General features: G+C 38.5%; 2 protein-coding genes across 3 annotated transcripts; both read left to right on the top strand.

The window, feature by feature from the left end:
* The first annotated feature begins 19,192 nt into the window (after nucleotides 1–19,192).
* On the top strand, nucleotides 19,193–29,932 carry SERPINB11 (serpin family B member 11). The gene is made up of 7 exons (XM_012465368.2): nucleotides 19,193–19,360; nucleotides 20,343–20,402; nucleotides 21,580–21,708; nucleotides 23,970–24,087; nucleotides 26,578–26,720; nucleotides 27,399–27,554; nucleotides 29,528–29,932. The coding sequence occupies exons 1-7, from the start codon at nucleotides 19,193–19,195 to the stop codon at nucleotides 29,930–29,932; spliced, it is 1,179 nt and encodes a 392-aa protein (XP_012320791.2).
* A 30,287-nt stretch (nucleotides 29,933–60,219) lies between these two features.
* On the top strand, nucleotides 60,220–119,258 carry SERPINB7 (serpin family B member 7). Of its 2 annotated transcripts, none has more exons than XM_012465370.2 (8): nucleotides 60,220–60,284; nucleotides 91,600–91,785; nucleotides 97,670–97,720; nucleotides 98,442–98,558; nucleotides 109,979–110,096; nucleotides 112,239–112,381; nucleotides 114,497–114,643; nucleotides 118,128–119,258. In XM_012465370.2, exons 2-8 carry the CDS (start codon nucleotides 91,618–91,620, stop codon nucleotides 118,524–118,526), a joined length of 1,143 nt encoding a protein of 380 aa, XP_012320793.2. In that variant the 5' UTR covers nucleotides 60,220–60,284; nucleotides 91,600–91,617; the 3' UTR covers nucleotides 118,527–119,258. The 2 variants fall into 2 exon arrangements, with proteins under 2 accessions (XP_012320793.2, XP_012320794.2); XM_012465371.2 differs by lacking the exon at nucleotides 60,220–60,284 and adding an exon at nucleotides 87,035–87,079.
* The last annotated feature ends 24,921 nt before the right edge of the window (nucleotides 119,259–144,179 follow it).

Here is a 144,179-nt window from a genome sequence, read left to right as displayed (position 1 = left end):
TATTTAATCAAGTCTATTTTGTACACTACTCTGTACCAGTATAGCCCTAGGTAGGGCCTGTAAAAGATAAAAAGTAAAATGAGACCAGATTCCATGCTCATCGTGCTCAGCTGCTCATTAGGTAATATCTGCCAATAAATAAACATGAAATAAGTGAATAAGTAAATTGAGAGGCCAAGGCATCAAATATGTTTAGTCAATGTGCAAATATCAACATTGATTCTGTGTGAGTGTGCCCAGGAAATCTGAGATCATCGTTTAAACACATTAAATCTCAAAACCTTGGCAGTCTTTGTACTATTTGGCCCCCGTGAGCAAGTTCCAGTGATTCTGTGAGCTTTTGTTCTTTAATAAATTGAGCAAATATGAACTAAAAATGCTGTCATCTTGTCTCTATTCACTGTGCTATGTAACTGGAAGAAGAAATTCTAGTTTGTTTCTTTCCTGTGAAACAGTCTTCTGACATTTGTACCTGGGAGAGTTATGGAATCTCATGATTCAGTGCTTTATAGACTCTCTTGCTGGGTTAATAGCACAGTATCTCATTTCCTAGAGTCTATGGTCTGACATTAAAAGCTGTGAGAAGCAGGTAATCAAATAGCTGTTGGTTCCAGAATCATAGACTCTTGGAACCAAAAAGGACCTCAAAAGAAAAAGCAGCAAGTGTAAATTAAATTACAAAATACAGTTTGAGGGTGAAAAAAATACAAGGTCATTAATGATTTAGCAGAACAAACAGCAGTGTAAGTCCTTTCGTGGGTCTGCTGAACTGCGGCCACTCACAGGGCCACCTTCAGACCTCAGAGATGGAGCAAGACAAGGACGGAAAAATGACCCCAGCAAATCTGATACAACTGCCTTGATTTGCAGCTGAAAAATATGAGGCCAGGAGGATTTTCCCAAGATTGCCCAGAAAACAGGACTAGTAGTCTGGCCTCAGTGAAATCAATCATGGAGAATATGTTTGATCTCCCACAACTCTGCTCCTGCTGGAGCCTGTGGTTTGACACGCGTTTTTTTTTTTCCTGTTAGCTCTTGCATCTTCCTTTCCTCTGCCTTCGTCCTTCTCCTCCCTCCTCAGACTTCCACGCCCATCTCTTTATGCTCCATTTTGATCTCTTCACATTGACTTCTAGTTCCTTTCACTCTTTTTTCTTTGGTATACTACAGAAATTTTTAGTATTTCTATATTTATTAAATCAAGTACTCTGTTTTGAATTATTTTTATGAGTGGATTTGTTAAATATTTTGTGTTTATCTCTCTAAACATGAATACGTTAATTAAATTGCGTGTGATCCAGCATTTATTCTGTGATCTGAATACCACCTCCCTACCCCACCAAAATAACAAATAACAAAAACCAACAAGTTTCTTTCCTTCCCTGTTCCAGATTCTCCCTCTTGGATCTCAGCACTGGAAAAGTCTTTCTTTCTTTCTTTCTCTCTTTCTTTGTTTCTCTTTCTTCCTTTCTTTCTTTCTTTCTCTTCCTTCCTTCCTTCCTCTCTCCCTCCCTCCCCTTCCCTTCCCTCCCCTCTCCTCCCCTTCCCTTCCTCCCTTCCTCCCTTTCTTTCTCTTTCTTTTCTTTCTTTCTTTCCTTTTCCTTTCTTTCTTTTCTTTCTTTCTTCCTTATCTCTTTCTCTTTTCTTTTTCTTTCAAAAAATTCTCCATATAGGACTTTATTGTACACACAAACCTCAGATAACAGCAGCATATCATGTTCACTATTTACTGCTCTCAGCATTACTCAGTACACAGGTTGGCAATCTAAAAACAACAAGGCAAATGAATAGGAACTCCCAACAGTTGATCTGTGTGTTCTCTGGGTAAGCCTTTCTTTGAGAGGCTGAACCTTGCCTCTCCACTCCGTCAGTCTTTAAGAAGCATGGGAACACAGAGGGTGGTGCCAAGCTGGGGTGGAGGGGTGGTGATTTTTTGTGACATTGAGAAACCCAGGAAGCTGATCAGGCTTAGTAAGCCAAACCAGCAAGACTGTTTTAAAACCCAGAATCTGTGGTCATCAGAGGAGAAGTCTAATGGGGGTTCCATTTATCAGAGAAACCTAATTTGAGCACATGGAATTTTCCATTTCATTGTAGGCTCAATCTCTTGCTGTGCTAGCCAATATGTAGGCAAAAAGGCAGCTGAATGAGAAATTATGTTTCCTAGACAGAAGCTTCAGGGTCTGTAGGTGACAAGAGAATGATTTCCTGGGACAAAGGATAACTAGCAGCAGAGATTGGACAGCTGTGGAAGAAAGCACTCAGCTTTCAAGACAGTTGAGGAAGACACTATATTAAACATCTGAATTGCAAATGGAAACTCAGAATTTTCTATAATAAATGAGTAACATGGACTTCTCAATTTTAATTTTTATTATTTACTTATTTTTATAGAACAGCATCAGGACTCCTCTGAATCTGTGGCAACAGAGGGCTTACAAAGTCTGCATGTCATAAAGTCAATCTGATCCAGCCTAGCTCAGCCCACCATTTCCCACATGATCCCTGCAGGGAAGTTCTCCATGGTGGGGACATGGCTGTATTCCTTGCTGTATGCACCATGCTAGTGCAACCAAATATACTGCAAAGCAGTCGCTCACTGCTTGCAGAATCCAGCACAGAAGAATGAGGTCTGGTATAAAGAACGTGACTTTTTATTCCACAGCTAGCTTAGGGGAAGGAGTACTGGCTTCCTGCTTTAAGGGTGCTACTTCACTTTTGGAGCAGAAAGCAGGGACTTTTAAAAGGGAATGTGGTGTGAATGGCATGCAGGGAAGGGAGTGAGCTGGTGGGGAGTCCCTGTGACTTGCTTTGGTATTTGATCTACTGAGTGGTTGAACTGGTACCATCGTGGTCAGAACTAGGTTATAGAGTGGTCTTGTCTCCAGATTCTTTCCAGGTGGGAGAAAATTTTGTAGCAGGCATACTTTTGGTTATAAATTGACTACTGTCTCTCAAGGTAATCTGGTGGGAGAGGTTTCTGCTCTGGAGTTTTTAAGTAAGCACACAGCTAGATAATTATGCCTGTTGAAGGGAAGTTAAATGGTTTTAATTGCATTTCTAAAGAGCTAAGTAAGAAGTGGGAGAAAAGGAGGAAAGAGAAAAGAAGAGAAAAAACCCTCATTCTTTATCGCTTAGAAAAATTGGGATACTCAGTTATACTAGAACAGTACCTTGCACGTCATATGTGATCAATTAATATTGGTTGGATACCCAATTAAGGCTTTCAATAAATTTATAGCGAGAAAGAATTAGGTATGAAGGCTGGAAACCACTGTATGTCATCCCTTCTTTGTTGTGCATAGGCAGGTTGTCAACTAAACATGCTCATTCCACAAAATGAGATCAGCTAATCCTTGACTTCCCTCATAAAGTTCTGATGTAGGAGTTTTCGTCTTGGTTCCTTTGCAAGCTGGGGATCTCCGGCTGGCAATGCCCTACCTCGGCCCCACTCAATCATGTGGGCATGTACCAGCTTGCCTGTGTTATAGCGTGTATCCACATTCAGCGATTCCTGAGCTCTTGTACCATGCTCAAGAAGAATGGGGATACATGGGACATTGGAAGGTGACGAGGATGGAAAATAATTTTATTGAGTGATGAAACAGCTTTCAGTGGAAAGGGGACATGAGGGTGGTCACCCTACCTGAAGGTGTAAAAATCCCTGTGTGGCTGGGTCTGGGCCTTTTATGGACTCAGAATGGGGAAAGCATGCTGATTGGTTTGTGAGTATGCAAAAAAGTTTAAAGAGAAGACACCACTCAAAGGTGTAGACAGTGTAGAAATCCAATTAGGACAGGGTAGGTATGTGTAAAATAGGTGAAAGGTGGGGATCTACCAGAGGAAAGCACACCAAATAGGAAGACAAGTTCTCAATCTGTTCTCTAGAGTGTGTGTCTCGTGTGTGTGTGTGTGTTTAGGCTGACACGTTACACTTTTGGCAATCACTGATCTTTGTACTCTCTCTACAGCTTTGTGTTTTCCAAAACGTTATATAGTTTGAATCATACAGTATGTAGCCATAGGTTGGCTTCTTTCATTTAACAACATGCATTTAAGGTTTCTCCATGTCTTCTCATGACTTGACAGGTAACTTTTTTTGGTGCCAAATAATATACCATTGTGTGGATGTGCCACGGTTTGTTTACCTATTTACTTATTAAAGGCCATTTTTGTTAGTTCCAATTTTTGACAATAAATAAAGCTTTCATAAACACTTCGGTGCAGGTATTTGTGTGGCATAAATTTAAACTTATTTGGGTGAACATGAATGTCAACCTATTCAGATAAATACCAGGAGTGCAATTGCTGGATTACATAGTAACACTATGGTTAGGTTTGTTAAAGAGATTAGGAAACCGGGGCCACGTTGGGTAAATAGAAGCAGCTCTGGCCTTCAGCTCCCAGAGAGACCAAGGCAGAATGTGGGCGACTTCTGCATTTCCAACTGAGGTACATAGTTCATCTTACTGGAACTGGCTAGGCTGTGGGCACAACCCGCTGAGAGCAAGCCCAAGCAGGGTGGACCATCACTTTACCTGGGAAGTGCACCAAGTAGGGGACCTCGCTCTCCCAGCCAAGGGAAGCGGTGAGGGATTGTGCTACCCATCAGGGGTACGGCACTTTTCCCACAGATTTTTGCAATCTATGAATCAGGAGATTCCCTCATGAGCCTACACCACCAGGGCCCTCAGTTTCAAGCACAAAACTAGTGGCTATTTGGGCAGTCACTGAGCTGCTGGAGTTTTTACATACTCTAGCACTGCCTGGAACTCCAGTGAGACAGGAGAACTGTCCACTCCTATGGAAAGGGAGCTGAAGCCAGGGAGCCAGGCATTCTTGCTTAGTGGATCCCACTCCCATGGAACCCTGCAAGCCAAGAACCCTGGCTTGAAACCCCCATTATCAGTGTGTATTCTCTGAGTAAGCCTTTCTTTGAGAGGCTGAACCTTGCCTCTCAGACTGCTGGAGTCTGCCTGGGTTGACCATGTTCCCAGAAGATCTGGGAGGGGAGAAGGGCAACCACTATTACTGTGGCTTTAGTAGGCAGTTTTCCCCTGACAGTGCTATGGAGACTGGGAGGTTTGGACTGTGTGGAATTCCCCAAAGTGCAGCAAAGTGTCTGTGGCCAGATCCCTCTAGATCTACTTCTCTAGATCCCTCCTCACCGGGCAGGGCATCCCTGCAGGAAGTTCAAAAGCTCTAGTAAGGAGCTTACAGACAGAACTCTCATCTTCCTGGGACAGAGCACCTGACTGGAGGGCTGGTCTTGGTCCCAGGTTCAGCTGACTTGATCTTTGCTGCCTGCTGACAAAGAGATCAGCTGATCCTGATGAGGGGGACTCCTCCAGCACAGCACTCAAGCTCTGCTAAGGGACAGACTGCCTCCTCAAGAGGCTCCCTGACCCCATGCCTTCTGTCTGGGTGAGACCTCCCAATAGGGGTTGGCAGACACCTCATACAAGATAGCTCTGGCTGGTTTCAGGTAGGTACCTCTCTGGGACGAAGTTTCCAGAGGAAGGAGCAGGCAGCAATCGTTGCCATTCTGAAAACTCTGCTGGTGAGATCCAGGTGAACAAGGTCTGGAGTGGACCCTCAGCAAACTGCAGCAGACCTGCAGAAGAGGGGTCTGACTGTTAGAAGAAAGGCTGAAAGCAACAACAACATCAACAAAAAAAGAGTCCACAAAAGCCCTATCCAAAGGTCATCAGCCTCAAGCCTCAAAAAGATGAGGAAAAACCACCACCACCAACAAAAAAAAACAATAAAAACATCCAGAAGTTGAAGCCTCTTCTCCTCCAAATGATCGCAACACATCTCTGGCAGGGACACAGCACAGGTCTGAAGCTGAGATGGAGGAACTGACAGAAGCAGGCTTTAGAAAGTAGGTAATAATAAATTTCACTGAGCTAAAGGATTATGTTCTAACCCAATGCAAAGAAGCTAAGAACCATGATAAAAGAATACAGGAGTTGGTTAACTAGAATAACCAGTCGTGAGAGGAACACAAATGACCTGATGGAGCTGAAAAATACAACATGAGAACTTCGTGATGCAAACACAGGTATCAATAGCCAAATCAATCAAGCTGGTGAGAATGTAAATTAGTTCAACCATTGTGGAAGATAGTGCAGTGATTCCTTAAAGAATTAGAACCAGAAATACCATTTGAACCAGCAATCCCATTACTGAGTATATACCCAAAGGAATATAAATCATTCTATCATGAAGATATATGAACACGTATGTTCATTGCAGCACTATTCACAATAGCAAAGAGAAGGAATCGACCCAAATGCTCATCAGTGATAGACTGGATAAAGAAAATGTGGTACATATATACCATGGAATACTATGCAACCATAAAAAGGAATGAGATCATGTACTTTGAAGGGACATGGATGAAGCTGGAAGCTATTATCCTCAGCAAACTAATGCAGACACAGAAAACCAAATACTGCATGTTTTCATTTATAAGTGGGAGCTGAACAATGAGAACACAAGGACACAGGGAGGGGAGCAACACTTACTGAGGCCTGTTGGGGGAGGGCAGGAGTGGGAGAGCATTAGAGAAAAAAGCTGATGCATGCTGAGCTTAATACCTAGGTGATAGGTTGATAGGTGCAGCAAACCACATGGCATATGTTTAACTATGTAACAAACCTGCACTTCCTGCACATACACCTCAGAACTAAAAACCAATTAAAAAAATCAATAAAAAACAACATTAAAAACTAATAAAATATAAAAAACCAATAAAATCTCAAGAAAACAATACAAAAAAGAGATTGCCAAACTGTCTTTCAAAGTGGCAGTATTATTTTACATCCCTCCCAATAATACCTCAATAATAAGTGAGCGTTAATGTTGCTCCATATCCTCAGCAGCATTTGGTGTTGATAAAGCTTTGGATTTTCAGTCATTCAAATAGACATAATAGTATCTCAGTGTTGTCTTAATTTGAAATTCCCTAAGAATATATAACGTTGAACATCTTTTCATATGCTTATTTTCCATTCATATGTACTTTGTGGTGAGGCATCTGTTCAGATGTTTTGCTTACTTTGTTTTTATTGGGTTGTTTGTTTTCTTATTGTTGAGTTTTAAGAGTTTCTTGTTTGTTTTTGGATACAAATCCTCTATGTGATGTGTATTGTACAAATATTTTCTCCTAGTCTGTGGAATTGTCTTTTCATTCTTTTAACAGTGTCTTTTATAGCACAGAAGTTTCTAATTTTAATTAAGTCTAGCATCAACTTTTTCTTTCTTGGATTATTCTTTGGGTATTGTATCTAAAAACTCATCAAGAAACCTAAAGTTACCTGGATTTTTTTATAGATCATCTTCTAAAAGTTTTATTGCTTTGCATTTTACATTCAAGTCTATGGCCATTTTTCAGTTAATTTTTGTAAAAGGTAAGGTTAGTGCCTAGATTAATTTTTTTTGTATGTGGTTGTCCAGTTGTTCCAGAATCATAGGTTGAAAAGACTATCCTTTCTTCAGTGAATTGCCTTTGCTCCTTTGTCAAAGATCAGCTGACTATGCTTTTTAAGGTCTCATATTAGTTCATTTTCACACTGCTGTAAAGAACTACCTGAGACTGGGTAATTTTTAAAGAACAAAAGGTTTAATTGACTTGCAGTCCTGTGGACTGTACAGGAAACATGGCTGGGAGGCCTCAGGAAACTTCCAATCATGGTGGAAGGTGAAGGGGAAGTAAGTGTGTCTTATTATGGCAGAGCAGGGAAGAGAGAGCAAAGAGAGAAGTGATACACACTTAAAAAAACAGATTTCATGAGAACTCTATCATGAGATAGCACTAGGGGAAAGGTGCTAAGCTGTCAGAAAACATCCCCATGATCCAATCACCTCCCTCCAGGCTTCACCTTTAACAATGGGGGATTACAATTCAACATGAGATTTGGGTGGGGACAGAGTCAAACCATATCGGGTCTATTTCTGGGTTTTTTTTTTTTTTTTTTTTCTATTCTATTGATCTACTTGTCCATCCCTTCACCAATAACACATTGTCTTGATTAGTATAGCTTTATAGTATGTTTTGAAGTCAGGCAGTATCTGTCCTCTACCAAAAATTACTTTCCTTTTCTCTTTAATGTCATGTTGGTTAGTCTGAGTTTTTTGCCTTTCTTTATAAATTTTAGAATTAGGTTTTCAGATACCCACAAAGTAACTTGCTGGGACTTTGATTGGGAATATGCTGAATCTATAAACCAAGTAGGAAAGAAATGCCATTTTAACATGACAGAATGTTCTTATCCATGAACATAAAACATCCTTCCATCTATTTAGAACTTCTTTGATTTCTTTTATCAGAATTTTACAGTTTTCTTCATCTAGGTCTTATACATACTTTGTTAGATTTATATCTAAGTATTTTATTTTGGAGTTGGTGACATAAACAGTGCTATTTTTAATTTCAAGTTCCAATTGTATGTTGGTAGTATATAGGAAAGCAATTGACTTTGTATATTGACAAAACATTATTTTTGACACATTCTAATGTATAAAAATAGTCACAGGTAAGGACACTACACAAGGTATAAATATTCAGAGGTTATTGGGATCAACGAAGTAGGAGACCACCACATTGGAGAAGTAATTTATACACACAAAACTCTTAAAGAACCACAATAACTTCCTTTCATTCATTGCCTAACTTTATGGTGTGCTGACAACGTCCTACAAGAAATATTTAAAGTAAGTTTTAGTGTGAGCAGAGGGAGGCTTTGTGGACGAAACCTAAAAAGACAAGTGTCAACCCCCAAATCCTCCCCATGCTCAGAGAGCTAAGATTTGCAAGCTTTTCCCCAGGAGCTTCTTGACTGTGTATCTTGACTTTGTTAATGTCAATATCCTGGTTGTGACTATGTACTATAGTTTTGGAATATGTTACCATTGTGAGAAACTGACTAAACAGTACACAGCATCTCTGTATTTTCACAATGTCATCTGAGTACATCTTCAATTTTACCTCAAAATAAAAAGCTTAATTTAAAATAAAACAACTTTCTCTGTAAGATCCTCTGGAAAAACAAGGGAAAGAAAATCACCATATTGACATATAATTGATTGAAATGCTCAAATCAATCAGTTCAATCAATTTTGACACTAATACATGCAAGCATGTAACCCATTCTCCTACCAGGAAATGAAACATTTATATTGCTCCAGAAAGCTTCTTCTAATTATTTCCAGTCAATCCTTCCCCAAGAGCAAAAACCACCAATCTGGTTTCATATTCATATATTATTTTGGCTAGAAACTGTCTACTTCTTTGTGTCCTGGCTTCTTTCACTCAGCAATGATGCTTTTCATGTTTGTCTATGTTGTTGTATGCATCTGTAGTTTGGGGCTTTTAAATGCTGTGGGTGTTCCATTGTATGGATGCAACAGAGTTTGTACATGCTTTTTCCTCTTGATGGATATACAACATGTGGCCCTTACGTCTGTCATTCTTGTAGAGGGCTTATTGTGGACTTACGCCATTTCTCTTAGCCAAATACTTTGAAGGAATTGCTAGGTCATAGGGTAGATGCATATTTCACTTTTTAAGTATCTGGCAGTTTTCCAAAGTGGTTGAACACTGTAGTAGCCTTCTGGTTGCTCCATATCCTTGTCTGCATTTGGTGTAGTCAATCTTTCTTCTTGACTCATTCTAATGGGTGTGAAGTGAAATGTCTATGTTTTTTTAATTATCACTTCTCTGCTGACTAATGATGTTGGACACATTGTTATGTGCTTGTTGACCATTCATATGCATTCTTTAGTGAAGTGCCTGTACAAATATTTTGCCTATTTACATTTAGTTTTCTGAGTTGTACTTTTTTGTGTATTCTGTATACAAATACTTTTTATAGGCCTGCATTGTGAATATTTTTCCCCAGCCTGTGGCTAGCTTAGTTTCTTAACTGCATCTCTCGATGAGTTTATATATATATATATATATATAAATGAGCTATATATAGTCATTTCATATTCTGTCACCCTACCTCTTAATCAAGTTTCTGCTGAGGTCACCAGTTCTGCATATGCTTTAAATAACTTTGTGCATTGCAACCTGGCAGCACTTCCTCTCACATCTTGCTTCCAGCTCCATGGCTTTGTTATGATGCTTTGGTGTGGAATGTGCACATTTGACACTCATGCAAGTGTGATCCGAGTTACCACCCCATGGCGCCCTCCTTGACCAATGGAGATGAAAGCCCATAGATATACGCTTGCCTTCTTCTTCCTCTGGGTGGACAGCTCTGAGACACATTTTGTAAGATTCCTCCAAAAGTCCACGGATTCAGGTACCAGTGGCCCATTGTGTAAGAATTGTATTAACTTTCTTTCGATCTCTGTTCTACCCCTCTTTCTCTTCTATTTTTATTCCCTGATACCACTTCCCAAATAAACTACATGCATGTGAGCCTTTGTCTGGGGATCTGCTTTCAGAGAATCTAGACTAAGACACTAGGTGAGCAGGAGTGAATTCGAGGATAAAGAGAAGTGAAGAGTGTTGTGCTAATAGATGTCCTTCCAACTGGAAGGAAAAATCAGAAATAAGTACTTCCTTTCTGACAGGGAAAATAACAGGAATACAGTCTAGATCAAAGGTATGAAAAGACCTTCTTTGATGACCCTAAAGGTTAGACAGGAAAAAAGCTAAGAGATTCAACCCCATTTTTTATGGAATCTCAAGAGAGATGAAAACAAAGTCGAAAGGTAGATGATCAGCCCTAATGGTAGATATGAGGCTTTTAAACCCCGAAAGCCCCCAGCTGGAATTGACTCATGTCAGAAAACATGTGCCCTGAGCAGAGAAAGACTGGACAGACTTGGGATCCCTTTTAGTTCTGTGTGATTGGTTGTGTACAATTATTTTTACGAGAACCTTATGTGCAAAATGGATATTAGGACTATAACTTTAGACCCATGTTTTCTGGTTCTCTTGTCTTGTAAAATGGTTTAGTTTGGACTAAGAGGAGAAATACAGTGCACTGAAAATGAAGAGAAAATCATTGGCCTTAAAGGATTTTTTTCTATCTTAAGTGTGGTGCAGTCTGCTATCATTAGTTGGCAACGGGTATCAACCTGGGGAAGCTGGGCTGTGCATTGCATGGTCAAGACTGGCCTTTGGGAAGCTGGGCTTTTCTCATAATACTGATTCTGCCCACTACACAGCCCAAACACTATCTGTCTCTAACTCTCATTCCTACCTGTAATCTGTAATTTTTCTTCCCAACTCCTGAATCATGACTCAGCCTCTGAATTCACTTTAGGTAGGGCTGGCTTGTTGCTCCCACCAAGCTTTTAAACTGAAACCACAGAATAATTCTTGCTTGAGTTATTACTAATTCCATAACTCGTGTTTTTTTATGGGACAGGATTTACCTGCTAGTAGATTGCTGAAGCTCCACATAAAAATATGCTCCATACAAAAGAGTCCAGAAGATCTTGGGATGAGTGTTCCTCAGGTCAAGAAGCATCTGCCACAGCTGGGGTCTTTCCTACTGAGTAGCTTTGTACCATGTGCACCGACACTGGAGATCCCTGGAATTTTGCATATGGCACGGCCAACTTGTTGGGTTGATGGCAATCTCTTTGACAGACAGCTTGTTTTTCTTGAATAGAAGCTAGGCTTGTCAATGTTTTTCCTTATGAAAGCAGAAGGAGGTTGAGAACTGGGTGCTTCTCTGAAAAGCACTGGCCATCTTGGGAGTCTCTGGGAATCTCATTAGTAATTTTATTTTTATTTTTTAATTTTTAAAAGTAGAGACCAGGGTCTCACTATGTTGCCCAGGCTGGTCCCAAACTCCTAGCTTGCCTCAAGCAATCCTCCCACCTTCTCCTTCTGAAGTGCTGGGATTGCCGGAGTGAGCCAGCATACTGGGCTCTGGAGATTTAAAGAAGCTCTTGATGAACTTCCTTTTCGGGGCTATACTTTTCAAGCAGCAGGTGAAGAGCTGAATCACTAAGTACACAAATGAAAGGGAGGGGCAAAATATGAAGGTTTTATATTTCCTTTTGAGCATGCAGCTCCCGTCTAACTTGCCGCACTGTGAACTTCACCACTGGAAAGCAACAAAGGTAAGACAAATGTTTCTTTACTTTATTGTCTCAGCTGTGCTTGTTGTCGAAGGGGACAACAAATAAGAGTAAACCATGGCATTTGGATAGGTTGTGTAACGAACCAAATGAAGGGGCAGTTTATTATTTGAGTGTGATATTTGCTGAACCCTTGATAAATGCATTAGCATGTTTGGGTATCATTGACAGCGTGCATTTAAAAATCTTTGAAGCAGGCTGACTTGATTTCAGATCTTTGAAATGTTTAGTAAAATGGAACTCTGTTGATATTTTCTACTTACGAATCTTTATTCAAAATACAAGCTAATCATGCATGTTGTGGCCTCTGTGTATTGAAACACTTCTTAGCTCCTTAGAAGATCTCAACTTCACTACACTAGCCTTACTAATCACTATGTGTTGGAGACTATTTCTTTCTTTTCCTGCCTTTCAGTTTCCTCTTACAGCTTTAAAATTAGTCTCCTAAGTAATATGTGTATTCTGTATATGCAGGTAAAATGACATGGTTCATATTTATGTGAACATTCTGAAATTCCTACTACTTCTAGGAATGAGCGGATGTGAAATTCACTAAGTTGTAGGGCAGAGTGAGAATAAAAGAATAGCTCTGATTTAGGGAAGGAGAGGCAGGTGCTAGATAAGTGGTCACAACAGAAGAGTCTGGTGAAAGGGGAAGAACCTACATAGGGTGTGGTATAGATTGTAAGATGCTGGTGTCTTAGCCACCCTTGGAGATGTATTTCCTCCAAAAGGACAGGCCCAGACCTTCTATCCATTGCAGTTCTTTAGTGTCAGTATCCCATTCTAAGCTGTGTTCCCTTCCACACCTATCCCAAATAGAGTTGTCTCTTCTGGAAATCCCTCTTCTCAACCTAGAAGGGCTACAGCGTAGAATCCTTTTCTGTCATAACAACTTCCAGAAGACACACCTCATTTCCTTGAAGAAGATTTTTTTCCAAGACACAGTCAACTTCCTCACCACTTGTGTGGGGGCTGTTTTGGGGGTCCGTACATCTTTGATAAAATTCTGTGTGACTTGGGACTTCTGCCTTCCATGAGTTCTGCTTCCATGAAATGGACTAGGCAACATTAACTAGACTTGAAGTTGTAAAACATCCAGAATATTGATTTCTCTAATAAGTATTGATTGCTGGGTGAATGTGGAAGACTGACAATTTTACAGATGACTTTTCTCTGCCCTTAAAGAATGTTCAATTTAGTTAGGAAGACCAGTATATTCAATGAACCAAAATCTGTAAATCCATCCATACGCACCTCTGCACATGCAAAGGCAATCACCAAGATATAGAGGGAATTGTTAATAACACCAGTTAAATATAAGAATAACATAGAAACTCCATTGTGAAAGATCTCTGCAAATGGCTAGAAAGGTGGAATTTTGGAAAATGAATGAGGAAAGCTCATTCACTTTGGTGCTACATTAATAATATAATTAAAATTCTGTCTTGCCAATAAGCAAAGTTCATTTGATATTTAGCGTGTCTTTGGCAAGAAAGAGTTTTAACTATATTACTAATTAAAATCTGAATTATTCTAATTCAAACTGTAATTAATTCAAAATTCATTTGAATTAATTATTATTATATATTGCCAATAATTTTTGAGAAAAACCTGAACCTGAAGCTAAAGTATTCTTTCTTGGTACTATAAGCTCAATGCTTGAAGAGCTGTAATATCCAACTGTGAAGTGAGGCAAACATCACTCAACCTGCAAGACCCAAGATTCTAAATAATACACATATATTCCCTGGCATTTACATGAACTCTGTAATTTAGCCATTTCCTTTACAAAGAAATTCTTATGCAGCTGTGTAAGGGAATAGGTGTGCTGATGTTCATCATGGCACTGTTTGTGGTGGTATGAAGGAAGCCATTTGGGTATCTGCAGTTGGCAAACGAATGGGCAAATGAATGTGGTGCAAGCAGAAGAATGCAGCAGTTAGAAGGTATGGACTATACTCCCAGAATAAATGGATGAATCTTAAAAATCTAGTACTAAGTGAAAAGTATGTTGAAACTTATATTTATGTTTATTTTGAGACAGGGTCTCACTCTGTTGCCAACGCTGGAGTGCAGTGTTGCAATCACTGCTCACAGCAGCCTTGACCTCCTGGTCTCAAGCAATCCTCCCACCTACGCCTCCTGAGTAGCTGGGACTACAAGCATGTGCCACTGTGACTGGACATTTTTAAACATTTTTTGGAGAGATGGGGTTTTCGCCATGATGCTCAGGCTGGCTTCAAACTCCTGGGCTCAAGGGATCTATCTGCCTCGGCCTCCCAAAGCTTATGTTAAGTACTATTTAACATAACTCCATTTATGCAAATTCAAAATGCATAAGATAAAGAAATCAATATTTTACAGGAGCCCATAGAAATAAAAGAATATGCTTTAAACAAATTTTAACCGGTGTCTATGGTGGTGGAGAAGAAAGGAAATGAACTGGGTCAAAGGCCATAAACAAAGAAGAGAATGGCCTTGTAATCCAGTGATGGCTTATGCTAACAACTGAAGCTTGCAATGACCTCAATCTTGTATGCTTGTGGCTGTAAAAGAAGAAACAAACAGATAAACAGACTAATAAAAGTGCCTGGCACACAATAAGTGGCCTGTCAGTGCATTCCAAACTCTTTCCTTAGGTGCTCTAGTAACTGCAGGGCTACAATGGTATGTGAACAGGCTATTTCATAACTACAACATGACATAAGATAAATAAATTTACATTACATTCCAGAATACAACTCCACTAGCTTACTTCATTCAGTAACATGCAGACTATAGTATGAAGAGCAGCTGACTTGGACATACTCTACTATTGGAAGTGCTTTCATTATTAAAGTAACTAAACAAAGGGCTTTCACAGACACGGGTATTACTACATGTGTTACAGAGAGCTGTATTAAAATCACCTTGAAGGACAACATCCTGTTAAAGGTACACAATTGTATTTTAGCAAGATAAGATTAGTAAAACCCTTCTGTTATATTTTTTTGAAACTGTCAAGAACAAAGAAAAGTGTAGTCCAGGCCTGGCATAGTGTAACTGCTGGGCCCTATTAGACTGTGCTGGGCTGCCTGAGAACTGGAACACACAGCATCTACTCCTTAATGCTTATTTTAGGGCAACTGGTTTTGATTATAGGATTTGTGAATTTTCCTATATAAATGTCATGGACCATTATTTTGTAAGTCCACAAGTCACATACATTCCCTTCTGGTCTCTCTCTGCCTGATAAAGGATGAAAAGCATGACATGAATGCCTAAACTGATGACAAACAAGGACATACCCCAGAGAACACATCTCCAGAAAGCTGAGATCAGATATGTACCAACTAGAAATAAGATACATTAGTAACTAGGATAAATACATATTGGCGGGGATATATATTGGCCTTTGTCATAGTGTCATAGAGCATATGGGCTTAGACTCAGATTCTAAAAGAGGGCAAAGCTGTAATCTAGAAGATGGGAGGTAAAAGAACAAAATACTTCTTAGTATCAAAGAACAAAATACTTCAGTATCCCAGGTGAACTAAACAAGGGAATAGTGTGGCTATGCTACAGAAAGGGGAATGTGGAGTAAGTGGGCTCATTGGCCCTAGTGAACGAGGGTAAATAGAAAAACCCTTGAAGTGAGTTAGAATGCTTTTAGCTGCAAGTAACAGAAGACTCAACTACAATGGCTCAAACAGTAAGAAAAAATTATTATTTCACATGAAAAGAAATCTCAAGCTAGGGCAGATTCAGGATTAGGTAATCCATTCACTCAGTGGCGTGTCATCAAGGACCCAAGTTCTGTCCATCCTTCCTCTCTGAAATCTTGGGTTATCCTCTTAGACTGGCTACCTCATGGACACAAAATAGCTGCTGCAGTAGTAGTCACATGCAGATAACCCAACTGTGAGAGGAAGAAGAGGGCTGGTTTCCTTTTGCAAATCTCTTCATATCAGAAGCCTTTTCCAAAAGCCCTCCAGCAACGTCTTCTGTCTTTCCAGTAAGGCTTACGGTACCTTCTGACTCCTACACTAGAAACTTGGGACATAGAATTCCCTCAATTGGCTTAGACTAATCCAGGCTTGTTCTTGGGGCCTGGGAAGGGTGAAGCCTCCTCTGAAGCCCATGGCTGCATGAAATCTGCATCAAAGCAGATTCTCTTAGCACAAAACAACCGAGTGAAAGGGAAGGGCTGAAGGGTGGGCAACCAACTTTTTTTTCTTTAATATGTTGTCTGGGGAGAAAGAAGAAGAGAAGGAGAGAGATTTAGAAATTGATTATCGGAAAGATGATATGACTTCTGACTAGGTGGCATGAAGACCCAATTCTATCATGAGCTATCTGGGATGTGATCTCTTTTCTCCTCAAAGGGCATGCAAAGCTTCTAAGGCCACAGTCCTGACTTTTTTCAGCTCTACTGCCCACCACTTTTGAACTCTTATTTCCTGCATTTACAGTATAAAATTTATCTTTCGGGTGTTTGAGGTTCTGCTCATGATATTCCTTCTGACAGGAGTGCTCTTCCTATATGTATATACTTGGGTGATGCTTATTTCGTTGTTCTAGAAGCAGCAGGGATATTTTCAGTAAGGCTAACTGTAACTCTTACCCTGGTTCTGTGTCGCTCCTCTCTCCTTCCACAGTATTCTGTGCATGCCAGCAATCCAGTACTTACTGGATTGAAATTCCCTTCTTCATGTCTTCTTTCTGTAAACATGTATAGAGTGGCTATTCTACGGATAGGGCTTGTCTAGATGCTGGAATAAAACATAAAAACAAAACAAAGTCGTTGCTCTAATGTACTATAGAGTGGAGGGAATCAGATAATAAATACATGTGTAGTAAGCCTGGTGGTGGTATGTGCTACAGTAATGGAATGGAGGGATGTAGGCTGAGATTTCAAATAGAATGATCAGGGAGATCCTTAGTAATGAGATTCTATCTGAACAGAGATGATTAAGCTGCTGTAATGAGCCATTCAAATATCTTCAGGAAGAACATCATGGAAGAGGAATAGAAAGTGCAAATGCCCTGAGGTTGAGTGTACTTGTTATGTTGAAAGGATGAAAGGGGGTGACATGGCTAAAGTGGAGTGAGCTGGTGGGAGAGTGGTAGGAGATGAGGTCTGACAGGTGGCCAGGGCCAGATCACAGAGGGTCTTGTTGGTGACAGTAAGGACTTTGGCTTCTTCTCTGAAAAAAAGGGAAGCCAGTGGAGTTCAGAGGAGTACATAACTAACTGATATTTTAAAAATACTAGTTGGGCCAGGCGCTGTGGCTCAAGCCTGTAATCGCAGCACTTTGGGAGGCTGAGGTGGGCTGATCATGAGGCAAGAGATTGAGACCATCCTGGCAAACATGGTGAAACCCTGTCTCTACTAAAAATACAAAAATTAGCTGGGCATGGTGACACACGCCTGTAGTCCCAGCTGCTTGGGAGGCTGAGGTAGGTGAATCGCTTGAACCCTGGAGGCAGAGATTGCAGTCAGCCAAGATTTGCACCACTGCACTCCAGCCTGGCGACAGAGCAAGACTCCATCTCAAAAAAATACAACAAACAAACAAAAAATAACACTAGTCTAACAAAAATATCATGGAGAAGGGTAAAGGCTGGAGTAGAAAGCAGTTAGGATATTATTTCAGTAATTCAGGAGCACCTCTCATGCTATTAAAACTGAGGAGCATGAGAAATGTGCCGATGGGGAATATTTCCAAAGATGAGGAAAACAGGATTTTTTTCATTGATTGAATAAGAATGAGAAAGTACTTGTGGATGATCCCAAGGTTTTTAGCTTGAGAAAGTGGAAGAATGGAATTGCCATTTATACAGAAGGCTGTGAGGGACACAGGCTGGAGAGAGGAGTTAGTAAGCCAAGCGTTTGCTTTTGGACACGTTAAGTTTGAGATATATATTAGACATCCAAGTGGATGTTGAATAAGTAGTTGGATATATGGGTTTGGAATTCAAGGGCAGCAGAAATGCAAGAGCTAACAGCGTATTAGTGACATTGGAGGCATGAAGTTGCATGAGATCACCTGGGGTATGAGTGTTCACAGGGAAGAGGCTCAAGATGAGCATTCTGTTGTATTGTGATGTCTAGAGGTTGAAAATTGAGAGAGATTCTGCAAAAGAGATGGAGAAGGAGCAGTCAAGGAGACAGGCTGTGAACCAAGAGAGCATGATGACGCAGAAGTTAAAAGAAGGAAGTGTTTGATGGCAATGAGGCTCCTGAAGAATGAAGCCTCCCTGAGAGCAGAAACTATTCTTGATCATTTTTATATCCATAGCCCTCTACACTTAGTGCTGCTCCATCAATGTTTGTGGAACTGAATAGAATGAATTCTTCTTTCCTGACCTATTCTTGTCCTAAGATCACACATATTCCAGTATCATCTTTTTTCTCTTGGATTTTCCTTTTCCATTTCTATTTTCATAAACATGATGGCTGTGGTCTCAGAGCTGAGGGCTCTGACCACTTTCTTGTGGCAGAACCTACTTGTTAGTATTGCTTTCATGGAGGGTACAGGGAATGAGGTCCCACTGAGGAGATAAAAATGTGTAGGGAATTTTGCAAGTGCTGTCAACTTGTTTGTGCAAAAATGACTGGGATGGAGATGTTCTCTTCTTGTGACACTGCAAAAGTGGGTAGTCTAGTGGGAAAGTATCTTGATTGGCCGATCTGGTGCAGCTCAAGATTTTTTCTGCCCAAATTCCAGGAAGAGGAATGTCTTAAAGCATGGAAATTCAGAACACAAAGATCCAATTCCTTTTGATCTTTTGCTCCAGAACAATTATAGATTATTTAAAAATATACACCAATGATAGTAAGATAGGTTTTAATTGTTGGCTGAAGGAATAGTAAATCTTCTATTCATTAGAATCTAAAACTACTGTGAATTCCCCTCTCTAGCGTTTACTAATTTCTCAGAAATTGTGATAAGGGTGTGTACTTTTTCATGAAGCGGTGTGCCCTGATACTTAAACTCATGAAATGTCATAACTGAACTCCAGATCCTATCTGTAATTTCAAGTGATGTTCTGATAATTTTTTCCCTTCTGTTCTCAGGCAGTGGATGGCATAAAAATGGGTTCTCTCAGCACAGCTAATGTTGAATTTTGCCTTGATGTGTTCAAAGAGCTCAACAGTAACAACATAGGAGATAACATCTTCTTTTCTCCGCTGAGTCTACTTTATGCTCTAAGCATGGTCCTCCTTGGTGCCAGGGGAGAGAGTGCAGAGCAATTGGAGAAGGTATGGAATTCCATAGAGATTTGCCGAGGGCCGAGAAGTTTTTATACCCCCTCTGGGTCAGCCAAATGAATTCTATATTTATATCAATAAAACTACCATCTTGGGAGAGAAAAAAACACATTGAGTAGAGCATATTTCTTAAAAATTGATAATAGTTTGACTAATTTAGTATGCTGTAGTGCAAATGATGTAATGCGTGGTCTCTTCCTTACTATCAATGGGATCACAAATAAATCTCTGCAGTTTACTTTTAGAGTCCCTTCTTTCAGTGATTTAAATGTGACAGAGGTACTATTATTGTCCTCTAGAAGGTTAAATTTATAATAAACCTAATGCCATTTTAGGCATTACCAAGTTTAAAAAACTTTTCGTGATTACATTTGAACTTCATAAAAGTTAGGGATTGTTATCCACACTTTACAGATTGAAAAACTGAGACTCAGAAAGGAAAGGTGACTTTTCAGGTTATATAGGCTAACATTAGAGATTTTTCCATTAGATATATTTTTATTGCAATGGAAAGTAGAGGAGAATATCACTTAACAACTCTTAGGATACTTGCAAATCTTATTATTGTTTGTGCTGGGAAACCATGTAAGGTCTTACATAGCCCCAGATGGATACTGTCCTAGTTAACAGCCTAAGAACAGTAGGGACAGAAGGGCTTCGTGGATAAGAGATTAGTCCCTGGAGCTTGACAATGGTCTGAAGCAAGCTGCTTGATCCCTCTTGGACTTATTAATAATTTCCCTAACATAAAATGAGGGTAATAGTATCTACTCATAAAGTTGTTGGGAAGGTTAAATAAGATATGTAAAGACTTAGTTTAGGAGCTGAGTTTGGAACATAACGTTATTAAATGTTAGCTATCACTATTGGTCTTGATCTAAAATAGAAAAGTAGATAATTACAACTGCAACCTTTGCAGACTGTACATTTCTTCTGATGTCAACACATCTTTTTTTTTTTTTTTCTTTCCTAGGTGCTTCATTTTAATCATACTGTAGACTCATTAAAACAAGAGTTCAAGGACTCACCTAAGGTACGATAATATTATTGCTGAGCTGTCAAATGCTCTTTAACCTAAGAGAAGGATGAAATAATAGTCTGGGTGTTGAGTAGAAGAGCTCCTTCTGCCCATGAAGGAACCGGGTATGTGTCCCCCTTGAACCTTCCTGATGAAAACTACAGCCTGTAGAGTTTAATGTAATAATGATAATGATAACAATAACAATAATAAAGTTTCTTAGATTTTATTACCTGATTTATTGCCATCCTTACTCAAACATTTTTGTTCCTATATGGATGGTGTCTCATGTTGAGTCTGCCAGTCTTGTCTATGTGGTGTTAGACTTTTCTGTCTAGAGAGGGGACTGATAAAGGATCGTGTTGCTTGGTATGTATAATTATATGCTAGGAAAACATGGCTTGATGCTGTCTAACCCACATGCTCTGAGACTATGGTCTCCAGTTTTTTCTAGTAGAAGGATTCATTTTGACATCAAAATTATATAGAACTCCTATATGAAAATACTTCTGTTTGATTATGATTGGTTGAGAAAATACATAAATGCATATAGACTCATAGAACACCAGCTTCACCGAACCCAACTTACTATTAAAAGTTCAAAGTCCATGGTTTAGGAACCATTTGCTTTAGGGAATGCTTTAGGGAATATAGGCATATTCCCTATAATGTCCATAAATTCTTAGCCATCTTTCAAATGCATCAAAGCTGCAGTTTAGCAGAATTGCTACCACTGAGGAGCAAGTTAGTGTGTAAAGTCAGTTCAGTGAAGGGCTGAGCTATTTGATTAAATGACCACATGAAAAATGGAGACGTAGAAAAAAGTGTGAGAGAAGAGAAATGATTCTGTAACTACAAAAGCAGCAATTACACTGGAATTATTGCCCTGAACACCCCACTGGGATCTTTTTATTTATAAAAACTGCCTTTGAATTAAATCATTAAGACCAACAAGTATGCATGTATTATGCAGTAACTTATAATTCTGCACACAGACTGCAGCCGAACTTACAGAGTGGTGAAACTAATGTGCTAGTCAAAATCCAAGGAAGAAAAATGTTTGAAACTCATTTCCTTATATTCACAGCCTGTTTGTTCAGAGGCAAACATCTTGGTCTCTAGATAGCTATCACTCTCCAATGGCAAAAATCAAGCAATTTAATACACCGTTCTTTGTTCACTAATGCTTCAGTGCTCTCAAGCTGGAAGAATTCATTCTGACTTTGATGTCCTATTCTCTCAAATCAACCAGCCAGACTCTAACTATGCTCTCAGCATTGCCAACAGACTTTACGGGACAAAGATGATGGCGTTCCATCAGGTAAGTCCATCTGGAAGAGTGGTCAACAACTTTCTTGGCACCCTCTGAATTTCATACCACAACATTGATGAAGAGTGAGAAGAGCCACATGACATTTATCATTAAGAGACTGACTTTGAGCTGACTTACAGTTTCAGTGAAATGGTTTTACTGAAATTCTCATGTAAAGTTCTAAACATCACATAAAAATGACTTCTGCAAGATCCCTAAGGCTGTCCAAGAACCAAGGTCAGGGATGAAGCACAAAACAAAGTAGGTAAGAACCATCCCTGTGGACCAGAAGAAAAACAAAATCAATTCTTTGTATCTTTTTCAAAGGTTCTTAATAGTGGAATATCAAGAAGTCGTTGAAAGTCCATTGGATTGTGAGCCAAGAGAAAGGAGTTCTGTTTCCATTTAGATTATATAACTTTGGGCAAGCAGCTTCTATCTTTGAAATGAGAGGATTAGGCTTAGTTATGTCTAGCTCCAATATTTTAACATATGCCCTTTACCAACAGCATGGTCCTATGTAGCTTTATTGAGTGTTTACTCTGTGCCAGTCTTTCTGCTTAAGACATTACGGGCTTTATCGCCTATAATCCTCACATTGTGCTAAGATATGGGTATAAAATTTCCATTAATTCTACATACACACTGTGAAGCAGATTCTGAAAAATCAGGTTGACAAAGGTCACAGATATATTTAAATGGCAAAGCCTGGATTTGACCCCTATCCAAATCCATCCTCCTGTTTTTAATTGCTACATCATCCTGCTGTGGTTGAGGTGAAATACAAGCTTTTGTTTGACCAGGGTTATTTAAATGCCAGCTGGGTGAAGCTAGATGAAGCCATGAATTTCTAATGTTCTTCCCTGGCCTGGCTGATCAGGTTATGTCTTGGATGTGATAAGTTTCTGACAGTCAGAATATTTACAGCTTGGGGTAGGTATTATAGATGTTTAGAGTGTATTTTCTTTTACTGCTCTGTAAACATATAAGGAATGATTTGTGGAGAGTGTCAGAGTGGTGGGGATTAACAATCATGGTCTTTCGAGTTGGGGTGCCTTCTCTCATGACTTTGCCTTCCCAAAACAGTGACCCAGACATAACAGTAGATAAATGTGGATTTGGGATGATCGTGATGGCATCTGATCCTGAAGTGAGAAGGTCCTCATTCACATCATGAAGATTGTCTTGAACTATGTCATGAGAAAGACCTTGTTATTTCAGGATTCTGGCTGGAAAAACGTTCATCTCCTGGGCTACGGAGAGTTACTTAAGGTTGTTTCAATCACAATTGGATCCAGCTCAGGACAAGATTCATGCTGAGGCCCAGACTTTGCTTGTAGTTAAGCTTTGTTTTTCTTCTTTGCTAGACACATCTTTCATATTTCAAAGTCTTGTATCATCCTATTAAGTTCATGATGGGCACTGGGTCCCACTGGGCTATGGAGGTATGCTCCTCAGGTCTCAGGAATTGAATCATGGCAACCTCATTTGGGTCCATGTAGATTTCACTGTTGTTTTGACCGAAAGGTAATGGAAAATCTCCTGTTCTATAAAAATCTAGGGCCACGGGTGGTCATCAATGATGGCTCCAGAATGCTACACAGGAGGGTCTTGGGAGTAAGAATTTTTGGTTAAAAGAAAAAGTAATTTCTTTATACTGAGTTTGCACACCACTTTGACTTGGATAATATGCTATAGGTGAACAAAATAATACATTCTTTAAGATACTTTTGTTCACACTTTACATAAATTTGACAGAAATGCCAAGTATCTACATCAGATCATGTTTTTATTATTAATTCTATTTGTGGTAACGTGTGAGGAGATTGATATATATCATGGGAGAAACCTTCTGTTAGACCTCAGAAAAGCAAGTCACTGAACCACTCTGCTTCTCAGTTTTCCTGTCTATAACCTGAGAGCAGTAACTCCCATGTCTGCTTTGAAGAGGAAAGAGTAGGGATAGAGTCAATGGTGCTCCTTGTATTGCAGTTTGTCATTTTGCTTTGAACACTTTAAAACTAAGAAAGCCAATCATATGGCAGAAGTAACAACAAAAGGTTTCTGAACATTCCTTTTAGAAGAGTTTTGGATTTTGTTAAATTTATTTGTTTTATTAAAAATAAGTACATATGGATTCTGCTTCCTCTCAGACTTGTTTATAGGAACTGCTTTTGTCTCTTCATTAGAATTTTAGAACACATCAAGATGTAGATTTTTGTTTTCCTTACACTGTTTTTGATGCTGTTCAATTATCATTTCTTTTACAGCAATATTTAAGCTGTTCTGAGAAATGGTATCAAGCCACGTTGCAAACTGTGGATTTTGAACAGTCTACAGAAGAAACGAAGAAAACAATTAATGCTTGGGTTGAAAATGAAACTAATGGTAAGGATAAGTCAATATGTGCCTCCAATCTCTGTCTGTATTGTGTTGATAAGCTACCTGAGTTGTCTTGCTAACAAGGAAGCTGGCTGAAGTCCCATACCTGACGTAGGCAGATCATCAAGAAAGGAATGGGCCATATTTTAAAATACCCCTTACAATCAGCTGTTCTATAATCTATACAAAGTGACTTTTAGAGTGAATACCATTTCTGTTTCATAAATGTGTGGTCCATTCTGCAATTAAAATTAATTAAATTTAAATTTACTTTTCACAATTAAAACACCCATATATATTGATAAATATTTCTTAAATGGCACGTTAAATATTTGTTACCAAGGATATATTTATTTTTTAAAATTTAGAAACATTTGGTAAAGGAAAAATTTTACAGATATACAAAGGTAAAGAGAACATGTAATGAACCCTATTTACCCATCACTATACTGTAACAGTTCTCACTAAGGACTGGCCTCACTCATGTAATCTCTCACCCTTTCTCCAACACCTCTTTAAGATTATATTGCAGTAAATTCTAGATATTATATCATTTTCCTACACATATTTCACTTTGTTTTTCTCAAAAACCACGATTATCTCAATAGATGTAGAGAAGGTCTTCGACAAAATTCAACAGCCTTTAAGCTAAAAACTCTCAATAAACTAGGTATTGATGGAATGTATATCAAAATAATAAGAGCTATTTATGGCAAACTCACAGCCAATATCATACTGAATGGGCAAAAACCGGAAGCATTCCCTTTGAAAACTGGTACAAGGTAAGGATGTCCTCTCACACCACTCCTATTCAACATGTTATTGGAGGTTCTGGCCAGGGCAATCAGGCAAGAAAAAAAAATAAAGGGTATTCAATTAGGAAAAGAGAAAGTCAAATTGTTTCTATTTGCAGATGACATGATTGTATATTTAGAAGACTCCATCGTCTCAGCCCAAAATCTCCATAAGCTAATATGCAACTTCAGCAAAGTCTCAGGATACAAAATCAATGTGCAAAAATCACAAGCATTTCTATACACCAATAACAGACACACAGAGAGCCAAATCATGAGCGAACTCCCATTCACAATTGCTGCAAAGAAATTAAAATACCTAGGAATATATATATTTTCATATCTGTTAATTTACTTAGCACAGTGGTGTTAAAAATGCCTCATCTCTTGTGCTAACTCTAATCTGCTGGTAGTAGCTGCTTGGGAAGTCTGTATTGAGAGTCTGAGGCTTAAACTTAGGTTACTTGAAAAAGCCCACAATTGAGCCAGTAGACACTAACTCTGTGACAGTAGAGATTTTTGTCTGTTTAGTTTCGTGTTAGAGTCTGAGTTTCGTGCTACAGTGAGTGGAACAGTGCCCGGCATTTAGAAAATGCTTAAGTTTTTTTGGCATGAATGAAAAGATGATTAGTGTTATCTGTCATGGGTGTGCATTAGGGATTCACATGTTATATATTTATGTAGAATATTACTGTTATTTCATCATTTGTTTATATTTTTATTTACCATTTCATTCAAAAATATACATTGTACACTTAAAGTTAGATATTGCCATCACATGCAGGATTGTGTTAGGCCTAGAAGTTCAATGAAAATTAAAACCTACATGAAGCTTAAAGTTGTCGTTCAGATATTCCTATGTTTCAAATTGTAAAAGAGATTACATTCCAAAAAGGTGTTATAAATTGCAAAGTACCAAAATGCACCAACAGGGCTAGATGTTTAATTTTGATCAGTTTATTTACAAAGCAATTCCTGGCATAATTTTGTGAATCTTGATATTCAGATATGTGTTTGCTTTAAGTGCCATTATATATTTGTGCATTAAAAGAATAAGTATTTTAAATACTTAACACCGGGAACCCAAATAGCATTATTACTTCATTACTGTAGAAAGATGTCCTCCAACTATCAAACAAACAGTACTTGTGTGTGTTTGTACAAAATAGCACTTCTGCCTCCATGTGGCTTTTTCATGTAAGAATAACTTGTTCTCCACAAATACATTGTCCTGAAGGGCAGGGGCCATGCGTCTCCCCACTACTTTCACAGCCCCTGGGGCATAAAATAATAAGTATTTAAAAATACTTAACATATTTGCACGTACTGAAGTGCTGGTAACTATAAAGTCTAGTAAATATTAAAAGTAAGCCACAAGAAATTATTAAGTAATATTTAAATAAGCAGTAATGTACAAGAAAGCACTGGATAGAACTAGGCATAAGACAAATTGATTTATCACTAATATACTAGCTACTCCCTGGATGCCATCTTCTGATTAAATAACAAAGCATTCAATATTCTCTGAAATAAACTTCATTTGACGAAGGCTCCGTGGCCAAGAGATGAAAGGAGTTCTTCTGGTATCTCAAATTTACGAATAGTCTTAAAAAAGAAATGGCTCTAAATTTCTTAGGACTCTTCAACTCTCTACTATCAATAAGTTCAAATCCAAATACAATTATCTTATTTTTTATTCAAGGAAAAGTCACAAACCTCTTTGGAAAGGACACAATTGACCCTTCATCTGTACTGGTCTTGGTTAATGCCATCTATTTCAAAGGACAATGGCAAAATAAATTTCAAGAAAGAGAGACGATTAAAACCGCTTTTCAGCTAAGTGAGGTAAGTATTTTATTTTTGGACTGATGACAAATGTTGGAGAATACAATAATCATTTAAGGACAATTTAGAAAGATTTAGTGATTTAGTGAAAATGTTGGTCTAGGTTTCTGTTGGTTCTTTTTATCGTATTTTCTACAAATTTTTATTTTTCCTTTATTAAGTAACAATAACTTTTATCACAGAGCGCCCACCTGGAGACTTGGGATACTAAAATTCTCTGGCAGAGAAGAAAACCCATTCTTTCCTTAATGTTCTATGGGTGCATTATTTCTATATATACAGCGGTTATTTTCTCCAACAGCACACTAAAGCTATCTGTGTTATTTTTTTTTAGAGAGTTTCTTGAGGAAAGATTAAAAAGGAATAATTTAATACTATACCATTTTTTTTCCACAAAAATCATGTTAGCTAGAAACCCTGACTTTGTTTTTGGTAGACCAAGTTCCCTATACATATTATTAGAACAATTCAGTCTCTAACCATGACTTATTTTAAATTTAAAAAATGGATAACCTTTGCAAAGGGAGTAATAAGGCATCTACTGTGCCGTTTCTATTATACCCATGCCTTTAGAGTGTGTATGCAGATATTCATGTTAGGCAAGGCAATCAGTATTCACACATGTGCACTCACATATGTAACTATACTACCTAATTATAATCTTTTTCTTCTTAACAGGGTAAAAATGTAACTGTGGAAATGATGTATCAGATTGGAACATTTAAACTGGCTTTCGTAAAGGAGCCGCAGATGCAGGTTCTTGAGTTGCCGTATGTGAACAACAAACTAAGCATGATTATTCTGCTTCCAGTAGGCACAGACAATCTAAAACAGGTAATGCAGTTAAAGCATGTGTACATGTTAACGCATGCACGCACACACACACACACACACACACACAGTGTAACTCATGACATCAGTGTAGTCATTGATTCACAATCTAGGCCTTAGTAGAATTGCCCCAGGGGCTGTGAAAGTAGTGGGGAGACGCATGGTCCCTGCCCTTCAGGACAATGTATTTATGGAGAACAAACTATTCTTACATGAAAAAGCCACATGAATGCAGAAGTGCTATTCTGTACAAATATACATGAATACTGTTTGTTTGATAGTTGGGAGACATCTTTCTACAGTAATGAAGTTATAATGCTATTTGGGCTCCTAGTGTGCAGAAATCTGATTAAGCCATCTTACTCTCAGGGGCAGTATTTCTGAGGCATTTGTAACATACTTTCATGGGCTGACCATTTTCAACATCTCAGTTTTGTGGAGAAATGGGCACCAACCTCATTAAGAAGTGGTCACGGTGGTGAAAGGAGTTTAGATCCATCCCCCTTTCCCCAGCTGCAGCCAAAGCTGCCCAGCACAGAACAGGCTATCCTTCTAACAGCTGAACTTCTGGGAGCCTGCAGAGGCTGATACACGTGGATGGGATGGCCACACAATTAGGAACTTCTAAGCCAGGGAGTGCTGGCTTGAGGCAAAAACACTGTTGCATAGGTGAGCAGGGTGTGTGTGTCAGGTGGTAGGGAAGGCTTCTTGAAAGAGCAGGGTCAGGACATAATCTGGATTAAGAAGTGAGATGGGTACCAATTGAGAGGGAGCTGTAGTAACAGCAGTGCAGCTGTGGCCATGAGAACAGGTATGCTTGTGGTTGTGGTCAAGTCAGAGGGAATCAGGTCCTGAGGGCCTGTGGTTGCCTGGAGTGAAAGATATTTAGAGACATAAAGCAGTTTGGGAGCAGTTTAGACTCTGCAAGAAGTTTTCTAGAAGCAGACTATGGGATTAGAATGAAGGGGTCAGAAAGGGTTTCCTAGTAGAGCAATTTCAGTGTGAGCCTTGCTGGATGAATAGAAGGTGAATAGAATTCTATAGAACAGAATCGCAGGGGCCCTGCTACACCAAGCACAGCAAACAGCAGTGCAAATGCCTTAAAGCAAGGTAGCATGAGCTGTGGTACAAAGTCATGGTCTCTTGGATGTGGGCAGAAAAAGACAAAAGGAAAAGACACTTTGGAAGAAAAACCACCTTTACTTCATGGTGAATTTTATATTGTCATGGTAGGGAGTAGTTGCCAAAATCATTTTAAACTCTCTGAGTAGAAAGATGGGCTGTGACACAGCATGGTGGTTTGGAGCTGTGGACAGGGCTGGCTGGAGAGTTCAGTGCTCGAGGGGGCATTTGAAAGGTTTACAAACAAATGATGAAACTGGATGGAGAATGAGAAGTTAACATGCTGAGGCTGCTTTGGGAAACCTGATCATTGACGTGGGAGCTGACATGCTGGGCAGAGGCGCAGGTGGCCCAGAGTTCAGCTTCAGGAGCAGCTACCAGAGACAGCAACAGAGAAGGGCACCAGAGGATGAAAGCTCTCAGAGTGCATGCGGATCCTAGCATCAGGGATGCCAAACGAGAATCAAGGTCATAAATGAGGGTGTCGTGAAACATTTCAGATATGAGAACCGGGAAGAAATAGTTGAGTCCATCCAGGAAACAGGATGATGATGACTTCACAGACAATAGAGGGAGAAGTGCATTGAAGCATGCATGCTGAGGAACTCGAGGGAGAAGACTGTAGGATACATACTTCAGAAGACTAATTATCAAATTTGGATGAGAAACAGACGACAGCAAAGGGAAAATGTGGCTAATGGTATGATTTTGTTCCCAGATAAGTAGATTGTATTAAAGGTAGAAAAAGTGACAAAAATTAAACTACTCACACTGAGAATTAAAAAAACAAATGACATCTAATGCAGAGGTCATGTGTTTGGCTCATGTGGGCTCATCTGTATTTTGTCTCTTAGATAGAAAAGCAGCTGAATTCAAAGATGTTTCACGAGTGGACCAGTTCTTCTAACATGATGGAAAGAGAAGTTGAAGTACATCTCCCCCGGTTCAAACTTGAAATGAAGTATGAACTAAATTCCCTGTTAAAATCTCTAGGAGTGACGGATATCTTCAACCAGGCCAAAGCTGATCTTTCTGGAATGTCACCAGCCAAGGGCCTATATCTATCAAAAGCCGTCCACAAGTCATACCTGGATGTCAGCGAAGAGGGCACGGAGGCAGCAGCAGCCACTGGGGAGAGCATTGCTGTAAAAAGTCTACCCATGCGAGCTCAGTTCATGGCGAACCACCCCTTCCTGTTCTTTATAAGGCACACTGATACCAACATGATTCTATTCTGTGGCAAGCTTGCCTCTCCCTAATTAGATGGTGTTGAGCAAGGCTCAGAGTTGCAGAGGAAGTGCAGAGACAATCCTGTGACTATCCCATGACCAAAAAGCTTGTTCACGCCTCACACACCTCTGTGCCTCAGTTTGCTCATCCGCAAAATAGGTCTAGGATCTCCTCCAACAATTTCATGAGTTGCGAACCTGAGGCTTTGTTAGTTAATCATAGAAGAAGGTGAGAAAGTCTTTCTGGCTTTCTTATCTGTGGTGTCTCAATTGAGTGCTGTAACATGATCAAGAACATAATCAGTGGCATGAGCAAGCCAATGAGTAAAATTTTAAGGGATTAGATTTTCTTGACTTGTATATATCAGTGAGATCTTGAATAAGCAACCTGACATCTCTACTTAAAGAAAACCAGCTGAAGGGCTTCAACTTTGCTTGGATTTTTAAATGTTTTACTTGTAAATAGAATATGGTGAGTTTTAGTTCAAAATTCTGTGTTGAAAAATAATAAACCCATGAAATACCTTAAGCTCTGTGAAGACTTGTAATATATGGCAGCAATCAAATGGCTTATGAAAGGATACTGTGAATGTGGAGAAGTCGAATTCAGTCAATATTTTAGTGGAATTTTTGATCAATTCCTTGACTTGAATTGAATTACACTACTGAATTGAATAATAGATTTTCTCCTCCTCCTTCTCCTGCCCTTCCTCCTTTCTTCTCCTCCCCTTTCTCTCCCTCCTTCCCTCCCTCCTCCTCCTTCTTCTTCTTTTCTTCTTCTTTTCTTCTTTCACCTCCTCCTCTTCTTTCTTCTGTTCTTCTTTCTTCTCCTTCTCTTTCTCCTTCTTCATCTTCTTTCTCCTCCTTCTCCTCCTCTTCCTCCTCCTCTTCCTCCTTCTCCTCCTCCCCCTTCCACTCTTTCTTCTACTCCCCTCTCTCTCCCACCTCCTCCTACCCACCCTCTTCTCTAGCAAGTAAAGGTTTAAAACAGCAAAAGACATAAGTCAATCAGAAGATTTTTGTTTTAAAGAAAGCTTCCTTTTATACTCAGGACAACATGAAGCAATAATCAGATGAGTGGCTATAACACATGTACTGCCTTCTCAGTGCCTTCTTGGTGAATATTTTCTCCTGGAACTTCCTCAGAGGTCTGAGCAGTGCAGGAGTCCCCCAGTTATACCTTCCCTAGTCCCATCTTACAAGAGCTGGCCTGAGTCAGCCGTTGCTTCTCTCCTAGGTGACATTGCTTTTGACACCTCCTAGGTGACATGGCTTGAGTCAGACATTGCTTCCCTCCTAGGCAACCATTCTTTTAGGACAGACAGTGGTGGCAGTCACTGAAATCTGTTCCTTTCCCCTTGGAGCATTGAAGAATATGGTCTACTTTAATCTTCAGTAATGATATTATAAAACTGCAAGCATGCAACAATCTCAGCAAAGTGTAAGACTGAAGAATATCTACTTACAATAGCGTACAGCTTCCTTGCTGCACTGAATGGCTGTCGTGTTGCACGTGGTTGTCCCAGTGATTGTCTCCCAGGCCCATTTGTCACATGGCATAAAGACAAGAAGCTGCCTTGGCCAATGTCACAGGATAATCCAGGAGTCCACAGGCACAGTGGGTTTAACTGTGGTAACATGGAGAGACATGAAGCCACAGTGAAGGGTGCAGGAAAAATAAGAATGGTCTTTTGGTATCTACATTTCACCCTAAGCATTGTGAGGATGTCACCTGGAAGTGTGGGGGTCCTCGGTTTTTGTCTTTTTTTGAGAGAAAGAATTTGGCCAAGAGACAATTTAGCAAAAAGTGTTTATTGAATGAGAATACACTCCAAGAGAGATGTGGCTTGACCTGGCTGGAAAACAACCCATAGAGTCCTGTGTTGTGGTTTTTATTATGTCAGACTTTTTATTAAAGTTCCCACTATATATATGGCCACTACTGTCAATTATAAAATCTTTTTCTCTCTCTCTCTCTCCATATATATATATATATATATATATATATATATATATACACATATATATATATAATCTCTATCTATCTATCTATCTATCTATCTATCTATCTATCTATCTATCTGTTTATCTATGTCTCTCTGTATATTGGGGGTGGGGAGAGAGGGAGAGAAAGTTTATTTAAAGGAAGTGGCTCATGCAATTATGGAGGTTGGCAAATGCAACATCTGCAGGGCAGGCTTGATATGCAGGGAAGAGTGGATCCTGCAGCTTGAGTCTGAAGCCAGTCTGGAGGCAGAGTGCCCTCTTCCTCATGAGACCTTAATCTGGCTTCTCTTAAGGCCTTCAGCTGATTGCATGAGGTCTACCCACACTATGGAGGGTAATTGGCTTTACTTAAAGTTTACTGATTTAAATGTTAATTTCATCTAAAATTGCCTTCACAGCAACATCCACACTGGGGTTTGACCAAATATCTATGGGCCTAGCCAAGTTGACACACGGAATTTGACCATCACAGGCACCAAGGGGGCGAGGAGGTAAATGCAAGCTCTTTTTCACCCTTTGAAGAGCTAACAGAAACTGTGCCTCTGCCAGTATAAACAATATAACAAACCAGCAAGATTTATGGAAAAACCCACAAAAGCAGCCTTGTATTCCCCTCATATTGTTGCTATAAAGCTGCTTAGAGGGAGATTCATCCCTAGCCCCAGCATGAAAACTCTGACAGTTCTCATGGCTTTCTGGTTATACCTAAAATCTAGAAAATCTGTGATTATTCCACATCATGAACATAATCAGATACAGGAATTAAAAGATATAGGCCTAGATAGTAATCTAAACCCTTACAATTTCTCAGGTGGTCTGGGGACCACAATACTGGTCTCATACGGGAGCTTGTTAGAAATGGAGAAGCAAAGTCTCCGGCTCCAACCCAAACCCACGGAAGGAATCAGAGCCTGCAGTTTAACAAGCTCCCCAGTTGATCTGTGTGCACATGACAGTTTGAGAAGCACTGATCCTAACTACAAGCCTAATTTTATAGTATATCGTCTTCCCTCCCCACAGCTGGGGCAGGTGCCAGGAGAAGCCTGGGATCTAGAAGAGAGGGGTGATTCTTCCCACCCACCTGCTGACTCCTAAGGAAAAGCAGTAAGGGAGAAGTTGACCAGGGAATGGAATAGTCCTGCAGATCTACAAGCTGGTGTCATGCTCTGGACCTGACATTTTGGGTGTAGGAGCTGTTGTGGGTTCCCTGGACAGAGGGCCCCTCTGCTCCCTCCCATGGGCAGTGCTCTTCCTGCTGGTGAGCTGCTGGCCCCAGTAACATACCCCACAACCCTAATGATTAAGCTCCCTTCCCTTTTTGGCAGGGTCTCTTCCTCTTGCTTGAGGTTTATTGACTTTCTCGGCATTATTAGTTAATATTTTCCATCAGATTTGTAGAGTGTTCAGTCATTATTTCTTTAAATATATTCGTGTGTGTATTATGTACATATGTTTTTGCTACAGGCAAAAACTGCGATTACTTTTGCACCAACCTAAAAGTGTTTTTCTTTTTAAAAAATATTTCACTGGTGACAGAGCCTGATCCTGTGGAAGCACGGTTCTGGGGCTTTGCTAGTGTGGATCTAGAGTAGCTCTTACTGGAGGGCTGTGGTCAGCACACTGCAGCCTGAGGGCGAAGTCCTGCCTTCCACCTAGATTTGTACGGTTTTGAAGCTACCGCTGGTTTTGTATGGCCAGTGGTCAGCACTCGGAAGGAACAGCACTGTGAGCCACTAAGACACACCTTGGTGTTCCCTCCACTCTCACTTCTCCTCTCTGCTCCCCGTCCCCAGTGTCTACTTCCTCAGGCACCATATGATGCAGCAGAATCTCAGTCCATGAACCAGTGACTTACCAGAGACAGCCACAATCTCCAGGAGGAAAAAAGATCTGAGTGTTTTTGGGACTGAGAGAGAAACTGACCCAGGTGGTAGCACCCCTTCCCACCTGCCTACCTGGCACACCTGGTCCCTCCTTCTTGGGCAGGTCATTCTTCATTCCAAAAATGTTTCCAGCTGGTGGCAGCTGGGCACCAAGTGGGTCACCTCCCAAGATGGCCTATGGGCAGACAGGGAGGGACAAGGTAAGAATTTACTGCAGCATGTTTTGCCTTATGACCTGCACAATCTAAAAGATGTACCTACTTTTTACTAAACAAGTTTGTGGACCTCTGTTTTAGGGCTCAAACAGCTCTACTCCTCTGGCATAGTCTTTATTGAATGATCTGGGAAACGACACACATGCAAATATATTTAAGGAAATAATGACTGAACACTCTACAAATCTGATGGAAAATATTAACCAACAATGGCAAGAAATTCAATAAACCTCAAGCAAGAGGAAGAGATCCTGCCAAAAAGGAAAGGGAACTTAATCATTAGGGTTGTGGGGTGTGTTACTGGGGCCAGCAGCTCACCAGCAGGAAGAGCACTGCCCATAGGCAGGGGCAGAGGGGCCCTCTGTCCAGGGAACCCGCAACAGCTCCTACAGGCAAAATGTCAGGTCCATTCATGGAGGTCTCTCCACTTCAGCTGGTCAGAATCCCAACGTCATTTCCCAGATCTTTGCAATGTTTGGAATCTCCATTTGCCCCACAATCTCCCAGTGGCTGCCAGGTCTGGTGGAGCTTAACCCTGGATATGTAACTTAATATTTGGCCAAAGACTCCAGGAAACCCACCCATGTGCAGCTTCCCAGCTCCTTGTTCATGCAGCTCCCTCCTTTCTAGTATCCTGCCTCAAAACTCCAGGTCACAGCCTTGAACTCTGACTTCTGGTCCTCTGCCCAAAGACCACAGCTGTTAGTGGGTTTCACTTCCAGAGAGCCAGGGGGGTATAGAGCTTCCTGGGGTCTCCCAAAGATCACAGTATAGCTTTGTGCCCTCTGTCATCCAAAGGCTGAAACAATTGCCTCCTGCACTCTGTCCAGTTTTATATTTGTTTACCATAAGAGGGGATGTCTAAGATTTGTTACTCCATGAAGGCCAGGATCAGAAGTCCAGGGTCCCTTTATAGTGACCCCAGGCCAATATTCCTGCCAGATTCTGCATCTGGTCCTGAGGAGCCTTACCCCTTCGATGGCCCATAGAGATGAGTGCTGTTACTTCCAAGATAGAATAGCCCTCTGCTCTACTTTAGTTTCCTAAGCCAGAGTCTCCCAATAGTGGGGAACACACCATGCCTTTTTGGCAGTCCTGCTGAAGAGGCTCTAAAGACTTGGTGTAGGGGGGTCCTCACCAAGAAGAATGGGTATGCCTCTGGACATATCTTTCTTCTAATAAATCGCCTCAAATCCCTCTTCTAATCCCCATTTCTTTGATCTTTTATATCTGAAATGTGAATAAGGGCATCCAAGAGCCTCAAAGCCTTAAAAAAAAAAATTTTTTTTTTTTTTGCATTACCTACACGTGGTCTAATACCTCATTTGGAAGGCAGCACCTAATTTATTTTGATGCCTCACTTAGACTTAATTTGGCATCACGTTAGACTTGGCATTAGGTTGCATACTGTTGTTTTCTTTTGTTGGCAGACATATTAAAATTGTCAGTAACAATGGTATCTCATGCTGATTGGAATCTCTGACCGGAAGTTATAGATATGCTTGAAGAAGCAAATCTGTGAAACAAAGGCAGTTTTGTGGATAAAATCTTTCAAAATATGTAAGAAAAATGATAGAAATGGGGAAAAATAGGAAATCACTCATGTGTATAGATGCCATTGGCCTGAGTTCATGAAAAGAGGAGTGGAGGACTGAGAAAAGAGACTTCTAAATATCCTCAGTTGTGTTATTGAGTTAAAAAGAAGTTGGGAAAGATTCAGAGTAGCCCACACGATATTGAAGAAGAAGAATAAAGTCAGAGGATGGCTACTTCCTGATTTCCAGACTTATATAAAGCCACAGTAATCGAGACAGTGTTATATTGTTGAAAAAATAACGAATAGGTCAGTGGAATGAAGAAAGAGCCTAGAAAGAGACCCAAACAAATACAATCAACTGGTCTTTGGTAAAGGTGTAAAGCCAATTCAATGGAGAAGGAATAATCTTTTCAACAAACGGTGGTAGAACAACAGGATATCCACATGTCAAAAAAAATCTATAATCCAATTTTACATGCTTCACAAAAATTATCTCAAACTTGATCATTCACCGAAGTATAACATGCAAACTACAAAACTTCTAGAAGATGACATGGGAGAAAATCTAGGTAAACTTTGGTTTAGCAATGCCTTTTTAGATACAACACCAAAGGTATAATCCATTAAAAAAATGAATAATTTGGACTTAATTAAAATTAAAGACTTCTGCTCTGCAAAAGACTTGATTAGAATAAAAACACAAGCCACAGAGTGGAAAAAATATTTGCAAAACATATGTCTGATAAAAAAACAAGCTAGTACCTAAAATATACAAAGAATTCTTAAAATTTAACAAGAGACCAGGCGTTGTGGCTTATGTCTATAATCTCAGCACTTTGGGAGGCTAATGCAGGCAAATCGCTTGAGCCCAGAAATTTGAGACCAGCCTGGACAAATGGTAAAACACTGTCTCCCATCCCCTGCTCCTCCTCAACAAAAAATTAACCAGGCGTGGTGGCACTTGCCTTAGTCCTAGCTACTTGGGGGACTGAGGTGAGAGGATAAGTTGAGCCTAGGAGGTGGGGGCTGCAATGAACTGTGATCACAGCACTGCACTCTAGCCCAGGAGACAGAGAAAGACTCTGTCCCCCCACCACCAAAAGAAACAAAAACAAAAACAAAACATTAAGAAAACAGCCAGTTAAAAATGGGCAAAATATATGGACACCATGCCAGAGAAGATACATAGATGGTAAATAAACAAATGAAAATATGTTCGACATTATCTGTCGTTAGAAAATTACAAATTGAAACCTATTAGGATGGCTAAAATCCAAAGCACTGACAGCATCAAATGCTGGTGAGGATGTGGAGCAACAGAAACTCTGTCTCTCATTGCTTATGGGAATAAAAAGTGGTATTTTGGAAGACAGCTTGTCAGTATCTTATAAAACTAAACATGCTGTTGCCATACAATCCAACAGTTGCATCCACTGGTATTTACCCAAATGAGCTGAAAACTTATGTCTACACAAAAACCTGTACACAAATGTTTATAGCAGCTCTATTCACTATTGCCAAAAAATTGGAAGCAACCAAATGTCCTTCAATACATGAATGGATTAAAAACAGTGGTACATTTATGCAATTGAATATTATTCAGCAGTAAAAAGAAACGAACTACCTAGCCATGAAAAGACATGGAGGAACTTAGATGCATATTACTAAGTAAAAGAAGCCAGTTGGAAAAGCTACATACTATATGATTCCAACTTAGAACATTCTGGGAAGGACAAAACTGTGGAGACAATACGAAGATTAGTGGTTGTGAGGGAACTGGGAAGAGGAAGGGAGGGATGAATAGGTGAGCACAGAGGATTTCTAGGGCAGTGAAACTGTTTTCTATGATATTGTAATGGTAGATGCATGCCATCGTACATTTGTTAAAACCCATAGGATATAAGACAGAAAGACTGAACTCTAGTATAATGTATAGAATTTAGTCAATAATACTATATTTAGTTAATAACTAAATTAATAATATTAGATCATCAATTATAACAAATGTATAACACTAATGCAAAGCATTAATAGTAGGAAAACTGGAAAGGAGAGACTAAGAGAGTATATAGGAACTTTATGCTTTCTGCTCTATTTTTCTGTAAACCTAAAACTTCTTCAAAAAAATTAAGAATATTAATTAATTTATTTTTGAGACAGAGACTCACTCTGTTGCCCAGGCCAGAGTGCAGTGGCATGATCTTGGCTTACTGCAATTTCTACCTCCTGGGTTCAAATAATTCTCGTGCTTCAGCCTCCAAGCAGCTGGGATTACAGGTGTGTGCCACCATGCCTGGCTAATTTCTCTGTATTTTTAGTAGAGAGGGGGTTTGACCATATTGGTCAGGCTGGTGTCAAACTCCTGACCTCAAATCATCCACCCACCTTGGCCTCCCAAAGAGCTGGGATTACAGGTGTGAGCCACTGTGCCTGGCCAAGAATACTGATTTTTAAAGAAGGAAATTGGAAGTTTTGTGTGGGCAGAGCAAGATGGCAGAATAGAAGCCTATCCCACTCATTTCCCCTGCTGGAACACCAAATTTTAATAACTATCTGCACATAGAAAAGCACTGTCATGGCTGGGCATGGTTGCTTATGCCTGTAATCCCAGCACTTTGGGAACCCAAGACAGGTGGATCACCTGAGGTCAGGAATTTGAGACCAGCCTGACCAACATGATGAAAACCCATCTCTACTAAATATGCACAAAATTATCTGGGTGTGGTGGTGGGCGCCTGTAATCCCAGCTACTCAGGAGGCTAAAGCAAGAGAATTGCTGGAACCTGGGAGGTGGAGGTTGCAGTGAGCCAAGGTCGTGCCATTGCACTCCAGCCTGGGTGACAAAAGCAAAACTTGATCTAAAAAAAAAAAAGAAAGAAAAGAAAAGCACTGTCACAAGAACCAAAAATCAGGTGAGCAATCACAGTACCTGGTTGCAACTTCATATCCTGGAAAGAGGAATTGAGAGGGGCAGGAGAGACAGTCTTGAATCACCAATGCCACCCTTTCCCCATCTCTTCTGCAGCGGTCATGCGACATGGAGAAAGAGTCCACACCCTTGAGGGAAGGAGAGTGCAGTGACTTGGGGATTTTATATTGAAGTCAGTGCTGCTCGTCACAGTAGAGAATAAAGCTTAGCAGACTTAGCAGAGAATAAAGCAGTGCTGGGCTCAGCCAGCTTACCCTTGCAAGAAGGGAGCATTTGGACCAGCCCTAATCAGCGGGGACTCACCCATCCCAGTGATTGGAACTTGAGTTTCTTGGCAAAGCCTTGCCATCACAGGCTAAAGCACTTTGGAGTTTTAGGTAAGCTTGAAAGACAGTCTAGGACACAAGGATTGCAATTGCTAGGAAACTCTTAGTGCTAGGCTGGGCTCAGAGCCAGAGGACTAGGGTGGCATGTAACCTAGGGAGACACTAACTTCTAAGGGAGTGCTTGTGTCACCCCTTCCCCGACACCAGGCAGTGCAGCTTACAACAACAAAAGTGACCCCTTCCTTCTATTTAACAAGAGAACAAAGAGTAAAGAGGACTTTGTCTTGCATCTTGGATACCAGCTCAGTCATAGTAAGATAGGGCACCAGGTGGACTTGTGAGGCCTCCATATTCAGACTTGGCTCCTGGACATTTCTAGACACAACCTGAGCCAAAAGGAAATGTGTTACCTTGAAGGGAAGGACCCACTCCTGGCAGAATTAATCATCTGCTGACTAAAGAGTCCTTGGTTCCTGAATAACCAGCAGCAATACTCAGGTAGTTCACTGTGGGCCTTGGGCTCTGAGATGTGCTGACTCCAGTGAGACCCAGCACGTTCCCAGCTATGGTGGCTATAGTGAAAGACTCCATCTGTTTGAGAAGCAGAGGGAAAAGTAAAGGGGATCTTGTCTTGCACCATAGGTACCAGCTTGGCCACAGTAGAATAGAGCCACAAGTAGACTCTTGGGGTCCCCAAGTCCAGGCCTAAGCTCTTGGACACCATTTCTGGATCTACCCTAGGACAGAAGGGAGCTGACTGCCCTGAAAGGTGAGTCCCAGGTTTGGCAGCGTTTATCACAAGCGAACAAATAAGCCCTTGGGCTTTAAGTGAACATCAGCAGTGGTCTGGCAGAACCTGTGTGGATCAGTGGTGGTGGTGACCACAGGAAGAGGCTCCACTGCCTGTGGAAAGGGGAGGGAAGACTAGGAAAGTCCTTGTATTGTGATTTGAATGACAGCTTAGCTGCAGTAGAATATAACATCAAGTAAATTGTTTTTTATTCCAATCCCTGGCTCTCAGACAGCATCCTTAGACATGCCTAGAGCTTGGAGAAGCTTGTTGTCATGAAGGAAAGGGCCTTGGACAATACCCAGTACTGTGTTGGCTTCAGGTGCTGACCCAGCACACACTCCCAGTGGTGGTGGCCACAGGGATGTTTACATCACCACACCCTCAGTTTAAGATGGCTCAGTACAGAGAGAGAGAGAGAGAGAGAGAGAGAGAGAGAGAGAAAGAGACTCTACTTGTAAGAGAATGTAAGGGAAAAGAACAAGAGTCTCTGTCTGGTAATTCAGAGAATTCTGTCAGATCTTATCCAAGACCATCAGAGTGGCACCTCTATGAGTCTGCAAAACTGACAGCATCATGGGGCTTCAGGTCCAAACCCTTTGAATACCTTGAAAGCCTTCCCAAGAAGGATAGCCACTAATAAGCTCAGACTGTAAAGACTACAATAAATACCTAGCTTTTCATTGCTTAGACACTGACAAGTATCTATAAGCATCAAGAGCATCCAGGAAAGCATAACCTCACTAAATGAATGAAATAATGATTCAGGGACCAATTATAGAGAAAGAGACATATGCAAATTTTCAGAGAAATAATTCAAAATAGTTGTTTTGAAGAAACTCAAAGAAATTTGAGATAGCTTATAAAAGTAATCCAGAATTCTCTCAAATAAATTTAACGAAGAGATTGAAATAATGAAAAATAAGCAGAAATTCTAGAGTTGAAAAATGCAATTAACATCATGAAAAATGCATCAGTCTTTTAATTGACCAAACAGAAGAAAGAATTAGTGAGCCTGAAGACAGCTGCTTGAAAATACACAGTCAGAGAAGACCAAAAAAAAAAAAAAAGAATAAAAAGCAATGAAACATGTCAACAAAATCTAGAAAATAGCCTCAAAAGGGCAAATCTAAGAGCTGTTGACTTTAAAAGAAAAGGTAGAGGGAAAGAGATATGGGTTTATTCAAAGTGATAATATCAGAGAACTTCTCAAATCTACAGAAAGATGTCAACATTCAAGTACAAGGTTGTATAACACCAAGCAGATTTAACCCAAAGGAGACTATCTCAAGGCATTTAAAAATCAAACATCCATATATCAAGGATAAAGGAAGAATCTTAAAAGCAGCAAGAGCAAAGAAATAAATAACATACAATGAAGCTCCCAAATGTCTTACGGTGGCAGACTTTTCAATAAAAACACTACAGGCCAGGAGAGAGTGGCATGACATATTTAAAGTGGTAAAGGAAAAAAACCTTTTACCTTAGAACAATATATCCAATGAAAATGTCCTTCAAGCATGAAGGAGAAATAAAGACTTACCCAGACAAACAAAAGCTGAGAGATTTTATCAAGACTCAACCTGTCCTACAAGAAATACTAAAGGGAGTTCTTCATTCTGAAAGAAACAGATGTTAATGAGCAGGAAGAAATCATCTGAAGGCACAAAACTCACAGTAATAGTAAGAACAAAGAAAAACAGAATAGTGCCAGGTGTGGTGGCTCATGACTGTAATTCCAGCACTTTGAGAGGCTGAGGCAGGTGGATCATGAGGTCAGGAGATCCAGACGATCCTGGTTAACATGATGAAAACCCATCTCTACTAAAAATACAAAAAATTAGCTGGATGTGGTGACACACACCTGTAGTCTCGGCTATTTGGGAGGCTGAGGCAGGAGAATCGCTTGAACCTGTGAGGTGGAGGTTGCAGGGAGGTGAGATCATGCCACTGCACTTCAACCCGGTGACAGAGCAAGACTCCGCCTCAAAAAAAAAAAAAAAAAAAAAAAAAGGAAGAAAAAGAAAAGAACAACAGAATTGGAAAGCACTGTAATTGTGGTGTGTATACCACTCTTGCCTTAAGTAGAAAGACCAAATGATGAACCAATCAAAACTAATAACTTTTCAAGACACAGACGGTACAATAAGACATAAACAGATACAACAAAAAGCGGGAGGACAAAGTGAAGGAGTAGAGTTTTATTAGTTTTCTTTTTGGGCGTTTGTTTATGCAATCAGTGTTAACTTGTCATCAATTTAAAATAATGAGTTATAAGATAGTATTTGCAAGCATCATGGTAACCTCAAAAAAAAAAAAAAAAAAGAAAAAAGAAAACCATACAACAAATACACAAAAAATAAAAATCAAGAAATTAAAGCACACCAAAGGAGAAAATCATCTTCACTAAAAGAAGGAAGGAAAAAAGGAAAGAAGGAAGAGAAGACCACAAAACAAAGAAAACAAGTAACAAAATGGTGAGAGTAAGTCCCTACTTATCAATAATAACACTGAATGTAAATAAACCAAACTCTTCAATTAAAAGATATAGAGTGGATAAGTGGATGCAAAACAAGACCCGATGATCTGTCACCTACAAGAAACACGCTTCAAATATAAAGATATGTATAGACTGAAAATAAAGGGATGGGTAAAGATATTCCATGTCAGTGAAAATCAAGAAAGAGTAGGATTAGCTGTACTTGTATCAGGCAAAATAGATTTCAAGGCAAAAACTGTAAGAAGAGATAAAGAAGGTTATTATATAATGGTAAAGGGGTCAATTCAGCAAGAAGATATAACAACTGTAAATATATATATTTTTACATATATATTTTACATATATAAAAATGCATATATATTATATATATCCAACACTAGAACACCCAGATATATAAAGCTGAATAGAAAGATGGACTCCAATACAATAATAGCTGGAGACTTCAACACCCCACTTTCAGCACTGGACGGACTATCAGACAGAAAATCAACAAAGAAACATCAGACTTAATCTGCACTACAGGCCAAATGGACCTAATAAATATTTAGAGAACACTTTATCCAATGGCTTCAGGATGCACTGGATTATTCTCAAGGACAGACCACATGTTATGTCACAAAACAAGTCTTAAAACATTCAAAAAAGTTGAAATAATATCAAGCATCTTCTCTGACCACAATGGAATAAAACTAGGAATCAGTAATAAGAGGAATGTTGGAAAAAACTCAAACACATGAAAATTAAACAATGTGTTCCTATGAAACTCCTCCAAAAACACTGGAGAAATGTCCCAGGATTTTTGTGTGGGCAAAAATTTCTTGAGTAATACCCCACAACTACAGGCAACCAAAGCAAAAATGGATAAATGGGATCATCTCAACTTAAAAAAAACTACTACACAGCAAGGGAAACAATCAACAAAGTGAAGAGACAACCCACAGAAGGGGAGAAAATGTTTGCAAACTACCCACTTGGCAAAGGATTAATGACCAGAATATATAAGAAGCTCCAGCAGCTCTATAGGAAAAACATATAATACCCTGTTTAAAAATGGGTAAAATAATTGACAGATATTTCTCAGAAGAAGACATACAAATGGCAAACAGGCATATAAAAATGTGCTCAACATCACCAATCATCAGGGAAATGCAAATCAAATCTCATCCCAGTTAAAACTGCTTTTATTCAAAATTCGGGCAATAACACATGCTGGCAAGGATACGGAGAAAAGGGAATCCTCATACACTGTTGGTGGGAATTAAATTAGTACAACAATGGAGAACAGTTTGGAGGTTCCTCAAAAAACTAAAAATTGAGCTACCATGTGACGCAACAATTTCACTACTGGGTATTTACCCAAAAGAAATCAACATATCTCAGAGATTATCTGCCCTCTCGTGTTTCTTGCAGTACCGTTCACAATAGCCAAGAGTTGGAAGCCACTTAAGCATTAACCAAGAGATGAATGGATAAAGAAAATGTGATACTTATATACCCAATGGAGCACCATTCAGCCATAAAAAAGAATGAGATTCTGTCACTTGAAACAACATGAATGGAACTGGAGGTTACTCTGTTAAGTGAAGTAAGCCAGGCACAGAAACACAAACATTGCATGTTCTCAATTAGCTGTGAAATCTAAAGGCCAAAACAAGTGATCTTATGGAGACAGAGAATAGAAGGATGGTGACCCAAGGCTAGAAAGAGTAGTGAGGGGTTGGGGAGGAGGTGGAGTGGTTAATAGGTACAAAAATATATAGTTAGAAGGAACCGATAGGACCTAGTATTTGATAACACAACAGGGGACTGTAGTTAATAATAATTAAATTGTACATTTTATAATAACTGGAAGAGTATAACTGGATTTTTTGTAATGCAAAGGATAGTGCTTGAGGGGATAGATACCCAATTTTTCATGATGTGATTTTTTTACACATTGCCTGCCTATACCAAAATATCACATGTACACTGTAAATGATATGCCTACTGTGTGTCCACAATTTTTTTTTAAGTAAAAAAAGAATTTGGAGAGAAAGTGGAGAGAAGGTCTTCTTGACCTGGATTTCAAAAAGCAAGAGACAAGTCTTTATTTTTTTTTCCTCAGTTGTTTATGAATAGTATTTGTTTTTTTATCTCTGTTGCTCTTATTCCTTCTGATACCTAAAGCTTTTCTGAGTTTATTAATATATTTTTTCCTTCTTTTTGGACAAACACTGAGTCCCCAAATCCACGTTCGGTATCTATGATATCATAGTGACTCAGGAACATTGCCGCTTCCCTGTGACAGCACTCACACCCACACCTGTAATGGACAGGAAGCATGGTGTTCCCCCACAGGCAGTCAGCAGCATCAAACCAGATTCTTAGTCACGGGACAGCAGTGGGGCATGGAAAGGGCAGAGTGCACACAAAAGCCAACTTTAATGGGGTGTCTCTGCTCTGTGACTTCTCCAGGGTAACTTGATGTAAGTTTAAAAGACAAAGTGAAAACAAGTCACCATTTGGGCAGTGACACAGGAAGAGATTTGTCCGTGTACTTACTGCTTGTGTTTTCCCTCTACTTCTTCTAGATTTGTCAACTTTTATTTTTCTCAGAAATTTTTAGGTGCAGAATCGGGGGAGAAGTGGGGAGTTAATGGAGACCACTTTCTAGGGGGAAAAAACCTCAGAAACTCCTACCTTTGAAAAATCGAGTTCCTTCCCCACATGCTGTCCCTTGAAACATCTGAATTAACAGGTGACTGCATGCCTGGGATCCTTGGCTTGGTCCTGGTCTACTCCTGCTGTCATGGTGTAATGATCAACGGCTTCCCATTTTACTCTCCAAAGTGTCCTGATTTGGAGGATAAATGATATGGTCGCCTTTCCTGAATTCTACTGGATATTATGCCACAGTCAGAAGCTGTTGTATCTATTGGCCATTGATTACAAAAGACAGCAAGGAAAAGGGCTGCTAGTATGAAGCCCTAGTTTTCTTGGCAAAAGCAATCCCCTGACACTCTACTAGTCACCCCGCTCTGCACCAGTGTTTTTAAGTAAGCTTTATAGTAAGTGTTGAAATCAGGTTGTGGGATCCTCTGACTTTGTTCTTCTTCAATATTGTTTTGGCTATTCTGAATCTTTTCCAACTTCTTTTTATCTCAATAACACAAGTGAAGATATTTAGGGTCTTTATTTTCTCAGTTTTCTACTTCATTTTGTCATAAATTCAGGCTAGTGGCATCTATACACATGAATGATTTTCTAATTTTTCTCCACTTCTATTATTTTCTTCCATGTTTTTGCACACTTTATGCAAAAACTGATGTAGTTTTACAGATTTGCTGCCACACCACACTCTCTTGCCCTCTGTCTTCTTCCCGTGGTACCTTAGTTTTGTAGAGGAAGCTTCCCCTTTTATCCGACCCACTGATGGCACTTGTTCCTTTTTTGTGTCAACAGAGAAAGCAGAGATCAATGAGGTACTCAGCTTGGCCTCAACAAGACCCAAAAAGGAACATATACCTCTAGTCAACAATAGATTTACTGTCCAAGAGTAAATGATTTTAAAAGATTCTCATTTCAAAAATTCATTGACACCCTTATTCAATTTTATTTATTTTTTGAGACAAGATCTCACCATTTTGCCAAGGAGAGTCTTAAACCACTGGGCTCAAGCTATCCTCCTGCTTCATTCTCCCAAGTAGCTGAGATTACAGGTATGCACCAATGTACTCAGCAGATTAATTTCTTCAACAAACATTTCTTGAGCATCAATTATGGCCCAGATACCATGTTAAGTCACAGAGCTATACAGTGAATAACACAAAGCCTCAGTCCTTGTCTTCGTAAGTGTATATTTTGGCAGAGAAGACAGCTTTAGGGTAGTAATGACAATTGTGTAATTGGTGTCATGAGAAAATTGTTATAGGCAGGGTCCTTTTAGTGGACTTAATTTCCAAGTGTGAGGGCTCTCTTCCTAAGATAGGGACTTGGTCAGATTTGTATTCTAGAAAGATCATTTGGGCTTCCAGATGGTCATACTTATAAAGGGAAAGGTGCATTATAAACTGCATGAAATAAATCAGAGGAGCATTTTCCATGCCAGTTCAGTTTGGCAGAACTAGAACATTTTGAAGGTGGGGATAAAATACCTGTTCATGGTTTATTTTGGTTATATGTAGATAGCATCTCTGACAATTTGGGTGTCACAGTGACAGGCACTATTAGGTGTTTAACTGGGTGATGGAATTGTCCAGTAATTTGGACATGAGTCATAGTAATTCACAATAACCATGACATGACCATGCCAAGAATTCCCCAGCACAGTCTCCAAGCATCTTTGATCATCAATGTTGAAAAGTCTGTTTGTTAAGAGGTAATACGACTGTTGGGTGGGAATTTACCAGACTGGAATTTGGCGGGGTTTCCAAGTTCTTTCTTTTTTTTTTTTTATTGCATTTTAGGTTTTGGGGTACATGTGAAAAACATGCAAAGTTGTTGCATAGGTGCATTCATGGCAGTGTGATTTGCTGCCTCCCTCCCCATGCTATCCCTCCCCAACTCCCCCCCCCGCTGTCCCCCCCACTCCCCCACAACAGACCCCCGTGTATAGTGCTCCCCTCCCTGTGTCCATGTGTTCTCCTTGTTCAACACCCTCCTATGAGTGAGAACATGTGGTGTTTGGTTTTGTGTTCTTGTGTCAGTTTGCTGAGAATGATGGTTTCCAGGTTCATCCATGTCCCTACAAAGGACGCGAACTCCTCATTTTTAATGGCTGCATAATATTCCATGGTTTTAGATTCAGGGGTTACAAGAGTATACTGCAAATTGTTTGGAATTGGGCTTCTGGTGTACCCATGACCCATATAGTGAACATTGTACCTTATAGGTAATTTTTCAATCATTGCCCCCCTACCCTACCCTCTTTCTGGAGTCCCCAGTGTCTATTATTTCCATCTTTACATTCATGTGGACCCATTGTCTAGCTCCCACTTATAAGAGAGTATGCAGTATTTAAAGAAGACTCCACGTTCTATATCTATAACTATATCTATATCTGAGTCACAGATTTGTTTTTATAAATTTTGCTTTTTATTAAATCTTTGTATCACCCTTATAGCTTGTGTCTTCCAGATGACAACAAGTTAATAGTCTGTTTCTGATTAGATCCCACTGATAACTGTGTGTTCTGAATCCTACTCCTCCTTCTCCTGGTTCCCTCAAACCCTCTCTGAGATTCACCATTCTTCCTGAACTCCTCATGCTTTACTCGGTTTTTAAAATCTGCTCCCATGTCCTGAGCTCACAGAACAATGGTGAAGCCTATGACATAGCTGACAGGTACATGAGGGTCCGACCCCGCTGCTGTTGCCATGTCTAGAACTGCTTATGGTCAGGTGTCCCTGAGTTCCTGGGGCTGCTACTCCTGCTGACAGGGCTTAAGAATTTGATGTTGACAGGTATTTCTGTGCTCGTTGTAGAAGCTGGAGTGAGAAGACTCTCGCCACCTGTTGGCTGTATCCCATTCTGTCATTCCAACCAGGGCTGCCTTGACCTCCCAGTCTTGTTCAGATGGTGCAGAAGTTCTTTGAACTGTTCCATGGTGCCTTTTCTCTCTGAGATTCAGACTGTTGTGGGGGTAGGAACATGACCTGAGCAGACAGGTGGGCTGCTTGCATAATCACCCTTCATCTTCCAGCCTCAGCCACTGTCCTTTGGTCATGGACATCCAGACTCTGACTCTTTGTGAGCGTAAATTCTTTCCAGGATGTTTCTTGCTTCCTCATGCAAATAATCTCCATCAGGCTCCCTCCTGAATTCCTGCATAATCACAGCACACACTCAGTACACACTCTCGGTTCCCCTTTGCTGTTTGACTTTTCTCATTAGCATTTACTTTCCTCTTGACATATATTTACTTATTTATCTTGTTTACCGACAATCTCTCCCCACTAGAATGTAAGTTTCATGAGGGGAGGGGTTTTATCTTTTGTGTTGTCTCAGCAACAACAATTCCAAAAGCATGGTAGATCTTCAGTAAATATCAGTTGAATAAATGAAAGAATTCATTCTTTAACTGTTTAATGCTTTTAGTGCCTACTGCGTTGTAGAGTTTCAAAGTGAAGAACAATGGCCTGAGTCAGATATTCTGGGTGGGGTTAGTGCACTGAACTTGGCCCGTGATAGAGCTCCACTGACAATTCTAACAAGATTGTTCTAGAAGCAAGTTAAGGTGGCTTCAGGCTGCAGTGTAGAAAAAAATGTTTTATTTCTACATACATGTTCTCTTCATAAAAAGGAGATGAAAAAGCTTGTGCACTACATATATCAGATGGTTTAAAACACAACTTGTGTTGAGCCAGGTTCCCAGAACATCTAAGCTACAATTTAGAAAGGGGAAGTCCAGACTGTCTAACTGAATTCAAGGTGTTGAAAACAGAGAGCTTATCTGTTTAGTGGTTGCTGATTTGTTGGGATACAATTCAAATCATGTAAAATTATTAGGGATGATTGGCTCACTCCTGTAATCTCAGCACTTTGGGAGGCTGAGGTGGGCGGCTCATGAGGCCAGGAGATTGAGACCATCCTGGCCAAGATGGTGAAACTCAGTCTCTACTAAAAATGCAAATATTAGCCAGGTGTGGTGGCACACATCTGTAATCCCAGCTATTTGGGAGGCTGAGGCAGGAGAATTGCTTGAACTCGGGAGGCAGAGGTTACATTGAGCCGAGCTTGCAACACTGCATGCCAGTCTGGGCAACAGAGTGAGACTCCTCCTCAAAAAAAAAATCATTAGGAATGATCAAGAATCTTCTGACATTTCCAAAACAAAGTTTCCTAACATTAAATAAGGTAACCAGTTTTGCCAATTATTCAGTGAAATTTTATTCAGCATTTACATTAAAGTTATAATCCTTTTGCCAGCTAGTGTGTATTGAGCTCCTCCTTGTGGATGAGACTATAACATGGTATGAAGATAAGATATCATCTGTTCTTGTGGAAGTCCATGGTGACGACAGAAACAAAAGCTAACATTTATTGCAGTATTATAACTTCATGCCAGGCACCATTTTACATATTTTACCAATTTGGTCCCATAACTGTATGTGGCATGTGTTATTGCTATTTCCAGTCCAAGATGAGAAGACAGAGACTTGGAGAATGCCAGTGGTTTGCCTAGATCACAGTGTTAGTTGTAGAGCCAAGATTTGAGCCTAGAAAGCCCTGGCTTCAGAATCCGTGTTCTGTCCTCTGTGCTATTGCTAAAGTAACACCCAGTACGTTTGTGGGTGGGGTTAAATTTGCAGTTTAGAGACCTGAGTTCTAATTCTGATTTTCCATAGCTTTTCTTTCAAAACCACAACTAAGCCTTTGAGATGAACACACTAGTTTAGATGGAGCGCTGCACTGTTCACTGAAGAAATCAGCTCCTCCCTGTGGCTAAGCTTTTTCCTGTCTCGGGTCCTAGAACCTTTGACTTTTACAAACTTTCTCACCTACCGTGAAGATGCATCTTCTCTGTTTCAGCTTTTGTGTCTGATAGTACTCCTCTAGCCTTTGTGCTGGGAGATCATCATTGACTTAGTGCTGATCTTTCTTTTTATTATTTTATTTTATTTTTGAGATGGAGATTCAGTCATCTCCCAGGCTGGACTGTGGTGGCGGGATCTTGGATCACTGCAACATTTGCCTCCCACATTCAAGGAAGTCTTGTGCCTCAGCCTCTCGAATAGCTGGGATTACAGGCACCCACCACCAGGCCTGACTAATTTTTGTATTTTTAGTAGAGATGGGATTTCGCCATGTTGGCCAGGCTGTTTTTGAACTCCTGACCTCAAGTGATCCGCCTGCCCCGGCCTCCTAAAGTGCTGGGATTACAGGTATGAGCCACCGCGCCTGGCCCTGTTCTCCTTATTTCACAAGGTTCAAGGTTTCTGCATCCCAGTAAACATCCAGTTGCCTGTTGGATGTCAGTTTCTCCTAGTGCCAAGTACCTCCCTCTCTATGTGTGTTTTCTTTCTCCTAAATCCAGCTTCTCTGCCTATGGTATAAAGTATGGGGAATTTATCTCCCTCTCCTTCACGTGGAGAGAAGCAGCATCCCTTTCCCCTTTTCCTCCAAAGAAACCCCCCTTCTCTAACCTCCAGGGGAACATCTTTAGCACCCTCTCCAGTAACTTGGATGTGAGCCTTGAGGTCAGGATCATCAGACCAGGCCCATGGCATCTTGGCCTGTCTTGAGTGGCTGCCCTGGTAGCTCTGTTTACAGCATAATGCATGCTTATTATCTGCTAATATCTGCCTTGGGCCATGAGATACACTCAGAAATGAGACAAGTCCCATTTAACCTTATTATATCTGTATTTTATTATAGGATGAAGTTGGAATTGGAGTTTTCTGGGGCAGATCTGGGGAGGACTTAGTCTACAAGCAAGTCATGAATGGGATAGGGTTTAAATAGTCTCTGAGAAGGTGGGGAGCCTATAATGCACCTCCAAACCTGTTTGCTTAGCTATACCAAGCCCTTCGAAGATTTTTATTTCCTCATTATGCAGACAGCTCCAGGGGAAAGGGGCCCAGGAGAGAGGACAAGGCAAGAACACCATTGGCCGTGGCTTGGGCTGAGGAGAACAGCTACACCTTAGCTCCAGGGACAGCCTCCCTTAAAGAAATTCAGCGGCTCTGGCCCTTTTGTGCAGGCAGCTTCAGAGATAGATACCTTGGAAATAAGCTCCCCAGAAGCAGGATAGAAAAGGTACAGTGAGATGCATCATGCTTAAGATTCAATTGCAACCATGCCAGGGATGCTCTCTAATGTAATCAAGGGAAGGTTGAATGAAACAAAGTGATCGATCATCCATAACTTCAAACCTATTTGTGTTTTGACATCAATTCTGTTAACCTTATTATGTCCTCATTTCTTAGAATCTTTGATACACAAATAAAATTTTCTTTGACTCTAAAAATAAAAGAAAAGGTACAGTGAGGAAGTAATAGCAATTGCCAAAGACATGCACCTGTTGCTCAGTAGGAGATCATAGCTGTATAACTTACAGTTGTCACTCAAGCTTTTGATTATTCCCAAGGCCAAATAAAGCAAGGAAAACATGGATTCTCAAATATCCTAAGGGCTACATCAGAGAATCATAAAAAAATTACTATTAATAATAGTTGATCTTTATTGAGGTCTTACTCTGTGCTTGGCTTGTGTTTTATGATTATTTGTCATTTGTTCTGCAACAGCAACCAACAAAGTAGGTGATACAATCGATCATATTTTCAAGTTTAGAAAATTCAGGCTCAGAGAGATTAAGCAATTTACCTGAGGACACACAGTAAGTGGAAGATCCAGAATCTAAACTCGGGTTTTGTTTCAGTTACTATTGCTCCATATTAAACTACCCCAAACCTTAGTGGTTTAAGAGAGTGGCGATCGTTTCAGTATCTCTCATGATTTTTTTGTGAAGGGCTTGATTGCGTTGTTCCGGCTAGGGATATTTTATGCAATGCAGCTAGATGGTTCTGAGCTGGAAGAGCGAGGACAGAGGGATCAAACAGTTGGGGTCTGTGTATACATATACATATATATACACACATATATGTACATATATTTATTTTCATATATATATTCCCATATATGTATGGGAAATATGTCATATATGTATATATATGAGATATCATGCAGCAGCTCCAATTCTACAACATTCTGTTGGTTGTAAATAAATCCCAAACCTGCTCAGATTCAAGGGGAGGATAATTAGACTCTAACTCTTTTTTTTTTTAATTGCATTTTAGGTTTTGGGGTACATGTGAAAAACATGCAAGGTTGTTGCATAGGTGCATACGTGGCAGTGTGATTTGCTGCCTTCCTCCCCTTCACCTATATCTGGCATTTCTCCCCATGCTATCCCTCCCTGACTCCCCACCCCCCCGCTGTCCCCCCACTCCCCCCCAACAGACCCCAGTGTGTAGTGCTCCCCTCCCTGTGTCCATGTGTTCCCATTGTTCAACACCCACCTATGAGTGAGAACATGCGATGTTTGATTTTGTGTTTTTGTGTCAGTTTGCTGAGAATGATGGTTTCCAGGTTCATCCATGTCCCTACAAAGGATGTGAACTCATCATTTTTGATGGCTGCATAATATTCCATGGTGTATATGTGCCACATTTTTCCTGTCCAGTCTATCATCAATGGGCATTTGGGTTGGTTCCAGGTCTTTGTTATTGTAAACTGTGCTGCAATGAACATTCGTGTGCATGTGTCCTTATAGTAGAATGATTTATAATCCTTTGGATATATGCCCAGTAATGGGATTACTGGGTCAAATGGAATTTCTATTTCTAGGTCCTTGAGGAATCGCCACACTGTCTTTCACAATGGTTGAACTAATTTACACTCCCACCAACAGTGTAAAAGTGTTCCTATTTCTCCACATCCTCTCCAGCATCTGTTTTCTCCAGATTTTTTAATGATCGCCATTCTAACTGGCGTGAGATGGTATCTCAATGTAGTTTTGATTTGCATTTCTCTAATGACCAGTGATGATGAGCATTTTTTCATATGCTTGTTGGCCTCATGTATATCTCTTAAGGGCAAGAGGCAGAGTTCTAGAAAACCATGTAGGAAGGGAACTTCTGTTGTGAATATCTTTGAAAAATAAATCTACTACAGATCTTTTGAGTCCAAAGCCTAGGTACATAACCACCAGGCTATATCATTTCCCTGAAGGGGCATCAGGAGCCACACACTGATTTTTCTAGCATTGATGTGTCATAGTGTTTTTTAATGAAGTTAAAATCATTGGTTAACTTTATAACCAAAAGTTGTTCTTTCTTGGTCCTTTAAAATATTTTATGTAATCATTTGGTGTAAGCATCTTTGTTTAGACATAAGTCATCTAAAACCCAGCAAGTTTGAAAGATTCATCCAAGATCACACAAGAAGTCAATAAATATAATGATGTGGAAACACCAGAGTTCTTCTTTCTTTTTTGCTCTTGTTGCCCAGGCTGGAGTGCAATGGCACAATCTTGGCTCATTGCAACCTCCGCCTATGAGTTCAAGCGATTCTCCTGCCTCAGCCACCCCAGTAGCTAGGATTACAGGCGCCCACCACCACACTAAGCTAATTTTTGTATTTTTAATAGAGTTGGGGTTTCACCATATTGGCCAGGCTGGTCTCGAACTCCTGACCTCAGATGATCTGCCTGCCTTGGACTTCCAATGTGTTGGGATTACAGGTAAGAGCCACTGCGCCCGACCCAGTGTTCTTATTTCTTTACACTCGGTAGACAGAGACCAGATTGTGTACTCACTTGAATCCCACATCAATAAATTTTAATGTTATTTGAAAGCTGTAGATAACATTTGACATTTTTAATTATGGAAATGAATATATTTAATTCGCACATGCTAACTGGCAGGTTAAAACCCATGGAAAGATTCTGTGCAGATTCTAGTGAACTATGGTTGGCAGTTTACCATTCAAACACTAGATAGCAGACTCAGTTGTAGGAGGGAGAGGAGGATGTGGTAGGTATATGGCATTTAATTTATAAATCTTATCTCAGATCCTCCTGGTAAAATATTTTATGGGCTACTTCACTTAGCCATTATGCATATCTATTATGACATATTTCTACTCACTGAATTTTCTTTCAGTATTAATTTAAGAGCTCCACTTTTCCCCTTTATGTATTCATCGTCTAGCAAATCTATAAAAGGAGTATACATCACAGAGTAGGAAATTTGGCTGCCTCATTCATGGCAGCATCTAGAACAGTATCTGGCCTACAGTAGGGACTCAAAGATATTTGAAATTTTATTTGCTTTATTTTTTTCATGTTCTGAGCACTTCATTTTTAAAAACCTATTTTAATTTGAAGAATTTTTGTTGTGTAGAAAAGCAAACATAGTAAGAAGTGTGGCCTTATATCTTTCAGTTTATTTCCCAAAACATTAACATCTTACATAACCATAGTACAAATATCTAGAGTAAAAAATATTGGTACAATTATATTAACTTAACTAAACATCTTATTTGAGTTTTACCCATTTGCACCCCCACATCCCCCAACTAATGCCCCCTTTCTGTTTCTGGAATCCTACCCAGGATTTCACGTTACATTTAGTTACTATTTCTTCTAAGTCTCCTCCATTTTCTAACAGTTCCTTTGTCTTTGTGTTTTGTCATCTTGACAGGTCTGAAGAGTACTGCTCAGGCACTTTATAGATTGTCCATTAATACTGACTTATCCAATTATAAATGAGGTGTGCATTTTAGGCAAAAACTCAGAGACATGCTATTGTGTCCTCAGTTGACTGCATCAAGGTATTTACAAAGTTGGTGTGTCTCATTGTGGGTGATGTTTACCTCGCTCACTTGGTTAGTCTGATGATTGCTGGTTTCTCCACTGCCAAGTTACTTTCCCCCTACTTTGTAGTTAATCCGTACCTTTGAGGAGATTCTCTGAGACAACGCCAGTTCTGCTTCTTGTCAAACTCTTGTCCTCAAACTTCAGGATCTATTTTTGCTCTATAATTATGCTGTGTTATCCATTTGGCCAAATTCCTATTTGGCTGGCTTCATTTTTCATTCTAAGATGACCAAGAATGTACACCTACTATCTGTTGACAAGTTTTAGATACACCATTTTTACTGATGGCTAATTATTTTCCCAGAGCAAAACTTTCTGCACCTCGGTTTTAATACTTCTAAAGTGAGAAGCTATGCTCTGAAAATACTGGGACCAACAATAATTAATGGAATAGGTCTACCCTCTTAATTTCATTGAAAATATAAAGAGGCCTACTACAAAAATTTACACAGTGGTATAAATGTGTAAAAATACAGAAAACCACAAAGAAATTATTCTTCCCTCAACTCTAAACTTTGTTAAAATTATGCATATATTCTTCCAGGATTTTCCTATGTGTATATTCACATATATCTAAATTTGTATTTTAAGAAGGGTCATATTACATATACCATGTTTAGCTTCTTTTTGTATTTGACATATTCTAAGCATATTTCTCTTGATAAGCATTCTCTATAAAATAATTATTAAGTGCTGGATTATATTCATTTACAGGATGTAGCAGGATTTATATAAATAATTCCTTATTAGTGTATATTTATTATTTGTTTAATTTTTAAAATTGAAACGCAGGAGATAATATTTGCAAATAATATTTGAGGGTTACTTACTTCCTTGATTCTTTATGTCCAGCTTCTAGGCTTTCAATGTACACTGTCTTCATGAAGAAAGCATCTGGAACAAAGACACTACTGAGGTTTCTCAGTCAATTTTCTAGACTCACAGTCAAGTCAATAGTCTTGAAAGTCTTGACAAAGGTCTGATATCCAGAATCTACAAGGAACTTAAACAATTTTACAAGAAAAACACAAACAACCTAATCAGAAAGTGGGCAAAGGATATGAACAGACACTTCTCTAAAGAAGACATTTTTATATGCAGCCAACAAACATATGAAAAAAAGGTCATCATCACTGGTCATTAGAGAGACGCAAATCAAAACCACATTGAGATGCCATCTCATGCCAGTTAGAATGGTGATCACTAAAAAGTCAGAAAACAACAGATGCTGGAGAGGATGTGGAGAAATAGGAATGCTTTTCCACTGTTGGTGGGAGTATAAATTAGTTCAACCATTGTGGAAGACAGTGTGGTGATTCATCAAGGATCTAGAACCAGAAATACCATTTGACTCAGCAATCCCATTACTGGGTATATATCCAAAGGATTATAAATCATAACACTATAAAGACTCATGCATACATATATTTATTGCAGCATTATTTACAATAGCAAAGACTTGAAACCAACCCAAATGCCCATCAAGGATGACTGGATAAAGAAAATGTGGCACATATACACCATGGAATATCATGCAGCCAGAAAAAAAAGAAAACGTTCCTGTCCTTTGCAGAAACATGGATGAAGCTGGAAACCATCATTCTCAGCAAAGTAACAAAGGAACAGAAAATCAAACACTGTATGTTCTCACTGATTAGTGGGAATTGAACAATGAGAACACATGGACACAGGGAGGGGAGCATCACACACTGGGGCCTGTTGGGGGTGGGAGGCAAGTGGAGGGATAACACTAGGAGAAATACCTAATGCATGTGGGACTTAAAACCTAGATGACGGGTTGATGGGTGCAGCAAACCACCATGGCACATGTATACCTATGTAACAAAACTGCACATTCTGTACATGTATCCCAGAACTTATAATTTTTTTTAAAAAAGTCAAGTGTTTGCTTCTGCATGCTGAATTTTAAAGGGACTAGGTTCTTCCCATTTCTGAAATTTGACCCTTAGGGTGAAAACCATGAAAGAAGCAGAATATGCAGCAAATTTGGTATATATTTCAGTTGAAAACTGAAGCAGCTGGATTATAACACAGATTTAAGGTTGACTCTAGAAGATACTTCTCAAGAGTAGTCCAAAGTAGTTGTGCTAATTTATACTTCTTTCAGCAATATATAAGTGTTCTAATTCCTCTATATCCTCAGCAATACTTGTATTATCAGTCTTACTAAAAATGCTCACTCTAATGAGTGTGCAGTGGTACCTTACTGTGGTCTTAATTTGCATTTCTCTGGTGACTAATGATGTTGATAATTTTTTCATAAGCTTTGAGACATTTGGATTTTCTCCTTTGCGAAGTTCCTGTTCAAATTTTTTGGGAAGTTACTGTTTGACATTTTCTACTGAACTATCTTTTCTTTTATTATTGCTGTGTGGAAGTACTTGATACATTCTTGGTAATGGATCTTTCTCAGAAATATTAATTGCAAATACTTATCTATTTATTTGGAAGAGTCACAGAGCTTCCATGTCCTCCCTGGGCATGCTGACCTCCTGGAACCTCCACCATCCAGAAGCTTTCTGGAAACTCTGCCAATATTTTCTACCACTCTGTGGCATGTACTTTCATTTTCTTAAAGGAGTTTTTTTTTCTTTATGACCAGAGGTTCTTAATTTTAATGAAGTTTATTAATCTTTATAGCTAATGCATTTTGTGATCCGTTAACATTTTTGTCTAAATCATGTTGATGAAGATATTCCCCTTTGTTATCTTCTGGAGATCTTATGTTTAGTCATTTGTCTTTAGATCTATAAGCCATTGGAAATTTATTTTTGTGACCCCTGTAAAATATGGATTAAACTTAATTTTTTGTAAAAAGTGTGGAAATCCAGTTGATCTTGACCATTTATTGAAAAGACTCCCTATCCCCTTCCTTTGCTTAATGGTGACTTTGTTTGAAAGCAACATGAAATTGACTGGTCTGTTTTGGGCCTCCCTCTTCTATTCTGCTGCTCTATTTGTCTATCCTTGCACCAATATCATAATCTTAATTACCATAGCTTTATAGTTGGTGTCTGCAAATGTAAGGCTCCAACTTCATTTTTAAACCTCAAGATTTTCTTCATTATTCTTGGCCTTCTTTCTTTTCATATAAATTTTAGAATCAGCCTGGCAATTTACAAACACATATACACGCACACACGCACACAAACCTGCTAGATTTTGATTGGAATAGCAGAAAAAGATGGTAAATTTGGGAGAATACATATATATAATATTGAGTGTTCCATTCCATAAACATGATACACCTATCCTGCCATTTAAGTGTTCCTTCATTTCTTCCTATTAAATATATTCTTCAGTCTTCTGTCTGGTCTCTCACATACTTTGATTTTGTTTTTGATCCCTTTATAAATGTCATCAGTACTTAAACTTTACTAATCCAGTGTTGCAAATGTCAGGACAGAAGAGGAGATTCAAGGTCATGGGCAGGCCTAGCAGGGAGAATTTGGTTCTGGGTGGTCACTTCTCTGTTTCGATTGTTTTTGTTTTATTTTCCTTTTTTCCTGTGGCTTTGGTTGTTTTCCAAAGCCTTGATCTAGGTGCAGAGTCCCAGTTCACTTTTGGCTGTAACAACCTACTTTATTCACTAATTTATAACAAACCACGCTGGGAATTCATTCTTCCAAGACCTTGCCAATGATGAATTTCTTTGCACCTCTAGTTTTCAAGGTCACTTTTGTCAGTCAACTACTCACTATAAAGACATGTCATCTCAGGAAATCCCTCTTCAGGGGCTTTTTGCCCTTATATATATATATATCTGAATTTCTAGGATACATTGTCACTCTGCCCTCAAATCCCATCACTTATTAAGCAAAAGGGACTCCATATGAAGCCATTGGTCTTGCTGCCTGCACCATCTTCCCCTGATGTCCATCCTTCTGTTTTCATGTTCAGGTGTGGAGGGCAGGGCTTCCATTACCAGCTCCCTCAAGGTCGTTGCTCCTTGTGATGGTGATTTGCAAGTGAACCCTGGTTGTCTTTCCATGAAATTTCCGGTACTTGCATAACTCCCTTATCAACAGTGATGGAGGTTTCCCTTATTACAAATTTTATGTCATTTCTAATAACATTATCTTGGGAATAGGATGAGGTGGGTGAGAATTACATTTATGTTTCCAAACCTCATCTTCCCCTGCAGGTTTGAAGTATGTTTTACTAGTGAATATATGAGAGTATAGTGATTCATATCTATGTCTCCACACTCACAGGGCCATGACTGTATTCAATACCAAAGTTAAAGTGGCAATATTTTAATGAGACAGATAATATTTGTATTTTCCATACAGATGATGAAGCAGTGCAAAACATGAAAGGTCTTTTTCTGAAAGCTAATGCAGGACCTGTTAAAGTGTTTACCATGGATATTTATCATCATGACAATTCAAAATAGTACCTGTAATACAACCATTAAGTAGCTACTTATCAACTGCTTACTAGGTTTCTAGTAGTATTTTCAACACAATGTACACTTTAAAACAGCATGGCTTGGTTTCTGTGCTCAGGAAAATGTTTTGTACTTAGTGAATTATAAGTGACATAAGTAGTGACTTATGAGTGACAATCTAAAATTATACAGCAGTGGAAATATTTACATACAATAAAAGCATATTATCAAGAAATAAAGAACTCAAGATAGGCTCATAATAATATGGAAGATGATGGAAATGGTGGACCTTTGGGTGGCTCTTGAGTAATAGACAATATGTAGATAGGTGGAGTACTCATACATCCTGGACTTTCCTGTCTCAACCTATTATTATAATAATAGCTACATTTATCAAGAATTTACTGTGTACTAACTACTTTACATGTTACCTATAATCCTCTTAACCATGAAGTTATAAAAAATTTCCCCATTTTTCAAATAAGTGAAGCAAGACACAAACAGGTTGAACAGTCTCTTGAAGGTCACACGGGTCCAAGCTGGGAAGCTGGAATTGGAACCCAGATTTGCTTGGCTCTAAAGCCTTAGCTGTGACACCCTACCTCATGTATTTTGCATCCAAGGGCATACATTCTGGAAGATGTATCTTGATGTCTGGCTCAGAATATCTGGTCTCTGCTGTGTATGTGGGCTCTCAGTGTTTCTCTAGAGCTGTACATTGCCACTTCTTAATGGTAAAAATCATCTGTATGCTGCAAGCTTATCATGAGATCTGTGACTTGAGTCACTTCGTCTTTCAGGGAGACCATTTGAACTCTAGTTAATGACTGTCCTGGAAATAGATAAAACCCAGGCATCTAACCTTGGTCTTGGGTGGAGGATTGGACTGCCCAAAGTCTATCCTCCTGGTTCTGGCTCCCTCCTGTGTCCTTCTCTGGTTCTAATCTGCTGTCTCTGATTCCTGACTCTCAGCCTATAACTTGCCCTATGTCCAGGCACACACAGTTGGAATGGGAATGTGAAAGGACAGTCTTTAGAATGTTTGCTTTCCTGGTTTGTTGATCAAGGGAAAGATGAGCAACACGACACGATGGGGCACTCCTCTGTGCTTCCTGCAGAGTCAGGAGATGCCAAGTGCATTTCTGAGCTGGACAGAAAAGCCCCTGTGGAGTCCCTTCCTGATGTTCCCTCCATGATTTTCCTCTCTGTGCAGTCTGGGATGAGGGAGGGACTTTTCAATCATTGCTGTCACCACTGCTGCTGCTGTCATCAACCTCTCCCTTGGGAGTTGAGCCAATGGGAAGTCTGGGCAATTTTCCCTGAATCTTGGTAGAGATGCACTGGGAGGAGTGAGAAGTCTTAGGAAGGAGGAGGCAAGAGAAACTGAAGCCCAGCTGTGAAGGTCGCCGAACTGCAGTGAGAGGAGGTGAGTGTCATTCTTACTCATGCTGGGTTATTCTAGGCTTCCTAGTGTGCTTAGATTCCCTAAGATGGATGGATAGCCCCTAATGCCTGAGGTGCTGCATGCCCCGAACATTCACCTGGTATCAAAGTAACAGCTTTACCTCTAGCATCTGGGATTCTGGCAGACACATACCCCTTTCCAGGATAACCATAGGTAATCTCTGTTCTCCACATGGTTGTTGTGGATTAATCTTGGGGATTAGAATGACAATTGATGGCAGCATCTGTAATATATTGGCCAACATATCTAATTGAGAAAATTCAGCTTTATTCCTTACCTTATGAAAAAAGCGCCTAACAACTGCTGAATAGACCCTTAAGCTTATAAAAGATAATTCACACGCCGACTATATCTACTACCTGTGTCTGGCCTTTCTATCTCTGGTGTCACAGAACTACTGATTAAATACATGTGAGTGAATGAATTGATATTTACAGGCTAGTTTTACTTTTTTTTTTTAAGCAAATGGTCCAAAACCCAGGTGACAAGTTACATGCCAACTCTTAGGTCGATCACAATGCAACCATAATGATAATTCCCTAAAAGGTCTGCTATGTATTGAACATTACTTATTGATTATATTTGAAATTTAATCAATAATATTTGGCAACTTTAGCAACAATTTTGAGAGATTTGAGGTTTCAGTAAGTTTTTTAGCAATATGAAGCACTTTTGAATACTTGACAGAACGATTCAGAATCAGAGGTTCTCCAACAAATCCCAAACTATGTATTGCTGAGGTTTAGCGTATCTCCATCTTATAATCGCCTTCTACAATGACTTACAACCTTGACATCTCTGCTAATGCTTTTGCTTTCAATAAAAACAAACTAAAATGTTGGTTGCTCATGGGAAGGGAGAGGATACTAACATCTGTGGCTGTTGGAACAGAAATGGTAACAACAGGACATCTTGCATTTAATCATAGTTGTATCTAGAAGATTTTGATCCAAAGTCTTTGGCAGGGTTTTTAATGCTTATATATAAGCATAGATGTTTACTTACAGTATTTATTTACTTATGTTAATAAATAAAATAGCATTGATTTCTTGACAGGGTTTAAATAAATCTATTCTGGAAAAAACTTTTAAAGAGTTATAAAGTCTACCATTTATCTGAAATGTGGTTTAGAGATTGATAGATCATAGAATTAGGAAGGAATACATTTCACACCAAGGGAATACGTAGTTTCGTTTATGTTGAATGAATGAAGGCTGGGTTTGGGTTAGTTTCAAGATAAAAAGAGATTGTCTTCTTTGTTCTTGGAGAACTAATCAGATTATGTTTTCCTGTCTGAATTTGGTCTCATTGCTATAGGTAATACTGAGGAGAACACTGGTAAAGAGATAATCATAAGAGGCATTTAGTAGGTATGAGCCCTGTAGTCTGAGAATGTTCCCTATACAAGCAAAGATGCTGGTCAGGGGTGACACTGGTCATTAGGGTGGTCCTGAGATAGACTCAAGTTAGGAGGGTGGCAGAACACACAGGTGTCAGTCTCTTCCCTGGAGCCCCGCCCTCCACCCGTTGGACCTCACTAGCCTCTTCCCTCCCCTCTGCCAGATGGAGTTTCAGCATCATTTCCATTCCAAAGCCTTCCATAACTCCTCCACCTCCTCAAAGCACTTTACAAATAATTCCACCATCACTGCTTTCACATTGTAATCTAATTTTCAAATTTATTTCTAGATCATGGAATTTGGAGGGACAGGCAGGGAGAAAATTCTAATAATTTTCTAGTGCCCAGCAATGTTTAAACTGCAGTCTTAAGTTGAGGTGGTGTTTTACACTGTAGTTAGAGGCCTTTACTTTTCTTTCTTCTATTTCTTCTGAAATGGATTGTGAGATATGGTGAAGTTTTTCTTTAAATAATTTGCTTAACCTTTTATTCTTTAATTTTTAGTACTTTTATCTTTTTCTTCTTTCTGACTTTACTACATGCCTAGGCATGCCACAGCACCAGTAGCATTATCAGCACCAGCTCACATTCCTTTCCTTATTTAAAGACTATTTCACTGCAGAAGATCCCTTCCTCCTCCCCCCATCACACGTCCACCTTATCTAAGAAAGTTTAAATGTTTAGCCAGTCAAGTCTAGCTTAAGTTGTGCAGTCCGATCTCAGCCAGGGAATAAAGGACACAGAGTGGAGTCGCATTAGAAATAAAAACTTCCACTCTCCTTTGTTCTGTGTGCTCTCGTAGCAACCAGTCATATGGGAGGTATCCTTCTGCGCAGGAGTAAATTTGCTTTGCTGAAATTTCTGTGGCTAAGTGCTCGTTTTTCCTTACAACTCCAAGCCTTGTTTCTAACGTGGATGGAAAATCCTTTTTGCTGCTTCTTTTCATTTCATGTCCTCCTTTTCAATTTTTTTTATGAGAAGTTAAGAGCAAGTTTTGGATTGCAGGAGGTACGAACAGGGACAAAAATTAAAGCCAAAACTGAGAATGAGCTTAGTTTCTTTCTACTGACCCTTTTGTTTCATAACTAGCTTGTTTCAGCAGCCGACACTGAAGTTTGAGGTTTAGCTGAGCAAAGTTCTCTTGAAAAAGTATTATTTTAAAAGGTGAATTAGTGAGGCAAGCTATGCTTAACAGATATGCAATTTGAAGAATGTTTTAAGTCCCTATTTAGGCCAGCTTCAGTGGCTCACGCCTGTAACCACAACACTTTGGGAGGTTGAGGTGGGAGGATTGCTTGAGTCCAGGAATTGGACACTAGCCTGGGCAACATAGCAAGACCCTGTCTCTACAAAGAATTAAAAAAAAAATAGCTAGATGTGATGGTGTATACTTGTAGTCCCAGCTACTTGGAGGGCTGAGGTGTGAGGATTGCTTGAACTCAGGAGTTTTGAGGCAGCAGCGAGCTATGATGCTGCCACTGCACCCCAGCGAAGGTGACAGAAAGAGACCCTGTCTCAAAAACAAAAACTTCTATTCAACTATTTACATTAATTGAATCATTTCGTGAATAAAAGTTATAAAATTCTTGTATAAGATCATTACAGTGAGTCAAGAAAGGCGGAAACAAATAGTAACAATGTTCATTGGTATGTATATATATATATACATCATTTACTAATATAAATATATATATAGGGTTTACACACACACTCATATTTTTAATATATTTAGTGTTCACACATGAACTTTTTGAGGTTTAAAAGTAGGTGCTTTTCCTCGGTGTACACAGGTGTTAGCTAACAAGAACATGCCTTAGCAGATACAAATCCAAGGCCAGAAATGTTTTCTTCCACATGTTTTTACCTGTTTCAATCACAAATTGCAAATTCTGCCATGTACCAGATACCAGAAAATCATTAGACTGTGTGGGTGTGTAAAATGTTTGGGCAAACTGGTTTGGAATGGATTTTCCTACACATTATAGAGTAACTTGCCTTTCTGTCCATAAAACACGGAGCACCAGTTTGTGAGTGATTTAGTTCCAGACTCACATGCAGGACTCAGCAGAGGGATCCAGTGAGGACACAGCAATGCAGTAATAAGCCCAACCCAGTCTCTTATTAAAGGTCTTTTAAAGCCACACAACCATTCACTCGTACCCAATAGTCAACAGAGTGGGTCCAGGTCTCCACTCCATCCTGGTAGAGATCAGGGAGGGGGATAAATGGAGGTTCCCACCTTCCTGCTCGTCATTTTTTGAGGAGCTTGAGAAGAATATTCTGTGAGATTAGAAGGCATTAATAAGCATCTAGGATCATTTAGGACGAAAGGCCTGCCACTTTGTTTTCCTTCCAGATTTCTGTCCTATATTTTAGGTTTTGCCAATTGTTTCCAGGGTCCTGGTGTAGCGTGTGTGTGTGTGTGTGTGTGTGTCTGTTTTGTGAATAGAAATGGAAAAAGTTATAAAGACTCTAATTTATTTGTAGTTGGCAATAAAGTGAATTAAAAGCCTCCCTTCACTCAAATTCTATACATTTTCCTGTATCAACTGTTATCACCGTTTGTGCAAGTTTCTATTCCATGTTAAAAGTTAGTAATACATGAATGTCTTCTTTTGAGAAGTGTCTGTTCATGTGCTTTACCCTCTTTTTAATAGGGTTGTTTGTTTCTTTTCTTGTAAATTTGTTAAAGTTCCTTGTGAAATCTGGATATTAGACCTTTGCCAGATGGATAGATTGCAAAAATTTTCTCCCACTCTGAGTTTCACCTTCTTTGTCTAGGAAATTCAACCGCAACAAAATGAAAATATAGCTTCTGGGTTTTCTGATTCTTATAAAGCCAAAAAATGATGTGTAAATTCTCTCTCATTCATTACAACATGTGTAGTCTTGGAAAAGCAGTTGAATAGCTTGAAATTCTCAGCTGCAAAATGGGAATCAAAAACTAAATAGTACTAACAACATCATTGCTTGTGAAAGTCAAGAGAGATGCTAATTTGCTATTATCTGTTGCTGGATTTAGCTGGTGCAATAAAGTTATAAAGTCAGTTACAGATCTGTGAAGATTTAACTGTGTCGTTTGCCAAAGACTTTAGTATCAGAGTTGGCAAATTCTGGCCTTTGGTCCAAAACTGTCTGTACACCTGATTTTGTAAATAAAATTTTATCAAAATACAGCCATGTCTATTTGTTTATCTATTTCCTATGTCTGCTTTAATGCCACTACTGCAAAATTGAGTTGTGACGGATGACTATATGGCCCACAAAGTCAAAAATATTTACTATCTGGCTCCTTACAGAGAAAGTTGGCTAATCCCTACTCTTAGGAGTTCCGAATGAAACATATTCTGTAAGCTTCTACAGTGCATTCCTTAATCTTTCATTTAACTAAGCCCCGGGCACTATGCTAAAGAAAACAATAGCAGAGCACCCGCTCAAGTCCAGAATCTAGTTTATCTTCCTAAGTTTTGCCAAGGGCTCCTTTCTTGATCGCTTGTGAATCTCTGATCTGCTCCCTCAAGTACAAGTAGCTTCATCAGGAGGATCAGAAGGGTGTGTTGTCCTTCTGTTTTAAGCATTTCTTCATACTTGGTGTTACTGTCACATTGCCACATTCTCATGGCACTTAGCTTCTCTGACTCTCTGTGTCTCTGTCTGTCTCTCCCTCTTTCCCTTTTTCTCTCTCTAAAGCACATGCATGCATGCACAAACACACATACTGTATCATTGACGTTGCCAACTTTGGCTTATATGGCAGATAACAAAGGCATGATCAATGTGATTTTAACGTGTTCAAAGATATAAAGCCCCAGAAATTTTTAGTGGCATTGTTACCATGATTTATCTCAATAACCAACTACATTCAGAAGGAGACACCACCAATAGCAAAGGAACAAATATCTTTTTCCTCAGATACTTGTTCAGTTCTTGCCTGATAGGACTTCAATTTTATAGTGACCACATTTTTTACTGTCTAGAATAGATCAGATAATATAAAGCGAAGCAAAAATTCATGAACTCTTTTCTTAAAGATGCTCCCTGGTTCACTGAAGCACTGTGAAATCTACCCATGTATAGAAACTGGTTCTAAGTAAGAATAATGTGTCTATTATCAGCCATTCTCGAATCCTCTATATCTGGCCTCTGGAGAGGTAGCAGTTAACTGTAAAAAGATGTTTCAGGGACAATTATAAGAAAAGAATTCTTTAGGGCCCGCTCCCTCCAATGACAGAAGATCATATTATCTGGGTCTCTGCTATAAAGCTTAAAAAGGAAATCCTCATGACAATCTTGGTGACAGCATGTGATGGGCCCGCCTCCTTCTAGCTCTCCACCCTCTCACCAAGAAGAATGAACACTATGAGGCTTACACTCTCTGCTTCAGCGGAAAGCCCAGCTCACTGCAGGCATCCTCACAGAGTCCAAGGGTACTAAAGCATAAAGAGCAAGAACTGAGCTGTGTGTGGGGTCCAAGAGTTGTCGTATTAAGCCATACATATTTAAGAAGAATTTTAAAAGGATGTCAAGCTTTGAGTAGAATCATCACTACATGTGGACCCACTTCTATATATATACTAACTATATATATATATATATATATATATATATAACTATATATATATATATATATAGTTAGTAGGCAAAGGTCAGTAATGCCGTTACCTGGAGCATTGTTTTTTAAATAATTAAAATTGTTTAAAAAATTTCCCATTAAAATTGAAATTGGGAAACAATATCTATTTTTGTTCACAGAAAAACATGACAAAGAAGCTTAACTGAGAGCACACAGGCCTCTCTGGGCATATGTAGGGTTTTTTTCCCTTCCAAAACTAATTTTTAAGAATCCTTCTTTTCTTTTTTATTGTAGTATCAGGCTTTCCTCTTCCTTTGTTACTTTTTTCTTTCTATTTGTTTTTCTCTTCTCTGTCTTTTACCAGTAGCTACTCTGGTATCTGAAGGGCTGCCATGCTCTCTCCTGCCCCTGACCTAGTGATATGGTTCAGCTGTGTCCCCACCCAAATCTCACCTTGAATTGTATCTTCCAGAATTCCCATGCGTTGTGGGAGGACCCGGGGGAAGGTAATTGAATCAAGGGGGCTGGTCTTTCCCATGCTATTCTTGTGATAGGGAATAAGTCTCACCTGATGAGTTTATCAGGTGTTTCCACTCTTGCTTCTTCCTCATTTTCTCTTGCTACCACCAAGTAAGAAGTGCCTTTCACCTCTTGCCATGATTCTGAGACCTCCACAGCCATGTGGAACTGTAAGTCCAATTAAACCTCTTTTTCTTCCCAGTCTCAGGTATGTTTTTATCAGCAGTGTGAAAATAGGCTAATACAGTAAATTGGTACTAAAGATGAGGTATTGCTGAAAACATACCCAAAAATGTGGAAGCGACTTTGGAACTGGGTAACAGGCAGAGGTTGGAACAGTTTGGAGGACTGAGAAGACAGGAAACTGTGGGAAAGTTTGGAACTTCCTAGAGACTGGATGAATGGCTTTGCCCAAAACGCTGATAGTGATATGGATGATAAGGTCCAGGCTGAGGTGATCTCAGGTGAAGATGAGGAACTTGTTGGGAATTGGAGCAAAGGTGCCCTAGAGATTTGTGAAACTTTGAACTTGAGAATGATGATTTAGGATCATTCTCAATTATCCTAGTGAAAGGATCATTTCTAAACAGTGAAATAAATTCCTAATGAAAGAAATTTCTAAACAGCAAAGCATTCAAGAGGTGACTTGGGTATTGTTAAAGGCATTTAGTTTTATAAGGGAAGTGGAGCATAAAAGTTTGGAAAATTTGCAACCTGAATATGCAGTAGAAAAGAAAAACCCATTTTCTGGGAAGAAACTCAAGCTGGTTGCAGATTTCTAATGTTAATCCCCAAGACCATAGGGAAAATGTTTCCAGGCCATGTCAGAGACCTTCATGGCAGCCCCTCTCATCCAAGGCCTGAAGGCTCAGGAGGAAAAAGTGGTTTTGTGGGCTGGACCCAGAGTCCCTGTGCTGTGTGCAGACTAGGGACCTGGCACTCTGTGCTCCAGCAGTGGCTGAAAGGGGCCAACGTACAGCTCAGGCTGTGTCTTTAGAGGGTAGAAGCACCAAGCCTTGGGAGTTACCATGTGATATTGAGCCTGCGGGTGCACAGAAGTCAAGAATTGAGGTTTGGGAACCTCCGCCTAGATTCTGGAAGATGTATAGAAATGCCTGGATGCCCAGGCAAAAGTTTGCTGCAGGAGTGGTCTCATGGAGAACCTTTGCTAGGGCAGTGCAGAAGGGAAATGTGGGGTCAGAGCATCCACACAGAGTCTCTACTGGGGCACTGCCTAGTGGGGCTGTGAGAAGAGGGCCATCGTCCTCCAGACCCCAGAGTGGTAGATCCACTGACAGCTTGCACTGTGCACCTGGAAAAGCCACAGACACTCAACACCAGCCCATGAAAGCAGCTGGGAGGGAGGCTGTACCCTGAAAAGCCACAGAAGCAGAGCTGCCCAAGACCATGGGAACCCAACTCTTGCATCAGCATGACCTTGATGTGAGACCTGGAGTCAAAAGAGATTATTTTGAAGTTTTAAATTTTGGCTGCCTGCTGGATTTCAGGTTTGTATGGTCCCTGTAACCCCTTTGTTTTGGCCATTTTTTTCCCATTTGGAGTGGCTGTATTTACCCAATTCCTGTACCCCCATTGTATCTAGGAAATAACTAGCTTGCTTTTGGTTTAACAGGCTCATAGACAAAGGGACTTGCCTTGTCTCAGATGAGACTTTGGACTGTGAACTTTTGGGTTAATGCTGAAATGAGTTAAGACTTTGGGGGATGGTTGGGAAGGCATGATTGGTTTTGAAATGTGAGGACATGAGATTTGGAGGGGCCAGGGGCAGAATGATATGGTTTGGCTGTGTCTCCATCCAAATCTCAACTCGAATTTTATCTCCCAGAATTTCCACATGTTATGTGAGGGACCCAGGAAGAGGTAATTGAACCCTGGAGGCCAATCTTTCCCGTGCTATTCTCGTGATAGTGAATACGTCTCACACGATCTGATGGGTTTATCAGGATTTTCTGCTTTTGCTTCTTCCTCATTTTCTCTTGCTGCCACCATGTAAGAAGTGCCTTTCACCTCCCACCATGATTCTGAGGCCTCCCCAGCCATGTGGAACTGTAAGTCCAATTAAATCCTTTTTTCTTTTTCTTCCCAGTCTTGGGTATGTATGTCTTTATCAGCAGCATGAAAGCAGACTAATACACCTGGCATGTCCTGCTGTGGCCACCTCTCCATCTCCTGGTCCTGACCGAATCTCTCTTATCTTTCAGGTCTACATTTCTGTGGGAAATAGTTCCTAATCCCTCTAGTACTCATTGACGTCTATGACGCCTATTTCCAGGTTGTCCAAACAGCATCACTTATGGTACTTTTCATGCCACCTCGTAATTGTTTGTGAGCTGTCTCCCTTAGTGGACTGTGGTCCCATGGAGGGCAAGAACTGGGTCTTCTGCTCCACAGTATCCCCACACTGTGGTGCCAGATCCAGCACCCACTAGGCCTGTGATAAAAATTTGTTCAGTCAGTGAGTGGATGAATGAATCTACTGATTGGAGGGAGAAAAGGCCACTAGATGAAGGATTTGAATGGGCAGATTTGTTAAAATTAATTCTAATATAGTTAGCTTCTTTGGCTTCATGAGCAGGCTGGTCTCTAAAATAAGATAGTGATAATTTTTCTTATCTCTGGAAAGATAGTCTTTGTAGGCTGATTCAGAACTCACTTGCCCAGAATATTCCACTATTGTTGAGTCTGATTTACAGAGTATATGCATTGGTATGCCTATCAGGTGCTTGGAGACACCGAGTCCTCATGGATATTCTTTTGGGATGAAAGGAAATGGGAAGGGATTATATATGTTGAGGATTCTAGCTGCAGGCACAGTCAGGAGAACTGCATGTACCAGTGATCTGATTTGCCTTATTTTTCCTGATATGGTTTTGAATTATGTGTCCTGAGTGGCTCAGCCAGTCCATGCGACAGTTGATGCGTGCAAGCAAGCAATTAGCCTTGATTCTCTGCTAGATCAGTTATCAGTGAGAATAGCCTTTTTTCCCCCCAATGACATCTCTGGGGCAGTGATGACAGCAGAAAACTAATAAGAGTTAGAAGGTCTGATCTTTGTCAACACATCTGATATTTACCTGTTTTGTGGTTTTGAGCAGTTTTTTAATCTTTGACGTTTCATATACAAATATTTATAAAGAGTTATTTAATGTGATGGCACTTCATGAGATCAGCAATGCCTTCCGGATTCATTTCCATTTCTCAATCACCACTATTTGATCATAAAACAGGAGTTATATAAATATAACAAGGTAATATTTTAAAGTAAACATTAAATTTAATTACCTTCATGATCATAATATTAGCAGATAATTGTGGATTAAGGCGTACATGATATTTGCCTTGAGGTTAGGTCATATTCCTATTTTTAGATTACATCGGAAAAAGGGGGATTTCAGTTACAGTAGTCTAGTGTAAAACATATTCCTTTACTGTGGAATTTGGGTGAATTGGGGTTAGACTACAAGGTAGATGAAAATCTTGCTCTGGATTGACACTGGGCACCATCACTAATATCATATGAACCCCTGCTTTTCATAATCAAAATGCTGACATAACTTTTCTGAGTTGTTATAGGGAATTGTTGAAAATTCTATATCTCTGCTGTGCAGTTTTGTGCTTCAACTTTCCTGCTACCATTTTTTTAACAAGCAGAAATAGTATGATAATAAATGGAAACAACTCATACATCTTCCAGAAAGTAATTTAATCACTAGAATAAACTATTCTTAGAATTTCTGCTGTTATTAAAGTATTTGATAATTTCCAATCTAAGATGGTTTTATGTTGGAGCTGGTCTAAATATTGTAATATTTTAAAAATATTGGTAAGTAATCCACTTTTCATTTATGATAGGATCTAAAAATAAGTTTATCTTCTTTTAAAATAATTCTGATGAACTCGCAGCCAGAAACTAAATTTGGTAGTGGTCAAATTCATCACGTGCTGCCTAAAGGATGACAATAATCCAAAATTTAAGTATCTGATGTTAAGGTGTTATGGAAATATGAAGCACTTACGAAGAGTACCTTAAATAATAAAAAGTCAAAGAAGGAAGTTAAAGGCTAAAGAATGAGTTGCAGCTTTCATTGATGCCTTTGACTTGGGTTTAATGAGGCAGAAATTATTGGCCATTGGGTAAAAAATATCGTAGCTACTTTTCTTTATAAAGATCATGTCCTGTGAACATGCACTAATTACTTTATAAATCAAGGAAATTTCTGATGTCTTAAATCCTAACATTTCACCATGCTGTTCTTTGAGAATTCCAAGACTTGGGAATGCATTTCAGGCCAAGGAACCCAGAAAAGAACAAGTTTGACCTGTGCTACTAAATGGGTCACTGTAAAGAATTGCATTACAATACAATTGTGTAGTATTTCCCAAGTTATGAAAACAGAAACTCTGCATGCCATTTCTATGGTATGAACTAAATTAGAGGCAGGCCCTAGAGTGAAGCTTACTCAACCTTAAGGGAAAAGAAACAATTTTCCCAAGAGTTGAATTCTTATGAATGATGATTAACCTGATAGGCTTGGATGAATTTTTCTCAGTCGCTAACAGGCTTGGTTCCCAATATCTGGGGTGGAATAACGTGAGGGCTGTGGGATTTGGTTTGCTAAATGAAGAAGGTGTTACCACTCTACTGTTCTGTGGGCCTTAGCCCAATTACGATGTCTGGGGATTTCAAAAACAAATTGTTTTCTGACTAATTTATATTCAAATAAACATTGAGTGACAAAGTGGTTTGGCCTTTTCTTAAACAACTTCAGTTTTCTGCTTATTTAAGCTCTGGCTGTCCCCATCCATGTGGCTGCTGAGTGGAGTGTCAAGAGGAAACTTCTCACTGGTCTCCCAGGAGGGACTATTCCCAAGCACCCAGGCTATTCTTAGGTAGCATGTGACTTGATGTGTTTTTAAAATCATAGAAATTAATAATTCCACTGTACTCTCTAGTCAAATATTTCTCTTGAAAAATAAACCCAAAATTTCTTTGAAAAAATTAAATGACTAAAAATGGTCAAAATATTTTGAAATTGATGAGCAATTATGCAGGACTTGTCCTACTAAACACTGAAATATATTCTTATTAAATAATTTTAATTGGCAAAACATAAATGGACAGATGAATGGAGCAGAGTGTAAAGCTCAGAAATAGACCTTTAGTTAAAACAGCTTATGATGAATTGGTATCACACATCTTTTGGGAAAAGAGAGCTTACAGAAATAATAGCAGTATATTTGTTTAACCACTATTATTATTATTACATATGTATATCATTACCTCATACCTAAAAATTACAGGATGAAAAATAAAACAAAATAAACTACCAGAAGGAGTGAGTAATTAAGCACTGGATCACAGAGTAGGGAAAGAGTCTCGAAACATAAATCACAGAAGAAATAATATATTTTTCACTATGTAAACATATAAATTATACCTAGGTAAACATTATCACCAGAAATTTAAATGCCCATCAACGAATTGCAGCATTTATTTATGACAAGTAAAATCTGAGCTCTCTGTGATTCCCTTGTTCTTCCCTTTACAGTTGCCTCCCACGACCATAGATTCAACTATATGTCAACAGCTGATGAGCACCTCAAACTTGAGTCCCCAAATCTCATTCTCTATAATATTTCACATCTCAGAAAATGTTACAAACTCTTGTTCAATTACCAAAGCCATAAGTCCAAATGTTATATGTGTGTGTGTGTGTGTATATATATATATATATATTTTCATTTTCTTCCCTTTCCATATAAAATTCGTCAATGTAGCCTGAAAATTCTACCTCCTAAATTTATCTGGAGTACATTTTCTCCATCCTCGATGGCACTCCCTGGTCCACATCACTATTATTTCTGGCCTGGTCTTTTCAAATAATCTCTTTTTTGATTATTTTGTTTCTACTCTTGACCCTCTCTGATTTGTTTTGTAGAGCAGCTAGAGTGTTATTTTTTAAAAAAGTAAAATAAGAACAAGCCATCTCTTGCTTAAAATCTTTCACTAGCTTCCCTTCCCATTTAGGATAAAATTCAAACTCCTTCTGACAGCCTATGAGCCTCTACACAGTCCCTGGTTTTCCTCACCCTATGCGACTCTTCTTGCTGCTCTTTCTTTCTACAATACTCTCTTCCTTTCCCCTCCTGCTCATACAGTCCAGCTCTATTCTTATATTTTAGATCCCGACTTAGATTTATTTCCTTAAAAATGCCTCCATTGACATTACAATCTAAATAAGTGATTCCCATCCCATTTCTGTTTCTAGAAACCCATTTTTTCCTTCATAGCACTTACTATTTATAGTGTGTGTGTTTAATGTATTAAAATTAATTTGACAGGTTTCAAGCAGCTGAAAAACAGCATTTTTCTCATGTAATTAGAAGTTTATAGAGTTAGGTAAGTGGCTGCTGGTCTTGCTGTTAGTGGCTCAAGGCTATTAGGACAGATGTCTCTGTAATTCCTTTGTTTTTTCCTTCAATGTTGACTCCCCAGTCACAAGGACACGACTCTACCTCCTGTATCCTACATTCCAGGGAAGAGCAATGAAGAGCATTGGATAAAATTGGCACCTAACAACTGAGTAGCTCCTCTCTTGGAAAAGTTTCCTGGAAGCCATAGACAGCAGCTTCTGCTTGCATGACTATTGGCCAGAATCTAGATACATGTTCCTCCCCATCTGCAAGGGAAAAGGGAATTTTTTTTTTAACTGGGCAACATGGCGTCTCTTATTTTCCATTAGTTTTCTTTCAACTAAACAAAATTTAGTTTCTTTTAAAAGAAAAAAAGGGAGCATGACTCTTGGGTCTTAATATTCTTGGCTACAGTGTGTATGTTTGTTTACTAAATACCTGTTTTTCCCAACTTTTAAAAGAAGGAATCATGTTTCGTTTTTCAAAACATGTGTACCCATGGCCTACATTTGGGTAAGCAGTCAGTAAATTGTTGAACAAAGGAAACTTACTGAGAATCATGGCATAGCACTTCCTGAAGTTTCCAGGTCAGGGATGTTATGTTGAGGTGGTCCTGTTTGCACTGAAGGCTAAACCTTTGCTCATGCTCTAGGTGTTCATACTATAGCCCACCTTTTGGAGGAATTTTCTTCTGAAATTATTTTCCTGTTTCTCCTCACTACAAGAAGACTTATTATCTCCCAACTTAAAAAGATACAACTATATGCTGACTGTTACCTTCCCAACCCCCGCTCTGACCTCTTTCTTGAACTGGGTAAAACTATCTGTCTGTCATTACCATCTAGAGGCTGCTCAAATGTAACATTATCAAAGCAACTTTCAGTTGAGTATTGTGGGGCAGACAGAGTGAAATCCAGGAGAAATTCCCTAATTCTGGCTTGAGTAGCAGAAAAGAGAGCTCTAAAAAGTTCGGTGAATGTGAGGGAAATTCCTGCAGATTTTTTTTCTCTCTATTGCCTCTATTCTTGCACATCACAGTCCCCAGCTGGACCTGTATAGGTCCATGTTTATCCAGCCAGAGTGGCCAGAAAAGGCTTCTACCTAGTTATATAAACCAAAGAACCTTGAAGTGATTCTTTCTTCTACTCCTTTCATTACCTTCCACATCGAATCAGCAAGTTCTGCTAAATATACTTCCAACTTTGCATAAATCCATAACTTTTCTCCATCTCCACTGTTACATCTCTGTTCACAGCCTTCTCCTGTCCTATGCTGAGTAAGAGCAGAGGCTCTGGTTCCTGGCCACCCTTGCTGGATAAACATGGACCTATACAGGTCCAATTGGGGACTGTGATGTGAGAGAATAAAGGCAATAGAGAGAAAAAAAATATGCAGGAATTTCCCTCATGTTCATTGAACTTTTTAGAGTTCTCTTTTCTGCTACTCAAGCCAGAATTAGGGAATTTCTCCTGGATTTCACTCTGTCTGCCCCACAATACTCAATTCAGAATTTGGGGCTGGGCTGAGTTAAATAAATAAATGTATTTATTCAGGAAAGGACTAATAGAGGGGAAAAGTTAAACTTACCACTGTCTTCTTTGTACTTAAATTCTGTCCTTCCCAGATCAATCTGTTGATATTTACTTTTTAGAGTTTTCAAGTGTGTATCTACACATTCTGTCCAGGTATTATAGAGGAGTCTGTGGAAAATAAAAAAAAGACTGTGTTTCCTCTCTCGCCTATTCCTTGGAGTGTTAATGGATTACACTAACAGGCTTTCTAATATTGAACCAGCCTTGCATTATTAACATAAATCTTTCTTGGTTGTGATGTATTATAATTTTCGTATATTGTTGGGTTTGATTTACTAATATTTTATGGAGGATTTTTCCTTTATATTCATCAGGGATATTTTTTCTCTAGTTTTATTTTTTGTATTCTGTCTGATTCTAGTGTTAGGGTGATGCAGGCCTTATAAAATGAGTTGGAAAGTGTTATCTCCTATTTTCTGGAAGAGAAGATGTAATATTGGTGTTATCTCTTCTCTAAGTATTTGGTAGAATTGTCCAAGAAAACATCTGGAACTTGCCATTTCTATGGTTGGAAGGTTTAAAACTACACATCTAATTCTTTATAGGTATACACCTATTCAGGTTATTGGGTGACTTTGGGTAGTTTGAGGTTTTTCACAGCATTGGTCTAGCTCTTCTAAGTTGTTAAATGTATGTGCATAAAGTTATTCTTAGTGTTTTTTAAAAAATTCTTTTAATATCTGTGGGGTCTGTGAAGTCTGTGAGTCTCTTTCATTCCTGATATTCTGACTTTGTGTTCTGATGTTCTCTTTTTTTTTTTGACAGTCTTTTTAGGGGTTAAATCTTATTGATTAATTTAGAAAATCATCTTTTGGATTAATTTGTTTTTATATTGTTTTTATTGATTACAGCTACTTTCTTTATGATTTTCTTGTTTCTGTTTGTTTTTGGTTTATTTTGCTCTTGTTCTAGTTTCTTGAAGTGAAAGTACAGATTATTGGTTTGAGATTGTTCTTCTTTTTTTTTTTTAGTACATAGATCATTCCAACCTTCTTGTCTTGCTTACCTATATCTACTCCAACAGTGAGAAAACCTGACTTGCACCATCTTTGATCCATTTATTTAATCATTCAATTCCACTGGACATTTTGAGTATTATATAATGAGACTCTGATTCCTGTTTACATCTACTTTTTAAGTAGACAGCAATGGTTTTAATGGCAATTGGTGGTGTCTGGTTTAAATGGCAATTTGATTGTCAAAGTTTTTGTAGTACTATTCTCATCTGCCCTGTTTTCACAGTACCCAGCAGTCAATCTGAAACGAGCTCATAATTCAGTCAATAAAGCTTTTGGTCTATTGATTCTATTCATTTTCGCAGATTAATGGAACAGTGGTGAACACAGGACTTCATATATGAATTTAAAGCATTCTTTTCTCCATTTCCTACTTCTTTGTGATTGTCCTCAAACCCTCTACCTGGGAGGGGAAGGGGTGCTACACTTTCGCTGGTGTCCATTTTCTGCAGGGTGGTAGTTGACAGGATCCCACCTCACGACCTTGTGCACAAGTGTGAGTGGAAGGGGAAGGGCTCTGTTATCTGTGTCTGCAGCCACCATCAAAGGATGAAGGCAGGACACTGCTGCTTCTGCTTGTGTTTACTTAGTGTGGAGTGGGGATTGTCATTATGGTTCTACCCTACAGTTTTTACAGCAATCAGGCCAGCAGGGAGGATAGAGGGTGTTGCTTTTCTTGTGGCATCTGCTTGTAGTGGGGTGATTATCATCCAAAGGATTCTTCCTCTTCCTGGACCTCTGGTTATTTTTATCCCTGCCTCTATTAGTATTACAGTTTCAGGGCGTGGTTAGCAACAGCACCTAGGCTGGAATGTAAAGGAAGAAAAAACAACAACAAATGTAACACTAGGTGCCCCTTCAAGTCCGGAGATTCCTGGCTAGTCTTCCTTCCTTTCTTCCCCTTTAGCGTTTTCTCATAGTTACTCTATGGCTTTTGTCCAGAAGTTTAAGTTGTAATTAGCAGGAAAGAATATGGTGGAGGGTGTTTTTTACATCTTGACCAGAACTGGAAGGTACTGTAATTATTATTAAATTATTAAATTCTTATAATTTCAGTTTCTATTTTACCTTTTACTCAAGTGTTAATGGGAGGATTTTTACTATCCACATGAAGGATCATGTTGTGAGTTTTTCTGTTGTTGTTGATAGTAAACTCTAGTTTTATTGAATGCGATCAGAGAATATTGTTGTAATAGTCTTCCTTTATTAAAGTTACTGATATTTTCTTTGTGATTTACATGTGATCAATTTCTATGCATGAACCATGGGCATTTGAGATGAATGTGTTCTCTACTATTAGGGTATGGAGTTCAATACATTCATATTTAACATAATGACTATGTTGTTTAAATCTTTTACAACCTTACCTTATTTTATTTCCATTCTGCACGTCACACACACGCACAAACACACACAGTCACACTCTCACACACAGAGATTCCATAGAATTTTATTCACCTTCATCAGAACAAAGGGGGCTGATAGTCTGGGAAGATGTTGCCAGAGTGGGAGAAAAACTAACTTCCAAAAGATGTGCATGCATTTTGCATGGTGGGGTGGGGTGAGTGTGTCACATGTCACTGGTGCTCTAGGAATGGTGACAGTGTGAACATGTACGAGAAAGGAAGAGACAAAAGAGAAAGGGAGGCATAATTGTGGTGAGGAAACAGTGCATTTGAAGAGAGATGAAAGTGTAAATAGTTGCTGGTGTGAGTGAAAGTTTGGGGGGGAAGAAATATTTTAAAAGAATGTAGGAAGTATTTTTGCTGTTTGTGTGCTTTGTGAAATCCTTAAGGTGGTCTGTTTAAGAAGCCTAAGTGAATTAAATGGAATTTGTGTTTTCTTTGAATATCATTTCCTTCACAGACTGGATCCTGGTGGTTCCCAGTTTTTATTCTCAATTTTACTTTTATTTTATATCTCATTTATAATGAAATTGATAGAATTGGAAATGCAATGACTGCAATAAGATAAACTCTTAAGAGTTTCCTAATCATATTAGACTTCCCATTCGTTTATACTTATTTCATGTGTTCTTATGTTTCACATACACTGGACATATTATTTTTTCTTAAAGATAGAATTGCTATATGCTATTGCAACCTTGCCCATACATTAAAGGCATCTTTCTAAGGAAGGGTTCACTTGAGTTGGAAATTTATTATTCCAAAAATAGTAAGGAAACTACTCTGAGTTGAAAGGGTTCATTTTTGTTTTTGATAGGGTTATATATGGGATTCTCTGTTTCTCATAGACCCTTATGAGATCAAATGGACAGTGATTTTTTTAAGCAGGTTTTCTGGGGATATTTATGAATAAGTCAAGATAGTAGGCATATTGTCTTCTGACTTCTAAGGATAAGTTTAAGAGGACATAGTGGGAGACAAGCTAGGAAATGATGAGGAAGGCTTCATGGTTCAAAAAGAAAAAAAAATCATAGGCACCCCGGGATCTATTTTACCTGCTTCTGTTTTTTAAACTCTCATTTTAGGAGTACTTGTGCAGGTTTGTTATATAGGTCAACTGCATGTCTCGGGGAGGTTTGTATAGAGGTTATTTCCTCTCTCAGGTAATAAGCGTATATTGAAGGTGGAGGGCTGGAGAAGGGAGAGGATCAACTGCTTCTTGTTTTAGAAAGACACAAGCTTATTGAGCCCTACTTTACTCATGTTGTAAAATGGGAGACTTTGACTTAAATGATATCTAAAGTTTCCTTTGGCTTACTATCTATTAATAAAGGAAAAATTGGGTTTATATTTAGTTTCAAGACCATTGAATTAGCATATTAAATTAAAGTTAAAGTAGGGATTTAAGCCTCACTCTGCAAATGGAAAAAAATAGGTAGTGGTTTTAAAGCTTTCATTTATAAACAGAAAAATAATTTTAAAGGATAAGAAAATAGAAGCTTGTAGAAAAATTAAATACATGGTTTATGTTTAACTTTGCCATTGAAACTGGTCAAGGTAAAACTGAATGAATCTGGATATTTAGAATACTTACTTTCTCATGGCAAATAATGTCATTCAAAATGTGGTGATAAAATAATTCAGGAGGTGGAATGAGACCAATTGTTGCATTTCTTTGTGAAGTTGAAATCCTGAGGTAGAAAGTGAACTTTAATTTGCTTCTGAAATTAGAATTGGATTTTGTTTAGGACACCTCCCTGTGTTTGTTCATGAATCTCATAGAACTAAAGAGTCCGAATAGAAAAGGTAGCACTAATAACAATAGTGATGACTTGATTCTTCAAGAATTTACCGTTTATTATTCTGTTGGTTGGGACTGGGACAATGTGATGAAATGATGTAGCACAAAGTGGAAACCAACAAAACCCCGAAGTTTGAATTCTGATCAGAGAGATTATAGGAAGTTCCAATGATTGCATTCATTTAAATGCATGAGGAGAATACTATAGCATGTTATTTATTGCTAAGTGAAAGCTGAGATTATTCATTTCAAAAGTAAAAGAGAAACAGAAGAAGGTGGAGGAAATAAAGCAAAAAAAAAAAAAAAGAAGGGGTAAATATTTGCATGTAAACAAGAGATGTAGAGTAATTGAATTTTTTTATGCCCTGCCAACAGTAAAACAACAAAGAATTCATCAAAAAGTAAAAATAGACCTAACGAGCGATCACTTAGAATGAATTAACATTGTAGAATGTGCAATTAAGCCATGGAACTTACTACCACAAAATTTCATTCAGATAAATAGATAGATTAGAAAGATCCGATTTGGTAAACACAGTTTATATAAAAATTTCAATGTCTGGAATTTGGAACCAACAAACAAAATATCAAGCAAACAAATAAAACACAAAAGACATCAGCTTCCAGGGAATAGGCTTATATATTTTAGGATGTGCAAAGAATATCCCTTAATTTGGAACTTTTAGTATACCCAAGTCATTTCCATTTTTTGGGAACTACTCTAAATCTAGCACCCCTTACCATGGCCTTGCCGTTAGTATTTGGTCACCAAATAATTCTTAAATCCTCAGCCTAACTACAGAGCTCTATCTAACCAAAGCTGACAGTCTCCTCTACTGACACCCTCATGTCATCCTGAATTAATCCCTCATAGTTTCCTTAAACCCCTCTCAAATGGAAGTTGTTCATTTCCCATGTGCACCTTAATTTAGGCCAGGAAGAGAAAAAGCTGTCTTTTGGCTCTTTGCCATCATTTTCAAGGCATTTTTCTATAGTTTTCTTTTACTACTCTTCCTCCTTTGAAGCCCTATACATCTACATCTATTCCTTCTTTCCAAGCTTGGTCATGACCATCTGCCAAGCTGCCAAGTTCTTCCTACAGAACCCTTGAGGATTTTGACATCTGTGCCTTAGTTTTTTCTTCCAGCTTGTCCCTGGACTGAATGTACACACTGGATACCATCTACTATCTAGCCTTTTAACCAGCTCAGCTCTCCATTTTCTTGGACACCCCTGGACATTGTTACCTTCTGAAAATTCTGAGTTCTTTACCTTCAATCGCAGCCTTTGCAGACTCCATACTCCCATTAAACATGCTTAATAACACCTTGTCTTCCAGTGTAATGATGTCTGTAATCTTACCATCCACCAAACCTTCTTAGTTGTCCTTGTATTCAGTTGTAAAGGTTCATCATGCTCTCCAGTTACAAGAGTTTGGGGGTGAGAACCTGATGTGTTGATGTCCATGGTCCTGAAACAATCTCTGAAAGATTGTGAAGAGGGTCATGCCACCTCTTTACTATGCAGTGTCCAGGAGAGTCTTCATGGTCTACTATTTCAACTGCATTCTCATTAACACTAAATTCTAACCCATCACATCTGCATTCATAATTCGCAAACTAACTATTGATTTTCTCTATTTTGCTCTTGGACTTCCAATTATGACTATAGAAAAATCACATAACCTTGCTACTAGCTCCCCTACAAATATTGAATTTCTGGCCACAGCAGGTTGTCTGGCCTTTCTAAGTCTCTTTAGAAACCTGGATTATTGTTATGCCTATCCTTTAAGTGTAGGAATTTCCCAAGGGATCTTCCCAATGTTTTTCCTTCTTTTCCTTTGGACTCTCTGTCTGGAAGTCACATCAAAGGTTTTAGCTGCCATATAGATGTCAGAGACCCCCAAATAAGCATCTATATCATCAACCACTTCTTTTATATACAGACTTAAATATTCAACTACGTTTTCCAAATGAGTGTTCGATGGGCATTTCACTTTCAGTGTATTCAAAACCAAACTTATTATTTCCTCTTTCCCCTTCATTCGTACACCTCCTGCTGAATTGTCTGTCTCTTAATGACATCATCATCAGACAGCAGAGCCTAAAGTGCCCCCACCACTCCCTGCAAGGTTATTAGATATTTGCTATTCTCAGAATATGTCCTGGACACTAAGTCCATGGGTTTTTGCTCATACTGTTCTCTCTTTCCTGGGATGCTTCTCATCTTCATTTTCCCAATGCAGATCAAATGCTAGCTTATTTGTGAGGCTCTCTTAACACTACCACTTCTAATTATTTCTTCCTGAAAACTTCCATTTGCTTGCCTTTCTGTCCTATCATTTGTTTCACTTTACACTACGTCATTTCATTAATTCAATAACATTTATTAAGACCCAAGTATCTTAACAGACACTATAATATACAAGGAGAGAGAAATAGGAATAAGTCTTGGCTTTTGGCCTGAAGGAGTTTATATCTCCTAGTATCTAGAATATAGCCTTATAATTGTGGGTACTCATGTATCGAATTTGAGTTAGCTTTTTAAAAAATCTTGAAAAAACAGTAAAAGTTGTTTAGGTAGCTGGAGGACTACCACGAATAAAACCTTTTTGAGATTGGCAGTTGTGACATCAAATCTATGTGGAAAAAAATCACTTTTCAATTTAGCATGAGGATGACTTGTGGAAAGGCAGTGCTTTCCTCTAATTATTATTATTATTTTTATTTTTAGGGAGATGGGTCTGGCTATGTTGCTCAGGTCGGTCATCCCCTAATTACCTAAAAAGAATCACTCCATAGTTTTATAGGACACCCAAGTTTTGGAGAAGAGAATGACTTCTGTTCCAGATGGGCCACTTTGTTTTATTTTCAAGGCTTTTGGTGGGAAAGGTGGTCATTTAAAATTTATTTTATATTATGCCTTTAGAGAGAAGATATGGCTAGTGGTTCACTTAGGGAAAATGATGGGAGAAATACTTCAGATAAAGCTTTCAAATAAAAATTTACAGCTAGAATATTCAGTGGTAACAGTAGAGAGGATTGAAACATATTTGGGTCATATGATGGTTTGGTAGCCTCACGAAGTGTCTTCTTATACTCGTTTATTTTAATTGAGTCAAGGAACCTACGAAAAGGATGCATGAGTAACGATGGATGCAGTGGGTGAATAAGGAAACACAAGAGTCTCTGTTATTCAACTGGTCCCAAGAATAAGCATCTGCCACAGGAACTGAGTAGATGTAAAGCTCTAGAAGATGCAGGGACAATTAGCATCCCTGCTAGGTGCCTGGTGGCAAAGTATAGTAAGAGTGAGGAAGGGCTCTTCTTCTCACTTCTTCATGGCACCAAGTGATGATGCCGACCCTATGGCTTGGCATCTATGAGGGCACCGGGAAATAATATTCTTGGTGGGGACACTGGTGCTCTCTGAAGACTGAGAACATTGATGAGGGTCCAGAGCAGGAGAAGAGAAGCACAGAAAGCCCATGTGGTGGCTGCAGCTGATGAGCAAATCTGTTTCCTTGGGATCGCTTAAACTTCTTAGCAAGCTTCTGCCCTTGGTGAGGACAAGAGACAGTAAAATGCAGGTTATTACAATTCATGTTTCATCATCTGTAGGCGTGAAGTGGCAAGGCCAATGGAAATTGGGATTATCATTGTATAGCAAGGGAGAAGAATTAATGTAACACGCCAGTCCCCGTGACTATTTCCTTCTCAGACTTATATTATTTTGGGATTGGTTAATTATAAATCAACTGTTGCAAATAGTAGTGGGAGGGATGTCTGAGTTAACCTGAAGAAGGAAACAATGGTGAGTAGATCTTTAATTATGAATGACTCTTGTTAATTCCAAGAAGATTATCCAGTATGTGTGTTGCTTGGGTCCCTTGCCTTTTACCTATTGACCATTTTACCACTTGAAAGTACTTTATCTCCTCAGTCGGTAAGAAATAGAAAGGATGTGGAATTAAAAATATTTCAGTTCACTCTAGTCCGTGAACACTGAAATTAGAATATGGAGAACAGGGAATTCATTTGTAGGCTTATTTTTTTCAAATTAACAACAACCTTCTCCTTCAGAAAGTTCACCACAACTGCTAAATCAAACTTAAGTTTCAGGGATTATCTGCAACTTTATTTTTCTCTATGATTATACCACTCATAAACAATCATGGAGGTGAGCAATAACTACTCTATTTGATTTTGGATAAGTTAACAGGGCTCCCTTCTTCTTGGGAAAGAGGCAAAACTGCACAAAATTGAGAGGCAAGGTATCATAATTCCAATAGCTTTTTACAATAGAGGACCCAGTCGCTTGGATAAATGTTGGCTGTAGTTTCGAAAACACTCAGGCAGAAGGACCAGGCTTGCAGTCACTTCCGTGGATAGTAGGTGAAGGTAGGTGCAAATACAGCTCGAACTTGTGATGCTAGAGCCAGAAACTGAAATGTGTTTTTGCCCCTGTGTGGCATGTTCTGATGGCAAAGGTGAAAGCAACCAACTGGGCCGATCTACCTTTCCCTACACCTGGCCACTTTTCAAGGTGCAAACCCACTTCAACAAATGCTAGCCTGTATTATAGGAGGAAGGATCTGGGTGGTGCAGATGTGGCTTTCCACTGCCAGATCAGAAGGGTGGAGGAGAGGCTGGCAGGATGACAAGAATGAGTGAACACACCAAGTTTCAGCTCCTATCTGAAGCTGCTCAGTTCTGGTAAGCATTTAGAGAATCCAGGTGCAATAACTAACACAGCAAGTGTATCTCTGGAAAATTCCAAGCCAGAGAAAACTGGGAAAAAGAAGGAAAGGATGGAAAGCAGTACAAAGAGAGCCAGCCAAAAAAGTTAAGAGGTCCAGATGAACATCTGAGATTGGAGAATGATAAAAAACATTGTGTGAGATTCTATTTTAGGTCATTATGCCAGGCAAATTTACACAGGATAGGGTTGAAAGAAATCAGGCTATAAGATGAGTGGCCCTGTAATCCTAGCACTTTGGTGGCCAAAGTGGGCAGATCACAAGGTCAGGAGATCAAGACCATCCTGGCTAACATGGTGAAACCCCATCTTTAACAAAAATACAAAAAAATTAGCCAGGCATGGTGGCATGCATCTGTAGTACCAGCTACTCGGGAGGCTGAGGCGGGAGAATTGCTTGAACCCAGGAGGTGGAGATTGCAGTGAGCCAAGATCGAGTCATTGCACTCCAGTCTGGGTGACAGAGAGAGACTCTATCTCAAAAAAAAAAAAAAAAAAAAAAAGCGGCAAATTGCAATAAAATCGCACACTAAACTCGCCAAGTCACTATTGTCACTGTTATCTTGCCTTAGCTGATTTGATGTCTATTTAGTCTACTGGTCCATTTCTCACAGAAGGGTATGTTTTGACCCAGGCTGACAAATACTATTGATTCCGAAATTTGTTTTTATGGTTACATTAAAACCATTGTCATTATAAAAAACAGAGATGGAAATATTGCCTCCCTAAATCTGATTCACATACAAACTGAAAGAACCACATAACAACCACCTTAGTCAGATACTATTTTGAAATCTGGTTCAAAAGCTAAATGCTTACAAGATTCTTGAGAGACAGTGCTGTGCTCTGAGTCACAGGGAAGCCATCCCAGAAGCCAGGTCTACACATCAATAAGCAGCTGCCTGTGCAGGGTACAGGCTGCACCTATGGACAGGCTTTACAACTGAATTATGAGGATTTTAGAACAGATTTTTGTCTAGAAACGCTGACTTTGGTTCATTAGGTAGTGGTGAACAGGCTGCCTTCGAAGCTCTCCATCACCTTCCTAAGTGCATGGGGGAAAACAGCTAGGGCTGAACAGTCTTGAGAAGTGTGGAAACATTTTCTTTGTGAGTGAGAACTGATCAACTAGAGAAAGGAGATCAGAATCCCATCACTGCTTCTGGGTGTCAGATGCTAGCTTGAGTACATTGTTGATTTGCATATCCAGTTATCGACTTGCATTATTGCTCTTCTGTTGTAGGTGAGAGGTAAGTTCACTAATGAATCTCAAGGAAGATGTAAATGACCAATGGCCATACTCAGAGGCCTGAAATCTCTCCAGGTCGCACACTTGGAGGGATGCTTTTCTGGTGAGGCAGCTTGTATCACCACACAGAAATGTGCTTGGGCTTGGATTCTGCTGGAGAGAACAATGTGACCCTTGGTCTCTTCCTTGGGCCGTGTCAGTCAGTCTTGGTCTTATTTTGCATCCTATTCTTTACCTCATTGACACCTGTGTATCCTTGGCTTGGGGGTCCCAGCCCATTGTCCATCAAAACCTGCTATCAGGAATAGATCAATTATCAGTTATACACAATGTGCCATGACCCTATCTCAGAGGCATTTGGTCATTTGGTTTCTTTATGTTTTTTTCTTTGTTATTGTTGAGTTTAAAAATAATGAAATACAATGTGGCTACATAAAGGTGCATTCAATAGATGCATGCAAGTTAATAGTAGAACATCAAAAGAGCCTCTAAAACCTCCCTCCCCATTCTTTTACCAACAAAACCTCCCCTCCCACTAGAGGTAACTAAAGCAGTTATATCCTTGGCTCCGTCTATCCACCCATATAAGCATCCTTAAAAATACAATTTTGTCTGGTTTGATCTTTCCATGAAGGGCATATTACTCTGTGTATTCTTTCATGTCTGATTTATTTGCCCTCTAAACCTTACTTCTATCAGTGGCGTGGGAGATGATGGTTACTGCCATGGCGATTTCAGACAGCCTTAAGAAGATGAGGGCATAGTGTTGTGGTCAGAAACCTTCTGGTGTGCCTTAAGATAGTGAGAATCGAACGACCACGTCCTGGTGTGAAGCACAGTTTATTTTTGGATATGCTAGATAAACCAATATCTTGTGAGAAACTCTGGTAGACAAAGGGAAGAAATAAGTCCCAGTGGGCGTCTAACCAGGACTGCGGGCTTTAAATCATTACAATGATGACAATTTTATCCACAGTTGATCTATAAAGTGTACTATGATATACTTTTCGCTTTGTTTCCTCTGGAGTTAAGAATTACCAAATTTGCTCATTTTTTTGGATATTATCTGGTTTCTAAGTTCCTACCACTTATGTATTTCTTTTCTGATAGGGGTAGATATCCCTTCCCACGTGTTCAATGTATTCTAATGCATCTCTCTCTCTCTGATAGCATGTTCACCTTAGGAAGCTTCAGTCAGCATACTCAGTTTTAGCATTAATCATTCAATGAAAATAAAGGCAGTATGGGCAAACACTTGTGGGAGGGTCAGCTCACCTACCTTCCTTAAATACAGTGTTCCCCAAATATAGCATAAATATCATGGTGGTGATTATACACATACACACACACACACGTGTGTGTATATATATGTAGTTTACTTATTGATAAGAATAAAAATGTGTGTGTGTATTAATGAAAATGTAAGTGATGTGAATTTTTATTTTGTGGATGAGAAAAGACCCACTCTATTCTATAGCCGCTTTGCTTTCTTCACCTCTCTGGGACTGCAGCGCTACTCCTCTATGACAGTTGAATTTATAGACGTCAAAATATGAGTTCTTCCAGGTGGGGCTTGGTCATGTTCATCAAATACCAAAATCCGAGTGGGGAGGAATCAAATAAACAACAAAATCAGTAATTGAATTTCCATATGTAAGAAGTGTCAGTTGTGCCTTAATGTAGGGATATCTACATTTACTACGTAAAAATACTGTGTGATATTAATATAAAATGAAATAACATTCATGCTAAAATTTGTTTCATTAAAAAATATGTATTTGACTTTTTTGAATTACAGCTGTAGCTAATACTCTACAGACTTCTTTTAATTTGCTTTATAAAGCACCTGAACATATTTCATTTTAATGACATTATTTAAAACTATCATGACCATTATAAAAACAAAGTAGGGAGTGTCTAAGTCAGAGGCTTTATATTTCAGAGTAATGCAAGGAACTCTTTCAGACTCACCCAACCAGCGGCCAACTTCCCCTATGAAGACAGTAAGGTAAATATTTCTAAGGTCCATAATTTAAAGTCTGGCCATATCCTTTGAAAAAAGACACACACATGCATGCGCACGCACGCACACACACACACACACACACACACAGAGAAATCTGGGTTACTTTGTGTCTGACACATTAAACTCATCAAACAACATCCAGATTGGATATTGGTCCTCTTGTCTGCTTCTCCACTTTACAGCCTGTCTATGACTGATTTAGGTGGTGTCATGGGAGAATGGCATGGGAATCGGATACCAGTTGAAAACTTTATGTTCCATCTTTGAACAGATAAGTAGGGATTATGTGCAAATCTAGATTCTACATTTCCTGTGTTCTTATTTAAGGCATTATAGGTTGAAATATACTAAATTATGAGATTAGAATTAAACTCTTTTAAGTGCATAATATACTAATTTGTTTAGAGGTTTATCAAAGTTGGAAACCATGTGTTAAAAGAAATGAAAGGATTTAAAAATATTTCTCCAGAGTAGCATCTGTATAGATACTACTGTATTTGACTGTATTTGACTTATTGATAAGAATAAAAATTAATCACATTGAAGTGATTGTTCATTTCTTTCCTACATGTATATATTAATTCAGTAAATATAAAGGTTTTTTTTTAAAAAATAATGTACCATGAACTATAATTAATTTTCTATGTACAGGCAAAAGTATCCTAAGACTAGGTAATATTTTTATCAAGCATTTAAGGTATATAATTTATCAATTAGATGTAATAAATTTAGATCCATAAAATAGTATGATAATTTCATGTTTTATTGAATATGTTTTGTGCCTGAATTTTCTCATGCTTCATTTAAAAATCACTTTTTGCTTCGTATTAGACTTTAAAAAGAAGCTTTAGTGAGAAAATATCTATTTTTATTGTGGTTTGACACAAATAGTATACTGACTAAAGGATGGAAGGGACAAAAAAGTTCTCAGATGAAAATAGACTATAAGAAATCAAATAGGCTTCAGACTGCCATGGACTTTTAGACCCTCAAGTCTGAAGTTTGGGATATGAAACCATCCATGAGCACTTGCTAATTTGTGTTAACTTTAAAATTATAAATTATAATTGTATGCTTGTATGTTAAGCTAAAATATTTATGCAAGAAACATAAGAATATGGTATATTTTTAGCAAAATGAAAAATTAGACTATAAAACGCCAAGTTCTTTTATGATTTGAAAGGAATTTTCCTGCATTTTCATGTCCAGACAATGAGAAACAGGTGGTGTCTGTCACACTGACTTCTTCTTTGGGTTGCTTTAAAATAATTTGTTTTCCTTGTCAACTTCCTTAGTTGTTTAACTGAGACTCAAGTCAATTGGTAGCTGTTGGTGGCTTGTGTGAACTTAGTTTATTTTTGTTGATGTTTTATTTATTTAAGTTGCTGTGAAAGTATTTATAAGTGAAAGGAAAAATCACAACTTTGGTCTCATGCTAATTTTTATTTATGTGTCACCTGATGAAAACTTTGGGGTTCAAAACAATCAGTTTAGCCTTAAATATAATTGTTTACTTGCCAATGAGGATCGGACTTTATATCAGATGAGGAGAAACAAATCTTACTTTCATTCCTGGAACTTAGAGTGCACTTGCATAGAGAAAGATAATACAAATAATTATGTGAAATGGAACATACTTTTTGATATTTATTTTAAGCATACATGAACATGTCTATACAGGAATGTTTAAGTATATACTATTTAGCATCACCTATCATTTTAAGAGTTATGACTTGAGAATTTATAATTATCTAGGAATGTCTTGGCTCATGCTTCTCTAAGTGATTTATTTTTCTAGTATGGTTTCTCTGCCATAAAATTTACCTAAGCTAAACATTTATGTACTCTGTATCCTGAATGAATGCATTCTTGTGTAGCTTCCCTTTTCTTCAATAAGATGATAGTTTTATCAATAGTTTACCATAGAAATAGGATGTCTGAAAGTTTAAAAAATGAAAATTTGTGATTGGAGCTTAGAAAGTAATTAAAGGATACCATTCAAAAATATAATTTTTTCCTCTAAAGGATAAAATAGTAAGATATAATTTGTAACACAAGAAGAAGAACTGGAACTTGAACAAAGAGAAATGTCCTTAAAGTATATTTTTTCATTGTGGGAAATTATAGCTTCTAACCCCCATTAGACAGTGAAAAAAGGTTTCTAAACAGGGTCATTTAAAAATCTTTCAGATCTTATTTTAAAAATTCTAGCTTACATTTTATCAGAACATTAAAATGCACCTAATCTTCTATTGAATATAATTTTTACTGTAAATACTTTGAAAGAATTAATATGACTTTGCTTTTGAAGTTTCTTTCCTAAGAGCAATTCATTTACCACTGTCTGGTTTTCAGCAACCAGCATGAAGTCTTGGAAATTCTTTAGGATGGAGAGAATCCAGTACACAATTTCCTTCTAAAATTAATGAAATTCTTATGAATACTAAATTAAATAGAAAAATCAACATAGATTTTGTTTTCTATTTAATTGTAAAATTGTTAATGTTAATCTTTTTTTTCATACTTTAGAAGCAATAATTATTTTTAGGTTTAAAATATGATTTGAGTCCCTTAAAAGTTTGAGGGCCTTTGGCACTGCCAATATCACTCATGGTATAAAGCTGCCCTTTCCCTGCCAACTCCCATCCTGTGTACCCGGCCCTGACTTTCACTGTTTCTTGTCTTCGTGGCTGCAAGGGGTTTCTCCTGTAGCTTTAATCACAACTACCACTGCTTTTTACCCTGGATTACTTGGATTAGACATAAAATCAACATACTTTTTTTCTGGGTAACTTTCTAAATAACGTAGGTTGTTCTTTCTTAAAGATATGTGGGGTATGAATGATTTTCTCACCTCATGTTCCTGGGGTGTAACTGAGAAATGTGACTTATAATAAATTGCATATAGCTAAATTTGACCCTGAAAAACAGCATCATGTAGGGTGTCATGCCTCAATGGTGTTCTTTGTGCTTGAAATCCAAAGTGCAGAGTATGGGTCCCTCAGGGACATTCTTACTGGAAATGTTTGCTGTCTTTTAGGACAGAACAGGCTATTAGCATTTTACAGAGAATAGTAAATGCAACATCTTCAATTTATTGAATGTTTGAATGTCTACTCTGGATCATGCATTGTACTAGAAAACCTTTTTTTTTTTTTTAATGTTTTTAACTCAAACTCCCATTTGGCAAAATAAAAATTTAAAAACTTATTTTAATTTCATTTGCAATTTTGAAAGGCATTAAGTATTTGCAACTGTGACAAAGCCAACACAACGGCAATTTTAGAATGCTCTTGTTTCAGATGGCATGGATCTCCCTCCTTGTGACCCCCTTCCCCACCCACAACATGCCAGCCCCCAGATGCCTTTGTGTACTCTTCTGATGAGGTGAAAGGTACAAGGAAGCATGATTTTCTGTTGAGAATTACTATGCTAGATCTTGTACATAGATCGTCTCACTTGAACAAGATAAAACTTAGAAATTTAGAGAAATTAAAGATTTGACCCAGGTCATACAACTATTAGCAACAGAGTTGAGACTTGAATGAAGTCTCCTAAGGATTTGTGACTCCTGACGCCTGCAACACCTGGCACCTGCCACACCATGAGATGTAACGTCATTGAATATTCATGAGGAATAATTTGGAGAATTCGGGTAAGTTCATTTAGTCTGAGACAACCCTAACTGTGGTTTTGAGATCAATTAGAGTTGTGGAGAAATTCTGCAACAACAACAAAAAATTACCCAAGTGGATCCCTGAAGAATTCCATGGTGGTGGCAGCCCTCTGTATTTCAGAAACAACATTATGAATTTGAAGATAATCTCCAATGTGTTACTGCACCCTGGGTTCTCCAGGAAGAAACAGGCCTGTGTGTTGAAAAGTCTTATACATGTTCATGATACATACTCTGATAATCACATTTTGCATTCCAAAAAAAATCAGAAAATGGTTTTAAACAAATTAATACACTTATAGGACAAAAGATGCTTATACTTAAAATTAGGACAGTTATGAAAAAAGATAGGATGTGTGATTGTTCTAAGAATGTTATAGAGGCCATATTGGAGAGAATGGGTTAAAAATCGTGTGTTCAACATCAAAAATTTAACATTGCATTGAATTACAGATGGTTTAGAAAGCAAAGCCTATATTGCCTCAAACATACTATCTAATATTATAATATTTACTTTTTCTCTATTTCAGTTCAGAAATCTGGGATGCTTTGAGAAACAGTGAGCCTCATGACTGTGTGTGCTTGAGTGTTGGAAACAGGCCACAGAGGATATAAATGTCCACTAATGAGAAGAGATAGTTTTAGGGTACTAGTGATAGGATACTGGGCCAAGGGAACTTTTCCCTTTTTGTTATAGTTATTTGATGATTACATCCAAGGCTGAAGAAATGAAGCATTAAATTATAAAAAAAAATAAATAATTTAAAATTATAATGTTCCTAGAAAATGTACCAGGAACTAATTTCATTTTCTCACTGTCCTCTAGGCTGCACTCCTTTTCACAATGGCCTCCCTTGCTGCAGCAAATGCCGAGTTTTGCTTCAACCTGTTCAGAGAGATAGATAACAATCAAGGAAATGGAAATGTGTTCTTTTCCTCTCTGAGCCTCTTCACTGCCCTGGCCCTGGTCCGCTTGGGCGCTCGAGGTGACTGTGTCTCTCAGATTGATAAGGTCAGTCTCAGCTTTTGCAGTTAATCATTGGGACAAATTGTTTTACCCATGAGAACATTTCATTGCAATGGTTCCCATGTTAATGGAGGTCATCATGAGGGCGCAGGTGTCACATCTTCACATTTCCATGGGCCCCTCTTGGGGTGTGAAGAAAGCACACAGCTCGCACCACTTGTTTTTGAGCCAGAAGGCAACAGAAATATTCCAAGCACTGCAGCTTTGATGTTTTCCCTTGGTGCAGTGGTTCTCAAAGTGTGTTTCCCAGACCAGGAGCATCAGCACCGCCTGGAGAACCTGTTAGAAATGCAAATGCTTGGGATCCACCCCAGAATTACTGAATCAGAAACTATGGGTGTGGGGCCCAGGACTCTGGTTCTAATGAGCTCTCCAGGTGCACGTGAAAGATTGAGAACCACTGTCTGAGTAGATATGGTTGAGACAGGAGAGTTAGAAGGAGATTCCAATGACGGCCTAGTTTAAGCACTGGTTACCTGTGCACAAATAACATCATAGTACATTCCAGATAATAGCAGCCTACCTGAATAGTCCTCGCATTGTCACCACCATCACCTTCACCACCACCTTCAGGGAGTGCTTATTTACACGCCCTTGTACACAGCTTTGGGCTGCACTTTACAGGGAAGTGGAATCGTCTGGGTTTTTCTTCCTTCTCAGAAAATTGCCATCGAAACTCTGTAGCTCAACAGCAGGTGAGACGCCAGGTCCAGGCTGAATGCAGAGGCCTTGATATCATCACTTTCTGCCCCCCGCCTCCCTGTGCCCACCCCTTGCCCCACTATTTCTCCCATTATTTTAGTTCAGAAGGGCTTGCCAGAGGAATCTGGTGCCTATTGAAACCTGTCATACCTCAGTTCATATGGAAAATCATTTGTGTAGATAATTTAAGCTGGAATAATTCCTTCCTTTATCTGGGTAGCTCAGTAAATATTCCTTGCTAGAGAACAATGACAGAGTCTTAGACCGCCATTTTTTTTCAAGCATTAGAGAGGTTTACAGCCTAGTACATAGGATACCTCACTTTGATGAGATGATAGTAACAACTATCTTCTGAGAACTTTATCAGTGTTCAGTATCTGGGATGAGCCCTAAAAATGTGATTTTATTTGATATTCACGTTGACACACTGAAGTGGTAATATTATCCTGATTTTATGGAGGGGTGACATACTGCGTGCTGGTAGATGGCAGACCTGAGATTCAAACTCAGGACAAACTTATACAGCAGGTCTTGTCAACTTTGGCACTACTGACATTTTGGGCTGGATCAATCTTTGTTGTGAGGAACTGCATCGTTTAGCAGCATCCCTGGCCTCTCATCAATATATACCAGCAGCACACCCCTCCCCAGTCATAACAACCAAAAACATTTCCAGGTAAAAGCATTTCCAAAGAAAACGCTCAATGGCAAAATCAGTCTCCAGTTGAGAACTGCTTGAAGCCACCAAACTGAAATATAGGTCAAAGTAACCTCATTGAGAAGCGTCAGTATTTTAAAGTCAGTATTTTGATAAATAAATATAAAGCCTTTGAAAACCATTCAACAAATTAAAATGTATCCATTCATAAAAATACATAATGTTTCAGAACCAGGTGAGATGATTTGGTATCATGGAGACACACAGCCTTGGTTTGGGAGTTAGAAGGTTGGGTCCAAGTTCTGACCTTGGGAAAATCATTTCATCTCTGTGGGCATTAGTGTGCACGGAGGATGTTGAGTTGATGACATCCAACATAAAAAGAAAAAACCTTGCAATTATCACTGTTCAGTGTGTTAGACAATGATGTGCAGGCTCCATGCCTATGACTAAAGCTTGATTTTAATGCAGTGGAAGACACAGCTCTTACCTACTACATACTTTCATGTCGGGGCAATGCTTTGGCTCCTGTCTGGTACAACTTCTGAGGTCTCCTTGCCCTGCATCTCATGCCTGGTGGACCAGGGTCAACAGCTCATGAGTCATGGAGAACTGAGAGAGCTGCTGTCCTGCTGGAGTTTGCTCTGTACTCTTTACTGTCTCATCAATTACTCTCATGTGTGACTTTTTATAACTCTTTCTATTATAATCTTGCATAAAAAAATATGTAACAGGAGAAAAGGCAATAGAGACACAAAAGCATTCACATAATTTATCTGTACACATTTTTAGTCCTCTGTAAATGTCCTTTAGGAAATTAATTTTCAGCTTCTCCCCTGCCTCAGCTGGTGTCTCATTACAACATTCGACCCTTGTCACCATGAAGCACACATTTCTATTTTAGATGAATCCAGACTCAATCAATTTATGGCTTCCATCTGTGTGTCTTTTTAAAGCATTCCCATAGATCTATGTTTCTTTTTCTTTTTGATGCTTAAATTGTCATAGCTGGGCCAGTAGAAATCTCTTTAACTCAATCCTTTCAAACAATCCTTCTCAATAACTTTAAAATATTTTTGCTTTCTGGCAAGATGTTTTGGGCTTGTCTTGAGTTATCTTGACCCCAAAAAGAGCTCAACTATTCCTCATGAAGCTCTGGCTCATTTACTATATTAAATATATATTGTAGAGTAAATATATATATTTACTCAATTAAAGTCAAGAACCATGTGCTTGAGGTTCAATGCAGTTGAAGTGCCATGAAGGCTGCTCACCATCTGAGTGAAAGAGCTGGAAAAATGTATTTTTTTATAAAGTCATGGGTTCAGATTTTTTTTTTCATTTAACTCTAATATTACTGTTCTTTCTTACAGTGCCTGAATATAAATGTTTTAAAAAGTGATTTTCCTATTTCATAAGATACCTGCTCTTCTCTTCTCTCTCACAAGACATTCCATTGAAATGCATCATATATATATGCATCATATAGATATATATATATATAAATTCATGCTTTTATTTCTTTTCTTGTCATAGCAAAAATAAATAATTCCATGGAGTGGAAGTTCCCTGTTGAACCTTCCTCTCCTGATGACAAGTGACCAACCCCAAATTTCACCAGTGAAATCGCAGCCACAGTAAAATTGACTGAAAACAGAGGCAGGATCATTTAAGGATAGAGTACCCAGCGTATTCTCCTTATGAACTCTTTCTCTCATTTGGGAAGAGATAACTACCATATTTTTAAAGGCGTTGAGAATCCACGTTTGGCCAAGAGCTTATTCTATTTTCAAGTAGAGATGTTGCAAAGATGCAAGATTCTCATAATATAGTGACAGGTGGAAGATTAAAACACATCTTATGTTTTCATCATCTTTTCTTTATCATAACATGCATAAATGTTCTTGTAGACTGATATGACAGGTCCTTCAGTACTATATGCTCACAGTGACAGTTGATCAAATCTACAGATCTAAAGACTAAGTAAAGTCCTCCGTAAAGCAAATGCTGATGTTCCTATGGGCTGTTGAACCAGAATTGTTCAAGACTCTCTGTCATACAGTGTCCCTGCAGGTCCTAGTTCAAAATTTTGAGTTTTGAATTTTTCCATAGGTGAAAACATGCCATACGTAGTCATAAAATTCACTTGTAAATAATTAGGGTGATCAGAACTACAACTTGATGACAGCAACACATTTTTGAACTTTATTGTAAGTATGGAAGTTTCTAAACTGAAAATATTAAGTATTCCAGTTCTATTACATTATGAATTCAACAAATTTTTCTTTAAATTAAACCCACTTAATATAAAAATCTCTAAATTCAGCACATTTTAAATTTTATAAACCTCAGTAAAATAATTTTGAATTAAAGGAGCATAGGAGGCAAGTGCTAAAAAGTTCTCTTCTTTTGTCAGAAGCCACCATGGTGAGGTTGATGACAGCAATGATGGTGGGATTAGTTAAAAATAGTCAGCTTTGGGGAGGAAGTAACTGATAACTGTTATTTTGTATATACATTGCTGTGAGAAAACCTCTATCAACTAATAAGGTCAAAATTATGCCTGATACACAAAATACAGTTTTTGAATTTGGTTAGTACAAATGACTACCTTAACTAAATTTGTATAGTGCCTCCTTTGTATGAGGCAACGTGTAGTTATAAACAATAAGACAGAAATATGGGGGATAATACCAAATATTAGAGATAGTACAAATTCTGAGTTTGTATTCTCAATAAGCTGAAAGTTAGGGGAAGCTCTACATGTTGAAAACTCTGTAAGACATGGTGTAGTGGGGAAAGGGGAGAAAGACTTTTAAGTGTTCAAATGGATTTGACCCAGCAATCCCATTACTGGGTATATTCCCCAAGGATTATAAATCATTCTACTATAAAGACACATGCACACATATGTTTATTGCAGCACTGTTCACAATAATAAAGACTTGGAACCAACCCAAATGACCATCAATGACAGACTGGATAAAGAAAATGTGGCACATATATACCATGGGATACTATGCAGCCATAAAAACGAATGAGTTCATGTCCTTTGCAGGGACATGGATGAAACTGGAAACCATCATTCTCAGCAAAGTAACACAGGAACAGAAAACAAAACACCGCATGTTCTCACTCGTAAGTGGGTGTTGAACAATGAGAACACATGGACACAGGAAGGGGAGGAAGGGGAACATCACACACCGGGGCCTGTCAAGGGGTTGGGGAGTAAGGGAGGGTTAGCATTAGGAGAAATACCGAATGTAGATGATGGGTTGATGGGTGCAGCAAACCACCATGGCATGTGTATACCTATGTAACAAACCTCGAAGTTCTGCACATGTATCCCAGAACTTAAAGTATAATTAAAAAAATAAATATATAAAAATTTTAAAAAATGGTGATGATATAGAGCTTTTGGGATATTTAAGAAAAACAATGTTTTCTACATAAAATGACATTTCAAAAGGTTTAGGAATAATCATTGGTAGGAAATGTTATAGGTTCCATGATTCTAAAATTACAAAAAAAAAAAAAAGGAAAATCTGGTACATAAAACTTAAATATTAAATGAACACATGAATTGATGACCTAATTTGTATTGGCCCAAATATTAAAATTATAGCTGCCATGTCACTTCAAAAAGAGGCTTATTCATTCCATAAATCACAAAATAGTCCACAGGTAGATTCTGAGTTACACCACTGTAATCATGAAAATGGTAATCATGTTTCATTGACTGTATTGAAAACTGTAGAGTTCCACTGCTGAAGTATGCTTTTCATTCATTGTCAAATTGGGAGAGCTGTGCACTGAGGTATTAACATCTGTGTGTGGACTGACTACCAGACAGTCATGATTTAGTTGGAAGCAATGCCACTATAGCATTTATGTAAATTGACACAAATTCCAAAATTGTAGTAAACCTAAGTGAAAATCAGGTTGTGGTAAAGAAAGAAAATGCAATAAAAATTAAAACCAGCTGGTCATGGTGGCTCATGCCTGTAATCTCAGCACTTTGGGAGGCCAAGGCAGGCGGATCACGAGGTTAGGAAATCGAGACCATCTTGGCTAACACAGTGAAACCGCGTCTCTAATAAAACTACAAAAAATTAGCCAGGTGTGTTGGTAGCACGCCCCTGTCGTCCCAGCTGCTCGGGAGGCTGAGGCAGGAGAATCACTTGAACCTAGGAGGCAGAGGTTGCAGTGAGCCGAGATCACGCCAGTGCACTCCAGCCTAGTGACAGGGCCAGACTCCGTTTCAAAACAAATCAAAACAAACAAAACAAAAACCACAAACAAAACAAAAATTAAAACCAAATATGCCTGTTGATGTGCATTCAGAGTCACAGGGAGAATTGAGGAGAATGAGCTCTAAGACACTAATGAACTTGGAATGGCAATTAGACACATTTATTGGGAAAGAATATTTTTATTCTTAAAACCTCTTGCAAACTGTTCTCCTGGTAACCTCTGATTCTAATTGCTTTCCTTGTGCACTGTTTACAGGTGCTTCACTTTAACACTGCCTCAGGACATGGAAACTCTTCTAATAGTCAGGTAAAGACAATATGTTCTTTTAGAAAAAGAGAATGTGAGCCAGGTGCAGGGGCTCATGCCTGTAATCCTAGAACTTTGGAAGGTTGAGGCGGTTGGATCACTTGAGCCCAGGAGTTCGAGACCAGTCTGGGCAACATGGCAAAACCCCATCTCTGCCAAATATACCAAAATTAGCTTGTAGTCCCAGCTACTTGGGGGGCTGAGGTGGGAGGTTTGCTTGAGCCCAAGAGACGAAGGCTGAAGAATGTGGAGCTATGCTTTCAAAGCAAAGAAACATGCTTTATTCAGATTTCCAGACTGTAGATTTTTCAAGTAGAATTTTTGATAATTTACTTGTTATTTATTAATTTACTAATATTTTATTTGCATATTGGCCATATTTGGGCAAAATAGCATGAAACTAAATGTTTTGCCTTTTTATTTGAATATTTATAGACAACTTACATTGGTAAAATTATTTAATATATATATTATACAAAATCATTACCTTCTGTTAACAATTTTATTTTAAAGATAAGTGTTTAGTAAATTCTTTCATTTGATCACAGATACTATTTTGAGAAAGGGTAAGACATAGATGTATATGGCCTTGTTTGCTGTTTTTATAGCCTTTAAAAATTTCTTTTATGATATAATATGCATGTTATATTTTACATGTAAATGAGATTATGCATACCTTTGCAGTCCAAAAATAAATTTTTATGCATTTTTAAAATAACAGCCAGGGCTCCAGTCTCAACTGAAAAGAGTTCTTTCTGATATAAGCGCATCCCACAATGATTATGATGTCAGCATTGCCAATGGTCTTTTTGTGGAAAAAGTGTATGGCTTTCATAAGGTAAGTGAAACTGCCTGTGTTAGTAGGTTATTTCCACTCTGGACCTGAATTTTGCTAAATTTGTTTTCTGAACAAAGGCCTCTGTCTTTCTACTGTGCTATACAAAGGTGATTTTGTTTCTCATTGCCACTTATTATGTTCCCAGATGTCTTGAAAGTATCATCACCATCTCCAAAGTTCAACTTTCTATCCAATTACTCCACATATTCAGGTTCACTAGGCTGATAGGCTTCAAAACAGAAGAGAATTTGTCCATTGGCAGGGATGTCGTGCTTTAAATGGAATAGAGGAACAGTCAGCCCATGGCAGGAGAAGAAAATGTTTATCAGTGCTTCTTCTGAATTTTAGGTCTGCTGAGAGTTTTGAATCTCCAGTGTGAGTTCTCCCTCTTCTCTACTTTTTATTTCAGCCATACTTTTTATCTCGCCTTCCAGCAGTTACTTGCTTATTTTTTCAGTGAGAATACTTATTAAAAAGTTCCTGGTAGGAGACTTGGCCAGACAAGAATAGCCATTGGCAGAGGAGAAGCTCAGACTCAGAGGTGGGAAATGGGTTCATTTGAGCTCAGCAGACGATTTTTTAAAAATATTTCTGAATGGTGTGTATGTTGTTGATGCAGTCATCATAGAATCCTGCCTACCTAAATAGCAATTAGGACCAGAATGCAGGCTATATGCTGCTATGCTAAACTCATACTTTGAAACCATCATTCTACGACAATCAGAAACTGCTTTCCTGGTTAAATACTATTCAAACAGATGATGACCATGGTGCTCTGGCCAGGTTTTCTCTCTGTTTTTAATCCTCCACTCCTCAGACAACAGTAAAATTCTACTTAGTAACATCTCTGGGCTAGTTTCCATCTGCATCTTCGCCAGCTCTCTGTCTTCCACCCAGCCATTATTGTTCCCTCTGTCTGTCACCCACTCCAATTCTTTGCTGCTTCTGCATGCCCAAATCCTTTGTTTGGTAGCCTGTCCATTGTGGAGCAGTTAGCTGTTCTAGAAACTACTTTTGATTATAAATGAAGTGAATTGTAAATTTTCAATTGCTCAGATGAGCACAAAGCTAGATAACCTCTAAGCTCTTTGCATTTTGTTTTATGATGTTCTTTTCACTCACCTTTGACTATGGATGAGTCTATCAGGATCGATGATCATAATAATAATAGAAGAATCAATCACTATTTCTGATATTTTATTCTCTCTTTTCTTTCCATCTCTGCTAAATATGCCGTGTCAGACCTTTGTAAATGTCATTTTGTAACCCCCTCATTCTGCCACTATTTGGGTAAGTTCAATGCTCTTGTGGATGACACACCCAGCTTGCCTCCTTACAGTATCCCCACCCTCTCTCCACACCGTTTGACTGACTGATGCCCAGTCCACACCCTGAAACTCATCAACATCTAGAACTACTTCACATTGCAATCTACAACTGCAGGCTTCCATTCTGTGGCCACATCCCGGGCTTCTCATTTTTTTGCTCCTACTCTACCTGCTCTTCAGATGTGTGAGTTATTTAATCTCTTCACCACTCCATTTTCTCACATCATATCAGCCCTCTGCAAGTTTCATTGTCATACCAAACTAACCCTGGATCCATTCCTTTATCACTCTTTTACCAACACCCTCTTTCCAAGAGCAAGCTCCAAATCTGGATCAGTGCTATGGCTTTCCTCAACAGTTGTTGCTGGGCTACTAAATGATACTTACGGTAAATCTAAAAGTATACAGTTACCACTACAAAGTCATGTTCTCCCATCCCAGCTGGACTCTCAGTGGTGCCCAACAGTCATGTTTCTATCCCTACCAATTTCTGCCTCTTATTTCTCACAACAAGTAGTAAAAGCTTCCCTAATTCTCTCAATTTCCCAACAACCCCTTATTGTCATCATCAGTTTTAACTAAAGGACTTCTACTTGACAGAAATACAGAGGTTCAAGGAGGATCCATGTCACAATCCATATGTGTCCTGACCCTTTTCCCTCTTTCTTTTAGTTTCAGAGGCAACAATTTTTCTTAACGGTTAATTTCTCTGTTTATTTTTGCCTCCTGTCACCTCCCAGTTCCCCAGTGATGTGTTTCCATCAGTATTTTTCCTCATTTCCATCACACTACTATCTTCTTCCTCATAGCATGTAAATGAGTTTAACGTGCACATTTTCTAAAGCTTTTGTTTAAAGCTCACCCGTGATTTTTCTATTTCTTGCTCTGACAACCTAATCTTGAAAAATCAAGCTTCTTCAAAGAATGGTATATTCATGTGGAATCCATTCTTTTACCCTGTTTTACTCCTCAATCCATTGCAATCTGGCTTCTGCCTTAAATGTTCTCTTGAAAGTGTTCTTACCAAAGTGACTAATGACCACATGTGAACACTTTGTAGTTTTATCTGCCTTTTTAGAGTTTTTCAATGCTGTTAGTGCTCCTTAAAAGTTTTTCCTTTGTGGTTTCTGTGCCATTGATTCCTACTGGGTTTTTACCTTCTCCTCTGGCTGTTCCACCTCTGTCTCCTTTGTTTATGTCTCCAATCATCATTAAAATTCTCATGCTCGTTAGGGTTTTGACTCAGTAATTTTTTCTTTTCTTTTTCTTTTCATTTATTTATTATTTTAGAGGTGAGGTTTTGCTATGTTGCGTGGACTGGACTCAAATTCCTGGGCTCAAACAGTCCTCCCACTTCAGCCGCTTGAGTAGCTCGAACTACAGCGTCATCTTTTATTTTCAATCTAGCTTCTCAGCCAGAGAGAGGTTATTTACTTAACGAATTTACAGTTCTCTGATGTTGTCCTCCATATCTCTGTAGCTCTCTACAGCTGTGTGATGAGCCTTCCCTTACCACTTAGTGCCAGGCTCGATTCTATACCTGTCTATTGTAAGTCCTCAAGTGGATATCTACATGTATCTCAATATCATCTCTCCTGCACCCAGATCTCCTCTGCCCTTTTGTTCTTGTTCAGTGAATGACACACTAGGTATCAGGTAATCTTTGAAGTCTCTTTTTCCCAACCTAAGTAGTCCATCAATGGAGAAGACTTATTAGGTATTTCTTCTACTTAAAAAAAATTTATTTTGAAATACTTGTAAAGAAGACACAGAAAAGTTGCAAGTATTGTAGAAAGAAATTTTACCCCTGAAAAACCAATGGGTCAATAAATAAATTAAAAGAAAAATTATTGGGAGGCTGAGGCAGGTGGATTGCCTGAGCTCAGGAGTTCGAGACCACCCTGGGAAATACGGTGAAACCCCATCTCTACTAAAATACAAAAATTTGACTGGGCGTGGCAGTGTGCACCTTTAGTCCCAGCTACTCAGGAGGCTGAGGCAGGAGAATTGTTTGAACCTGGGAGGCAGAGGTTGCAGTGAGCCAAGATTGTACCACTGCACTCCAGCCTAGGCAACAAAGTGAGATTCCGTCTCCAAAAAAAGAAAAAAAGAAAAGAAAAGAAAAGAAAAATTTAAAACATCTTGAGATAAATAAAAACAGACATACAATGTAACAAAATTTATGGGATGCAGCAAAATGAGTTCTTAGAAAGAAGTTCATAGCAGCAAATCCCTACATCAAAAAAGAAGAAAGATCTCAAACATAATCTAACTTTATGTATCAAGGAAACAGAAAAAGAACAAATGAATTCCAAATTATAAATAATAAAGATTAAAGGAGAAATAAATGAAGTGGAGACTAGAAACACAATAGACAAGATTAACAAAACTCACAGATGTTTTTTTGAAAAGATAAACAAAATCAACAAAACTTTACCTAGACTAACTAAGAAAAGGGAGACTAAAAAATTCAGAAATGAGATAGGAGACATTATAACTGATATCACAGAAATATAAAGAATCCTGAAAGAATACTGTGAAAAATTATATGCCTACAAATTGGAATAACTTGGAAAAAATGGAAACATTCCTAGAAACATCCAGTCTACCAAAACTGAATCATGAAGAAACAGAAAATCTAAACAGATCAATAGTGAATAAGGAGATTGAATTGTATATATAAAAAGTCTCTTATGAAAGAAAGCCCAGGACCTGATGACTTCACTGCTGAATTCTACAGAACATTTAAAGAACTAATACCAACCTTCTGAAACTCTTCCAAAAAATTAAATAGGAGAGAATATTTCCAAACTCATTTTATAAGATCAGTATCACTGTGATAAATAAGCCACACAAAGACACTATAAGAAAATAAAATTACAGGTTAATAGCCTTGATGAGTGTAGGTACAATAATCTTCAGCAAAGTACGAGCAAAAGGATCATTCACCATGATCAAGAGGGACTTTTCTTCCAAAGAGGCAAGAATGATTCAATACACAGAAATTAATAAATGTGATATACCACACTAACAGAATAAAGGACAAAAAAGTATTTGATACAATTCAATGCACGATCATGATAAAATTCCAAACTAACATAAAAAGGAATATACCTCAATATAATAAAGGTCATATATAACAGGCCCACAACTAACAACATAACTCAACCATGCAAGTTGAAAGCTTTTCCTCTATATTCAGGAACAAGACACATATGCCCACTATCACCACTTCGATTCAACATACTACGGTAAGTCCTAGACAGAGCTATTAGACAAAAAATAAATAAATAAAAGTCACTTGAATTGGAAAGGAAGAAGTTAAATTGTCTCTGTTCACAGATGACATAATCTTTTATGTAGAAAACCTTAAAGATTCCACCAAAAAAAGTTAGAACTGATAAATGAATTCAGTAAAGTTGCAGGATACAAAATCAATATACAAAAAAAAGTAGTGTTTCTATACACTACCAATGAACTATCTGAAAGAAATTAAACAATACAGTGTTGCTTAGGAATAAATTTAAACAAGAAGATTAAAGATCTGTACTCTGAAAATTATCAAACATTAATGAAAGCTATTGCAGTAGATAAATAATAAATGGAAAGATATCACATGTTCATGAGTTGGAAGGATTACTATTATTAAAATATCTATACTACTCAAAGCATAGAGTTTCAATGCCATTTCTATCAAAATTCCAACGTCATTTTTCACAGAAATAGAAAAAAAAATTCTAAAATTTATGTGAAGCCATAAAAATCCCTGAATAGCCAAAGCAATCTTGAGCAAAAAGAATATAGACAGAGTCATTTCACTACCTGACTTCAAAATCTACTACAAGGCTATAGTAATCAAAATGGTAGGTTACTGGCATAAAAACAGATATACAGATGAATGGAACAAAATAGTCAAAAAAATAAATCCACAGATTTATAGTCTACTGATCTTCAAAAGAGATACTAAGAGCATATAATGAGGAAAGGGCAGTGTCTTCAATAAAAGGTATTGGGAAATTCGATATTCAGATGAAAAAGAAAGAAATTAGACTCTTTTCTCACACCATATATAAAAACCAACCCAAAATGATTGAAGAGTTAAACATAAAGCCAGAGACTGTAAAAGTAGTAAAATAAATAAAGGGAGAAGTTTCCATGCATTGCTCTGAGCAATAATTTTTTTAGGTATGAATCCAAAAGCATAGACAATAAAATGAAAATAGACAAATGGAATGACACCAAACAATAAAGCTTTGGCACAACTAAGCAAATAATCAACAGAGTGAGGAGACAGCCAACATAATGGGAGAAAATATTTGCAAACTATACATCTGATAAGTGGTTAATATTCAGTATATATAAGGAACTCAATAGCAGGAAAATGAATAACTCAATTAAAAAATGGGCAAAAGACCTGAATAGACATTTCTCAAAAGAAAGCATACAAATGGCTTACAGGCATATGAAAATACGTTCAACATCGCTAATCATTAGGGTAATGTAAATTAAAACCACAATGAGCTATCACCTCCTGTGTGTTAGAATGACCATCCCCAAAAAGTCAAAAGATAAGTGTTGGTAAAGATGTAAAAAAGAAAAAAAAGGAACACTTGTACACTGTTGGAGGAAATGCAAACTAGTGCAATCATTATGGAAAACAATACGGATAGTTCTAACAAAAAATAGAACTTCTATATAATCGATCCATTTCACTACTGTGTATACAACCACAGGAATTGAAATCAGTGTGTCAAAGAGATATCTGCATTCCCATGTTCATTGCAGTGCTATTCACAATGACCCAGATAGGGAATCAACGTGTGTCCACCAATGGATAATATTATCCCTTGATACTAAATGCTTAAGTCCCTGACATAAAATGGCATGGTATTTCTGCATAATCTATGTACATCCCCTCGTATACATTAAGTCATCTTTAGATTACCTGGAATACCTAATACAATGTAAATGTTATGTAAATGGTTGTTATATTGTTTCAGAAATAATGATATAAAAATGTCTGTACGTGTTCAGTATAGACACAGTGTTTTTTTTCAAATATTTTGATTTGTAGTTGGTTGTGCAACTCACAGATCTAGGGGTCTAACTCTATACACGATATTTTAATACCATTCAGCATTAAAAATAGGGAAATCCTGTCATTTGTCACAACATGAATGACCTGGAGCATATTGTGGCAAACCAGGCACAGAAAGATAGACACTGAGAAGATTTCTCAAAACCGTACAATTATATGGAAATTAAACAACCTGCTCCTAAATAATTTTTAGGTAAATAACAAAGTTAAGGTGGAAATCAAAAAATTCTTTGAAATTAATGAAAACAGAGACACAACATACCAGAAACTTTGGGACACATGTAAGTCATGTTAAGATGAAAGGTTATAGTGCTAAACATCTATATCAAAAAGATAGATCTCAAAGTAACAAGCTAACCTCACACCTACAGGAAATTGAAAGAGCAAACCAACCTCAAAGTTAGCAGGACAAGAGAAATATCCAGAATCAGAGAAGCCCTGGATTGACAGATTGACAGATTCACAGCTGCACAGAGAAGAGCTGGTACCAATCCTATTAAAATTATTCCAAACAATCGAGGCGGAGGGACTCCTCCCTAACTCATTCTATGAAGCAACCATCATTTAGATACCAAAACCTGGCAGAGATACACAACAACAACAAAAAAACTGTAGGCCAATATTCCTGATGAACATAGACATAAAAATCCTCAACCAAATACTAGTGAACTGAATCCAGTACATCAAAAAGTTAATTCACTGTGGTCGAGTAGACTTTATGCCTGAGATGAAAGTTTGATTCAACATATGCAAATCAATAAGTGTGATTGACTACAAAAACAGAATTAAAAATGAAAACCATATGAACATCTCATAGATGCAGAAAAGGCTTTTGATAAAATTCAATATCCTTTCAGGTTAAAATTCTTCAACAAATTAGGTATTGAAGGAACATACCTCAAAATAATAAGAGCCATCTATGACAAACCCACAACAAACATCATACTGAAAGGGAAAAAGCTGGAAGCATTCCTCTTGAGAATGGGAACAAGTCAAGGATGCCCACTCTCACCACTCCTATTTAACGTAGTGCTGAAAGTGTTACCCAGAACACTCAGGCAAGAGAAATAAATAAAATGCATCCTAACAGAAAAAGAGGAAGTACGTCAGACTCATGTTTCCCTCTAAAGAGTGGACATGTCAGCTGAAGCCCTGACAACAGGTGAGAATTTCTAGGGTCGAAACACAGGATAATGAGATAAGAAGAGCAATAAGGGCCGGGCGGGGTGGCTCATGCCTGTAATCCTAGCACTTTGGGAGGCCTAGGCAGGCAGATCACCTGAGGTTGGGAGTTCTAGACCAGCCTGACCAACATGGAGAAACTCCGTCTCTATTAAAAATACAAAATGACCTGGGCATGGTGGCGGGTGGCTGTAATCCCAGCTACTCGGGAGGCAGAGGTTGAGGTGAGCCGAGATAGTGCCACTGCACTCCAGCCTGGGCAACAAGAGCAAAACTCCATCTTAAAAAACAAACAAAAAACAGCAATAAAGAGATGGATGTGAACCGAGAATAAGCAGTAATTGAGTGTGATTGAGAAGAGCTGTCAGAGAGGCTGGAAATGACCAGGAGAGCGGGACACGGCAAAAGTTAGGAGATAAGAGAGTGAAACAAGTGTTAAAAACTTCAGAATACTGTACTACTTAATTCAGGTAGAATGAGAAGCGAAGATGCTGCCAGATTTGAAAAGTAGGAGACTCTTGGTGAGCAGTACCTGCACCGTGCAAGGCATACACTAGAGACTCAACAAATATTTGTTGAAATATTGGATTTTATAGGGTAGTTTCAGTGTCATAGTAGCAAAGAGGTTTAGGAATGGATGGGTGTTAAAGAGGTAAAAACATTGAATAAAACATTTCTTTTGTCAAATTTGTCAGTAAAAAGGATGGTATGGCAGAGTAAAGGGAAAAGAATGTTATGATAGAATTTTTTTGAATATGGAAGAATTCAAAAAGCTTGTTGGTCTAAGAAAATAAACCAGAGAAACGGAGATTAAACCAGGAAATGCCAAGGTAAAAAAATGATGGGATAATAGTCCAGAAAAGGTGAGAGAGAATATTGTTTTCGTTAGAATTCTGCAGAGTAACAGAACCAACAAGATGTAGATTTATTCCTACAAAGAGATTTATTAGAGGGAATTGGCTCATGTGATTATGTAGGCAGAGAAGTCTCAAGATCTGTAGTTGGCAAGCTAGACAGGACCCAGAGAACAAATGTGCAGTTCTGGTCTGAAAGCCAGCAAGCTTGAGACTTAATTAAGAGCTGGTGTTTTCGTTGGAATCCAAAAGCCAGAAAAGACGAATGTCGCAACTCAAGCAGAAAGGCAGAAGGAGTTCCCTCTTACTCAGTCTTTTTGTCCTATTCAGGTCTTCAATTGTTTGAATGAGGCTCACCCACATAGGGAGGGCACTCTTCTTTACTCAGTCCACTGATTTAAATGTTAATCTCATCCAGAAACAGGTCACAGACACACCCGGACTAATGTTTGGACAAATGTCTGGGCACTCCATGGTCCCATCAAGTTGACGCATTAACCATCACAGACAGTATTAAGATCAAAAGGTTTTCCTTGGAGAGGAAAGGTATACTTCTCACTCTGAGACATAGAGAATCAAGGAAAATAATGTAGAATTATCCTGATCACAGAGAAGTGGAGTATAACATCATTAGCTGATAGTGGCAGATGCAGAAAATTTGGGAGTATGAAGAAAATCATTAATTTATTAGGACATCCAATACAGAGAGTGAGGGAGGGCATCCATGAGGGGTGCAGGAAAAAATTCATGAGCAGCCTTGTGGACTCATAGATTAGACAATGCTTGAATTAGTTGTGAAGTCACTTGCTGTGCACACTTTACAACACTAAATCCATGAGAAGGAGTCCGAGGAGTCAGGTTCTTACAAATTATTGTAAATTTTACTTATTTATTTATTTTTGAGACATGGTTTTGCTCCATTGCCCAGGCTGGAGTGAAGTGGCACAATTAATCATAATTCACTGCATCCTTGACCTCCCAGGCCGAAGCAATCCCCTGACTTCAGCCTCCTGAGTAGCTGGGACCACAGGTGCATGCCACTATGCCCAGCTAATTTTTTAGTTTTCTGTTAAGAAGGAGTCTCTCTATGTTGCCCATGTTGGTCTTCAACTCGTAGGCTCAAGTGATCCTCTTGCCTCAGCCTCCCAAATCGCTGAAACCACAGGCATGAGCCACCTTAACTGGCCAAATTTTATTTTTTATGTCACTTAAGTTTCATGTATTTTTTTAAGGACATAAAAAAGGGTCTTTGAAGGAGATCGGCATGACATACTAGCTGGACTTTTTAAAAAAGTAAAAGTACTTAGTGGCTTATAGCTCTTCTGATCTTTCCTTTCTTTCTTTCCTTCCCTTCCTTCCTTCCTTCCTCCCTCCCTCCCTCCCTCCCTCCCTCCCTTCTCTCTCTCTCTCTTTCTTGACAGAGTCTGGCTCTGTTGCCTAGGCTGGAGTGCAGTGCCACAATCTTGGCTCACTGCAACCTCTGCCTCCTGGTTTCAAATGATTCCTCTGTCTCAGCCTCCCAAGTAGCTGGGATTACAGGCACATGCCACCACACCACGCTAATTTTTTTCTAGAGATGGAATTTTGCCCTGCTAGCCAGGCTGATCTCAAACTCTTCACCTCAGGTGATCCGTCCACCTTGGCTGCCCAAAGTGCTGGGATTACAGGCATAAACCACCACGCCTGGCCCGAGTTTCTTGGAAGTGGTAGAGAATAGCAACATCTATGTAACTCTCCTGTCCCTTCCCACTGCTATCTTTATTCCTTGCTGACATCTTGCATGTATTAACCTTTCTGGGCCGTAGACTACTTAAAACTCCTCTTTGTAATCAGCGTCATAGTGGATGGATGAATGGATGTGTGGATGGAAGGATTAATTGATCAGTAGATGAAAAGAGTCACATCCAAGTAAATCACACACAAAGCTTGCATTAGAGAGTTAATCTTATCCTGCAGATAGACAAAGGACAACTAGTCAATCTTCATTATTAGCATAAAAATTCTATAAATTTTAACAGGAAACCCACTAAAAACACATGGTTTGTAATACATCTTTCTCTTCTGATTCTGAATGTCTTTCCACAAAGAGATGTATGTGTGTATTCATTGAATTATTAATGTATTGATAAATTAGATTGTTATGACTTATTTTTTATTAAAAGTAGCAAGTATTTCTTAGGCAACTATTATGTGCAAGGCAATGTACTGCGTACCGAGAATAAAATAATAAGCAAAGCATATGTAGTCTTGACTTCACAAAATTTGCTGTTTTGTGAAGGGCTCAGACAATCTCAAAGGTAAACATGGTGCATTATGATAACAGCTGTTAAGAAAAAATGAAGGTAAACAGACTGTTAGAAAATGTAGGTGGAACCTAGGAAAGATATCTCTCAAGCAGAGACAGCCATACTTGGAACTAGAAAATGCATAAGACATAATCATGAGACATATGGGACATTTCAGACAGCAGGAATTTTGTTCAAACACCTCTAGTGAGAGAGGACACATGATATTTTTGAGAAACTGTCAGGAATGTGGTATGGTGGGAGAACAGAGTAAGGGCTTGGGCATTGTCTTGAGTGTAATAATGTAGCCTTGAAGGATTTGGAGCAGGAAGGGGTGACACAAGAAAGGGAGACTGGTTAGGAGGCTATTGATTTACTTGATATGAGAAAGCAGTGGAAAAAGGGTGGGCTTTATCCATTCTCTATTAGCCTCCTCAAATCCATTTCAGATAAACTTAAGTTTAAACAGAAGATTTACTGTACAAATTCAACTTCAAGTTCACTAGATCCCCTTCCAGCCTCATTTCCATATATCCCTATGTTTCCATACTCATCTTTGAGGCAAAGTTGAGCCTTTGGATAAAGCAGTGGAAATAAAATGTTCAAAAATCCATGTCTTATATACTTAGTTGGTGGTGATTTGTAAATACAAGACCTGTATTCTTCTTTGTAGGACTACATCGAGTGTGCTGAAAAATTATACAATGCCAAAGTGGAGCGAGTTGACTTTACAAATCATTTAGAAGACACTAAACATGAAATTAATAAGTGGATTGAAAATGAAACACATGGTGAGTATTGAAATACTCTATTTTTCTACAAGATTTGTCAGCTGTAGGTGAATACCGAGAACAAAAGATGAACGTCTTTTGTACATGCAAGGAACAGCTCCTCCTAATTCACTGAATCTTAGCCAAAAGGCCAAGAAGCGATAGCTCCTCCTAATTCAAAGTCATGTTTGCAGCTACTTAAAATTGCTTTAGTATTTGTTTGCAGTGTGGTTTTGAATAATTTTAATAACTTGAATGCTTTGTACCTTTCAGAAGTTCAGTCTTTTACATTATCTCATTTGATTGGCAAAAACCCTGCAAGACAAACATATTATTGTGACCATTTCATAAATGAACAAGCTGAGTTAATTTGATAAATTAACCTCAAAATCTCACCCTAGTTAGTGAAGAAAAACTAAGAGTTATTATTTACATTGCTTTTTCCAGGATGTATAGTATCTCTTTTCTTTTAAAATGTACTTTATTTATCAAAGTAATTCATGTAACCAAGGCAGTACCTTCCAGTAAAAATACATCTCTTTATTGGAAAGTCTCTGTCACAAGTAAAAACTGAATTTCAGCTAATGTTCTGGTTTAGTGCAAAGCAAATAAAGAAATCTATTAATTCTTGTTTTGTTCATCAACCAGTTCCAAAGTTAGTAGTTGTTCCATTACCTAAGGGTTGGCCTTGATTTATGCTCTAAACATTGTACCTGTATTTACTGAGCCTAGCCCTGCCTCAGAAATATGGGACATATTACTTGCACTTTTAGATGCAAACTTTCAGCAGCATACACTTAGTCCTGGGACTAAGAATACAGTGTATAAATTTTCTTTTTATTCATTTTTTCCTCATTGTATTCATATTGGGTTACTTTGATGTTTAGCCATCACATGTTTCAAATATAGCCCTTATAAATCAAGAGAAACTATGTAATTATTACTCTTCTAAAAACTAGATGGGATTCTATTTAGTATTTAATATAAGGGTATTAGATTGCTAATAACTTTTTCTATTTAGACTAGTTATTTCTCTTCCTTTCTCATGCAAATTTATGTATAACTACTCTAATTTTTCGTAAGCATATGCACTCAATATTTATTTGAGAAAACACTTCAAAATGTTCCCATGTTCTAAACAACCCTACCCAGGTCTCAAAGCCTGCATCCTCTACACAATACCAGAGTCACCCTTTTGAAAGGCAAATTAGATCCATCATGACCATGACCTTTCCTGTCTTTCAATAAATTCTGAGCAATTATTTTCCATCACCTCCAAAATAATCCAAAATTCTTACCAGTCATTCAAGCCTCTTCATTATCAGGCCTTTGCTTCCAATCTTGCCAACCTTACTCTCCCCAACACATAGGAATGACTTAGGGTTTCCCCAAATACACCTTGCTGTTCCAGGCTTCTGTGCCTTTGAATAAATAGTCTGTGCTTTATAGAAGTTCTCCCTGCTCCCCAACTGTCCTTCAGCTAAAGCAGATAGCCACAGCAGAAGTTGGGTGCCTTTAATCTGTGCTCCCACAGTGCACTGAGATCAGACCTCTATGCTACTCCCACAGTGCACTGAGATCAGACCTCTATGCTACTGGTGGGTTACAACTGCTTTTTGGATGTTGAGTCTTCTGTGCTGGACTGGGAGCTCAGTGGTGGCACAGGCTATGTTTTTCACATTTGTAATTCAAGGGTGCAGAATAGTGCGTAGCAGCCAGCAAAAATTTCATTAACGTGGAATGAAGGAGGGCATTACCGTTTCAATGGAATGACGTACTGTAGTAACAAAAGATGGTCTAGTCGATGGAGCAAAAGCACTTTGGTACCTATGAGCAGGAACTCTGGGGTCGTCTTCCTGGGTTGGAATCCTATTGCTGTCACATTCTTGTTGTGTGTCTTTATCTCTTTGTACCTTAGCTTCCTTAACAGGAAATGGAAACAATAATAGTGTACTTCACAGGGATTATGTGAAGATTAAACCAAAGATTGCACCTATAGGGCTTAGAAAGTGCTGGGCACATTAATTGCTCATAGGTTGTTCTTAATATTCTTACAGGTGTTATGCGGTTAGAAGAAAAACTTCATACCAAATTAATGGTCTTTTAAGTCATTTAAAATTATATTAAAATAAACGTTTTTTCCCTCCATTTCTTTTTGAAAAGGCAAAATCAGGAACATGATTGGTGAAGGGAGCATAAGTTCATCTGCTGTAATGGTGCTGGTGAATGCTGTGTACTTCAAAGGCAAGTGGCAATCAGCCTTCACCAAGAGTGAAACTGTAAATTGCCGTTTCAAATCTCCCAAGGTATGTTGTCAATCTCCTATTTAACTCAGAACTTTTCCCCAATAGTAGTATTTCACAGGACTGTGATATTTACATAGAAAATGCTGGGTTCGCCGTTTCTTAACTCATTTCTTCTTTTGCATCACTAATATAGTATGGTCAGTTGCTTTATAAAGCAAGCTTTCTATTTTCCCTGTCATACAAACTATGAAAAACCACAAAAGATATCTTATAAATTGGTATCCTTTAAAATATATTCAAAATTGAAAGAAGTGGTAAGTATGAATGTATCTTAAGATATTTTAATTGGAGGCCTTAAGAAAAAAATGACAAAAGTTTATCTTTCATTTTTCATTATTTTAACTGTGGGGTCTGCATTTAAAATCATTTACCATTAATGATTTTCCTGAGTCACAGCAGGGAATGTGTTTTATTTTACAAGGGGAAATGTTGTATTTTGTAAAGTTATGCGTTTCCAAGTATAAGCTGTATGTATTTCTTCACTTAGTTCTGTTTTTGATCTAAAACATCTTATTACCAACCTTCATAAAACATATATTCTTGGGTTTTAAAAATCAATTTGTACACCGTAATCTTAGTACAGCAGAAACAACAAAGTCCTTGGAGTCAGGAATATTATGTTGGGGCTCCTCCCTTGCTTCACGGAAGCTGCATTCCTGTTTCCTGTGTTATTCTTTTTTCCTAATTTCTTTTTATTTTAAAAATCATTACTATATAATATTGTTTTAAACACTCTTCCTGCTGGTCCACACACCCAATATAACGTAGCTATAACGGACAGCTTGTAATGTAATATGCTATGGAATCTAGATCGCTGATGGCAATGTTTGTTCTATCATATTAAAAATTGGTGACATTACCTCTCCAACATAACCCAGATATGTGATTCTTTCCCTGCCCCACATGGAAGTGAGACATCCTGTCTATCACATCCGAGTCTCCATGCGTATCAGGCTCAATTTTGTGATCTGTATCACTAAGCAGGTGGATTCCATGTGTGTTCTTTCTGAGGACTGGACTCTAAGTCAAAAAGGGAAACCTTCGCAGAGAGAGAAGGACCTTTGGTTCAAGAACAGAGAATTATCTGTCCTTCCCATGTAAAATGTTTTGTCCTAAAAGCAGATATTACAGAAATGTTGATGAGTTTGCAGATCATAATATCACTACAAGAAAGTTTATTGAATCTCAGTAGTGTTTGTAAATCTATAAATGATATTCTCAAGATAAAAGCTACTTATTATTTTTTTTTGCCCTAGTTAATTTAAGGGACATTGTCAAATATCTTGCAGGACTTTTTATTTTTCCAAGACCTCATTCTTAAATTGAGTATTTTTTTTTTGAGACAGGGTCTCACTCTGTCGCCCAGGCTGGAGTGCAGTGGTGGGATCACTACTTCCTGCAGCCTTGACCTCTTGGGCTCAGGTGATCATCCTACCTCAGCCTCCAATGTGGCTGGGACTACAGACATGTTCCACCACACCCAGCTATTTATTTTCATTTTTAGTAGAGGTGAGGTCTCACTATGTTGCTCAGGCTGGTCTTGAGCTTCTGGGCTCAAATAATTCTCCTGCCTGGACCTCCCAAAGTGCTGGGATTACAGGCATGAGCCACTGCACCTGATCTTAAATTGTGTGATTTTGTTAGTACTAGTCTATATTTTACATCTGAGAAGAGAAAAAGTATTCATTTTTCATTTTAATGTTATTTGGTAATTTTTCATTACTTATTGTATAGACGTTTTCAGTTAAAATACTAAGTACAAGGCAATGTTCCAAGTGCTAGCTATATCAATTCCCAATATCCTCAGAACAATCATGTACTAATCATGATTATAGTCGTCCCTGCTGTACATGGGAAAATGGAGGCACAGACAGGCAAAGTAACTTACCTAAGGTCACACAGGAAATTTTAAACTCAAAGAATCAAACATGAAGTATTTGCTTTACCACTAAGATTTGCACCAATGCAACCACTATTGGTAACATGTCAGGAAAAAAATCTGCAGGCTCAAGTGAGCAAAAATTTATTGATCAAGTACAATATTCTTAAATGGATTTGGTCAGTAACTAAAACGAGGTGGGATTATAAACAATTTTTTTGTGACTTGACTTTCAGTGTTCTGGGAAGGCAGTGGCCATGATGCATCAGGAGCGGAAGTTCAATTTGTCTGTTATTAACAATCCGTCTATGAAGGTTCTTGAGCTCAGATATAATGGTGGCATAAACATGTATGTTCTGCTGCCTGAGAATGACCTCTCTGAAGTAAGTTATGACTGTCATTTTCACTACTGGAAAATAAGACTTTTAGGATACTGTTGATTCAATTTTCATTGATAAACTGTAAGATTTCAGGGTGTTGAGATATTAGAGACTTACCTACTTATTAATTTATTTGACAAATATTTAAGGAGTACCTACTATGAGCCAGACACCATTATTAGTACCTGCTATGAGCCAGACACCATTATTATGAGATTGACTTAATACAGTTCAGCATAATTTTAGTTGAATAGTGGTCAAGTTGGAACCCTGTCAAACGTCAGCTATGGAATTAAAAAGACATGAGTTTAGGTCTTTTTGGTGTGTGGCCATGAATACAGTCTTTAATGTGTTACTGAAATTTTGCTAGACTGAGCATCTTTAGGCAGGTGTGATATGCCAGAGTCCTCAGCCTTTGAGAATTAAAATGTATGTTCTCACTGTAATTGCACAAGAGGGTCTCCCTGCTTGCTGCACAGACAAAATCAGTTCACTGAGGGCACAGCATTGTAGTGAAGAGAGTTTAATTGATGCAAGGCTGACCATACCACATGGGAGACAAGGTTACTACTACTCAAATCAGTCTCCTTGATGGTTCAGAGGTTAGGAGTTTTCAAGGATAGTTTGGTGGGCAGGAGTCCAGGAAATAAGTGCTGTTGATTGGATGGGGATGCAATCACAGGGGTGTGTCAAACTGTCCTCGTGCACTGAGTCCACCTCTGGACTCTGTGAGGGCCACAGGAATAGTTGAGTCATGAGTCATGATTCCAAGTGGAGTTAGTGTCGGAAATGTAAAAGTCTGAAAAGACATCTCAAAAGGCTAGTCTTAGGTTCTACAATAGTGATATTATCTACAAGAGTCATTGAGGGAGTTAAAAATTTTATGGCCTCCATGACAATGATTGGTTATTATTTACTATGACTACATCTTGGCAGAAATCAGGCTTCTCTCATAACCATAACCATGTGGTCTTTCATTAGCTTTACAAAGGTGGTTTAGTTTTGGGAAGGGTTATTATGATCCTTGCTCTAAGTTTAAACTATAAACTAAATTTTTTCCAAAGTTAGCTTTGCCTATGCCAAAGAATGACAAACGACAGCTTGGAAGATAGCAGCAAGATGGAATCAACTGTGTCAGATTTCTTACTGTTACAATTTTGCAAAGGCAGTTTCATCACTCCATGCTGTTGTGTCTTACATGAAAAGCAGAGTTAAGGGACTGCCTTGTGACTGATGTGGCAGGAGAAATGGACCAACACAGTGCAATGGGAAGATGGCAGGGGCCATGCAAACCAGACACCACCACTGTATCTCAGAGCTGAACTTGGCTCTTTGAGTTTGATCTGCAATCTGAGATTCTTGGACTCATCTTCCTTCTCTGTTCTCTCAATAAAAAGGAAAAATAGGCACAATTTATTGAGCACCTACTACATCCCAGGCCATGTGCTCTGAGCTTCATTTATATTATCTTGTTTGATGTTCACAGCAAGCACGTGAGATGGTGAAGGGAGGCTGTTGGAATTTAGTCAATTTTTCTGATAGATACATATGTACAGATATGTGTATTAGTGTGTATGTATGTGCACACACATATATGTATGTCAGCTACACTGAAAAGTTCCAACTACATTTAAAAGCTTTTGTTTTGTTTTGACTTGGAAAATAATGAATGTTTGCTGTGGAATTATGGGACAGTATAACGAATATAAAGAAATAGACATGTCTACCATCCCAGGGGCATTATTATGATTAAAAGACATGACTTTAAAGCTTTGGAATGGCACTATCTACATAGACAAAGATTACTGAATTTTAGCAATAGCTTTCATTCATTACGTTTTCATCTATTTTTTTTTTTTGAGACGGAGTTTCGCTCTTGTTACCCAGGCTGGAGTGCAATGGCGCGATCTCGGCTCACCGCAACCTCCACCTCCTGGGTTCAGGCAATTCTCCTGCCTCAGCCTCCTGAGTAGCTGGGATTACAGGCACACGCCACCATGCCCAGCTAATTTTTTGTATCTTTAGTAGAGACGGGGTTTCACCGTGTTGACCAGGATGGTCTCGATCTCTTGACCTCGTGATCCACCCGCCTCGGCCTCCCAAAGTGCTGGGATTACAGGCGTGAGCCACCGCGCCCAGCCCTCATCTATTTTTTTGATATGAGAAGCAAGAATTGTACTATTAAATCTAAAGTATGATCATATAAAATATTGGTGCTCATATTAAATCTATAATTCACTTGACAACCTTCATAACAATCAGATTTTAGCATGCAGCAATTGTTTTAACTTGAAATAATCTGCAATAGAAAAAGTAACCCAGATAAAGCAAACTAACAATACAGTTTTGTTCTTGCACTCATTGTCTGAATTTTCCTTTTCTGGAATAGATTTACCTAATAATGTTTAAATCTGACTATTATAAACCTACATACAATACAATGTTAAATACCTGCATAATCCTTCATAACCAGATAATGAGATAGTTGGAACTTAGTGCACTAAATGAAAAATATTTCCAACTGGGTAAATTTATTACAGATTAACCATAAAACTGGATAATTAACACAGAAAATTCAAATTAGACTAAATTTGATTTTATAAATAAAGGTCCTTGATAAGAATACAAGTTAAATTTAATATTTTAAATTTAGGATTGAAGTTGAGCCTGAATTTGAGAGGAAATGTCTTTATATAAGATTTCTAAATCATGTTTATGAAAAATATTCTCATTCTAAATCCGGAATTTATGATCAATTCTCAGTATTCAAGAGCTGATGAATTGGCTTTGTGAATCATTTGTGGGCAGCAATGTTGCTGGAGAGAGAGATATGGACTCTTGTAGCGGGGTAACTGGGGTTGTTGCTTCGCATCTGGGCATATCCAACTACATTCTTCTGTGCTTTGGTTGTCTCCTCTGTTGAGAGCAAGAAATTGATTTTAATACAAGCCTCCCAGACAGTAAAGGTAACTGTACTGGGAGATATTAATCACCCAAATCTACGAGGCTGGAGCTCTGGGCTTCTTGCTTCAGGCCACATGGGATTCCATTGGTTTACTTCAGTGAGCTGTGCACACATTATTTTATCTGTCTTTCCTGATGAGGAGACAGCTAGGAAACACTGATTTAAATGACCACTGGGCTCCTTTCTCCTTCTGATGGTTTCAAATTCCCAGGTTCCTTCGCTTGTCTATTGCTCCATTTTGGCTGTATCTGTTCATGGATGAGCAGAGAGTGGAATTGCCTTGAGGTGCAAATAAATCATGCCTTCTCATGGCAGAGCAAATTAAATATGGGATTTGTTAAATAGTACTTGGACTATTCATTTTAATCATGTTCTGTTTCAAGACTTCCCAAGACCCATTAATGTACTTGAACACAAATATCCAGGAAGGAATAATTATAGAAAACTATGTATCTTTGTAGCTATTGTTTCATCTATCACTCAACCATATGATTCCGAATTATCTTTGAATTATTTTTACAGATTGAAAACAAACTGACCTTCCAGAGTCTAATGGAATGGACCAATCCAAGGAGAATGACCTCTAAGTATGTTGAGGTATTTTTTCCTCAGTTCAAGATAGAGAAGAATTATGAAATGAAACACCATCTGAGGGCCCTAGGGCTGAAGGATATCTTTGATGAATCCAGAGCAGATTTATCTGGGATTGCTTCAGGGGGTCGTCTGTACATATCAAGACTGATGCACAAATCTTACATAGAGGTCACTGAGGAGGGCACTGAGGCTTCTGCTGCCACAGGAAGTAACATTGTAGAAAAGCAGCTCCCTGAGTCCACGCTGTTTAGAGCCGACCACCCATTCCTATTTGTCATCAGGAAGGATGACATCATCTTATTCAGTGGCAAAGTCTCTTGCCCTTGAAAATCCATTTGGTTTCTATTACAGCAGTCCCCGCAACATCAAATAACCACCACAAGTCAATAGATTTGAGTTTAATTGGAAATATGTGGTATTTCCTTTGAGTTGATTTCTTCCTAACATTGGTCAGCAGATGACACTGTTGGCTTGACCCTTCCTAGACACCTGGTTGACTATCCTGATCCCTGCTCTTAGCATTCTACCGCCCTGTGCTTCACTCATTTCTAATTTCATTGTCTTTCTTCCCACACTCATTTCTACCATTCTTCCCCATGGCCCATCTGGAAATTATGGAGAGTGCTCAACTAGTAAGGAGAATGTAGAAGTAGGCCTAGGGATCCTTTTTGAAACTCTACAGTTATGGCAGATATTCTAGCTTCATTGTAAACAATCCAGGAAATAAGCCCAGCTGCTTCCTAGAAATAAGTGTGAAGGATAAACTTTCATTGTTGACCTATGAAGATATTAATTTACCTTCATACATTTGATTTTAAATCAACGCATAATCTAGATGGTAAAAAATATGGAATTGAGATTGTGTACCAACCAAAATATTTCATTAATGCTTTCAACTGACATATTTTGGCCTTTCTTTGATAAGACTTAATATGTATATAGTTTTTTTCAAATATTAAAGATCTTTTAACTGTTGGTAGTTGTTATTTACAGTATCATATTTCATATGCTGTGTAGTTTCTAAGTTTTTTCTCTATTTATCAGAATAAAAAAATATAAATACCTGTACAGTGTGATTGTTTTCTTCTGACCAACTGTAAGACAACTAGGGCTTTTTTTATTTTCTAGGAGAAGCAAGCATCCAAGCAAGTAAGCAAACAAGCAAAAATTCTTTTTCAATATGTTTGATTTGATTCAATGTGGCTCATTTATTACACATAAAATTGCTTATACAGATATGTAGACTGATGAACTAGTTTTAAATACTAGGATTTAAATTCATGAAGGAAAATTTTTTGTATATATAAATATTTATAGTAAGCCATCTGTAATTTTATAAACAGAATAAAAATAAATTGAGAATCAGTAGACCATGCTGAACTTACTTATGAGTTTGTAAACAACAAGTCCATTGAATAATATTTTCATCACAAAAGACTTTTACCTGAATAGGAACTATATAAATCAATGTCAGCCTATTGCATGGCTCTGCAGTGCTTAATACCAGACCTGGCAGATACCTCATTTTCAACAAATATTGTGGAATCTAAGAATATGATATGAATGAGTAAATCTGACATGACTTGAAATATGTGGGAAATCTCTTGACCAAAATAATTTAACCACTAACCTGCAGCAACTGAACTATTATGCCTTTCAGGCATATTTATGGAGAGTAAATTTAACTGGTATGCAGTGACATGTTTTAAGGGAGGAATTGATTTTTCTGATTACCATTCCCATCTGCTACCATTCAAAACATGACCTCAGGAGATAGGTGAAGGGAACATGCATTCGGATGGTGGCCATATTGTGTTAGGGGTTAGGTATCGACATATGGACTTGGGGAGACCACAAACATTCACACCATAGCATTATAGAAAAACTAAAAGCAAACTTTCACTGCAAGTTTGGTTGGTTGGTCCTGCCCAAATGTCCACCTCATGTTTAAGGATCTCAACTTAATCAGAGAACGGCTATATTGTGTAGTCATGATCTAGACTTTAGTTTAGGGAAACTTTCACAAGCTTGAAACAGCTTCTGAAACTGTGGTACTTGTGGAATCATCGATCTTTTCTGTTGCATGTTGTCAAATATCAGGTTCAATGGTAGCGAAGGTAACATCTGTTCAGCTCCTCTCTTACCATTAAAGTTTATGCTTCCCGGGACAGGATTCATGTCTGATTTGTTTTTTGTATCCTCAAAATCCCAGAGCAATACTTGACATATGGTAAGCACTCAGTATATCTTTAGAGTAAATAAAGTCATTAGTTTCAAGAACTTGATCTGAGTTGGAAAGAAGAGCATAGAGACCACTTTAGTATAAGGCCCTGTTGCTGATCTTATAATGGATTCCTTTTTATACAAAGATGATTTTTCATCTTTCGGGGTCTGTTTATCAACCACAGGTATTTGCAGTGTTCTCTTTTTAAAAATTCTTTCTATATATAATTCCATCCAGTCACATGGCTTCGATAATTGCTGGTGACAACTATCTATACGCTTAACTTCATCTTGATTCACAATTGCCTCCTGATAAATCCACCTGAATGTCCTAGACTGAAACTAAGCACATCTAAGAGGAAACACATGCCCATTCCCTTGAGTTTGTTACACAGTCTTTGGTGCTCATTTTGGTCCATTGTCTAAAACCCAGGCATGAAACATCAAGACAATCCTTGTATCTTTCTTCTTTTTCACATTGGAACTGTTTATTGGTGTTACCATGAAAATGACTCTTTCCTCTCTTCTTTTTCATCAACAGTGACCTTGTTTAGGCTGCATTTCTTCTCTGGATTGGTCTCATATCTGGTCTACCTGTGTTTTTTGACTCTTCTCTCTCACTTTTAAATGTGAAGTTGTGGAGATATTCTATGTTTTCATCTATAAATGCCAGTTTTCTACCTAAAACACAGATCAGATCAAGTTCATATTCTTACAAAACCCTGACAGCTCTTCACCCCCTCAGGATAGAGTCTAACTTTCTAGCACAACATTCAAAGCCTTCCCACAATGTTACCCTATCTTCCTTTTCCTATTAGTTTTGACACTCCCTGCCAAAGACTCTAACCTGAAGGTACCCTGTACTATTTGGAAACCAAATCCACTATTTTCACGTTGCTCAGCTTGTCCCATCTGGCTGGGAAGCTCTCTCTATCCTTGTTTAATAAGACTTATTTAATTGTTCAAAAACCTGGCCATGTTCATGTTCTCTGTACAGATTTCCACTCAGCTGGACTCCAAGAACACACTGTGAATCCTTGCATGAGATCTGTGTTCAGATTTCTTGCCTTGTTGTTTGTGTCTGTGCACGTCTACGTGTGTGTGTGTGTGTGTGTGTGTGTGTGTGTGTGTGTGTGTGGTGTGGTGTTTTGCTAGATTATAAACTCTTTAAGGACAGAAAATGGCATATAGTAGATATCCCTTTCTCATTCTAAATGAAAAAAATTCCTTTAGAGTCCTAAGAAAGGAACAAAGTCAGAGTACAGGTGCAGTCCAGCCCTAATTCCCACCTCCACGAGGGGCTCCTGGGAACTTGCTATGTTCTGCTAGTTACATGCCAAAGCCCATACGAGGCACAATCTTGGTCTCTAAGGTGGGGGAAGAAGCACTACTGGATCTTCTGTTACTACAGGGGTTGGAAGAAGTGTGTTTCACTGACCTCTCAATGCCCACGTGGAGCATTACTGTCATCATCTTCACCATCATTTTCTTCGGTGCCATTCCTGCTTCATCACTTATAAAACACATTCCCAGGCTTCATCTCAACTGTCATTATAATTTGTGAGGTGAGAGTTACTATGATTATTATTGTTATTCCCATTTCATAAGAAAAATAGTGTTCAGAGAGGCGAGGCAATTTCCCAGGGTCATGTGTGCTCTTTCCATTATAACATGCTGTTGTGGACTTCATTACAAATCTTACTTGTGCCTCATCTGTGCTCAGAGTCCTCTCATCTTATGCCCCAGAACGTCACATGGCTCTTCCCTGGCATTCCTACTGACTGATCAAGCATCGCTGATGATCTCAGATTTTCCTGGAACACCACACCTCTTACAAACTTGGACGAGTCCATAATGGCTATGTGTTCCCATGTTTGGGTCATTCAGACATTGAGGTAATTTCCCTTGGCTTGATATTATTTATAATAATCTTTCTGAGCGTTTATCTAGCAAGAATAAGATTGTAAACTTTCTAAATAATAAACTCTTAAGTATAAACTCACTGAGACTAGAGACAGCTTCTGCTCCCTTTGTGATCTGTAGCACATTATAGACCACTTCACTGACGGATTGATGCTGCCTATCCAGGGAGAGACAGTACACGTTATCTTTAATCATTTGAACATTTCTTGACACTAATGTTTCATTTCTATTCCCACAGACAACCCTAGAATGTGTGAAGACCCATGGTTAGAAAAGTATTCATAAACGTATACCTCCTCTTAGATACCAGCAGCACCTTCAAAAGAGAAATCCACAGAAGTCTCACCTAATAAAACAGGTAACAGCCTAGTTAACAAAACTTAATTGCATGGCTGGATATTCCTTGATACTCTTTATTTCTTGCCTGTAGCATTGTGAGCCAAAACAAGAATATCATTGTCCTTGAAATATAAGAAGGCTTTAGTGAAACTAAAGTGACTAAACATTTACAAATTGTTTGACTCTTAATGAATGATGTATAATTTAAACAAAGCAAAATAACATAATGCAATATTATCAGTTCATTGAAAAGAAAAGAAAAAGTGATCAGCATGGAAAGGGAAGTGTGGAGGGAACACAAATTCTTTCTAGATATTTTTAAAAACAATCTATTTTAGATTATACACCCCCCACCCCACAGTTGTGCCTCTTCAGACGATACTATTCATTGTGACTAAGAGTCTTAGTCTTAGGCTAGAAGAGCTGTCACAATTTCCACAGACATAGCAGTGAGATAAGTGTGGTGAGTGAGGACAGAGGAGCTGCGGACGTGTGAAGCAGAGGTTTCTACACCAGTCCTGAAGTTTGGGAAGACTTCCTGGAGGAAGGGATACTGTGGCTCAGATGTGGAGCAATGAGTAGGAATAGGAGGAATGGGAGGAGAAGGAGAGAGGTTTCCAGTAGATGCAGCAGCATGATCCAGGACCCATAGTGAGAGACCACAGGCTCCTCAAACTCCTGCAAGTACAGGATGTAGAGGGCAGAAGAGCAGTGAGAGGCAGGCTGGGAGGGGCAGCAAGCAGGCCACAAAGGGCCTTGGACATTAGGATGAAGAGTTTGCTGTGGCTCTAAGATGACTGCAAAGGCATTGAAGGGCTCTAAGGAGGGGAGTGACACTCTCTGGTTTGAGTTTCTGAAGGGCTGTGTTTGCTGATTTGTGGGCACGGGGCTAGAGTGTTATGAGACTTGACAGGGAGAACTGGCCAGTGGTCCACGTACAAAGTGATGGTGGCCTAATCCAGAAGGTGGGTCTTGGGATTTGCAAACAGTGAATGAAGGTGACAGATTCGGGAGGCGGCCTGACTGATTGGGACTTTGTGAATGACTGAATGAATGTGGAGTAAAAGGGTCCTCAAGATTCAACTTAGCAATCTTTAAACAACTGTAACATCACCAGCCAGAGCAGATAAAGTGCTTCCTCTCTGGCTTTTAAACACCAGTAATTTATTGTCATAGTCAGAGGTGTACATAACGTATTGTGTGTGTATCACATTTAATTTTTAACTTTTTAACACCCAATGCATTTTATAATTATAAAATAACATTTGATTTATTGTGTAAAATGCATGACATTAGATGTTTCATTAATATTCTTCAACATCTTTTGGGCCACTGCGTTGACCCAGGGAAACTGTGTGTCTCACAATGTATGCATCAGCTGCTCGTGCTTTACCCTATTGCGTTAATACTTTCAATCACTTCACAATGCAAGGAAAAAAGACTTGGGGAACCAAATTCTAAGAAGACAAGCGAGGAGCCAGTTGAGTGCTGATGTAACTGTGTATTTCAGATGAACTCTGGGCTCACCAAGCAGAACTCGGGCCAAGCTGAAGATGAGGTAAAAATGTGAACACTAAGCTGTATTTTCTTTGAGGTGATTTTTGTAACTGGTGATGATTTCATACAGGATAAAATATTCAGTCGTAACCACAGGAAAAGGGCAACATGAAGCACCATGGTGTGGGGGGCTGTAAGTGTGGAGAGGAGGCAAATTTATGAGAATGCCGTGTAGTTCCCTTTCCAGCTACGGAATGAGCTTGTTGATGTCATGGTTTCCAATATTATAGCGAGCTCTTCCTGTTGCCAATCTTCATTTTCAGGTTAAGGTGAAGATTTAAAGGATGATAAAACCAAGACTGAAGGAGTAATTTTGTAAATGCTTACACACACCTAAAGGGGAAATTGTACCATGCAGTACCAAAATCTAGATTCTCTCTTTTTTCTCTTCAACTTTTATTTTAGATTTAGAGGGTACATGTACGGTTATGTCACATGGATATGTTGCACGGTGCTGAGGTTGGGGGTATGGATCCCATCACTCAGGTGGTGAGCGTAGTACTCAACAGGTCATTTTTCAGCTTATTCTCCCCTTCTCCCAACCACCCCTGGAAATCCCCAATGTCTGTTGTTCCCATCCATGTCCATGTGTATTCAATGTTTAGTGCCCACTTATAAGTTAGAACATATGATACTTGGTTTTCTGTTTCTGGGTTAATTTACTTAGAATAATGGCCTCCAGCTGAATCCGTGGTGCTGCAAAGGACATGATTTTGTTTTTTTCATAGCTGTGTAGGATTCTGTGGTGTATATGTACCATGTTTTCTTTATCCAGTCCTCTGTTGCTGGTCATCTTTGTTGATTCCATGTTTTTGCTGTTGTGAATAGCACTGTGATGAATATTTGAGTGCATGTGTCTTCTCGGTAGTACAATTTCTTTTCCTTTGACTATATATCCAGTAATGGGATGGCTGGGTAATGGTTGCTCTGTTTTAAGCTCTTTGAGAAATCTTGATCATGCTTTCTACAGTGGCTGGACTAATTTACATTCCCACCAACAGTGTATAAGCGTTTCCTTTTCTCTGCAGCCTCACCAGCATCTGTTATTTTTTGACTTTTTAATAGTAGCCATTCTGACTGGTGTGAGATGGTATCTCGTTGTGGTTTTGATTTGCATTTCTCTGATGATTTGTGATAATTAACATTTTTTTCATGTTTGTTGGCCATTTGTCTTCTTTTGTGAACCGTCCATGTCCTTTGACCACTTTTAATGGATTTATTTGTTTTTGCCGTAATTCTGATGAATCATATTTATTGATTTGTGTATGCTCAACCAGCGTTGCATCCCAGGAATAAAGTCTACTTGATTGTGTTGTATTAACTTCTTGATGTGTTGCTGGATTTGGGTTGCTAATGTTTCGTTGAAGATTTTTGTGCCTATATTCATCAGAGATGATGGCATATTTTCTTTTTCATTGTATCTCTGCCAGGTTTTGCTATCAGGGTGATGCTATCTTCATAGGATGAATTATGGAGGAGCCCCTCCTCATTAATTTTTGGGAATAGTTTCAGAAAAATTGGTACCAGTTCTTCTTTGTACATATGATAGAATTTGGCTGTGAATCTATCTGTTGCAGGGCGATTTTTATTTGGTAGTTTTTTATTACTGATTCAATTTCAGAACTTGTTATTGGTCTGTTGAAGTTTTCACTTTCTTCTTGATTCAATCTTGAGAGATTGCGTGTTTCCAGGAATGTACTGATTTCCTCTAGATTTTCTATTTTGCATGCATAGGGTCATTTACAATAGTCCCTGAGGATCTTTGGTATTTCTGTAAGATCAGTTGTAATGTCATCTTAGTCATTTCTGGTTGTACTTTTTCAACTTCATTGTGTTAATCTAGCTAATTGTCTATCAATCTTATGTATTCTTTCAAAAAACCAATTCTTGGTTTTATTGATCTTCTGTATGGATTTTTGCATCTCAGTTCATTCAGTTTCTCTATATTTTTAGTTATTTCTTTTCTTTGGTTAGCTTTGGGTTTTGTTTTTTCTCTATGTCCTCTAAGTGCAAATTTAGTTTGTTAATTTGAGATCTTTCTAAATTCTTGATGTATGCATTTTAGTGCTATAACCTTTCCTATTAAACCTGCTTTAGCTGCATTCCAAAGATATTGGTAAGTTGTGTCTCTATTTTCATTAATTTCAAACAATTTTTTTGATTGATTTCTGTCTTAAAAGAGTTATTCAGAAGCAAGTTAATTTTCATGTATATATGTACATTTGAAAGACCTTCTTAATGTTGATTTCTGTTTTTAATGCACTGTGGTCTGAGATCGTGCTTGGTATAATTTGTTTTTTTTTTTAATTTATTGAGACTTGCTTTATGACCAAGCATGTTGTCAATCTTAGAATATGTTCTGTGTGCATATGAGAAGAATGTGTAGTCTGTGGTTGATTGGTGAAGTATTCTGTGCATGTCTGTTAGGTCCAATTGATTGAGCATCAAGCTCAAGTCCAGAATTTATTTGTTAGTTTTCTATGTCAATTATTGGTCTAACAGAGTCAGTGGGGTATTGAAGTTTCCCAGCATTATTATTTCCCAGTCAGTGGCTGTCTAAATCTTTTCATATGTCATGAAGGACTTGTTCCCATACCAGCCTGCAAACCCCTGAGTCTCACCCATCACAGTGTTCTGAAAGTGAAGGTGTCCTCCTCCAATTGAGTGCTAGTCATAGATCTCTGCTTGGCACTCCTGAACTGCACACTGCAGCCCTCCACTCAGGTGGAGCCGCTAGTAAAGCACTCATACTGAGCATGGAGGCCGTGTTGTGCACATGCTTCTGTGGGAGTGGCCAGGCAGTGTCAGTGTCCCTGGGAGACCCTGTCAGGCATGAGAGCCTGCAGAACAGAAGTAAGTACCCCAGTCCTGCTGAGAAACCAGCCCCACTCTTTTTTGGCCCTGCAATCAGCTGGGGCTAGAGCTACTCATAGGGAGATGGGGTGCCCTGGAGGATAGGCACCCCTGAGAGCATGCTGCTACAGCTGCAACATGTGCAAAAGTCCCTGGATTCTGCCCAGGCTGGAGCTGGGTCTCTGCCTGCTCTCCGGGGAGATCCTTCTGCCAGATCAAATATTTATGAGAAGCGTGAGATCTCTTGTAGCTAATTTCCCAGAGGTCCGTGGCAAGAGTGGGATGCCCCTCCATCCCTATACTCACCCCTTCCCTAGAAGCCGCTAAGGGCTAGAAATTAGCCCTAGAATTCAGCAACGTCACACAGGATTCCCCCTCCCTCTTCAGGCTTGGTGTCTGCATCTTTCCCTCTCTCAAGTCTTGGTATTGTCACTTCAGAGATCTCCTCAAAGTGTGTTGGTGTTTTGTTCACTCTTAGTGGGAGCAGTGCTTCCTGGCTGGGTTCAGTTGGCCATTTTGTCCCCTCCCTCCTAGATTCTCTTTTTCTAGGTTATGTCCCTATCTGTCAAATTAGAGGGAACGGTGCTGGAAAATTAGAGGAAAATTGGCTCTTAATTCTGACTTTGATGTTTTCTAGATGTGTGGACTTGAGTAAGTCAGGTAGCCCTCCTAAGCTTCCTTCAGTTTCTCCATTTGTAGAATTTTGGGGATGATACTTTTTGTTTCAAATCCGTGACTCCTCTTTGAGTTAAGTCTATATTTCTTAGAAGGGCAAAGAAGATTACTTTATTGAGTGACTTTTCTCTTGAGACTTTCTATTCATAGTCACATTTAACAAGCACTGCAAAAGTGTAAGCCATCTTCTGTAATCCCTAGTTTATGCATACAGGGACACAAAAGTTAAATAAGTTACTACATACATAGCAAAAGACAAATTTTATATTGGAACTCAAGTTTGTCTGATTTAAGCTTTCCATTATAAGGACCCATGATTGGGCATTTCAACTGATCTTCCCTTCAGCAGAGAAAAAATGCTCCTTGGGTTCTGTGGGTCTGATTTGAATGATCCATATGAGTTACCAGGGGACCAGTTTCTCAAACAGTTGAGTGGGGGAAAAACCAGTAAGTCAGCATCTCGCAAGCTCTTAGAAATAGGGCCATGCCTTTACCTTTATTTCTATTTTCTTGTGGCTTGAACCACATCTGACCCCCACTTTTTCCCCTCTCCCATTTCTCCCCAGTTGTATGATATTCTAGTCCTGGGGCAACTAGAAAACAGAGACACATGGTGTCTTACAGGCTTTTATTTCTGTGTTGACGTGACGAGACTGTTAGCTTTCCAAACAAGGGGTAAAATTTCTGGTCTCTGTGAAACGTCAACCTGCATCCAATCAAATTATTTAAGCTGACTCTTGTCTGTGTAGGAATTCTTAAGGCAGCTTTATTGGAACCACATCCCTAGGCTGAGAGAATTGCTGCGGGGCCTCTGGATGCTGGCCAAGACACAACATAAATTAAATCTTTCAGAAAAAAGGATTATGACTTTCCCATTAATATTCTCATCCAAACCCAAAAACCACAAGTTTTCCTTTTCCCATTTTTTTTAAAGGAATCTTTTAATAATGAGTGCCTTCTCATTATGAAACCTGCAGGATAAACAATGCATTTTCCTCAGACTACTTTGCTTAACTGAAGTGCTCCATTTGCATCAACAGCAGAGGGCAGAATCACTTTAATTCTGATACTTCAGGAGCCCTCTGAAGCATCTGTGGCGTGATATAAGACAACAATACAGCCACCAAAAGACTTGCTATCTGCTGTATCCAAAGCCCTGACAGGTGTCTCAAGCAGGGCCAGGAATAGCATAAGGCAAAGGAAGCTGCTAAGGTGCAAAACTTAAGGAGACACTGATTCTCAGGTGCCAGCCCTGTACTCATTTGACCTTGAGTGTTAGTGCCTCCTTAAATGTTATACAAAATGTGGCTCCTTCTTAAAGAGACATTCACTCATAGTGTCTCAGGGTCCTGAAAGGACAGAGTCCACACAGTAGAGCAGGTGCACCCTAGGGTCTCCCCTCATCTTAGTCCCAGCACAAATCCCAAGAGGCCATTGACCCCACCGTGGTTCTTTGACACAGCAGCAAGGAACAGAGATGCAGACACAGTACATGGGCTCCCGTTACCTGATTCCAACAGCAACTGACTTCAGTACAGGCACCAGGCAGCAGGAGTAATGCTGACCTTCTCGAGTTACTCTCTAGCCTTATTCCTCCAGACAGTGCCCAATGCAAGGGAGGATTTAGTGACTGGAGGAAGGAAGGCAGGAATGAAGGAATGTTCTTCCTGGGATTCTCTTACATGGCTTTGTGTTAGCTCCTTTAAAGATACTGAGTTCCAAAACCCTGGTGTGGCCATGAGCAACCACTTGAGAAAGGCATTAAGCCCAGGTGAGCTCTGCCAGTTCCAAAAACCTTAGAACAGGAAGCTCTGTCTCTCAGTAAACATTTGAAGACGACTCCAAAGAAGAAAATAGAATAATCATCTTTCTATAGGATGATAATATGCTTAGTTATACTTTTACCCACCTTAAAAACATGGATAAAAGAGTAAAGTCCTTTATTTATGTTGATGGCACTGCCAGCCCACTGGGAAAGGATGTGCACTTTGAGATGTATTTCCAATGGGAAACAGAGCTTTGGCTGGTGCATGCTTACTCTCTCCTTCAGCTCCTTTGTGTACTTCTGCAAGATGCAGTGAGGTCATGTGTCTGTTGGGATCATAACATTGCCTTTTTGTTGTTACCCTGACAAAAGGAACTAAACTAAGCTAACAATAACAACAGCAATCATAACAAAATGACCATACTTGACCACCATTTGCAGGCACTGTCCTGAAAACACCGTAAACATCCCATGGTTTAGTCATTGCACTAATCCTACAAGGAAGCTGTTATTGAAGCACTTTTCCAGAAGAAGGAATACAGGCCAGGAGATCTTAGGTAAGTGGCCATAAAATTAGAAAATGGCAGCGTTAGAAATGCATTTGGTTATAAATTCTGCATTATTTTGGCTTGCTTTCCAAAAGCCCCTCTTTGAGCACTTATGTTGAGAAAATAAAAGTAATTATTGCCCTAATTTGAAATAAACTGTGAAATAGTGGTGTTTCAATTTGTATTTTTGTTGTATTTTTGATGTTTGCCTTTGTATTACAGATTCAGGTAGAGGAAGAGGCTCTTTCTGTGCAGCAAATGAACAAATTCTGCTTTGATGTCCTTGGAGAAATGAGCTCTGGCCACACAACTGAGAATCTCTTCTTTTGTCCCTTGACTCTCCTGTCTCTTCTGGCTGTGGGACTGTTTGGAGCCAGAGGCAACAGTGCATCTCACATGGAGAAGGTGCATCACATCACACTTTCAGTCTTGTCTAGACAAGACAATCAGGTTGCAATTTCAAATATTGCCATGGTTTGGAGATTTTATAGATGCTGGACTCTGTAGACACAAGGGAATGTCCACTCTCACCTAAAGTTCCTAGGAAATTTCCTCTTCAAAAAAGGGTGTAAAAGATAAGAGTGTCCATAGCTCTCTTCTGTGGAGCAGTAGAAGAAGGGATAGCTGACACTGGAAGGAGGAGACACACTCAACGAGGCCAACCTGGCTCGTGGAAAATTGGGAGTCACCACCTTCATCCACTCCTGTACATTCTTAGCTACCAAAAGCCATCCTGCTCCACGTCGGCATTCCAAAATACTTTCCAAAATTCAGGCCCTTTTAATCTCCTCTCTTCTACTCAATCTTATGTGTTCTGTTTTCTCAAAACACTGTCTAGGTGCCAGATGGACTGAAATTTATGTGTTTTAAGACACAAGTGGGTAACTCAAGTCAGATGAAAAGAATAAATAAAATGCTCGGGATTGTGCTAACTTGTACTCTGTGCACAGTAAATGACCAGTGTCTCTAGCATCCAGCACTTAGGAGCCTTTAAAAAAAAAAAACTATTTTTACCTGTTGACTAAATAATTGCTGGGTTAATAAACAGATGACTATAGATCACATAAAGAATATTTCACAAGGCTTCTGTCCCCAAGAGGCTTATTATCTAATGAAAGGATTTACAGTCTAAACAATTACACTTCTAAGGGCAAATAGTGGTGCAACTCAGTTGAGAATTTCAGGTGAGTGGAGGAAATATTTCTTAGTAGGGATCTTTCAATTTGCCTTAATCATCTCTCTGCTTTATTTTAGAGGGAATAATTAACTAGTGGAACAAGGCTACACTCGCGCTGCCTCAGGTTTTGCAACCAGAGATACGATGTGGCCTGTGCAAGTCAGGAGACAGTCTGGAGTGGAAATAATTCTTTATCTCTCTGACAGCCAAGCAGACTGAGTAAGAACAGAACCAAATAATTCTAACTTTTCCTTCTCTGCTTCCCATACAAAATGGAGAAATAATTCTCATACTTTTCCTCTTAATGATTCTGCCTTAAAGCATTCAAAGTTTGAGCCAAATGCTTAGAATTGGAGGCTTAATAATTGCACTTTTCTTTTGATGATGATGGTGATGGAGAAGATGACGGTGATGGTGAGGAGGAGGAGGATGATGATGATGATGATGGAAGCAACACCAGGGGGCACCATTCATGCATTGCCGAGATTATGGAGCAGTGGTGTGTCTTCTGACACTTAGGAGCCTTTCAAAACCATTCAGACAGCTCTAAAAGTTAGAAAGTTGTTCCTCACATTGAGCTAGAGTCTAACTCTCTATAATCATTGCTCCATTATAATTTTCTTGTTCTTCAAAGACGCATGCACAACAAGCTCTCTTCCATGTTTGTTTAATATCGGTTATTAGATCTGTCCTGTATCTTCTGCCTGTGTATTCCATTTCTATTCTTGAGAACCAAACAAAACATGGTAAAGGCACTCAGCCTTTAAATATTTGGAGAGATTTGCAGTTTTTTTGTATTGGCTGTTCTCTGATAGAGACCTTAGGAAATTATGATTATACCTCAAGTAATCCAAGTAGCTGTGTATTAGTCCATTCTCACATTGCTATAAAGAAATACCTGAGACTGGGCAATGTATATTAAAAAAGAGGTTTAACTGGCTCACATGTACAGGAAGCATGGCAGCATCCCCTTGGCTTCAATTATGGTGGAAGGCGAAGGAGGAAGAGAGAGGGAAGGGGAAGGGGCCACACACTTTTAAACAATCAGATTTCAAGAGAACTCCATCACAAGAATGAAACCAAAGGGGAAAATCCACCCCCATGACCGAGCCAATGACCTCTCACCAGGCCCAGTCTCCAACACTGGGGATTACAATTGACATGAGATCTGACTGGGGACAGAGATCCAAACCGTATCAAGTTGCCTTGTGACTACAGTACTACAGGAAACATGTTAATAGTTGTGAAGAAAAATAATACAAGCTACTGGTGTCAAAGGGATACTGAGCACAGTAAATCAGGTAATATTTGTGAAGGTAACCTGAAAATAATTACCTATCATGTGAATTCAAGTCATTATTTGTATATGGTCAGGGAATAATCAATGATATTAACTGCCTGCAAATGATATTACAATGCGTTCATTTATCCATACAATGTTCATTCATCCTTCACTCAGCAAATATTTATGAGGTTCCTACTATGATTTGCAACTGGTAAAGCACAGATGGACAAATTTAAGTGAAACACAAATAAGCAAGCCTGAACTGGTTTTAAAACACCTTTTTAAACCTGTTTGCTTTTTCTATATCATTATAGATTGGGTTCCCTTTTCTAAAATTTCAAATAAATGGAATAATACAGCAAGTACTTTTTCTTGCATCCTGTTTTTTTATACACAGCATATAATTTTGAGATCAACGTGAAACACAAATAAGCAAGCCTGAATTGATTTTAAAACACTTTTTAAACTTTCAGTTTGCTTTCTAACACAAGGGTTATAACGGTGAATATACCAACGTATGAGTTAATGCCTATGTCTGATCTTAACTTTCTAACACTCAGAACACTGCCTAAGAGCACTTCAATGATTTTGTTTTCAAACTCACCTTTCTTCTTTAAAAATAATATGATTTTTTAAAATGAGGAACACAAGTAAGAAACAGAAAAAAGACAGGTGGAATGAATAATAGGAAGTTCATAAACATGTAAAAAGTGTAACATTTATAGCAAGAAAATGGTCTGCTATGGTCTTTTGACATCACATTGGCAAAGCCTTTGAAAATAGTCCTTTGTTTTCCATTGCAGGTGCTCCACCTGGATGAATTAACAAGAACTTCTGTTCTTCAAATGCACAGGTAATTGTTCCTGCTTTCATTTTTACTTCTATTACAGCAGTCCGTCTTCAGTCCATGAGGATGAAATGTTTATGGAAATAAACAGTAGTTGTTCCATACATTCTTTGCATCTCGAATGTAGATATATACACTCAAACTCCTACTATGCTTCTTTAAAAGAATTAATCACATTGAGATTTGGAAATAAGAAGGGACAAAGTAAAAGACTCAAATAGTTAAGTTGGACACAATGTGTCTTGAAGAAAAAGAGCTATTATCTCCCATGAGCCGTAAGTGCAAAAGAGAGATTATTCTCACAGACATTTCATAATGCAATCCTAAAAGCCATCCAGAGGGTAGAAGTGCTTCACACGGTTTCTAGATCATAGTGAGTGCTCAACAAATGCAAGGATTAAAAAATATAGGTGAATATGGGAATGTTAACCACAAAGAGATGAATATGTCATATTTTGAAATTGTAACTATCTAAAGATGCTTTGACTTTGTGAGTTCTATTGATATATGCTAATTTTGGGGAGAAATACATAATGTATACCTTCATTGGTCTACAGCCATCTGTCGCTTCATAAAAGATGTGGGCTTTTATCATCCATGGTGGGGCTGCTAAGACCAAATTTTATTGCACATAATTCTTATGTATGAAAACACACAGCAAATACATTTTCCTGATGTCAACTGTACTAAAATGAATAGGTCAGTATTGTTTGCTCTGGGCTGGCTGGTGGGGAAGATAGGATGAATTCTGACTAGGGCATGGATGCGCCAAGTTGCCTCTTACTCCTCTGTGATCGTAACACGCTGCTCTGACGCCTGCTCTCCACGTTCACGCAGATTGTCAGGCTACACATTTTGGAGAAAAGCAAGAATTTAAGTTTCTTATTGCAAACTGGAAATGAAGTCAGGTAATGAGAAATAACAGCAATAGACAATATAGAGAGAGGAGCTAGCAGGCGGGTCACCTGTAAAATGGGTATAGTCTCTTTCAGAAACAAAGCAGAACTGCTGAATGAAATTCACAGTAAGGCCAAAAGACTCCAGGTTTACCACCTTCTATCACCCTCAGTCTTCCCAACCTCTGTTTTTAGTGCCCAGAAGGTGTCCCAAATAACAGACCACAACCAAAATAAGACATGCTACTTAACAAGAAGGAATAGATCTTTATATAACAACTAAGGCACTGTGCTATCAAGCATGTTCATTTTAGCTCACCAAGAAATGCTTGAAATTATAGGTAAATTTAAAATGTGTTCTTGCCAAGAGTAAAAATAGAGTTTTTGTTTCTGAATAAATACTTTCCATATAAAATAAAGATGAACAAATACTGAAATTACTATTTCTTTGTCAACTTCAGTTAATACTAAAGTACTGGATACCACAATTCCCAGTTTTAAGTATTTTCTAACTCTATCTTAAGTGATCAAGATACAGGAGTCTATTCCTCTCTGAAATAAATAAGTCCAGCTGCAATCAAGTCCACATGGCAAGTGGAATTATTGCAGAAGCAGCTCATCCGTTTCTCCTGGTAAGTTAAAATAAAACATGTTTCCATAAATAAAGTGGAAACATTTTCTTTCTGTCTTTATTTAATCTACTCTAGAATTGCCTATGCTATCAAAACTGTGGGAAAATGAGAAAGATGTTACAGATAGATAAATACATGCTAATATAGAATATAAAATATATTTTGTTCATGCATTTTGTTTCATATAAAATATAAAAGGGTTTAAGATTCTAACTTTCAGGCGCTAGTTTGTAACAATTTTGATCATATTTCATGCAGACCCAACTGAAGCATAAATCTTTCTTGGTTTATGGTGTGGTTTGGATCTGTGTCTCCACAAAATCTCATGTAGAATTGTAATCCCCAGTTTTGGGGGTGCAGCCTGGTGGGAAGTGATTGGATCAGGGAGGGAGTTTCTCATGAATGGATTAGCAGCATCCCTTTGGTGCTATTCTCATGACAGTGAGTGAATTCTCATGAGATCTGATTGTTTAAAAGTGAGTAGCACCTCCCCTGTCTCTCTCCCTTGCCCCTGCTCCTGCTCCTGCCATGTGAGACACCTCAATCCCCTTTTGTCTTGTGCCATGACTGGAAGCTTCCTGAGGCCTTCCTAGAAGCAGAAGCCACTATCCATCCTGTACAGCCTTCAGAACTGTGAGCCAATTAACTTCTTTTCTTTATAAATTACCCAGTCTCAGGTATTTCTTTAGAGCAATGCAAGAGTGGATGGATACAGTTTATGATTAAAAACAACACCACCGACAAATCATTGATATTGGTAATAAAAGGCAAAATGGGTATCTTGAAACTCCACACTGAGTATCCCAGTTATCCTCTCTGATTATCCTAATTATGCAATTATGATATAAGGTATAATCTCAGAGACTGGAAAGAAAGAGAAATGTTCTTAGTGAAATACCATTCTTTAGTAAGTTTGTTCCTCTACTTAAATACCTGCCTCAAATGTGACAAAGGTATTTTTTTAAGTAATCAGGTCTACTCCTATATAATGGTATATTATGTATTTATATATTTACATAAAATGTCTACCATGTGTCATCTAAATGTATCAAAATCATGATTTATTTTCCAAGTCTCCTTGTTTATGTTTATGTTATAGAAAAATTTTTATTCTGTATTGAATAATTATACAAATTGAAAGCTGAAAATTTGAATTTCAGAAATAATACAAAGTAGCTAGAATGAAGATTGACTTACAGGTTGAAAACCACACAAATGTAAAAAGAAAGCTGAGGTTTCTCCTTTTCGTCCTCCTCTTGCTCCTCCACCTTCTTTTTAAGGCATGAGTCGCATTCAGGAAATGCTCAGACCATAAGTGAGTATACTCAGCCAGTTTTGACAAATATACACCAAGACACAGGACATTTCAGCATCCTACAAAGTTTCTCTGTGCTTATTCCCAACCAACCACTCCAAAGCAACCTTTGATCTAATTTGTACCAACATAGATTAGGTTGCCTATTCTAAAATTTCAAATAAATGGAATAATATAGCAAGTACTTTTTCTTGTGTCCTATTTTTTATACCCAGCATATAATTTTGAGATCAATCTGTGCTGTTGGGTGTATCAGTGGTTTATTTCATTTTTGCTGAATAGTGTTTCATTGAATTAATATACCACAATTTGTTTATCCATTCTCCTGTTGATGAACGTGTGGGTTGTTTTCTATTTGGGGCTATTATGACTAATGCTGCTGTGAACATTCCTGTAAAAGGCTTTTTGTGTACACATCCTTTCACTCCTGTTAGATAAATATTGACTAGTGAATTGCTGGATCATAGGGTACATGCAAATGTACATGTAAGAAACTATGCTAGATTTTCTCAGAAGATTTTGATTGTCTTTTATTTTACATTTGAGTTTTTGCTCCATGTTATTATTATTAGTTAAGGATTTTACTGAAGGTAGAAAAACAAAGACACATGAACAGTATAACATTTATTAACAGCATGACAAGAAAATTTCACCCACAATTTTGCATGTTGCTGTAAAATAGACAAACAGGCTATACACTCACTGTGCTTTCTTCCTCATCTTCTACATTCCTCATTTATTAAAGAATTGGGAATGTTTTATACATTTGCTCAAAAGTCTTGTTTTTGGTTCATGTGAAGATATTTGTTATTAATTACTTATGCCAATTAAAGATGGGTCTAAAGCCGAAACAAAACCAGTGAAAATAATTCATATGCCATTGTTGATTAGGTATGGTCTTACTTGGTTTCACTTCCTATGTGTGAAATCTAGGACGTAGCCTCCCAGTAGCCTCCTATCTTCCAATCAGCTGGTGTTGATTAATGCCATCTCCTTCAGAGGGAACCAGAAAAATGCATTTCAGAAAGATCAAGCAAAGGCAATGGCTTTCAGGTTGGATGAGGTAGCCTCATGTAGTCTCATGACTTAATTTGTTTTTTTCCTAAAAGTAATCCTCAAAATTTTTGCCCTTAAGAATTGCTAAATTATTTCTTGCCTTAGGAAGGCAAATTAATTTCCAGGTGGCTACCCTAGCTATATATGCAATAAAAAAGAAGATTTTGATTTATAAAATATTTATTTTGTTGTTTAACCTCTTTAAAATTTTCTACTGTCTTTTACCCTGTATAAAAATATAAATTCTATTTTAGCAATACAGTTTTACAATTTAAAGAATGGTATGAAATATAGTCCTTGAAAGTATTTAAAATAAGTCTTGGGGCTGGGCACAGTGGCTCATGTCTGTAATCCCAGCATTTTGAGAGGCTGAGGCGGGTGAATCACGAGGTCAGGAGATGGAGACCATCCTGGCCAACGTGGTGAAACCCCGTCTCTACTAAAAATACAAAAATTAGCTGGGCATGGTGGCATGCGTGTGCCTGTAATCCCAGCTACTCGAGAGGCTGAGACAGGAGAATCACTTGATCGGGAGTTGGAGGTTGCAGTGAGCCAAGATTGTGCCACTATACTGCAGCCTGGTAACAGAGCAAGACTCTGTCTCAAAAAAAAAAAAAAGTCTTGGTTAAGACCGCCTTAACTACTATCAAGTCACTTAATTATTGCTAACTGGAAATAAGGTCAGGCAATAGGAAATAACAGCAATCGACAACAGAAGAACTAACAGGCAAGTCACTTTTTTTATTATTATACTTTAAATTCTGGGATGCATGTGCAGAATGTGCAGGTTTGTTACATAGGTGTACATGTGCCATGGTGGTTTGCTGTATCAGGTAGGTCACTTCTAAAATGAGTATCATCTCCCTACAAAGCCAGGCTGAACTGGCGAACAAAATGCACAGTCAAGGTGAAAGGTTCCAGGTCTATTGCTTTTCTACTTAGCACCCTCAGCCTCCCCAGCTTTTCTAAGTGTCCAAAAATGTCCCAAATATCAAGCAGCAACCAAAATAAGACATGTTATTGAACAAGAAAAAATGGACCTGTATATAATAACTAAGTCACTGTGCTACCAAATGCATTTATTCCAGCCCACTGAGGAATGCTTGAAATTACAGGTAAGTTTAAATTTGTTCTTGTCAACTATAAAAACAGACTTCCTATTTCTGAAAAAACACTTTTCATATAAAATAAGTAGTAAATGACTTTAAGGAGAAACATAAACCTCCAGCCAAACACATCAGTCATATCTGGAAGTATGTTTCATAATAATGCCCTTACAAAGCGTATTACTATCACATTCACATTTTGAGGTTATGAAATGAGCAATAAATTATATGGATGTTATGACTGTGTTTTTTGAAAATGTAGATTCTAAAGCTGCCTTCCGGGGATTCTGATTTGCATGATGAGCTTGAGTGTACATATTTTCGAAGAGCTCCTCCATGTCCTTCCAAGGACCAGCATATCCCACAGCAAATAAATTTGCTAGAGAAAGCACCTAACAAAACAGAGTATGTTATTCCACAAAAAAATCTCATCCATTTGGCTTATAGACACGATACAGGTGTATCTACCCATTAACTGGCATTTCAAAGAGGAAATGGGTCATTATGGTTATAACAAAATTTCCTTAAAGTAGCCCATTATAAGAATTCACCTAGTGCTTTGTTACATTCTTAGCTATTTTGTAACTTCAGAAATTATCAGAATCAACTCAATGTTACAGACTAGTTAAGATTAGTCAGATTTTACTTGAGCTAGAGAGATTTCTAAATTATGTTCTTGAAAGGACCTGTTTGTTCTTTAAAAATGGTTACCCAGAGAAGATCTCATGGTGTGCATATTTCCCAGCCCTTTGAAGTGAATTAACTGCATCTGGAAGTCAAAAAATGACACTTGAATGACACTTGCTTCTCTGACACTTTCCTCTGAGTCTCATGTAGCCCCAGCTGTGCCACATTGTGTGTTCTTGCTCTGGGAAGTGGTGATCTAGACCAGCCTAACCATTCCTCAGCAGCTTGCTTTAAATCCCTGCCTTCCCTCCGTTTATTCTACTTCTTGTGCTTCTCTTGGGTTCTGCATTGCTCACACCTGTTTCTCTCCTGCTGGGAACATCTCATCCTCCTCCCCACCCTGTCTCTATCCTTGGTGGCAATGATCCTTGCTGATCCTGCGAGTCAGGCTGGGCTGGCACTGCTAGCTCATTTGGCAAAGAAAGGAACCTAGAGACCAGGGACTCTACGATTTGCTCAAGTTTTCATAGCAAGTTAGTGTCTGTGACATCGTAGAGGCTTGTTCTCTGGCTTATCAGCGCACTCCAGGCTTGCTGTTAAAACATCTGCTCAGACTCACTAAGGCCATGGCTGAAAAATCAAAATCTCAGCTCACAGTTCAACTCACAACTAGTTCAATCTCTTTGCTCCTATCAGAACTTTAAAGAAGTTTTTTACCATTCAGCTTTAAATTTATTGGCACAATAAATTTAATATTAACCACTTCCTTTAATCCATTTGATGGGTCACTTCGGTTAGGTGAATCATTCCAATGATGCCTGTGCAATGCAATGAGATTGTTTGTCAATTTCCTCTACCTCATATTTAGATTTTAATGGCTTTAGATGGGGTATAGCAATTATATTTTGACAGAACTGAAAAATAATCTGTATTGTGTGACTACTTAGGAAGTATTGGTAATGTTGGGCTATTAAACATTTACTAGTTGCCTAGAGTATTTCTCATCGAGTAACTTTGCATGCCTTATGTTATACAAGCGACTTGCTAGACTCTAATAACACAGTCTCAGAATTTGTTGTAAATTCCCCCTAGTGCTTAAGCTGATATCCGAGTCATCATAGTTTTCAAATTAAGTACTTCCAGAAGCAGCCAAAGAGATACAAGATGACAATTAATGCTGATCAAGCCAGGAAAGCAAAAATTTAAAAATAAAAAGTAAAAATAGGAGTGGAAAGCAAGGGGAAAGTGTTTTGAAACATTGCAACTTTTTGATTTTCTCATTTGAATGCTGATAAAATTTTTTCTTTTTTAATTTATGCTTACATCTCTGGTCAAGCCTGTGGGAAAATAAGAAAAAAAAGAAAAATGTTATTGAAGGAAATGAGACTCATGTAATTGTAGAAACTATTTTCTGCAAAAATAAAATTCTGGAAGTCTAATGGTTAGTTCAAATGGAACATACAGAGGCTGTGTACAAAGCCATTCTTTCTCTAAGGTAAACAAAACAAACAAGAAAAAAGAATAAACAGATTCCCAAGAACTGAATGATGTGAAAAATGATACACTCCTCCCCAAGGCTCTTCATTGCTAGGGACACATTTCTGGATGACGAAGCAGCCAGCTCTGCTGAAAGGAACATCGCTGGTCATAGGATGCCAGCCCCTGCTACTCCAAACAAGTAGAATCATGAAAGTTAATTGGCCATGACATTTTTGTGGTGCCTTTGGTTCCAGTCACAGAAACATAAATGTTGTTGATAAGAAGAGATGCTGAAATAATTTTAGTACTTCTTTCATAAATGAATTCCCTAAATGCATCAGTTTGTCCCTGAATGAATGCATTGATTATCTTCTGTCTGAATTCTACATGGGCTGTGCCACCACTTAACTGATCAGCTGTCTTTTTCCATTGGTAAGATTTTTCTCTTCTGAAATTCGAGCCATTCTGACATTTTTCCTGATTTTTCTTATCTTTTTTCTTTTTTTATTTTTTTGAGACAGAGTCTTACTCTGTCACCCAGGCTGAAGTGCAGTGGTGTAATCTTGGCTTACTGCAAGTTCTGCCTCCCAGGTTCAAGCAATTCTTGTGCCTCAGCCTCCTGAGCTCCTAAGTAGCTGGAATTACAGGTGCCTGCCACCATGCCTGGCTAATTTTTGTATTTTAATAGAGACAGTGTTTCACCATGTTGACTAGGCTGGTCTCGAAGTCCTGACCTGAGGTGATTCACCCGCCTCAGCCTCCCAAAGTGCTGGGATGACAGGCATGATCCACCGTGCCTGGCCTTGGACTTGCATTTCAATGGTGATTGGACAATGTGTTGTAATTTTGTCTTTACATTCATTTTTTTATTCCTCAAGTTCCCCTGCTTTCTCCCTCTATACTCTGGTTCACTTCACCCCTCTCAGTACATTTCGGTACTCTTCATCTTTTATTCTTCTTCTGCCATCCTCCACTCTTCCATTTTCCTTTGCTTTACTTTGTTTTTTTTTTTTTTTTTTTTTTTTTTTTCCTTGCTTCTCCTTGGAGGAAAAAGAAATTTTTCTGGGTCTACTCAAATATCACTAATTCCCTTATGGAGCTATCTTCCAAACTGAAATTTTACTTTACATAAGAATAAGAAAATTTTCTTTCACTGTAACCTGGTAGAGTGTAACTTTAATCACAAAATCATTGCCGAGTATATAAACAGTTTAACGTCTTTGATTAATATATTTTGTTTTAAACAGCATGGGATTTATTTGCTAGAAGGAAATGCAGTGTAATCAAAATTAGATTGCAGTTTCTCTTTCCTGAAAACAGGCATGATAAGAATGTTCCACACAGGACTTGCCAAAAGTCACATACATAAGCTAACCACCACACACGAATACACCAAATTTCTTAATAGTCAAAGACTAAAATTGTAAATAGAATTCTGTGAATTAAATTTGCCTAATGAGGGCAAGTAAAAATAAAACAGAAGGAATGTATCCACCTATTAAAAGAAAGAGAGAGAATCTGTAAAAGGCAAAAGAACATACCTCAAAATCAACCATTATAAAAGCAATAAAGAGAATTTAGAAAACTAAATATTATTTAGTATTATTTCTGACAAACACTAATTTTTTGAATATAAATGCTTCTTTAAAAACTAACAGTGGTGTGTGATAGATAGCATAATTAAAGAAAAATGTCTTTACTTCAAAAAAAAAAGCTATATTTCAAAAGAGCCTAAAATGTGCGCAAAATACACAGCCAGGCAAAAGTAGCCATGAAGTAGAATAACAGCATGATGTTTTCAGTTCACGTGTGTGGTTCAAAGAAATTGCTTATGTTGTACTTGATAAAAATGCCTTATCAACATTGACATCTTTAGGTGCTGCATCTTGTATGCACCCTACTCCCTCTCTGAATGTGTAGCTATACCTGGATCTGTACAATGACAGATAAAAGGATGAATAAAGTTTGTCAGGAAGTTAGTCAGTCATATCCTGTAGTTTGAGCATTCCTAGGGAACCTGGTGCCACCCAAGGACCTCAGCCTTCAACATGGTACCAGGAGACTTTATTGCACAGGAAGGACAGCCTCAGCTCCCTCAAACAGCTATTATTGCTGGGGGAACACCCAGAGGCTGCCTGAGGACAGTTCTGTGTGCAACTCTGTTCTGGCAGATGCATGCTGAATCACTGTGAGTGTCTCAGTTTTAAAAAAACTTTGGCATAAGATGAAAGATAAAATTTGAAATGAAATATTTTATGAATTAATCTCTTTGATCTTGACTTTTAAAGACTGAGGAGGAATGAGGGAAGAACAAATGCCAGCATAATAAACCAATCATTATACTGAGCCCTTAACACAAGCTTCACCCAGTGCTATCAAAGACCAAGAGACCTAGATGGCTGAAGGATCGGGAGGAAGCCCTGGTAGCTAATCTTAGAGAATAATTAAAAATTCAGATCAGAAAATCATATAGTTCTATGTGAGGGAGTAATACAATCTGAGAAATAAATAACAGTAAATGGTTGTCTAGAAACAAGTGGTCTATTTAGCATTGTTTTTAAAACAGAGTCACAAAAGCGATGAACTTTTATGTGCAACCTCACATTCTTCCTAAGGAAGCACAGAATTTTCTAGAAATCATCGCTCCACTTCTGTGACTGTGATGTGGAATCACATCAACCCATGCCACATATTCTGCCATTATACTAATGAGTAATTCTAGTATAGGTAATAACTATAAGAATATAAGAATAAGCAGTAATGATAATAAAATAAGCCAAAAATAAGAGGAATGATACTTATTTGCTTTCGATTTTAATTAACAATTCCAACTGGGTCATGATTTGCTTAGATCAGAGGCTACACCAGTTTTCTAAAACTGGGTAAGTCTTTTGAAGAGACACAGAGGACATAAAATAAGAAGGGTGGAATGAGCAGATGGCCTGGGGTTGTACAGCTCCCCTGAGGAGGTGGAAGCACTTGGTTTGTGGCCTGTCATCTTCATGACTCGGGGAGCTTTTTCTCTCACCATTTTAGAGTGAACCAGGCATAGAAGTTTAATTTCCAAACTGACCAGGGACCTTTAATCCAATTACAATGTTCTTTTCATTATGTTGTAACTCCCAGTGAATTAATAAAATGCTTATTAATAAAGTGAGGAAAGAGGTTTGGAACAACAATATGAATCCTTTAACATACAGATTTCAGAGATAATTCCTGGTGTATAAATGGTTAAATTTTTGTGTGGTTCTTTTTTATAAAACATTCTACTAGAATCTGTAAGAATCCATATATCTAGTCTTGTGATATTACCTATTGCTATAGTATATTACATACATTATTGTGTAATATGTACATTATATATATATATATATAATATTTGTATAGTATTGTCATATCTTTTGCCAAGTTGGTTAGGGAATTGGGTGGAATCAGGTGTATAACAAGAGGAATCAGTGGGAAAACCCAGTAAAAAATTTTTTTCTCAAAGCATTTATCCACCAAGGCTATACTCAAAGTAGTCTATTTCTTTGTAATGATGACCACTTCCATTTTAGCTGAAGACATATCCTTTTTCAGTGTGAAAAATCATTTCAGTTACAGCTTATATGCTATTTTTAGAAAATATAGGAACTGAGAGGAGATAATTTTCTTTTTTCTTCTTTTTTTCTTTTTTG

Source organism: Aotus nancymaae, unplaced genomic scaffold (genome assembly GCF_030222135.1).
Source record: "Aotus nancymaae isolate 86718 unplaced genomic scaffold, 86718_ANA_hifiasm-v0.15.2.pri h1tg000020l, whole genome shotgun sequence".
In the NCBI taxonomy this organism is placed as follows: Eukaryota; Metazoa; Chordata; class Mammalia; order Primates; family Aotidae; genus Aotus; species Aotus nancymaae.
The sequence above is the reverse complement of the archived record's forward strand: the minus strand, read 5'-3'. Positions and strand labels throughout refer to the sequence as shown.

Coding starts and splice junctions, on each gene's coding strand:
- SERPINB11 (XM_012465368.2), top strand. CDS start 19,193: ATGGGTTCTCTCAGCACAGCTAATGTTGAATTTTGCCTTGATGTGTTC. Junction 19,361..20,342: donor GTGCAGAGCAATTGGAGAAG/GTATGGAATTCC, acceptor TTTCTTTCCTAG/GTGCTTCATTTTAATCATAC. Junction 20,403..21,579: donor AGTTCAAGGACTCACCTAAG/GTACGATAATAT, acceptor CTAATGCTTCAG/TGCTCTCAAGCTGGAAGAAT.
- SERPINB7 (XM_012465370.2), top strand. CDS start 91,618: ATGGCCTCCCTTGCTGCAGCAAATGCCGAGTTTTGCTTCAACCTGTTC. Junction 98,559..109,978: donor AAGTGTATGGCTTTCATAAG/GTAAGTGAAACT, acceptor TCTTCTTTGTAG/GACTACATCGAGTGTGCTGA. Junction 110,097..112,238: donor GATTGAAAATGAAACACATG/GTGAGTATTGAA, acceptor CTTTTTGAAAAG/GCAAAATCAGGAACATGATT.